We start from the raw sequence: 144,179 nt of genomic DNA, 5'->3' as shown, positions 1-144,179 counted from the left end.
AATCAATCCTCTGTTCAGTCCTCGTGTGGATGCTGTTATGCTCCCTCTAAGAATATCTTTATGTGAAGCATATATTGCTCTGATGGTATCCATATGTAGAATGGATAGGGAATAGTTTTAGTGTTGCATACTGTATACTAATTTTCCTACCTGAAGAAGACTGATATATTAAAAATTACCTGTGAGAAAGCAACCTGTGAAATCTCAAAAGACATGAGAAGGGATTTAGTTTAAGATTTACATGTAGCTCTTGTACGTCGTTTGACCACAGTATGGTGATTTAGGTTATTTTCATGCAACTTTTGCTTGTGAAGCTAGAAATAGTGCCCTCAGGCAGGAAGGCTAATGCAGGGCACTTGCTCCTCTTGTTGAGCCCTTTTGGCTCTTTTGGTTTCTTCTGAGACAGGTTACTTTCCTCTTTTTCCTAGCAGATTTGTATAGGAATTTTTCCTGCATTTAAATTAATTTTTACACAGTGAGAATTATTAAAACTGCCTTTTGCATCTTATTCAAGAGGACTTCCTTTTTATACCTTCTGTAGTATCTTTAATATTTTGCTATTTCCTGCCTAGAATTTAATTGGCCTTTTTCACAGCCACATCATTATCATGGAATCATAGAATGGTTTAGGTTGGAAGAGACCTTCAAGATATCTAGTTCCAACCCCCTGCCATAGGCAGGGACACTTCCCACTAGATCAGGTTGCTCAAGGTCTCATCCAACCTAGCCTTGAACACTGCTGGGGAGGGAGCATCCACAACCTCCCTGGGCAACCTGTTCCAGTGTCTCACCACCCTCACTCTAAGAACTTCTTCCTAACATCTAGTTTAAATCTCCTTTCTTCCAGTTTAAACCCGTTACCCCTTATCCTGTCATTACAAGAACTTGTAAATAGTCCCTCTCCAGCCTTCCTCTAGGCCCCCTTCAGATACTGGAAGGCCACAAGTTCTCCTCAGAACCTTCTCTTTTCCAGGCTGAAGAGCCCCAGCTCTTGTAGCCTGTCAATGGCTTAGGTACTTCTCTGTGTATCAGTCTGCAATGCTTGAAATGTAGATATTTATTTGCCTTCTGTCTCCTTTTTCTAGCAGAAATTATAGTTTCCTAAGTGAAGTACTTTGCACTTTGTACTACTAAATTTGAAACAATTTCTACTAATAAAAATCTTCAGATCATCTGAATTTCTCCTTCTCCTAGCTTTGGGATGCATAGACCCAGTGATGATGAAGATTCTGATGGTTTCTTGTAGCGTGAAATCTAGGGCTAGCAGCAAAGCCCAGAACACAGAGAAAAATATTCAGACTGTGTAAATCAACAAAGCTCCTTTGATTCAGTTTTCACAAGGACGTGGCTCCAAATCTCTAGCATGTGTTAAAAAAATGTAGGCCAGTTAATGTGGAAGAAAATCCAAGTCCTATTGTTATTTTGAAGATTTAAGATTATTATTCATGAAATGCACTGGGACAAGAGAAATCTCATAAAGAAAAGACAAACCAAGGAAGAAAACAAATATGTAACATTTAAAATTAACTTGAAGATTTTTATCTTAATGTGGGAAATAATTTTTTCGGCCATAGATTTGAGATGTTAATAAGCTTTCCCTTATGCAGCTAACTTGAAAAGAATACAAATATCATAATCTGGATTAAAATCATTCCTACTCTATTTGAGATATACATCTCATAATCAAGAACATCCAGGTCCCCCTTTCACAGGCCCTGCTGTATTCCCCAGGGTTTTTCCTTGCTGAAGTTAACTTAGGCAACTAGAAAACTTTGAGTGAATCTTGGAGCACCAACATGCAAAGCAGGAATACCTGAAAAAAAAGAAGGATGAACTCATTTTAAAAGTATTTTGCGAGATACATGCTGTCTCTTAAGGGCAGCCTCTTGCCTCTCCTGAATTCTTAGAGCTCTGTGCATTAAGAGTTGCAGCTCCTCTCTGGATAATCACCAAGGCAGCTTGTGATAAGTATCACGCACAGTGATGGAAGCAGTTCAGAGTTTGTGAAAGTAAGGTAAATAGGCTTCCGTTAATTGGAAAGAGCAGTCCTTAATTACTTTTCTAGCCTGAACTAGCCTATTCTAATATATATCATAATTCAGAATACAGTATACTAATGTCTACACAGTTTTCATTACAAAGGGTGAAGAACTAACTCTTTTGGAGCCAAAGGTAGTCATACCATTGATTTTAACAAGGTCAAGGATTCATCACAAGCAGATAAAGTTATTCCTGACTAGCACTCAATGCTTGTGTGAGCAAGAGCAAGTCACTTCTTCAGGCTCCTGTGGTCTTTTCCACAGCTTGTTTTTATACTCAGACCTGGCCTGTCTCCCAGATTTTTCTAACTGGACCCAAAGGCGGGCGGGGGGGGGGGGGGGGGGGGGGGGGGGGCACAGGGTATTACATAAAAGGTCTCAAAGTGGTAAAAAAGTGCTAACAAAAGCGGTAACATAAATCTAATATAAGACAATATTTCTAAGCACTGGACACGCAACAATATAAAACCTGTCCTGGATCAGATGGCAATGGGCCCAGCCTGTGCCCAGTGATGGATGTTCAGGAAAACAGCAAAGACAGCACCAGGCTGAGTCTTGTTTCCAGTTTCCCTGCCAAGCCTCTCTCAATCAGCTTTAAAGACCCTGTGAAGCAGAGTTTACTTATAGAACATATGGTTTGACAACCACTGCTGGACTTCAAGGAATATGTCTAATACTTTTCTTAACTCATTTTAATTTTTCACTTCCACTATATCCTATTCTTTGTTTTGAATAAACAACAAGGTTTTTGTTTGTTTAAAGGCTAACAGCTGAAAAGCAGAGCCCAATCCTTCCCTCATCTCATTATCTGCAATATTGGTTATAGACTTCTGTCATATCCACTCAGAATTTTCTTCCAAGATAAAAGTCCAACTTTTTCCAGTACTCAGTGTATGGAAGGCATTCCTGCATCTGGTCAAAAAATACCACATTTCTCTTTACCATTTTCAGGCTACTTTTTTGTCTTTTGTGGTAGAATAATCATAGCTGCGTTCAATATTTAAGATACAATTGTGTCATGAACATGTATAATAAGGTAATGATACTTTCCATTTTCCCCTCTGTTCTTTACCTAGTCATTCTATGGTTTTCTTGAGCTGATCCTTCTGAACAACTCTCCAAAATTGTTTTAACATCTCTGGCTACCTATGCCATCCTGTCCAGGGATACACAGATGTGAACAGACAAGGATTTCAGGGAGGATTCCTCCCTCTATATAACTATTCTGTAGTTACCACTATTGCATCCCATTTGCCACCTTAAAACAAACTCTCCCTCTGAATGGTGCGATGCTGAACAAATGCTAGTCAAAAATTAATTTTGGCAGACAATATTTATTTAATAATTTTCATTTTTAATACTTGATTGTATTGTAACCAACTAAAGTCCAAGTTATTCTGAAGCCTAACAGACCCATGGAATCTCACTGGAGTTCCCACTGAAAATGAGAAGGAATATTGATGGCACAACAGATCATCCTGATGTAAACGTATAAGAGCAGACAGTATGCATGAAGCCATAGTTGATGCTCCATGTGGCAATTACAGAATTTAGCTGTAGTACTTTGGTTGAATACTTGTACCATCTCCTAATTAAATGATTACACTTCACAGGACAGCCATATCGTCCTCTGATTGAACAAACAAAGGACTGTACAAACTTCCATCATCTTAGCAAAGTCTTTTGCTTTTCTTCTTTTCCTTTTGGTTTTAGATGGTCCCTCTGTTAGATGTTCTCTCTGTTAGATGGTCCCTTCTACAAGGCAAGAAATATAAGATTGGAAAGCAGTTCTGAAGTATAAATAACATATGATGCTATAGAACTCAGCATTCCTATGGCATATATTTTCAAGCAAACCACCCCAAGATATTCTTAATTAATATAGTTCATATAATATCTAGTATAGCTGACCCAAGGAGGGAATCATTTGGTAACCAATGGCAGGAACATGATACCATCCCTTGACTGCACAGATTATTACCAAAAGAGCACCACACAGCTGTAGTTTTACAGAAGGATTTTTTTTTTTTTTAGTTCTATGACTCATTGGAATGGGCTGCCCAGGGAGGTGGTGGAGTCGCTGTCCCTGGAGGTGTTCAAGAAAAGACTGGATGAGGCACTTAGTGCCATGGTCTAGTTGACTGGATAGGGCTGGGTGCTAGGTTGGACTGGATGATCTTGGAGGTCTCTTTCAACCTGGTTCATTCTATGATTCTATGACTATACAAAAAAACCAGCTCTTTTTCTGCTTGTACTCTTAAGACCAGGAGGACTTTTCTGACATTTTATTGTATTTATAAGAACTATTCTCAAGTAATATACAAACACATTGTTCTTTACAAATACATATATAAGAATGTGCACAAAGAAATTGTTATCTTTTTATTGATAGGAATAAGTACATAGGTATCCCATAGGGCATATATAAAAGTGTAGGGGAAATATCTACTGTGATGTCCCTGTCACAGTCCCTGTCCTGTCAGGGACTAAAGAAACTCATTATGTCCTCTTATTTAATAATTTGATATAGAACATGTCAGATACAGAACATGTCAGATATACAACTGGTAGAAAAGCTTGAAGAGATTATAGTTTTTAACTTATTTGGAAGCTATTAACACAAATGATAACCCATCATTCTTAGGCTGTTACTGTAGCATGAGAAAAGAGTGAACCAAATTTGCTTCTTCTGGAACATCACTGAAATGGATGATGGGCGAGTTGCTGTGGCGTTTCTTATGCTTACACATCACACAATGTTCATAGCTTACTGGTAGTTTTATTCTAAAACAAGACTCATGCTCTGTTTAGGCTGCATCAGTAATTGCAGTTTTCACTTTGTAGCCTGAGACTGGCTTTTGCAAATTTGCAAATTTACCTTGTAATTCTGGAGAGCCCCAAAATTAGGTTCTCCTGCTCTGTTTACAGAAGGGAAACAACACATGTGGTTTATGAAATGTTTCCCCAGAAGGAGAGCACTAAACATCTGATTAATGCATGAGATTTACAAAGTAAGGCCTATGAAAGTGGTTTTCCAAGAGTAGCAATGATTAATACAACCTGTCAGAACTTTATTTATTAGTTTGCTTCTCTGTGCCAACTGCAACCACAGAGTTGGAAATACGAGCATGCGTGCACTCATACACACACGTGCACGCACAGACACAACACACTTGTTGCAACATGCAATTAAGGTATTTCCTTCTTTTCATATAGTAAGCATTATAGAAGAGCAACCAGCTTTGCAGCATGCTGTGGTTCTTCAAACTCTGAATTTGTGTAATTCTGAAATTCAAACTGGAGATTTTCCTCATTCTGTGCAGATCAAAGGCAAGCAAGGGAAATAAAAAATAAAAGGGGAAAAAAAAAGACAGCAAAACCCCTACAAAATTAAGCCTCATATACAATGCAAGGGCTCTTCATTTCTAAGTTATGCAGATGACCCCTCCACAAAAATAACAATCTCTAGGAACTTGGAATAAGAAACTGTAGTCCCAGTTGCTTTGACCTAAATAAAGTGTCTGTGTAATTATCTTCAGCAGGGCTTGCCAAAACATCATTTTATACTGTTCAAATGCATATTCTAAGAGGAGATGGAAATTTGAGGGACAGGATGGCAAGCAAAGTACATTTTATTTCTCTGAACAATTAAAAAGATTATAATAATACAGCAAAAATACTGTGCATCCTGCCACTATGTGCCATCTTCCATCCCAAAGGATCTCAAAGGGACTTTTCACTAATTCCATTTTTCTCGTTCCAAAAAAAACCATGTCGACCTCTAACTATTTTGTTCCATACAGTACAATACACACTTAAATTTTTACTTCCCATTTTCATTCTCATGAAACTGACAATATGCATTTGTTTGGAGGTTTGTTTTTTTTTCCTAGTGACTTGGGAATCTGTTCAGTCTTCATAAACAGGCATCTTTGCTCAAATACAAGCCAACGTTTGCTCATAAGTTGCACTTTCCTTCTCCACTGCAGGCGTTTTGCAAACCCCGTACTTGAGTATTGAAAATTATTGCACTGTTTTACTTATACAAACTGATAAAATCTTACTTGGAAAGGATTTGCATTGAAAAAAAATCTCAGTTCAGTGAAAAATGAAGAAAACAAGAAGTGGAAAATCTCCCTTTTTTGATTAATGTTTTTTTAAAGAATTGAACTTTGAATCAAAATGTCTATTAAATAAAGCTCTTTTATACTGATAATTCATTACATTACAACACATGATTTACAGGATGATCTAAGGCTTCAGCTACCTGAAGGGAGGCTGTAGCCAGCTGGGGGTTGGTCTCTTCTCCCAGACAAGCAATGATAGAACAAGGGGACACAGTCTCAAGTTGTGCTGGGGGAAGTATAGGCTGGATGTTAGGAGGAAGTTCTTCACAGAGAGTGATTTGCCATTGGAATGGGCTGCCCAGGGAGGTGGTGGAGTCACCATCCCTGGAGGTGTTTAAGAAAAGGCTGGATGAGGCACTTGGTGCCATGGTCTAGTTGACTGGCTAGAGCTGGGTGCTAGGTTGGACTGGATGATCTTGGAGGTCTCTTTCAACCTGGTTCATTCTATGATTCTAAGTACAATACCATACTATAATTTTTCATGGTAGAAGCAGAGATTGATTTGTGAGATACACACCCCAACAGCTGCCTGAGACAGAGGATATGACACAAAACTGGACAAACATACTCAACATTCCAAAATGTTTTGCAAATTTTTAAGAAGAACTTAGGTTTCATTTCCTCAAAATTTACAAAAGTAGGGGGGGAAATGAGTTAGTATGGAGGGCTTTCTTTTCATTATCTTAAGATGACAGTTCCTTAACCTGACAAATTAAATTCAAGAGTCTTTAGGACTTGACTGTTTGCAATTTCGAGAGGGATTTTTATAGACAGAAAATTATTTCCTGACTTGGAGTCTGGCCAGGGCACTGCAGAGAGCAGCATCTTGAGAAAAAGTGATCTGGTCAAAATGAGGGAGAAGCTCATTCTAAACTGTTTAATATAAAACCCTCCTCCTGGGAAACAAGATGAACTATGAGACACTACCACAGTGACCATCCCAAACAAAGCAGTAAAGCATCTCATCACAAATGTTATCCCACACTATGTCATTTCAGACAATAGACACTAGTTTGTTCCCAATGAGTTTGAACAATTTGCCAGGAAATGTAAAAGCTGGTCGAGTAGAGAAAGGAAAAAATTTCCAGCCTATTACAGATAACCTCAATAAGAAGGGAGAAAAAACCCCAAACAAACAGAGGCAAAGGATGTCTCCCACACAAGACCTCACTAGGTTGATATCTAGATGCATGCCAATAGTCTCTGTGCTGTTACAGCTTTATAAGAGCCAGCAGTGAAAGAATAAGACAAAAATTGAGACTTCCAAAGTTCAAAGAATACAGTAGCTGATGAACCATTGACATCTCAAAACTATCATCAGGAGACCCTGTTGGGATCAAATGTAATCTCAGGAGAAATAATATATTTGTGAGGAAGATACGTGAGTTGATCAGATAAAGCTTCAATCATGTAACACAGCAGCGGCTGGGCACATTATTCACAAATATCACAGATACACGTTTATTACAAACTCAGAACATTAACATGAAGGTTGCACTGAGACTCAGTCAGCAGGATGTGGTGAAGAACATAGCAGACAAACAACCAGCAAACATCAGAACAGACACCCTGCTAACAGAGGAACCAAGCACAAGCCAGTCTCTTATCATCACAAGAATAAATTGCATTGGCACCAACATCAAGATGCCTGCAAGGTAAACACAAGACTTTGTACAGTACTGGCATGAAAAAAAGTAACTCTCTTAAAACCAGACTTAGTTCTCCAAGCAAGTTGGAAGCTCATAAAAACTATAAAAGAGAACTTGGAGCAAAATGGTATAGAGTAATATAATTGATGAGAATTTTAAATGTGTAAGAAAATTCTGATATCTACACTTAATACTGCTGTTTTAAGTGCAGTCAAAAGGACATTACAAAGGATGGTTTCCCAAGAAGGAATATTGTGCCTTGATAAGCTGCTTATTTGAGTCATTTATGTCTGCTGTCTTCAAAATCTCTGCTCTCAACAAGTGCTTCATGCAGAGGATACTCTATGTGTAGGAAGGAGTAAAACCTGAACTATGCACTGCTTTGACACTGTCTCTTTTTGTACCTCAACATCAAACACCAAGGACATCACTTAACTTTTAGTTCAACTTTTTAGCTTACCTGATAACCCTTAACACTTCTTTTCAGGGAAGTATAACTTTTGGGCCTCTTCTGCTTTCTTCCCATGAGTGCAGTAAGGATGAAGCTACTATTGTCCTTCAAATGAAATGACAACAGCTGTAAAAGGGAAGGCATTGTCTGGGGTTCTGAAGAGATATGTTACTTGTCATCTTCTATGTTATCTGTTAGTGCTGTGCTGACTTACTCCTTTTTTTCACTTTAAGGTGGATTCCACGTTTTTCTCTAGTAGCAACTCTGGCTTCTGTGGGCTTTTGTTTTGTTTGTTTCACTTTTTTCTGCAAGAACAATGCATGTTGTTTTTCCCATTGTGTTTTGTACACTGGGGTGCAAAATCTAGCACTTCCATTTCTTGTTATCTAAAATAGAAAATTCCAATCTTTTGACTTAACTTTTATATTGAGATCACCCTCTGGCCAGCATAAGAACAGTCACAGAGCATGTCCATATGCTGTATTGTGGTAGACACAAACATTCTGCCAGCGTGATAAACCAACCATACTCCACTCAACCACAGTTAGCATTAAACATGACATAAGACCAGCTGATAATGTACCCTAATATGATTATTGTAAGAAGGAAGACAACTGACCCAGTTCTTGTGTTGTCTGATTTTTTTTGCATCTCAGCAGGCTTATGTCCTCCTACACATCAAATGAGTGTGCAGCTCACACACCACAGCAAGGTGCCCACATCAGAGGGGAAGCCAAGCCAATGGATTCATTCCATGTATCTATAGTCACTAAATATTTACAGCGAACTAAATCACACATTCAGATTACACCTTTCCCCTACTAAAATTCACGTTTAAATAATTGTCAACTTCCTTTTTAGTTATGTGCCTTAAAGCCTGTTTTCCAGCTTGAATCTTTACCCTAGGCAGACTGGATCTATACTAGAACATCACATCTCATTTCAGTAGCTATCTGGTTGAAGATGTTGCCCAGAAACCCAACTGCCTTCCCCAGAGTTGATGAAACACAAGGGAACAAAACTGAGAGGCTGAGGACCCCAGTACAAGCAAACATGGCAAGCAAATTTGGATACTCCTGGTGTACTTGCCCAGCAGTACATTGATTTGGGTGAGCAAAGCCTCTGTTTCTCTGTCTTGGGCAGCAAGGAGAGCTTGCAACAAGAGGGCAACTGGAGCTGCACTCAGCCTTCTGAGGCCACAATTTGCCCTCTCTCGACTCAAATTCAGAAAGACCAGCAAGAAAGTTGCTGTAAATGTCTTGAAATGATGACCTCGCCTTTTAGAACAATGTAACTCATGCAAGAAGGATCAGCTTAGGAAGTGAAGGAGACAGGCAGCTCCTGTGCTAACCAGTAACACTGGCAGGCCTTCTCATTACACATCTCTCCAAATCACACTAATTGGGGCAACACTTGGACAAAGGAATTCATTAATTGTTTTCCCTGAACATGTCACAAATATGTCTTACCCAGTGAACCACTCTCCTATACACCCTGAAAAACTACAAAGCCAGATAATCACAACCTGCAAAAAGCATCATGTTCAGCAACCTCTACCCTACTTCAATGGCTGAAGGTTTGATCTGTTATGTCTGATGGTCATAGGCAGCAAATTTCAAAATCTGTTTATCCTTTAGCTGTCTTTATCTGATTTACATAAGTCTGTATTAAATGGTGGCTGTTCATTGTAATTTCCAGTTGGTTGCCATTTCCAAAGTTTGATTTTCAGAAGGATTCTCTTCAAATCTCCACTTTTGAAAAGCATCTAAGACATTTGTTTTCCCCACTGCAAACACCTCCTGAATTTGGGAAGTATTAGAATTGTTTTATATTAATCCTTCTGTATGAAAATTGTTTTCTACAAGTAAGCAGTCACAGCAGGAACCAACAACATACAACTGCAGACTTCCAGTTACTCTAGATGGGAGCAGAACTGAAGAACTTTTTCCCTCAGCCACAATTTCCCCCTCTCTGCCTATCTATAGCTTTGTCTGTAAGGAAAGTAATATTTGCTGTCATAGCTTCAGCCTCACTATGTAAGTTAAAAATATGCCCTGTCTCCATTACATGATTACAGGCAGACTTTCAACTCTGATAGTCTATGAGCTGAAGTCAAGGAACGTGCGCCAGCTGTTACAAAACAGTTTTCCTGGAAAACAGCCACCGGACCAGCAGTCAAACTAGGACATTCTACATAGAAGGAAGAAGAAAAAAAGAAAAGAAGAAAAAAAGAGAGAGGGGGAAAAAAAGGCACAGCAGAGTACAACATATGATTTTAATAAAGTCAGGAATGCCATGCAATGTCCAGAACAAAACATGTCTATGCTAACCACTAAATTTGGTGATCCATGAACATTCACTGCAAGAAAAGTGCTGTGGCACTAAAACACTCACCCTGGCATCTAAACTTTCCATTGAAATATTGAAATCTGCTGCAGAAATTCAGGTGTCTCTCTGTCTTGGCAAAACGTGGAAACTTGTTCATCTGAGTATCTGAGGACATCACATTATGTGATGTGTCTCACATCCATCACATGTTCTTTGTTCTCTCATCATCTCCCCATGGAGGAGGAGTATGTGGCGCCAGGCCTCTTGTTTTCCTAGGGATTTTTTTTTTCTGCTTTTGTCTGCACATGTTGCTGCCTATTGGATAAAGGAAGGTCACAAAGCATGTCTCACACTTGGAGTGGAAGATTGTGAGGCTTGTGATGATCCTTAGCTTCTTAAGCTTTTGTCTTAAGTGACAGAGAGCTATCCTAAGGCTGGGTTTCCTTCACAGACAAACGTTACTCAAAGGGAAAAGAGTTCTCTTGAGACAGAAGAAAAGAACTATCAGTGTCCACCACTAGAATGCTATTTATGTAGCTCTCTATGAACTTCAGTGGAAACATTTGAGCTGTCACCTAAAGAATTCAGGTAAGGCCCATTTCTCATCAGAAATGACTAAGCCTAATGATCCTCATACTATGTACTATGACAACAGGAGAAAATATAGGTGTTACAGCTTTAACTCCCAAAGCAACCTCTGCAGCAAATTTTCTCATCATTCGATTTCAGAGAGAGCTTTGATGACTAATTTAAGAATAAACCCCCATGTGTTCAGAGCTAGAAGCCTACTTGTCCTACCAGATGCCAGGGTTCTTATGCCAGTTTCCTCACACCAGCATGAATACAAATTGCACCAAGACTAACCACAAAACTGCTCACCAATAAGAATGAACTCAAGGACACATCTCCCTCCAGATCACAATGCTATGTAAAATCCAGGAGCTGCTGCAAGACATGACAACACCATGTGGCCATGATTGTTGGCATATATCATGAGGGAAGGAGGATCTTTAGTCAGCTTGCCCAGGATGTATTGAGAGCTGTTTGCAGTCAGGAAGGACAGTTTTGGGCAGTTGTCAAGGAAATTGCAGATGGATGCATTGGAGGTTCTGGGTATCTCAGTTGAGGGAAAATGAACATCTGGAAGGAGAAGGGGACTTTGAGCACTCTCATGATGGCTGGGAGGTGCTTCTCTGGGATTGTCTCCAGTTGACCCTGTGCATTTTGATGGCAAAGCAAAGCCATTCTGCCATGCAGAACTGTGCAGAAGCCAGGGTGCACAGGAGGACGTTGCTACTTGTTTGGGTTTAGAATGTTAGCTATTCTTCTGCAAATACCCAGTGGAACTGCTGTTCCCAGTAGCTGAGGTTCATAGTGTGAGACTGAAGATATAACTCAAAGAAAAGGAAGAATATGTGTGTGTGTGTATGTGTGTGTGTGTGTGTGTGTTTGTGTGTGTGTTTGTAAATACATGTTAGCTGTCTTGAAGATTCAAAACGGAATTAATTGGTTTAGAAGCAGGAAAGCTTACATTTAAGACAATGAAAACAATGTCAGGCCACCAAGAAAAAACAAAGAATCTTATTTAGCATATGCATATCAAGGGTTTTAATGTTATCAGAAGGGAAGTTCTTTCAAGAAATGCAAAGTGTCCTGATTTGGCTTGAACACAAGTATTCCTTTAGAAATGCTAATCAGTTAGGTAAAAATCTACAGAAGAATATTTCATACAGATCTTTTGTCCTAGATATGGGTGAGACAGGAATAATTTCATTATGAGATGCCTACTGTCTTCCCCAAAGAGGGCTCAGTATACCATCAATTCTAGCTCTGCCTTAATCCATGAAAGCATCCCTCCCACATGAGTACAGGCATGAGCATTTTACTGTACATTGCAAGCATCATTTCATATCATGCTTCTAAACATGTACAGATGTGTTTGGACAGGGCAATGCAGGTTAATTGTAACTTTACCAGTTATATATTGCAAACAAAACACTGACGATACAGCACGAGACAGGAAATCAATATGGTGCCAAATTAATTATCAATGGTATATGGAGTTAAAAATAATGGAATGAGATCATCCACTTAGTTATTTTCAGAGGTCTGCCTCCCTGTGATCCTCTTCTGAGTTGAGAAAATTCTCCACAGATCTGCAAAAGCAGAATAATTACCTGTTCAATCAAACTCCTTTCTTCACCTGCTTCTGCACTGAAAATTCACACTTCACCAGCCCCATTCATAGCCCTTTACCTCAAATCATATCACTCAACGCCTGTGTGGGACCTCCTGGTGCTCTTACGCTCTATTACCCAACTGGGAAACAAGTACTTCCAATTTCCAAATCTTTCCCCCTTGTCTCTTCCTGCTCAGCTGCCCAGTGCTATAACCCCTTTAACCACTCTTCTGACCCTCGCCATCCACAAAGCCATGGTCTTTTAAAATCACTGCCTTCCATTTCCTTGACCTGGATTTTGTTCCCATGCATTCCTTATTCTCTCCTTGCATCTTGTGGTCTATCCCATATTTTGCATCTCCCACATCACCCAGGCTTTCTGAACCTTTTCTTCAAACCTGTTTGAAGGGCTTCCATAGGTCTATCCCACCTGCAGCTGCTATCATCTCCTGTGCTTCATGCCTTTAGGCCAAGTTTCCAACTTCAATGATACAGTTGCAGACTGTCCTTTTCCCAAGGCAAAAGCAAACATCTTTGGGCTAAACCCTGAGCTGATATGCATCAGCTCAACTCCCCGATTTCAAGGGAAGGCTGCAGGCTCAAGGCAGCTGAGCAGCTCATATGCAGCTTTGCCCAAGATTATGACTGCAGCACATTACTACACTGAGAGCTGAGAAGTTCTCATTACTCCATTAATGGCTGTAGCTAGTCCTGCCTAAAAGCCAAAGACAGGAGCTGGTATATTCTGCTTTTTATAGTTGTGGGTCATTCACAGTTCTGTCAGATACATAATAATCACAATAGACTTTGTTTGGCTGTTTTCTAAAACTTGGAATTACTTGGAGGGAAAGGGGTGAAGTGCAACAAAAGGACTTAATTAAAGTGTATTCACTGAGGTCACCAAATTATGACACATACATTTGGTTAAACAATCACATTTTTGCTCATTGTCACAAAAACTAGCAGTTCAGATTTACAAGGCCATTTTCTGTCTGCTAACTCTGCTGGTCTGTCTGGAGTCTCCCCTGCTGTCAGCATGTGAAAGCAATGTCCTCCAATACCCAGCATTTACATAGGACAGAACATGATTTTTCAGATTCTGCTTCCTCCTGGATTGCCAGTCTTTAATTAACGGCACTCAGAGGTCAATAACTCAGACTTTCTGCATTATGAGATCCTTTCATCAACAAATTATAGCTCAGATCATGCCTTCAGGCACAGCCCCAGGACAACAGTAGGGGATGATGGCAAGTCAGCCCAGGAGCAGCCCTGGTAGGCCAAGAAGCTCACAGGCAGTTCTGGTAGCACACAGTCCTCCTGTTGTCCCTTCCTCGGGGCAGAAAGAGCAGTCTACCACTAGCTGCTTCTTCCAGCAGCAGCCTATAGTCTTTCCCATGACAGCTCGGCCGTCCCTCCAAACACTGTGTATACACCTGCCCGTGGGAGAGTGAGGCAGCTGAGGAGCTCCACCCATAGCACCACACACCTGGGCAAAGGCAAGTTCACAATATCCTTACTCTTCTGCATGGACACACAAATCTGCCCCAACAGGTTTATCTCCCCAGCTGCAAAATGACTGAAATATTCTGCAGATGATAGGCCTCTGAGCAAGATAGATGAATTAACAACCAGGGCCAAATCGTCAGATGGAAGGTGTCAGAGCTGCACTGATTTGATGCAATATAGAGATTTGTTCTTTCTTTCCCCAACCCCTTCCACATTTCCTTCTAACCAAAGCTGCTGTTCAGAAAATTCTTCATGCAGTAAACTTTGGCCAGAGATTACTCTATTTATTTCTATTCTATTCTATTCTCTTGCTTTGGCCATGCTTTTTTTCTCATCCCTTTAATTTTTTATGCATTTGAACCTGACAGCTTTTAAATAAAAAGTTTCAGTGCTTACATAACTTCCAGTGTGCCAACATGACTGATGAAAGCCAGTGAAACTCAGAGTAAAACCTGCCTGAATAATGGTGCTGCAAATGAAGAAATAGAAGACACTTAGCAGAAAGCTGCCAAGAGTGGCTATGAGATTCTAGATAAAAGCTAAGGATGTTATCTCGAGGGAAGAAGACAACTGCAAGAGATAGGAAGGTGGATATGGAGATTTAAGATCGGGAAATAAAGCAGATTTTTATAAATCAGGAGAATTATATAAAGACAAAGATGAGAGAGGAAACCAGGAAGAACAACAATGAATTTGTCGAGACAACACTGAATAAAAAACAACAAAACTTGAAAGTACAGCAATAGGAAGACAGCGTAAGAGAGGGAAATACCATTTTATCACTGTGCTGGGAAAAAGAACTCTGTAAGTGACACGGCACAAATCATTAGAAGGAGTGGAGTATTCTACAGAGACTTAAGAGTCCTGTGTTTAAAGCAACTAGCTGAGAAAACAGTTTTTGTCTTCAAAAAGCACCTTTGAAATCGTAAATGAATGAAATATGTGGCCAGACCAAAGCATACAGTAGGTCAAGGCACTGGCAGGCAGTTGCCTTTGATAATCCATGGAACAGTTTGTCAGACAGCAGTGTGCCCTTTCTCATGTCTGTTTGGTGTCTTGTATAAAAAGAGCTCTTGGTTCCACTTGCAGGAGATGTTTGTCTCTGACAAAAAACCACCAGGGCAGCTGGCACAGCTGATTCTCTGAGCAGAGATGCTGAGAGCTGATTGGACACAGGGAATTAGGTTTTTTATGTAATATGGGCCACGGAAGCAAAGATTTTCTGAATTAACAAGTACAGCATCACAGTGACAAACATACAGGGTGGCTCAAACTATTAGCACCTTTGAAGATTGCTTCAGAAGATTTTAGAAACTTACCTTGAAGGGCAACCAGCAACACCAGCCATACCTATTTAGCTGTCAGCCCCTGAATATGACTATAGTGCAAGACCAGAACAAAGGTCTGCATCTTATAGCTCCAACAGAGCCCAAAGCAGGTGCCTGTGAAACATCTAAGATCAAGGCAACACGCACAATGTCTCTGAACAGGATTCCACTTTCTAGCCCTTTGTGGCTCTGCAACTTCCTAGGCCAGAGATGTATTAAGGAATCCTTAGAAAGTTTCTCTTCTGTGAGCTTGCAAAACCTCTGCTTTAACACATGTAAACCTTTAGAAACATACAGCAAGAATTTCTGCAGGTCGCCCATACATGAGTTGAAAGACCACTTCTGATCTTCCACAGCCAGCATCATCTGATCCATCCCAATCCACCCACACAATTTTACAGACCTTAGGTATCTCTTTGACAGTTTAAAGAAATCTCTTTTTAATGGTCCTTTTCCCATGTCTTGCATCTTCACTGCAGGCCTTCCTAATCCAGTTGGGGACATCCTTGCTTACTACTAGTTGGACTGGATGACCTTTGAAGGTCCCTTCCTACCCAGTGCATTCTATGATCCTATGGTTCTCTTAACAAGAACCATGCTGGAAAAGCAAGCACCACCAATGCCCTTTGTGGCTGATCTGTGAGCCAATGGAATTTTCCTATCAGGATTAATGGAGGGTGTTTTAAGGACAGAAGGGAGCAGAGTGGGATCATTAAAAATACATAAGGCAGAGGAGTGTTGAAAACCAATTGACATTAATTTATTTTGGGCCCAACACATGCATAGAAACATAATGCAGGTGTCATACAACATTTCTGTGATAGAAGTGCCCTGTGTCACCAGAAGGACCACCTCTACCTTATTGAGGCTGCATGGCTCTGGAGTAGCCCAACAGAATAGGCAGAAGATGCCAAAACTCAGACCAGCCTTTTTTCCCTACCGTCTTACAACTACTACTGCACTGAAGCCAGTGTCCCTTAAAGATGGCAGCAAAATCTGCCTTCCTCCTCAGCAGAAACACATTTCTGAGCTACCTGGGCAGATTTATTGCATCCCTTACTCTAACCTTAAATTATTCTCGGATGCTCTCTCTGCCTTCATCTCCATAAATGAATCTTTAACCCTAGAGTGGCCTTTAATTTTAATGAAATCAACCCCAGAGGAAAATGCTATTCAGTGCAGGAATGACTCTACCCTCTATTTTTACCTCTGAGAGTCAAATATTTCACAGCTGATACCTGTTCCCCCACCCCTTAGACAGAGCACTTAAAAGAACAAGGGAAAACCAAGACAAAATGCTTGCAAATCATTAAATCTTCTTTGACAACACCTACAGCCCTCTCCTGAAAATGCCATGGTAATTGCTAGCACTGGGGATGTGGGCTCCAATTAGGCAATATGCAGAGGGTAAACACTTGGGCCACAACTTGGGGCTTCTGCTGATTTTTAGCAGCTACAGATCTGGCCTGGGATCTGCCGTTTACTCAAGACAAAGACGAGAAAAAGTGCATCTTATACATCATGTTAGCATTCGAGCAAACATCGTGTTTAATATTAGAAGCCAGTATGCATGTGGTTGCTTAGGAATGAGAAACATCCCTTCTATATGCCCTCCAATACATACCAGGTTGCTGTGGGATGTTTTTGTGCATTCTATTTGAGCAGTTACCGGAGTCTGGAGTCCACGGGAACATGACATTGTAATCTTGGTCATGTATTATTTATAGGGCATAGTGTAGCAGATAGGGTGTGTTAACAAACAAAGATGATTGCTTCAGGGGCACTCTCTCGTCCTGAGGTAATTAAGACAAAGTAGTTTCACTGGTTGGGGGATTCATACTGCAGACAGCCTTTGCCTTGCTAAAATGATCTGCAGCAGCCAGGCCAAAAAGGCTAAATCAGAAGCAACATGGGTAGTGTCTTACCTTTGGCTAAAGGTTCATCATTAAATGACACTGGCATAAATTATACTTCTTAAAAATCTGTATAACATTGCAAACAACTCAGGAGAAAATGTCAGGCTCAGAGAGGTGCAGATTTCCAGCTGGAAAAATATGCAAAGAATTAGTGCTGTGGCCCAGCATCTCTTTTGAGGCCTGAACTGAAAACAGTGACTGTCACCAAGGCCATCCTAGCCATAAACCCTGAGAGATGTTGGCCTGACAAAACATGTAAAGTTTGAGTCAGGCTTAGCTGTCAAAGAATCTCATCATCACGAGGGAAATCTATTCCACCATCAAAGGTCACAACTCAGAGACTTAAGGCTGCTCACATTTGTTGGTTATTTGTGAACTATACAGCTGTGATCACAGCCTTGAAGTACCTGCTCCAGAGGAATTTGCAGAAATACAAGGCACAGCACAGGTTTGGCTAGGAAATATACCCTACTCTCTCTTCTTTTGTCTCTAGTCCCATTGCTTCCATAGCAGCAAGTCCAGTAGGAAAACTCCCCCTAGCTCCTTCTTGCTCTTCATGGCAGTTAGGCTATCCTGGTGATAGGTAGGTGCATTGCTTGTCCGAGTTCAGGCTGGATCCCTTACTGTGTTCCTTCTGAAAGCAGAGGATGCCCTTGCCCTTTGCAGTTTTTACTCAACACTGGTCAGGCCACACCTTGAGTGCTGTGTCCAGTTCTGGGCTCCTCGATTCAAGAGAGATGTTGAGATACTGGAACATGTCCAGAGAAGGGCGACAGAGCTGATGAGGGGCCTGGAACACAGCCCTGTGAGGAGCGGCTGAGGGAGCAGGAGTTGGTTAGCCTGGAGAAGAGGAGGCTCAGGGATGACCTCATTGCTGTCTACAACTACCTGAGGGGAGACTGTAGTCAGGTGGGGGTTGGTCTCTGCTCCCAGGCAACCAGCAACAGAACAAGGGGACACAGTCTCAAGTTGTGCCAGGGTAGGCATAGGCTGGATGTTAGGAGGAAGCTTTTGCCAGAGAGAGTGATTGGCATTGGAATGGGCTGCCCAGGGAGGTGGTGGAATCGCCATCCCTGGAGGTGTTCTTAGAGGTCTCTTTCAACCTGATTCTATGAAAATGGAAACTAATGGGAGACTTTTCACTGATTTGGACAAGCTCTGGGTGAAGCTTGTGTGGAGAAACATCTTCAGATGTTGCCTGTCATAGCAATATATCTGCCAAAGGATGATTGTTTCTTTAGGACTGAGGAACAAGAGCAAAACTGACCAGAGTGGGATTGGTACAAAACTTCTGGTTAATTCACAGAGGGTTTTTTGTATAACCTTGAAAAACATAACCTTTCTCTGCTTCATATCCCTATTCATAAAGCTACTATAAGAACACTTTTTTTTTCTCTTACTGTTTATATGTGCTACTGAAAAATAGTAAGCCTCTCACAAAGCCAGAGGTATCAAGCTCCAGGAATGCTTTTCAGAGACAGTTGTAAGCACATGGGGCAGTTCAGAGACATATAAAATACAGTAAAGTATTTCGTTTTCAGGATTCCCCATCTTTCACTAATAGGCTACGTCTGCTGTGTGGGATGATTACAGCAGTGCTGTTGTCTTCTGTCACCATTAACCCAGAAGAGTGGTCTGCTCAAATAAGGGACAACTTGAAAGGAAAGAATAAATACATTTAATGAAACCTGACAGGTACCTTTCACACCTTTCCAGGGAAAGACATTAATTGCCCCCTTTGCTTTTAACTGTCCTAAATTTGTATTTTTAAGTAGATCAATATAGTGTAAAACCAGTGTCTTGATTGCTTGAACTGTATGTTAAATTAGGCTAATTTGCATTTTTCTCTGAGTTAAATTACAGATTAAATTCAAGCCTGGTAGAAGAAGAAGGAACTCTTTCAAACGTTATGTTGCATTAGCTTCCACCAGATTTGATTCTGGTGCACAGGTCTTATGTTTGATAAATCCTCATTGAAGTGTTGCCATTAAATTCTCTTCTTTAGAAAACATTTCTCAAAATATTAGCTCTTTTAAGAAGCCACTCAAAGGAACCATGACCACTGATTTGTGAAGAAAAAGTTTGACAAGGAAAGGATTCAAGTGTTACATAAGGTGAAATTCTTTGTGAAGGTGCAATGTATGTTTCTTCTTCCAGGTACCAAAGAGACATATGACACCATGGAGAGGAAAAACATCTTTACTATATATTTTTGCTCTAATCGATAAGAGTTGCCTCCCCTCTGATGTTTCTTCTGATGTACAGCCCAAATTATTTCAATATTTCCTCATCAAACCTGCACTGTAGACTTCTAATCATCTCCTTTGCTCCCTTCAAGACAACCCTCCAGTTGGCCTACCTTTTTCATGAATCAGAAATGCAGAACCCACATAGAATGTCCAAAGTCCTCACTAACACTGGCCAGAGTGGGCAAAGTATATCATGTCATTTGCAGGCTACAATTCTCAGTGGTATCTACCATTTTTGCAGCAGTATGTTGTCTTGCTGTCACTTGGGATTCGTCTTACTGGGTTTTTTTTTTCTGACCAATACAGGCTGGGGTCGAAGTGGCTGGAGAGCAGCCAGACAGAGAGGGATCTGGGGGTGCTGATTGATACCCACCTGAACATGAGCCAGCAGTGTGCCCAGGTGGCCAAGAGAGCCAGTGGCATCCTGGCCTGCATCAGGAATGGTGTGGTCAGCAGGAGCAGGGAGGTCATTCTGCCCCTGTACTCTGCACTGGTTAGACCACACCTTGAGTACTGTGTTCAGTTCTGGGCCCCCCAGTTTAGGAAGGACATTGAGATGCTTGAGCGTGTCCAGAGAAGGGCGACGAGGCTGGGGAGAGGCCTTGAGCACAGCCCTACGAGGAGAGGCTGAGGGAGCTGGGATTGGTTAGCCTGGAGAAGAGGAGGCTCAGGGGTGACCTTATTGCTGTCTACAACTACCTGAGGGGTGGTTGTGGCCAGGAGGAGGTTGCTCTCTTCTCTCAGGTGGCCAGCACCAGAACGAGAGGACACAGCCTCAGGCTGCGCCAGGGGAGATTTAGGCTGGAGGTGAGGAGAAAGTTCTTCACTGAGAGAGTGATTGGCTACTGGAATGGGCTGCCTGGGGAGGTGGTGGAGTCGCCGTCCCTGGGGCAGTTCAAGGCAAGGTTGGATGTGGCACTTGGTGCCATGGTCTAGCCTTGAGCTCTGTGGTAAAGGGTTGGACTTGATGATCTGTGAGGTCTCTTCCAACCTTGGTGATACTGTGATACTGTGATACTGTGATATTAAAATCACCTTGAACACCAGCAGCAACCTTCAATACATTTTTTTATCTCTCCCAATTCAGTTTGGTGTGCAAATATAAGTTTTGTCTACAGATTTTAATTAAATATCACACAGATCTGTTCCCAGTACTGGCCCCTTAAAACCTGCTCTGTTTTGAGAGAGTCAACCAAAATGGCTTTGTTTGCTCCTCCTTTTTTTTTTTCCTTTTTGTCTCCTCCTCTCCCTGAAGAGAGTAAGTACACTAAAGAGAAAACCAGGAGCATGTAGGAATTTGAACGAATTATCATAGAATCATAGAATCAGCCACATTGGAAGAGACCTCCAAGATCATCCAGTCCAACCTAGCACCCAGCCCTATCCAATCAAATAGACCATGGCACCAAGTGCCTCATCCAGTCTTTTCTTCAACACCTCCAGGGATGGTGATTCCACCACCTCCCTGGGCAGCCCATTCCAATGCCAATCACTCTCTCTGGCAAGAACTTCCTCCTGACATCCAGCCTATACTTCCCCCAGCACAACTTGAGACTGTGTCCCCTTGTTCTGTTGCTGGTTGTCTGGGAGAAGAAACCAACCCCCACCTGGCTACAACCTCCCTTCAATGATCCAGCTTAAGAGCTAAATTTGAACCTCATGCAGGTAGAGAAGTTTGCACCAGGATGTGATTCCAAGAATTTCTCCATGGAATTAAACAGTTACAAGCCATACTGATCTGGGAATGACTCTGCAGTCTTTCACATTTAGTGAAATGGTTAAACCCACTGTCCTAGCCGTGAGCTGTTTACCCTGCATTTGTTCTATCTGTTGGGTACAGTTGTAGGTTTCTAGACCTGAAACATGGGGAGTTAGGAGCCATGAGCTGTGTCTCCCCTTACTAAAGTTGCAGCTAAGCCACAAACTGAGACAAGGATGAGTCTGGTATTTCAAAAATGTTCAGACATTAGAAGTAATAATTTAAGCCATTGGAATATGAGAATAATGTCTATGATGGGAGACTTTTTTTCTAAATTAACTTTGGACCACTACCTTATTTTCGAAAGTCATTTGGAAATGCAAGACTTGTTAAAAATCAGTGGGTCTTAGAGCTCAAGTTACCTCTAAAATGGAATTTATCTCCCATTTCATTTAGGTATTTTGAAATGTCTAACAGGCTTGATTCATCAATGATCCTCCAACACATTCTTTTCATCTGAACACTATTACCATGCGAAACATGATTTTCTCCCTTGTTTATATCTCTTAACATCTCCTTCCCTCTTCTCTTTAATTCTGTAATTGTAGCATTTCATTCTGTCAGTCATTTGGGGCTATTTTGCAGGAATGATGCTTTTTTCAGTGAAGCTGCATTATGTTACATCGTTGCTAAGAATTCAAAGTATTCTGTGATAAGTGCCTGGTTTCTGATTAGATTGCTGCAGCCACATTCTGAATAGAAACTACTATTGCTATCAATATCAATTTCCCTTGTTTTTGCTGATGGTTCACAGTGGGAATATATCATGTGAAGACTTTATGCCTTTGGCCACCTTCTTCACTCCAAAAAAATCTTCTCACTGTCACATCACAGAGAGTTAAATGATAAGAGTTTGTTCTGGAAGGTTTCCATGTCTGTTCAGCTTTTGTAATCTATCTTAGTTTTGCTCATCTCTCCACATCTCGCACCAGTGGGAAGACCCATACACCATGAAGAGTGAAGCCTCACATTCCCCAAACACACAGGTAGTCATATCCATCTTTCCATACAAGTAAATACCTATAAGTGAGAAAAAGAACTATAAACATACCTTCTAGTGGTACTTTGGCACTGTTGAAATTTCACATGCCCCAGATTAATCTGGCTAGTCACTGAACTTTGCTTTATGATCTATTGGTTTCTAGCAAAAAACAGCATCTTGGGGATCTTAATAGTGTCTACTAGAGTGTTATATAGACATTGCCCACATGCAGTGGCCGCTCCGATTGTGATTTTTAGGGGGGGTGGAACTAGAGGTCTTCATTTATCATTGTAATATCCATTCTAAATCAGCTTTACTGAAGGAACTGGCAATCTTAAGGATATAGTGCTGTGGACTAAGAGGAGGTCAGCTTCACTTGTCTGTTAGCAGAAATTCAAACAAAATCAATATTATACTCTAGCTTTCTGCAAGTACACTTGAAATGTGGATCTGAGTTACGTACACAGAAAGGCATATATAGGTTTTGTACACACACACACGCACATGTAACTTGTTAGAGGGCATCTATTTTTTATGCTGAAAGTATTTTTGAAGAGCAGTGCTTATTTTTTTGTATTGTTATAATTACTAGCCTCATTAAAATATGGTTGGTCTCCTTAATATTTTCCTTAGCTTTTGCTGTTCTATGATGATACCTATGACTTCTACTATAATCAGCATTGGCACTTGGGAACTCTACATGAAAATATATACATGGTGCCCACTTGCACAGGAGGTATGCTGTTAGAATAAGAAAGGATTAAATTATCTACAGAAATGGAAACATATGCCTAACTTTTGTGCAGAAAAAGTATCACAGAATATCATATCATATCATATCATATCATAGAATCAACCATGTTGGAAGAGACCTCTAAGATCATCCAGTCCAACCTAGCATCCAGCCCTAGCCAGTCAACTAGACCATGGCACTAAGTGCCTCAGCCAGTCTTCTCTTGAACACCTCCAGGGATAGCGACTTCACCATCTCCCCGGACAGCCCATTCCAATGCCAATCACTCTCTCTGGCAAGAACTTCCTCCTAACATCCAGCCTATACTTCCCCCAGCCCAACTTGAGACTGTGTCCCCTTGTTCTATTGCTGGTTGCCTGGGAGAAGAGACCAACCCCCACCTGGCTACAACCTCCCTTCAGGTAGTTGTAGACAGCAATGAGGTCTATAAATAAGTATAGTGTTTGTATAATGAAATGGGTTTCTCCTTAGTATAGGAAAAAGAACTTTGGAATTAGTGTCACCCTCAAACTACATCCAACCAAGCCATGAAACGTGCCCACACTCAATAAATATTGCACCGTATTGTTATATCCTGTGCCTAAACCATGGAGAAATGGACAGTGACAAAACTGGATTAAGAACCTTTTCTTACCAGTCTTTTGTTTTTATTTTTCAGTGGGTAAGTATACAATTATGTTTCATTCTCCTCTGCATAACATCTTCTTTAGGAAATGTACTGAAAGAAATAATCTTGCATTGGTAGTGGATGGGCATAAGGACTGAATAGGCCTTTTCTGACTCTAAAAGGAGTGATCCCAGAGAATGGCCTGTCATCTGTCAGACAGTGAAATGTGTGTTGTCATTGAGTAGCTAAAGGTCAGCATTTTGCTGAGCCAGGAGAATCATTCAGAACAAATCAACTATTAGGCAAATGTTGCCTCTTTTTTTGCTTACAAGTTGTGTGCAAATAGATCACAATTTTATCAAATATATTCATTATTCAGAATTATTTCCTGAATGATTTGGTGTATAATTTTTGGTCTGTTCAAAAGCTTTTAATTTTGACTGTTCAGTTTTCCAGCAATTGGATGTGCAGATCACATGGCATCTGCCTGTACTTTGATAGGGTAAATTGTAACTCTTAGAGTCTGTTTTCTCATGGAAACATTTCACTTATGAAGTTAATTGTTCAACAGCCACTGTTGTTCTATGTTGTTATCATTTACGTAATTTTATTAATATATAAAACCACTCACCCAGATTCCATCTCATGGAATCCTTAACATAAATCAGGACTATTACAGTAGTATCACAGTATCACCAAGGTTGGAAGAGACCTCATAGATCATCAGATCCAACCCTTTACCACAGAGCTCAAGGCTAGACCATGGCACCAAGTGCCACGTCCAATCTTGCCTTGAACTGCCCCAGGGACGGTGACTCCACCACCTCCCCGGGCAGCCCATTCCAGTGCCCAATGGCTCTCTCAGTGAAGAACTTTCTCCTCACCTCCAGCCTAAATCTCCCCTGGCGCAGCCTGAGGCTGTGTCCTCTCGTTCTGGTGCTGGCCACCTGAGAGAAGAGAGCAACCTCCTCCTGGCCACAACCACCCCTCAGGTAGTTGTAGACAGCAATAAGGTCACCCCTGAGCCTCCTCTTCTCCAGGCTAAACAATCCCAGCTCCCTCAGCCTCTCCTCGTAGGGCTGTGCTCAAGGCCTCTCACCAGCCTCATCGCCCTTCTCTGGACATGCTCAAGCATCTCAATGTCCTTCCTAAACTGGGGGGCCCAGAACTGAACACAGTACTCAAGGTGTGGTCTAACCAGTGCAGAGTACAGGGGCAGAATGACCTCCTTGCTCCTGCTGACCACACCATTCCTGATTCAGGCCAGGATGCCACTGGCTCTCTTGGCTACCTGGGCACACTACTGGCTCATGTTCAGGCAGGTATCGATCAGCACCCCCAGATCCCTCTCTGTCTGGCTGCTCTCCAGCCACTCCAACCCCAGCCTGTATCTCTGCATGGGGTTGCTGTGGCCGAAGTGCAGCACCCTGCACTTGGAGCTTTTGAACGCCATCCTGAGGAGTAAATCTACTGGATGAAAAAAAGCAACATGGTGTAGGAACGGTATGAGGAATAAGGCACTCGAGAAATTAAATCACCATCATAACACTTTTTCTTCATGGCATTATTTACAATGCTGACTTAAAGTACCTCTTTTCATAGAAAGTTTAAACTCCACTGGTTTCCTTTGGATTTCACAAAGATTTTTCTAAACCTTTTTCTTTTCCAAATTATAATAACAGTTCTTCTTGGGTTACATAAGAATGTGTGAAACCAAAGTATTCAACCCAAGGATGCTGCAGAGAGACTCATTTGAATTTACTTGTTTGCAGCCTTCTTTGTGTGATTTCTCACTTTTCCACTGTCAAAAGGGTCTAATCCTGCTCTTCCCTGCATGCCAGTGTATGTGAGTAATCAGGGCTCTGACAGACAAGATTTAGCACATCCAACACTGATGAGTTAAGGCACTAATACTTCCAAGAGGTTCATGCTTCTCCTTGAAGGACAGATATCGACTCCCTAGCAGAGACAGTGGATGGGAAGTCCCTCCAAACACTCTCAGCCACAGGCCAAGACACACAGCAGCAGCTACTGCTGCTATATCTTCAAACACCACATCAACGTCTGCAAGGCCTGCAATGCCATTAAAGCTGACAAAATGACACAGTGGTGTAAAGCTCCACTAGACTGAAGTCATGTTTATGGGGTGTCAAAAACACCCCATTCAAATGCTAACTGTACAAAATTTAGAAGTAAAATGTAACAGCCTTTGCAGCTCACTGCAGAAGTCATTCAAAATGAACGTGGCATTTGGGGAATTACACTGTGAACTATTACCCAATATAATTGTCAGCATCGGGTTCTGATTTTATTTGCTCTGGGTTTTCATGAGTGCAACTTTTCAAAGCCTGTAACTTTTATATCACTGTGAAGCCTTGATCCAGCAAAGCACACGCATACCTAAATTTAGATTGTAGATTCAGGGAGCCTGAGATCAGGAAGGGACCATCTGTAAGAGCTCTTCTGTAGCACAAACCACTTAGCTTCCCCTCCTGACTTCTGAGTTGAGCCAAATACTTTAAAGTCCAGAAACAGCTCCTTTGAAATGCATTTCAATTACCCACCTGCTTTGAATCACAAGCGTATTACATGGTTTGTTGGACCATGGCCTCCAGGAAATCCGAATCTGGTTTCCAACACTCCAAATCTTTCCTGAGCTTTCCAATAATAGTTTGAATAACAATTCTCTTATTTAAAATTTCCATGCACTTGCTAACAGGTTGACTTGATAAAGACTATCAGGAGAGTGAACTGCTCTTATCCTCAAACTGCAAATTGTGCAGTATTCTGCCTTTAACTGTGCGTGCCTTTGTCCCTAAATGAGGAGGAGGAGGAGAAGCAGATGTTTAGCTGCCATTACATTTTGGTGCTTCTCACATAATAATGCACAGTCTGTGGCCCAAATTCAGCTCCTAATTTAAGTGCTTAAGTGTTGTCCTTATTAGTGTTGACACCCAAGAAGCAAAACACATAGTAGCTTAGGTGCATGCACTTAATGGTTAAATGTATGGAGATGGAAAGAAACACAAGGGCAAACCTTTTCTCAGTGCCCAGAAAACTGCACTCATTTCATGAGAAATTTGGCTGTTTCAAGCGTGAGTCTATCATTTTCTTTTGCAACTCCTACTCAGGGAATAAGTTACATTGGAATGGGCTGCCCAGGGAGGTGGTGGAGGCACCGTCCCTGGAGGTCTTCAAGAAAAGACTGGATGAGGCACTTAGTGCCATGGTCTAGTTGATTGGATAGGGCTGGGTGATAGGTTGGACTGGATGATCTTGGAGGTCTCTTCCAACCTGGTTGATTCTATGATTCTATGATTATATTTAAGTCACTTAGCATCATACAAGGTGTTTAAGTGTCCTCCCCAAACAACACTGACTCCCACGAAAACTAATAGAAAATACAACACATACTGAAGCTTCGACTGGCCACTTCCTTCTTTTTTTTCCCCCCTCCCTCCCTTCTCAATTTCAAAAAAACAGGAAAGACAAGATTTGGAGATCAAGTCAAATGTCCAATTTATTTTTATAACTTGAAACTGGAACAAACGTTGTTTTGAACGAGCGTACAAATGAAATGGTAGACACATGCTGAACTCAACATTGTGACAATAAGGGAAAAACAAAACCCAAAAAACAAACCAAAAAAAAAAAAAGAAGAAAAAAAAAAAAAAAGAGGCCAAAAATCTTGTACAGAGAATAAAAGGAACAATAAATATTTCACTAAGCCATATTGAAATGACCTCCAGCCATCTCAACATTTTATCCATAATAAAAAAAAAAAGTGCTCTCGTTTTTTAAACAGAGCACAAATACCAAGCAATAATAAATAGTTCCAAACTTGTAGTAAAAGACAAAACCTCCAAGTAAACAACAAAAGCTCATACAATAAGTAATAGAAAAAGGTAATAAAAATATTTTGCCTTGCCGGTACAAATGCAAACAACTTAAATCAACGTTACTTTGCTTTGCAGTTCTAAAATACAAAGAGCACCATAAAAATGAGTTTGCCTGTGAAAAACAAAACCTTGGACTGTCTTTTGCAAAGGACTGGGATGAAATGCTGGGGTTTTGACCCTCTCCTTAATAAGCTGTACTTTTCCTTTCTAAAACCAGGTTCTCGGTCCTGTCCAAGGACCTGTTGCCAAGGAAGTTGACTGGAGTTTTGCTCTGGACTTCAAAGGTGGTAGGACCAGACACAATCAAAAGAATAAATTCAACCTTAAATAATAATAAAAACCTATTTAAATTGTGAAAAGAACTATGGCAGCATCATAGCTATTTTATTTTTGTTATATTGTGCTTATGGCCTAGTAAACTAGAATTCTTCTAAGCAAGAAGAAAAGGAGAGCCATTTCATTATCACTACAGTCTGCAGAAACAAAACCCTTGTGCTTTTGGGTGACTTGCTGTTAGTTTTGGTGATCTAACTCACAAAATTAGACAACTGCTGGTGTTACCTATCCTTGATAAATAAAAACAACAGAGAGCCTGGAGATCCTAGGCAATTTGTACCAAAATGAAAGGCGAAGTTCTTTCTTAAACCAGTGAATTCTGGACTGTAAATATGCAGTTAACTCTGAGCTTTGTTACACTGATGCATGTCCAAGAAATTCAGCTGAGTTCTGTGGCATGACTCTGGATTTACACAAATGCCAGAGATCTGAATTTTCACCAAAAAGTGAAAATGTGCCTTTAAGAGACCACATTTCAGCCTCAGCTATGCTGGAGTAATGCAGGACTATGAGTGGTGGACAATTCCTATCAGTATAATCCAGATCCAGAATTTGTCCAGAAGTCTTAAGGGTCTGTTGTTCAAGCCAGGAAGATGCACCTATCTGATAGGTGGCTGAAGCAAATTTTCCCCACTGTCACATGCATGCCTCTCCACTTGCTGCAGCAGTTCTGCATTGATGGAAGCAGCAGAATTTGGCATGGCAGTGTGTTTTTTGGTTATGTTTGTTTTAACTTTTACTGTCACTTTCTGCAAGAGCAGTGAGCATTTTCTCCTCCTCCCCTTCACTAGAGCATCAGTTCCTTTTCTGCCACCTTGACCCACTAGAGCATCAGTTCCTCCCCTTGACCCAAAAGTGTGAGAGAGAGAAGGAACAGCAAAGAAGAGAAAAATCAAAAGGCACAGGATTTCATCCCAGTCCCTCAAACATTCAAAAATTTATGGAATGTACAATTAGGAGTGAACAGCAGCAAAGCAGCTAATAACATGGACTGGCAAGACCTGTACACGGACTAGGTCCTGTTCTGACAGGGAAAAGGAGGGCTGTGCCTGGACCAATTTTACTTCAACCTGGTGACAGCTGTACCACCAGCAGACCATTTTACTTTTTTATGTCAAAATGGGTGCAACAACTCTCACTTTTTGCTATAAAATCACTTTCTTCCAGAGGGCGGTGGCAGGGTGCGGGGAGCAGTGAATGGAGAGAGGGTGGCCAGGAGAAGGAAGATGTGTTGTACATCTTGTTCGGAAAAGGGGGAAATAAATCTTTCTCTCTCTCTCTCTCTCTGATATCTGCAGGGAAGCTGTGGGATGTCACCCTAGATACCTTTCCATGAACGGAATTTCATTTCACACAAATAAGCAATAACTATCCAGCCTGGTTCAACCATACCTGGTAAAACCTTGATGCAAGGGGTCCAGGCAACTTTGACATTATTTAGAGCCCTGTGGGAACAGCACTTTTTTGTAGGCCATTTCTGACAAAAAAAAAAAAACAAAAAAAACCCCAATATATATATATATATATACAACTAAAATTATTTGTGAAAAACAACAACAACAACAAAAAAAAACCCTAAAAATAAAAAGCGCTTAATTGTTTTGTTTTGTTTCTTTTACTCAAAGGTCGTCTAACAACCCCCTTTTTATTTTTCCTGTACAATAAGGACTTCACTTACAAATTTTTTTTTTTTTAGTATTTTTGCAATATTTTATCCTGCCAAATTAAAAAAATATATTATGGCAGCTTGTTTGTTTTGTTTTTTTTTTTATTTTTATTTCCAAATTCACTAACAAAAAGGTACATTAAATCCCTTTAAAAGGACAAGCGTACAGTTAAAAAATTACAAGCTTCAGTAAAAATACAGCAAGTGCCTACATCATATGAATCAACCAATATCAATATCCATTCCAGAAGGGGAAGGGAAAGGGGGAAGGAAAGAAAAAGAAAATAAAAAAGAGAAAAATAGGTACAGGTCCGAAACGTGATTTTTTTCTTTTTCTCCTGCAAAGCAATAACAATATTAAGCACTTTTTTCTACTTACTTTTTTCTACATGGTGTAGCAATCACCTTTTAATCCCCGAATACAAGATTCTATACAATTATTAATTTTTCTTGGAAAACAAAACAAAAAAAAAAAAGAAAAAAAAAAGAAAGAAAAAAAATTCAACACCCAAGGCAGAAAAAAAATTTACTAAAACTCAAGACTTTACAGTTTACAGTGACAAGAACAAATTTATAGACCCACCATTGAAATTTTACTGCAACATTTTCAAGGATTTAAAAAAAAAAAACAACAACCAAAAACAAAAAAAAAGAAAGGGGATTTTTTTTTCTTTTTATTTTTTTTTGTTTGTTTTTTTTTGTGTGTTTTTTTTTTTTCTTTCTGGTTTTGTAAAATGCCCAGGCATTCTCCATTATTACAAATACTGGTCCACTTTTACAGTAATCAAGAAATTTTAATATATATAATATATACTAAAACCCCGTCACCAAAAGAAAACAATATACACATGGCCATTATGGCAAGGTTGTGGTTTGTTTTTTTTTTTTCTGTTGTTTGTATTTTTTTTCCTTTTTTTTATTTTTTAATAACCTATTAAGCAACCTTTGAAATTAAAAACAACAACAAAAAAAAAAAAGATTGCTCAAACACACGTACACACAATTTCTTTTTTTTTTTTTACCCTTGTATGTATTCAATACTGTAAACGTATTTTAAGACAGAGTGCACTAAATTTAACTCTCCAACAAACAAACGAAAAAAAAAAATTAGCCGTTGTTCCTGAATTGTTTTTTTTTTGTTTTGTTTTGTTTTGCTTTTCTCATTCAATGATAACAACTTGCAATTTGTGTCATTTGAGTTTTAATTCAGCAGTAACTCATTTCCATTCCATATCCTAAGCAGCGTTGTCCTGAAAAAAAAAAAAAAGCTGAGAATAATTCAGCTAATGGATGTCCGAAGTTGTGCTGGGTATACATCTTCATGGGATTGGGTCTTATGGCATTTCGTGTCCACTATCTTCAACCAGGAATTATTTCTTTCCTTTTTTTTTTTTTTTTTTTTTGTTAAGTAAATGTGGCTCTTTTATTTTTTTTTCCTAAAGAACGTACTTTTCTTGCTTTACTTTTTTTTTTTCTTGTCTTTTAAAGTCTTTCGTTTCACAAAAACCGTTTTGCATTTGTCTCAAGAGACTCGAATAGGAAGATCAGTTTTCAAGGCACTCACGTCAAATTGAATGGCAGTAGAAAAACTGTCCAATAAATTATTTTTATTTCTTTCTTTTTTTTTTTCTTTATAGTGCCAGTATTGTGAATGCCATGCTTAGCAACACTGACACTTAATCTCAGCTGTTCCCTTACAGTTTAACCCACCTTTGGGCCAAGTAGAAGAATATCATGTAATTTCTTGTTGAGAAGCCATTTTTTCTCTTTACCACAAACAAAAAGCTTTAAAGTGCGGGTCAACATAATTAAAATCTCTAACCGTAATTGTCAATTGACAATAGTTGACAATATTAGTCATAAAAGGCTTTTAAAATTTTGGAATTTGAAAGCAGAGCAAGTGCATTTTTCTTTGCTTGATTTTTTTTTCTTCTGTCGTAATGCTTTTCTCTGGATACATCCCATACTGTTCATAATTAAGTCATGGGGAAAACTCTTGCCGATTGCGGCAGGAGCAGAATCTTGCCAAGACAAGTAGATCAGCTAGAATTTATTCTTCCCTTCCTTATAATAACACTGTTGCACATCATCTAAGATAGCTCTAATATTTCTGTTCGTAAACCACATATCTCTGAGTTGAGGCTTTTCATTGAGAAATTCCCACGTTCCCATCCTCTAGTAAATGTTTTAATTACAGCAATTCTGGATTAAAGTAGAAGTCCTGAACTTAAATTTATGATTTTGTGGTTTAAAATGAAAGAAAAAAAAATAAACCCAAACCATGGCATTTGGCTCCTCCAACGTTTGAAAACATTATTACAATACTCAATATGTACTTTTACTGTCTCCAGGAGGAGGGAGGCAGGGAGGGACAGGTACCCCAAAAAGTGACAAACTGACACCATTATATTGCCCTAACTAGTAACATGAAGAAAATATCTCACAGTAATACGCAATTAAGAATGCACAATTAAGGTTTGTGGGTTTTTTTAACGTAGCTGCCTTCTGCACCTATGTCTGTTTTGTTGCCATAACTTCAGTGATGAAATCCATCTAGAAAAGGCCTCTGTCGTCAGCGACATTGTCAGTGCTACATATTCGATCCAATTCCAAAGAAAGTGCTAATTTTCAAGATTGTTATCCGCTGTACAATTTTGTTTTCCCTAATCTTCAAGGTTATTTAAGAAAAGGAAAGGCAAAAAAGAAAAAGGTACTTCTGTTCAGATGCTGGCTTCTTCACAAGAAATTACACATGCTTAGCTTAAATTTCAACAAAGCAGCGGCCCAAAAATTATAATTTTAAAGATATGTTTCTCTCCTACAATGCAAGTAATCTCAGGCTACGACTGGGTAAAATTAAAAAGGGATACCCAACAAAATTTTTAAAGAAATTTAAACAGAAAGAATAAAAAAAAGTACCTGCACATGCCAAAAAATTACAAAAAACCCAATAAATACAGAAATTATTGCACAGTTAAAAGGCTCCACAATTTTTACTGCCTTAATCAACCCTCGGGTTTTAATAGAACTTTGTAGACACAGGTTATATTTAAGTGCCAAAGTCTGGCACCTACCATAGTTATGCTAAGTTATGTTTACGGAGGCAAGTTAGGTCATCTTTTCTCAGTTGGCAATAGTTAAACTGTACAAATAAAATGTTACCTAGACCCCTGAAATTTAACCTAGCGGGGAGTGGGGGGGAGAGGGGGGTTTAGCTTCTTTCTGCCTGCTCAATTTTGACGTCATTTGTCAGCAAATGTTCTCCATGCCACTTTTTCATGTGTTTCTCCAGGGTGCTGTAAACACTGAAGGGCATCTGGCAAATGTCGCAGCGGTAGACCTCCTTCCCTATCTGGCCATGCGTTTTCATATGGCGTGTCAGCTTACTGCTCTGGGCACATGCATAGTTGCAGAGCTCGCATTTGTAAGGCCGCTCTCCAGTGTGGCTCCGACGGTGCACCGTCAAATTGCTGCAGTTCTTAAAGACCTTGCCACAGTACTCACATGTATCGCTCCTGCGCCCTTCCTTCGAACTGGGTCGCCCAGGTCCGGGGCCACTGATATGGGGAGTGCTGCCTCCACTTGCCGTGCCGCTGCGCCCTGAGAGACCCCCGTCCAGCATGTCCCCCGGCGGGGTGGAGAAACGCAGGCTCCCGTTCTCCGACGAGTGCTCGGAAGAGGTTGCGAAGGGGGATTGTCGGGAGTCTGTGAATCCAAGGAACGGATCCTTCATGAAGTGCCGCGACGCTGCATACCCTACCAACCACTGGGAGTAAACGTTTTCGGAAGGTATTATCGTTGCTGGTGGCAAGTCCAAATCTTTCTCTACCTTTATTCTTTTAGAGGAATTGTTTAAACTGGGGCTCGTGATAGGCGTTGGCTTGCGGGGGAACAAGTTTGGGAAGGGTTCACCTGGGCCAAAGTTTCTTCCATTGACTGTCCCTTCCTCAGTGCGGTCCAGCTCTCCTACCACTGAGTCTTCATCACCTGGATCTCTCTGACAGAGGTCTCGAGGACACAAGTCTCGCTGGTCAGAAGACCTTTTCATGAAGCTACTCCTCTTCTGTTTTTCAGCTAGCATGTCATTATATTGCTGGATGGCACCTAGACTTACATTCTCAATGACTTTTCCCAAGACGAGGGATTTCTCGTCCGGCAGAGACTTGGAGCCATTTTCTCGGTTACGGCTCAGCTCTGAGTCCATACTGAAGCTTGACTCTGGCCTGCTCTCATTTTCGAGCTCCTCCTCCTCCTCCTCCTCCTCTTCCTCTTCCTCATTGTCATGGCCCAGGGAAGGATCACTCTCATTCCTGAAATCTGCCTCACTGGATTTCAGTCCCTCTCCAGTGAGCTCGCTTGTGCCTGGCTCAGGAGAACTAGTAGTGGACAGTCCATCATCTGACCTGCCTGTCATGGAGCCAGCTTTATGCATATGTGTTTTCATGTGGCGTTTTAGCTTGCTAGCTTGGGAGCAAGCATGGTCACAGAGCTGACATTTGTAGGGCTTTTCTCCCGTGTGACTGCGCCGGTGCACAATAAGGTTACTCTGGAACTTGAATGTTTTCCCACAGAATTCACAGGACTTGCTCTTGGCCTGAGGCTGAGGAGGCGTAGTGCTGCTGGGGGGCATGGGGGGCAGTGGTGGGGTGCTCAAAAAAGGTGATTTAGGACTCGGCTGGAAAGGATTCAACAGGCGATGCATAGGGTTGGTGCGACTGGGTGAGACTGGAGGAGGGGTGGAACTGTTTCCTGCCAGTTCTCGAAGCCTTCTAGAGAAATCCATCGCTGGAGACTCAATTGCCATGGGGTTTAAACGCATAACTCTGTCAAAGGCACTGGGATGCTGGGCAACTAACCCCATTTCTTCGGCACTAAGGCGGTGTGGATCCAGATGATGACGAGGCGGTGGGCTAAAGAGCGGAGGCGTGTTTGGGAGCCGACCCTCACCAAAGCCAGGATGTTCACGCAAGATGGGTCCTGTCATCCGCAAAAGATTGAAAGGGTTGTTGTCTCCAAGGAAATTCATCAACGGGGACTGTGCAACAGTCTCCGGTCCCAGAGGAGGAGGGATGGTGATGCGTGGAGTGAGGGAACTGTTTGAAGGGCTTGTTTCCAGGTAGATGCGGAATCCATGTGTGTTCTGGGCATGCTGAAGCAAGAACCAAGCACTATTAAAAGGCTGCTTGCATGTTGTGCAAATATAGCTTGAAGGCTCATCTTTACCTATAAAAGAAAAACAGAAAGAACACTCAAAAAATAATATAGCAGAGAACATTTAAATACAGTTGGCATACGCTTTATTTTGCTAACACATTTCCTCCTTGGCATTTCTGAAAGAAGGACTTAATTGCAATGTATTGACTGATATAAATTGTTGAACAGCACGTTTACTCACTACACTTATTCACTTAACATGTATGACAACTATCACACATATGCGTTGGTGCCATATACATTTATATCCTCTAACTTGCAAATAGAACCTTCCTTTATGACACATAAAGATTTAAATCCCTTCAAGTGTTTATTCCACAAAAAAGGAATTCATTTCAAGGAATTTGACTACAGGGGAAAAAAAAACAACAAGGAAACTGTGGTGTGGTAGGTTTTACAAGGCACCTGCAAGGAGCTTCAGTGTCACTTTCACTCTTTCATTCTTTATTTTTATACACTTTATGCAGCATTCCCCTCAGATCTTGCTAAATTTAATTTGTACATGCTTCAGTCATACCAGCACTTCCTTTTTTGAAATACTATGAAGGTATTTAGCTGTGCAAGTCCTATTCAAGTCAACAGGAGCCTGGAAAATACACCCCTGCATAAACCATTCTGACATTCTTTTTGCCAGAACACCAAGAAGCTACTCAAATGAAACATCTGGTAATCAAAGCCGACAGCACAGTTGCAATTAAGAGTAACAAATGTCGGGCCGTGCTTGAACTGAGTCCCAAGAATTTCTTAGCCTGAGCCTGCCCTCCAATGTAGAAATGTTCACCAGAGCCAAAAATACTGTTCTGTTTGCCCTTCTAGCTTATTTGAACAAGAGCATAAAGGTGGAAAGCATTCCTTTAACCTTGATTCAGCTTTACATAAAGGACAGGTGTGGACAAGTCTGGGCCACAGTCATAATTTTGCTAGCTAGAAAATTCCAGTTCTGGGCACAATATAAACTATGTGCTATCTTCAAAAAACACTTTCCTCCTCCCAGCCCCCTCTTTTTTCAAGGCCTCTGCAAGACTCTGATAAATTCGTAAATACGTGTCAACTTGAAAATCATGACCTGGGATTTCTTTGGTTGTTGTTGTTGTTGTTTTTAAATGAGGGAGAGATTTCCTGAAAAAAATAACTTACCCATTTTGGAAAAGCTGCAATTAATTTCTCACTTGTTTGTTTGTTTGTTTGTTTATGAAAGCACATATTTTGTCTAGTGATGGTACCTCTGCACCTAAAGGAACTAAACTTCCTGAAAGTTCAAAGCTTGAACCAAATTTCCTCCTTGACCTGTCTCTGCAGAAGAACCCAAATAAAGGTTGATCTCAGCCCCTCTGCAAGTGCTTAGATCTGATGCTGAACATAACAACCTCTTTTCTAGACAGGGGGACTGAAATTCACAAAAGCCTGTTACTTGAGCTTGGAAATGAAAGGGTTTATAAGGTGAACAGGACCACATCAGCAAAAAAAACCTAAATACTTTTGTAAGAATGACAAAGGAAGGAAGGAAGGAAGGAAGGAAGGAAGGAAGGAAGGAAGGAAGGAAGGAAGGAAGGAAGGAAGGAAGGAAGGAAGGAAGGAAGGAAGGAAGGAAGGAAGGAAGGAAGGAAGGAAGGAAGGAAGGAAGGAAGGAAGGGGAAGGAAGAAAAGAAAGAAAGAAAGACCCCAACAATAATAAATATACACCTTGAGCACATAAGGAAAAGCAGGATTGCTGCTGACTGAATTCCCCTCTTCTGGCTGTTGCAGGAATGGCTGCTGCTAACAAAAAACTACAAAACCATAGACAAGGAGGCTAGAAGATTATCAGCCTACCTATCAGCCTGTCAGCCTCTCTAATCTGATCACTCAATGAACATCCATAAAATCGTAAAGGAAAAAACATCTATCAGATTGAGACTTATTTACAAAGGTAGGTGGTAAATGTGGTGGAGCTCCTCTCGCTCCTATTGATTTAGTAGGGCTATTGCTGCGAATTGCAGCTTCACACCCTGATTTTGGAGAAGCTGTCTCTCCACAGCCTAGAGAACACATACACGACACGGCAGGCATTTCTGCCTGGCTGACACGGCCCCTGTGGCCCAGCCCTGCATCCAACGTTGTATGGGACAGATTCAGTTCCTTTGATTAATCTCTAACAACCGCTACTGGAAAAAACATGTTTGGGAGCTGCGCTCAGCTTGGGAAAAGTGCCTGTAACTGCTATTGACATTAATGAAAGCCACATACAAACATGGAAAGGAACTGATACATTATCCCTTAAAAATCTACTCAGCGCCATGGCAGTTAGGGAGTTTTATGTCAGTTCTGTGGCCAAAGCAACAGTAAATGCTCCCATTATTACTTCAAATATTTAAATTTCTTTTTCATACAGAAATATGATGAAATATGATCAAAATGTCTAGACCTTTAACTTTTCTTGCGCAGCAACATGTGTAGTATAAAAAGTGACAGAAATCACTGAAGCAGACTAAAGTATATAACATACTCTGTCAAAAGCTTTTTTTAACAATATGTTTTACCTCAGCTCACCCTAGAATAGATTTTAATAAAGCCCCTTCTGAAGTGTGATCTAATAGCAAATGAAGTGCAGCATCTTACAAGGTCATACATCTTCAAATTAAGGAGTGCTCTGCACCCTTCACCTTCATTTTATCCACTCTAATTAATCGATTTATTACCCACAGCTGTTCGATTCTTTCATTTTTAAAGTCATAGCATGCATTCCTTTTTTTGTTGTGGGGTGGGGTTTTTGTCTTTAGAAAATAAAAGCATGTGAGTGTGTTCATACGTTCACCTTGCTTAGCTCAAGAGCTTAGCTCAAGGAGAAAGAAAGGAACTGTCTGTATAGACAATGATGACAACAACAGCAGCACATTTACTTCAGCAAAGGCACATACTTAAGGAAGAAAATTCCTGAGCAGGCTGGGCACAAAGGCCAATCCAAAACTGAAATGGCTGATTAAAAAAAATTACCCTCAAAATGGCAGCTGGCTGGATGCTTGCTACTACATGTTACATGGAACTGAGATGTTTTGGTTTGGCTTGTTCTCCAAAACTTTACCTCTGTGAAATTCAAGTGAGGAAAGTAAATCCCCTACCTTTTTAGCTTTCTTTCAAATAGAGCAAATTAGTGTTATTAGTGATCTAAGATTTACAAGCTAGCAGTCTTCTCTTCCTTTTTGTTTTGTTCCACTTTTATGCTCCTTAACACTTCCCTTCCGAAGACCCTGGCATGATGGCAAAACTGACTGCAGGCTACCTGGCTACCAGCCTCTGCTGCTTCCTGAGTGCTTGTGTGTGCACACCTGTGTATATATGTATATACATGGGTACATATATACACATACATGTCTATATAAACTTTTACAACCCTCAAAAGAGTCTCTCCAGACTCCTTGTTTTTTAATATTTTTTTTTTAATGTTCATTTCCACATTATCACTTCATGGTGCTCTTGCCTAGAAGTTGCCCTGAGCAGTGTAGATCCTCACTTTTAAGAACAGAACAATGTCAAAAAGTCTTTGAAGATCCACTTCATGCATTTTTTTATTAAAAACTCACTAAATATTTTAAATATGCCCAGAAACAGCCACGTACTGCTCAAGAATTATCCTTATATTTAATAATGCAGTACACTTACACTATAAAACTCTTTGTTATAAGGCTACTTTTGATATATGGCTATCTTAATCCCTTGCCACCTGTACTGAAGTCTGCCTAAATACCCACTTTACGACAACTAGCTATGTAGGCTTTGCCATATGCAGTCTTTATCACTTTAGCATGTGCTTGACTTTGAGTATATGAGTAATCAACATCAGGGAAACTTAAGCACAGGCTGAAGTGCTCTGTTGGATAGTGAAGAAATTTTTAATGTGCTTAGAGTTAAGCACAAGCCAAGACTCCATTAAGGATATTCAGTGAACTGCACGTGGATTCAAACCTGTAAGTCAGTAACTAGGCATGGGTGTTTTTGGACTGATGGATCAAGTTTAGGTTTTTTGATCTTTACATTAGTTGTCAGTTATGGTATATGTACTGAGATGAGACATCCAGGACACAAGCCCTGAGTAGTCAATAGTAGCTTCAAATTTGTTTGACTAAAGTCAGGTAGATACTGCCACTAGGAAAGGTTTGTAAGGCTGGATCCTACCAAGACATAGATGTATAGGTTCAGAAGTATTGGCATTTTGGCTAGGGTAGACTGTGAAATCAAAAACTGAAAAGACTGGTATAAACCTTAAGGATTACCTTTACCCAATTCCTGACTGAAGGGATGTCCACATCTATGTCAGATATCCCACTTCAAAGGCCATCTGCACTTCAAGATCATAATATTTTGTTCTACCTACACATACATGAAACACATAGGAAACAATTTTGTCTGTACCTGACGTACAGCTCAGCGACTCGTAGATGCATCCCTTTCTACCAACTTGATTTGGAACCAGTGAGTGAGAGAGAATTCACTCTGTGTTGAAGCACTCTGCGGCACTGGTTGACTATTTTCAGTTTTGTTTTTTTTAAAGTCTTCTTTCCAATTCAAGTTGCTGAGTTCAACTGTCAGCCATTAGGTATTGCTATGGTCTTATCTGGCAGATTTAAATTTTCTGTACTACCCTCATCTCAAGTAGGTAAGTATAAGCTATGAACTTACTGAATACGCTTGCCTTTTCTGCATATTATGACAAAAGGTGGTCCTTTCCAGAAATATTAAAATCTGTTCCCTCTATTACTGCATGACAGATTATGTTCTATCCAAAATGTCAAAGCAATAATGAGCTTTTTTCTCTTTCATGAACAATACAAAACAAAGTTAAATTCAGATCCTACTCTGCAAATCTGCCTCTATAGTAGGCAGTGAGAAAAGACAGGTTCACCTGCCCAGCCCAGAACAAGAGCGTCCTGAGTGTGTGGACAGTCACCCACTGCACCAGTCAGCCTGAATCCTGATTTATCTGTCCTCTGCAGTCTGAGTTGTATCATTTAGTAATATGCAGATTGTCCTTGTCCAGTTAGTACATAAGTTTCTATATACCCTGAGTTGTGGGTGCCTTTGCCTTGGAGAGAAATTTCTTTCAAAACATTCTCAATCATTTTGGATACCATCAAACAATTATCAGTAAGAAATAAGAACTGTTGAGAATTCATTATTTTCTGCTGGACTACAGTGACATCCGGTGCCTTACAAATCCTCCCCTCAGCATGCCTGAATAATTCCATTAGCTGTAACAGAGAACAAACTCCCCTTGCTTTTAATCACCCGCCCATAACCCCTGCCAGGACTGCAGTTGAGGACCTGCAGTCAGGTCCACAAAACGACTACTACCATCCTTTACCTCTAGCAGTATTTTCCAGATCATGTTTCTGGTTCCATTTACAAAGTTACAACAGAAGCTATAAAACCGTTAAGAAATTTTAATGCCATTTTACCGCACCTTTAGAAGTTCAGGAAAAGCAGAAACTTGCAACCTTAAATAAAAGGACACTTTTTATTGTAGCACTCAGGAGCAGACATGTATCAGCTTCCCTACAATCTTCCCACCAATGCTACTCTCTTCACCGCTTGATTTTTAATGAGCGTTTAAATAATTACTCCTTGTTATTACGATGGTTACTCTAATAACACCAATAAATGTAGACTGGATGCTCCATTAAAAAAACACACTTTTAATTGAATTATTATTGAATTAAAATGCCATAATTGAGAACACCAGTTTAACAAGTTTCACTATAGGACCAGCTTTCATTAAAGAGAAGGGCATTAAATACTTGAAAGGTGTAGTGTTTCATAGTGAAGAAAATATATGTCTATAGGTGGTTTGACAGGTCACCTAGACAAAGGCCAAATACTTTCCAGGTGTCTGCAGTGTAGATATGCAATGTGAACTGTACCAATTCATACCTGATGCTTGAACCAGTATTAGAAAATATCTCTACTAAAGGTATTTCTGCTGAAGAGGCTTTATAAGCCATACCACCACTCTGAATTATCCAAGTCAGTGAGAACATAGAAGTTTGAAATAGGGTCCAAGCCTGGATGAGGATCACCACTGCCAATCCAATGCCAATCACTTTGTTTCAAAATGAAGTACAAAGGAACCATTTCACTTTTTGTGACTCTTCATTTTAATTTTGTTTTGACAGCAATGTGAGATGAAGATGTAGAACAAGCACAACTCTTTTATCCACCTCCAAAGCTAACAGTGCATCCATCCCGACATTACGTTGCCTAAAGAAAGGGCTCAAGAATGTCATGCAACACATCCTGCTAAGGGTGATGAGGACTAACAGCAACAATTCATGAAGTAAGCATCAACTGGCAACTAAAGTAGTTTTATTACTTAGCAAAATGCTTGCAGTCTCACAACCTAAGTACTTCAAATTCTTCACTCAAAGAAACAGATGTTCTCCTTTGTAAAGCTCAACCAACCTGAAGCGCATCTCAGGTCAGTGAAAGGGAAGAATATGACAGGAAAACACAAATGGAATAGTTTTAATGAATTAATGGAAAAATATGTGTGTCTGAAGAAAGTAGAAGTAGCAACCATAATGCATTACTTCTCACGAAGAGAATCCTGTTCCCTCCCATACTTGGCCCTGTTCTCTTTTTTCTTACCATATCACTTGAATAGCCTATTTCCTGCAGTACCATCTTCAAGCAGAAGAAAAATCATTACTTCATGCAATATTCTTCTCTCACACACTGCCTGTATGTTTTATAGCTTTCTATCATGACTAGCAAGACTGCAAGTTCTCAGCAGAGATTACAGAAGAAGCTTTATGCTAAGAGAACCTACAAACCCCATAAGACCCACTCACTCCCAGTGCTGATTTCAATTAGCAATGTGAATATTCTCAAGAGCATTTTCTACCTGTTGAAAAAGATCTACAATAGCACTGGTTGACACCAATATTAAATCATATTACACTATTGTTAGTGATGTAATATTAATACTGTGATAAAGCCAACCACCAAACTGTCATAAACGGATTAAATGCTGCCCCATTTTTGGGAGCTTATTTTATTTTCTGAAGCCATTTGAGTTTTTTAGCTGTGTTCCTTTTCTCCTAAGCAGGACTGGTAAATTGGCCATTTATCATTCTTGTAGTAATAAATTTTTGGTGGTGGTGGTGGTGGTTTTTTTGTCAGAGGAAGTGTCTTATCACATGAGCAATAAAAAACAAACAGATAATTACTAATCATATAGACAAGAGGTCAGGCTGCCATGCTGCCTACCGTCAATTCTTTGATAATTCCAAGAACAGAGAGTATGAATCTTTGAAAGACTTAAGAGATACCAACCTGATACCTTAAAATCATAGCCAAACTCAGATTTGGATTACCCTACTATGAATTCAAAGCAGCTCCAATGATCAGCATTAGACACTTAATTCTCTTCCAGATCAAGTATACCAGCTTAACACAAACAACGATCTTAACAAGGCCTATGTGAATATACCAAATTGTGATTTTTTTTTTTTTTAATTAAACTTCCTCCAGAAGCATTTTATATGTCCTCTCTGGCATTTCTACTTACAAGTATACTTACAAGGAGACTACAGACAGACTACAGCCATGCATAACACAAACAGATGCTTCCTGCTTCTTAATGGACACAGGCGACCTTTGGCTGAAGATGCAGCTTGCGTTCAATAGTCCCATTTTCTGTGAGACTTAATCATACCTCAGATCTGTACTGCCAGATTCACATAAACGAGCCAAATGTGCAGCTCAGTTTAATTTCTAGTGCATTACAAAATGGCAATATTATATTTTTAGGTATAAAATGTCAATAGTCATTTTGGGCAACTTCCTTCTGGATGTCCAATTTCTCATTCCTTAAGAGAGTTTGTGGCTTACTGGAAGTGAATGTTCAGCCTACAGAATGTACTTTTACTTAGTGCAGCAAAAGAAAGAAAAAAGCATAGCAAAAATTTGGCCTCTCAGCACAGGAGATTTGCCCCAGAAGCAGTATTACAATGGAAGATAAAAAACAAAACAAAACAAAACAAAACAAAACATGTTCATCATCTCTGAACAGCTTTGTCTAATTGGTGTTAAATTCTAAAATACAAAGGCAATTTATAAAGCAGAGAAAGAGAGAAGTGTGAAAAGTAAGAGCAAACAGAAAAATCAATATTAAAAGATCAATAGTGAATGAGTTAACTTTTAAATTAGCCCTTTGTGATACAACAGTTTCAATTGACTCTACCTTTAGCACCTAAACAGCTTTGCGCCTTTTGGGTTATTTCTTGGAACTGAAGATATCAGCTAGGAGACTGAAAGGATGCTGTACAAACTTGCTCTATAAAATAGTGAAAACTAGCAGTGAAAATTGGGAGTGCAATATGGAGGGCAAATGTACCTACTTGTGAGATGAAAAGACCATAGAACTACCCCTGGCTAGTGGTTTAGTATATAGAATCCCATTTACAACATACATGAAAACCCCTCGTACTGCTGAAGGACACTTCCAGGCCTTTTCTTTGCATAACATATTCAAATGCGTTTGAAACAATGTCAATCTTTTTCTACAACATATGAAATATGCCAGCACTTCCCCTTTAAACCAGTTTCCTGTAAATAGTTTTGTTTGAAAACTGCCTTTCCCCCCTCCCCCACCCCCTCAACTTTTCTAAGGTGCCATTTTCTCATTTTACAAGCAAGAATTCGCAGTAATCTGAATAGGAACCGAAGAGAGGACACATAAAGGAAATTGTCCATGTCATATAATGGAAAAATAAAGAGTAAATTAGGAAACAATAAAAAGAGCCGAAGGGTGAAAACAAATTTTCCTCTTTTTTTCCCCAGGAGTACTTCAGCCTGTTTTACTACAACTTATTTCTTAAGAGTATTAGGTGCCTATTCATAGTTAGTAAATGAAATAGCATTTTTGTTTTAATTCATTGCTTCTTTAACAAATGCTAACTCCCATCTCTGCTTCTTTAAATCCACAAAATCTCCACATTCAATCCTAAGAAGTATTATAAAGGCTGTAAATCTTGTTTTAATGGAATGTACATTTAGCTATGAGGAGATAATTGACGTTATGGAGGGCCTAGATGCTGAATTATATAGGTTATCTAATACAAAGGGGACTCATTACCGAAGCACTACAAACAAGTAGTAATATATGTATATTGTTCTGAGTGGCGTTATAGCAAAAGTGTTCGGGTCTGCAGGGATTTATAAAACACAAGAAAACAGCAGACATGCACTTGTAAATTTGTCTCATTTGTCTCTGAAGTTAAAGGTTATTCCCTTGATCTGAATTTGTAATAAAAACATGCTAGACTAAGGTTTGTAGAGAATGTTTGAATATGTAAATTGTGTATAATGATAGGCAATTATAGGGTAAAAACTGGACCTTATGAATGTTACAGAATTGCATGGAGCATCAAAGTATTTTCCTTCAGATGAAATATTTATCTTTTATGCATGTTATAAGCACTTTTCCAAAGGTATTCAGCAACCTTTTTGAGTGTAGAGTTGACAAAAATCAAACCATTACAACCAACTAAGACTGTGGGCTTATGCACAGGAGATGCCACAGCTTTTTGCAGAATATACATAATAAATCTCTTGAACTAATGGTTCCGGAGATGGATCCTCAAGGACAAGTTCTACTGATTTTCATTCCCTCAGAAGAAAGCTGGTCAGACGTTTCTGGATTATTTTTTTAAAGAAGATGTGGGGGTGGAAGCGTGGGGAGGGAGACTGGGGAGAATAACTAGGTAAGTGTGAATTTTCTTGGACTGATTCAATGAAGCCCCATTTCCCCCTCAGTTTGTTGGCTGCTGTTTTCAGGGAATTATTGTAAGAGGAAAGAGAGTTTTTAAAAAAAAAAAAAACGGAAAAAAAAAGAAAAAAGAAAGGGGGGAGAGGGGGAGGAGATGATGCATCGAGATGGAAAGATGGAAAGGGGTAAAGCCAGGAGATGATACTGCAGTTTATGCTACTGAAGATAAGGTTTTCTCCTTCTCTGAGCACGACAGTCTGTTCAGGTTAACCAACTGCAGTGTTAGAATAACTCCAGCCGACTTGTCACAGAGTACAAAAGTCATCAGCAACTGAATGTTCTTTTCTGCACCGCAATTAAGACGAATCAATACGACGTGCCACAAATGGTATTTTACTCTCAATAAGAACTCGGGCTGAGTTTATTCAGAATATTTTAGCGCTTCCCCAGGGGATTTTGGTCCGACGCAGATGGCAAATAAAGTACTCAGCCTAGGGCTAGAGCACATTATGCTAATTCTAATGTCAGATGTACTTTAATATACAGCTCTATTTAATCACCCCATTATTTCACATTTCCATATGAAAAACCTGCGGCACTTCTGCAGAGCTTTCACTCTGCGACAATGCCAGCTTCCTTCAACTAGCTCACTGCAAAAGAGAAAAGAAGACTGGTCATTCTCACCAGTCGAAATGTTACAGTTTCAAAGTTTCAGTATTCCTGAATTTAAAGTGGTTCTTCCAGTGCAATTAGCAAATCGCTCAGCTAGAATGCTGATATGTACAAAATGCTAAGGAGGTGTGATTGGGGGAAAAAATAATAATAGGAGCCCTCCCTTTCTACCTCATCTGCTCATGCACACAGATATAGGCAGGCACAGATCTCAAACGTGCTTGCAGAACAGTAATAATAAAAATAATGAAAACATTTTCATGGTGCAGTTCAACCAGGATGTTCAACACTTGTCACCAAAACACTGCTATTCCTGGATGCATGGCTTCCGTTACTCAGAACAGACATGGCTGGCACAGCTGCCAACCTACAGATGTCTCTGAATAAAACCTTCCTTGTGTATCCATAATTTTTGCCTGCGGTAAACTACACCTCTAAATTAGGTTTAAAAGCCACACACCTTCAGCACGGGCCACCATCAAAATTGTTGGTTATTCTACTTCGATTTCTCATTTCTGGTGACCACAAAATCTGAAGCTATAGACTCGAAGGTAATTTTTTTTCAAAAGTCAATTTGTATTGAAAGGAAAAAGGGAAAAAAACTTTTCTGTGCAGATATTTTTCAAGCTGTTTCCCAAGCTTTTGATGCACGGACAGGAAAAGCAGAAGCAGTCCTTGCAGCACCTCTTCAGCATCCAAGCTCTCCCTTCAGAACAATTCTGTGAAGGACCCTTAAGTCAGCATTCGGGTACGGTCACCAGTGAAATAAGTTTCATGGTCTCAACAAAATCTTCCCCCAGTTTGGCATAATTAGGGCTCCATGACAACTAGAAACTGCACATCATGGGGAGCCAGGTCAGGACTGGATTATACCGAGCTGCTAATGGAGAAATGTACAAAGCTTAAGTCAATCTTTTTTTTCTTTTTTTTTTTAATCATTACATTAAACCTACAACATATTTCACCCAAAAAAAAAAGAATTCTGTTTCAAACAAGACCTACTTTTTCCTCCTTCAACCACCCAATCTGCATCCTTTAAAAATTGTTCAGCAATGCATGCAGCAGCCAGCACCTGGGGCCAGATCTCACCTGGTTTCCCTGTTACGCATCAACATTTAAAGATACACAACTGAGCTGCTGTGCCCTGACATGGCATATGCCACAACTTCCATGTCCTAATTCGAACACAGTGGATGATATGCCTCATATTCAAGGCAGAAATGCTTGCATTTTCAAGCTTTTGTTTAGTTTGGTTTGGTCTGGGATTTTTTGTTTGGTTGGGGTTTGTTTTGATTCACTTTTTAGGTTTCTGTTGGTTTTTGTTTCGATTGTTTTTTATATGTGTGTTCGTGTGTGTATGCTTGTACCTATGAATACATACCTGATTTGATTTCTCTAATGCTATACTATGCACAAAGGAGAAGGGGAGCTGAATCTGTGTGTGTGTGTGCGCTTGTACCTGTGAATACACACACCTGATTTGGTTTCTCTAACACTGTACTATGCACAAAGGAGAAAGGGGGATGAATCTGTGTGTGTGTGTGTGTGTGTGTGTGTGCACTTGTACCTGTGAATACACACACCTGATTTGGTTTCTCTAACACTGTACTATGCACAAAGGAGAAAGGGGGATGAATCTGTGTGTGTGTGTGTGTGTGTGCACTTGTACCTGTGAATACACACACCTGATTTGGTTTCTCTAACACTGTACTATGCACAAAGGAGAAAGGGGGATGAATCTGTGTGTGTGTGTGTGTGTGTGCACTTGTACCTGTGAATACACACACCTGATTTGGTTTCTCTAACACTGTACTATGCACAAAGGAGAAAGGGGGATGAATCTCTGTGTGTGTGTGTGTGTGTGTGTGTGTGCACTTGTACCTGTGAATACACACACCTGATTTGGTTTCTCTAACACTGTACTATGCACAAAGGAGAAAGGGGGCTGAATCTGTGTGTGTGTGCACTTGTACCTGTGAATACATACCTGATTTGGTTTCTCTAACACTGTACTATGCACAAAGGAGAAAGGAGGTTGAATCAAAGGACAGGGGTCTGTCCTTCCCCGGTTATTGAAGTGGACTTTCAAAAATTCAATCATATCTTTTGAGAAGCACATACAAGAGTTTCACCCTATGGGAAGTTTTGCCTGAATGGTAAATAAAGTACAAGTTAATTTAGTAAATTGAGGCAACTTTAAGATTTCTTTTGAAGGGAAGAGTACCTCACCCAGAAAATTATTAGTTAAGTTAAAAAGAAGAGGAAACAAATGTTTAATATTCCAATACAAAGCCCACCAAAAGTCAATATGAATCTTTCCACTGGCTTCAGTGGGCTCTGGATGTAGGTCTTCTTCCACAGTGGGATTTGTTAGCCTCAAAACACTGCCTCCAATGTAGGGGTAAATGTGGTTTGTGATGGTGCAGTTAAAAGAAGAGAACAGAGTTCACAGCAGCTATAAAAATCAGTTGTTAATATTTTAGAGGAACAAATGGAGACATATCTAGTAAAGTATTTTTTGTATATTTAGTTAAAACAGTTGATATAGGAGAAATACATAAACTGAAATTCATCCTTGATAATTCTGATTCTTTTTCTTATGCTGATATCATACCAGGTTTTGGAAGTAAAAAAGGATAATAATACTAATTTTCTATATTTCTATCCTATTTCTTTAGCCTATTTTAGAAAAATGGACTGCATCCTTAAACTCCATTATTAAGAATTTTTTTTTAAATTGTAGCTGAGACTATCAAAATAATATTTTAAATAAAATATTTATTCTTGGCAATACATAATTTTGTGAAACCCCATTAAATTTCCATCATTATGGAAAAATTTTGAATGCCAGAATGTCTGCAGACACAACTTACACTGAAGAGCTCTTACAGGATTCAAAAGTCCTGTAAAGAAGCCCAGATTGAGGGAACAAAGAAGGAAAATGAGCAGAAGCTTTAATAGATTAAATGTAGGTGAGTGTGTGGGTGAAGGGGGGAACAAGAGAAGGAGGAAGGTATAAAATGCTTCAGATTAAAATTAAAACCCATCAGTTACAGGAGCAGAAATCTTGGGGGTTGCTTTAGATGAATCAGTTAAATTGCAATCTATGAAGTTGCAAAAGATGAACTTTCAGTTATACTTCCTGAAGTGCAAAGATAAAAATACCATTTTTGCTCCCTAAATAGGTAGTGGTTTATGTCACCATAACACTGAAAAAAAAAAAAAAAAAAAAAGTCAATGCTGTCTTAAAATAAGATCCTAAAAACTTCCTAGTTTATTTCTATACAATCCAGACTGATCACCTAAGAGAAGCACAATTAAACAATGCTAAGCATCCCAATCCCTTTGAGAATGTGCTGCTGAAAAATATTTTTAGAACAATCACTGTAGTAATTCTTCTTAGTTGTAGAAACACTCCAAATCAGAAAGTCAATTTTTCCTCTATTTGCAGAAGTGTGCTGGTTTTCACTGGAAAGGCGCCTGTGTTTTGTTTGGCTGCTGTTCATATACTGCCTTGGCAGGATTTCCTTGGATTGCTTACAGTGAACATTGCTCTCGCATACAGTAGCACTCCCATTTTAACCGTCCCAGCCACACGTTTTCTAATAACACACAGAGAGCCACAAAATCCCTATAAGCACAGCTCTTTAAAGCAGCAACAGAAGGGGGTAGGGGCGGAGGAGCGGAGAGGGGGAGAGGCTCTGCCTGTTCAAAATCCAGCGCTGCAAACAGAGGGGGATAGTCCTTTTAAAAACAACCAATGTGAATTGTGTTTAAGGAGCAGCTTTCCAGGAAAAGAGAAAATCTCCGAGAAGAGGGTCTGATTCAGTTGATTCACTGAATCTGATCTGTACTGGCTGGGCTCTGAGCATCACTCAGTTGGGTTCTAACTATTGTTTATTTTCTTTTTTTTAATCCTTTCATTTTCCCTGCTCTTCTGAGGAGCATGCACATAACTTAATAATTACTGGCATTGCCTTGCGTGTTTAAGACCTTGCACCTGAGGCTATGCTCCTCGTGCATCCAAATTTTCCACCTCATCAGAGGGAGACTGGGGTACATGGGGAGCACAAGAGCTCCACTGTGGGAATCAAACAGGCAGGCAAGATGAAAGACGAAGACATCTATCTCACAGAAATAGTCACGGGAAACAAATGCAGCATTTCTACCTACGGCTGAGAGAGAGAAAGCCAATAACAAAACCGTTATTCAGCTCCGTGCCCTTTACAAATAGGACTGACTTGTTAGTGGACAGCTGCGACTCAGCCCCCCTCCATGCCATTCCAACTTGCTGCCTTTGCCACCCTGCTCTTGGAAATCGACAGCAATTTGCATCTCCATGCATCTCATTTCTCGTTAAGTAAGTTGATTAATTTGGGAGAGGGAAGTTGTCATTCAAAAAGCCAGAAATCTCCACTGGCATTATTTCTGCCTTTCAAAATTCACCGACCTGCCCCCATACCGGTCCAGCCCCCGCTTCACACCTCTCTTTCTCCCTGTCCCTTTCTCCCTGCTTCCCATTCCCTCCCTCCTTCTCCCTCTTTCTCCTTGTTGTTTACAAAGGTTTCATTATGTTTTCAACTAATCAGAAAGGCCCACTAATACACAATTAACATGTGACTATAAAAAAATAGCTTCCAGAAGAAGGAAAAGTAATTAAGTAGAGAATGCTTTTCAGTAAGTGCTCGCTTTAACCCATCGTCAGAGAACAGAGTCTAGGTTAGTCCACAATGGATGGAACAGATGCCAAGGGCGATATGTTAAAAGCAAATAAAAAAGGACATTGTTTTCTTTGGGAATAATAATTATCAACGCCACAAAAACGAACATCAGACTACAGTTGTTTTTATCTGACCTTCTCCTCTTTCCTCTGCTTTTCTAAAGTGCCTTTTCCGTGTGCTTTTTTAAAATAAACACAAAAATAAAAGCATCATTTTTTTTCATCTTTGCTTCCAAGGTGACTTGAAAACCAAGTGTCCTGATTTTGGCTGAGATAGAGTTAATTTTCTTCCTAGTTGCTGGCTTCTAGTGCTGGGCTTTGGTTTTAGGATAATAATAACGCTAATAACACAGGGATGTTTTAGTTGTTGCTGAACAGTGTTTACACTAAGTCAAGGACTTATGCTTAGCTTCTCTTTCTGCCCCGCCAGTGAGGAGGATGGGGGATGCACAAGAAGCTGTGAGGGGACACAGCCAGAACAGCTGACCCAAACTATTCAGAGAGATGTTCCATAATATATGATGTCAGGCTCAGCACATAAACTAGGGAGAAAGCTGGTCAGGGGCTGCTGCTTGGGAAGAGGACATTGATCGGGTGGTGGTGAGGATTAGTTTTTCATTTGCATCACTTGTTTTTCTCGAGCTTTATTTGCCCCTGGTTTTGGTATTTTAATCAGAATTGTATTTATTATCATTTTGGTTTGGTTTGTTTCAATTATTAAACTGTTCTTATCTCAACCCACAAGTTTTCCTACTTCTACCCTTCAAGTTCTCTCCCCGGTCCCAGCAGAGGTGAGTGCGCAAGCAGCTCTGTGGTGCTTAGCTGCCAGCTGGGGTTAAAACACAAATCAAGTAACCAGAATCACCATCAAAATGGCACAACACTTTATATTGTTTGAAATACTTTACTTTAAAATATTTTAGGTCTGAACTTACACATAAACTATGTCTCCAGAAAAGTCAATAGGGAATTCTGCCCAAACAATGACAAGGGAAGTTGAACCCTCTGCAATTGTGCTGTGTGCATATATAGTAAACACAGGAGACAATTTTAAAGGTTGTAGCATTTGCAGCACTTCAATTATTAATTTTGGCTCTACCTACTAACACTGTCTTCATCCTGAGAGTTGCCACATGGGTTGGCAGCCTGAAGACTCCAGTGTATGTATGGCACAGACCCTATATATATATATATATATATATATATGAGGGTTCATGAATTCAAATATTATCTAAAGAAAATGATTTTTTTTTTTAATTCCAAGGATTGTCAAAGTATGTCCAAAAGTGATTCCCTTTGGAAAAATATATATTCCTCTAGATGTCTATCCTTGAAGTGGAGCATTTGGGATATTTTTTTTATTTCTATTGAACTCCCTCAAATGATTTTTTAAAACAAGCAGACACTTAGTTGTGTATTTTGCAAACAGGATTTTGCAAGGAGCTCAGTGTTTTCAGCAAGACACTAAGCACCATTTTGGTCCCATTGAAATCAAGGGGAAGCTGATGGCTGTTGGGAGGAACAGGTCCTCCAGAGTCACAAAGGGCCACATGCAGTAACAGCTTCTTTTCCTTACACCCTCTCCCCCTGCTACCACCATCACCTTCCAATGAATTTATATTCCAAACTGTGTATCACATAGGGAGTATTTTTTACTATCCAAAATCCCATTAGTTTCATTGGCACTTTAGGTAATAAGATTTGCATGGTAAAAATTCCATTTCTATTAGATTGGGTCCATAGGACTCACCAGCGTGATATGATTGTCAGAGGAAAGGGAGGATGTGTGGGTTTGTTACAATATGGGGATTTGTCCACACAGAATTTGGCACCAGTTTAATCAAAAGGACTCACTTTAACCAGTGCAAACCCCAGTGTAGCCTCTATTGCTGTCAGTTTAAAACTGGCTACATCAGGAAATTACTCACTGTAAATTTACATAGGTATGCAAAAGCAGGTCAACTGAACTGAGGTGGCAATCAGTTAAAACAATCTCTACCCTGAAGTATTATGGGTTATTTGTCTGAAAGCCCCCTTTTGTTAAACTAGTGGAAGTAGGGGATTCAGGAAAGATCCAAGTGCTGCATTGGCATTCACACATGAAGGCTGTAATAGCATCCTGAGTTGGAAACTCAAGGTCTCTTTTAAGATAGAAATTGATGAGATCCCATCAGCTGTACACCACTGCTCATGCCCACAGGCAGGACCTCATTTTCAACCACGGCCACCATGGGAAAGAACATGTGAATCAAGGTAGAAAAAAAATCACAACTAGACCTTACCCAGACCTCCCAGCTGGTAGCAATCAATGATTTAGAGTCCTTAGGTACCAGGGCTTGATCCAGACCAAATTAGCATTTTTATTAACTACACAACAAATCTTCATGATTTTGCCTAGCCCTTTTCTGAACACATTTGTTATTTTTAACCCTTGTAACATCCTGTGGCAACAAGTTCCATACCTCTGTTCTGTATAAGTGAAAAGCATCATCAGCCTCAGATCTGCTGCCTGGCTTACAGATTATTTAACAGGGATACTTGCACTGCCATAGCAGCAGACCATCACAAAATATTCCCCAGCAATACAGACAGCAAAATCACACTCTCCTTTTATACAGTTCTTACTTCAGTCAAGTCCTTACCAGTTCTGCAGCAGACTGGCTTCTAACTAAAAGCAGATGGAAAACTTCAGGATTCAGCACAAGTCAGATATAGCAGCTCCTTCCAAAACCATCCTTCCTTTAGTTTGCTTGCTCTTGCCTTCTATTCAACTGAATAGTTTCTTGTTCTGGTCCTAGTCTGGGTTTAACATCTAATCTAGGTTTAAATGCCTCCAACAAAGAGACTTATTCACCAAATGTTAGGAAATGGGTATATAAGTAGTTTGCTGAAACTTGGCATTTTTCCACCTCTTAAGAACACTCTACAGCCTGGAAATCAGTCACGGTCTGATTTTTTTCCCTAGTGCTGTTTCACTTGTCATTCAGTTTACCTATTATTCATGGCTGTAGCTCTCATTCTGAAAATGTACCTGCTGGTAGCATCATCAGATACTGAAGGTTCATTGGCTTCCTGGACTTTATAACCTCACTTCAGACCTTCTGGAAATGGAGCCTGGAGGGGGTGTCACACTACTGAATCATCCCAGTGTTCCTTGTTACTTGAATCATATTCCCTTTCTCCGCTCCTTATTTAACTTGCTTACATATTTTTAGTTATTTTCCCTATGAAATGACCCTGACAAAACTGTAACATTTTTTGTTGTTCCTCTCTGAATTACCTATGATTTTACAACATTTTTAGCAATGTGCAGAGTCTTGGGTCATAGTTCTGTGGAAAAACAGTCTATCCTTGCTGCTTTCAAGGACACCTAGGGATGGTGAAAGAGAGGACTGAATTTGGTCCATGAGTATAACACAGCTGACTGAAGTATACAAATTGAGAAATGAGAGTACTTTCCATAGCTCAGCATCATTGTCCCTAGACCAAGAGCCTTCCCTCCTCTACAAGCCCTGAGCTGGGTGACGGAGCGATTAAGTGACAACCTTCAGACCGGACTATTTTGCCTTTATCAATCTCAGGCAGGTTCCTAACTCTACAAAGAATTGATTTTTCTAACCAAAACATGATGGAACACATTTCCCAAAAAATGCAATAGAGGGATACAGGATGCAAGGCAGCAAGAAAGACCCTGGACATGCAGACAGCAATCAGATTGACTTATAGTCAGAGTTTGGAGGAAGACTCTGGATAAGCATCCGGAAGTATCTGACACAGACAGATAGTGAGGTTGTCAAGGAATTGTTTGGGGGATTCTACTGGAGTATAAGAAGTAATGGGATTTAATTGGGCCAGCAACACTGTAGGCTGATTATCAGGAAAATGCTTCCTAACTTTGAGGATGGCAAATCCTTTGGAGAAGCCCCAAGACAGCGGTGGCTCAGATAAGGAGGAGCACTTGAGAGTACATAACAAAAATAATGTCACATCACCAGAGTCAGGGTAGCATTATGTAACAGGCATTTTCTGCTTCTCAAATTCACAAAAATTAATCATGTTGCTCAAAGTACTCCAACTAGAAACACCAGACAGTGTGAGCTGCATACACACCCTCTCCAACTTCAACAGCAGCTGAGCTGCATGGGAGCCTCAGTGCACTCTAGAAATGAGTATTACCAGTATCAGTCACTGAGCCATCAGGTCAAAACTGTTAAGATCTCATCAGTCACATCAACTGCATTTCCTTCACAATACACAACTATGGGTTTATTGCTAGGATTCTTCAATTGTTTTATCTTTTTAAATTAAAGTGATTTGTATATTTTAATGTTTATTATACAATTAAAATATTATGGTAAAAGGTTTTTTTCCCTAACTTATTAGGAATATATATATATATATATATAGTTATATATATGAAGTACATAATACCATCTTTATAGACCTGTATCAGACTAGATGACCTGTTACTCAGACTAATTGATTCAATTTCATATTTACAAGAACAAGGTATTTTTATCTATGCTTGGTCATTTGGCTCTATCCATAAAACATGTTCTGAGAGGAGGGATGGAAGGGAAACAAGATTGAATACTTGAGTCAATATTTATCCCCTTGTCAAGATGGATGAGGAATGGATAAATCTGGTGTATACGCTTTGTCTACTGAACTTGGCAACGTGGACTCTGCTCAGCAGACCCATCAAAGTCAACAAATACTCTTCCAATTAACTAACACTGAATGCTAGGTACCAGATAAACAGACAAGTACTGACTGCTTCAGTGAATTACATGGACTTTCACAATGAGAAAACGAGTTGCCCTATCCATACCTGGGATAAACACTCAAGATCATTGAGGTGTTAGGAGAAATGGTAAAATAATCTTTGAGCTATCATCAATTAAAAAATGCCACTTTCTTCATCTGGGAAGATCCCCTCCATTTAGTGGCTGTCAGTTCTTCCAAGGGCCAGTGCACACACCATTGTTCTCAACCTCGCTCTTGTGTTTGAAAAAAATGGATGTGTAAACCTTGCCTTCCTCAAGAGTAAAGTGGGACACAGGCACGAAAGCTCCCCTAGCCCTCAAAGCATGAAAAGGAACCTGCATCTTTTTATTCTTCAAATCAAAGAGGACTTAAATCAAAGTGGTCACTCCTGCTTCAACCTACAGACCTGACCTTCCTCACAAATTCAGAATATTTGTCACATCTACACAGTGTGAGGTGCTCTGAAAATGTAAAATACTGACTTGCAAAGGCTGGAGCTGTATTTCACACAGCTCTACACTGCCAGTTCTCTCTCCCCTGGGTATACCAACATGTTTGTGCCAGATTTTGGAGCTGGAGGTCGACCGAACACAGGCCAAGCTCCTCTGCGACTCGTTTGTGTGCTGTCCCCCTCACAGTCATCACCAGCTCTGAAAGAAGGAAAGGTTATGGCCACAGTACGCACAATTTCAGCAGCACTGGGACACAGCGCAGGGGGACCATGAAAGGTAACCAGAGGTGCTGCCTGTGACAAAGTCAGTGAGTTCTGACTAGGGAATTCAAATGGAGCAAAGGTGACATCAGAAAGCTGCCCACAGAAAAGGAGCATGAAGTTTCATTGAAGCTATTAGGAGATCCCAGTTTCTCCCTTCAAATCTCACCTTGTGATACACACATTCCACTACTATTTCTTCCTCAATTATACCTCCACCCTTTGCCAGCTTCCCATTTGTTTTACCTTCTATCATCAAGCTCTCTTCTAATGGCTCCAGTTTAATTTTTCCACTGCAGAATTACCCGTCAGAAACTAAGCAAACCAAATTTTACCCTAATGTAAATGTACAGGAGCCTTTAAAAAGAGATAAATGTAGCCCTGCAGACACAATAGAGTGAGATGGAGTGGCAGGCAGAGAGATCTGATTTTTGTTGCTATAAAGATACAGACACTGCAGTTACAGGGTAACTATCATATAACCCACACCTCTACAATGGACCAACAAGAGTCAAACTTGTGCACTTACGTAATAAAAGGTTTACAAATGAGCCTTTTCTATTAATGTAAATAATCTCTATTTTATTAAGATCCATCTATTGCATGGTGCACTGAGCTAACAAGCGATCTTCAACTGCCACCTCTCATGTCTGCGTTGCATAGTAGAATTCCTGCTGGATAGGTATCTCGAGAGAAGCAGGAAAACAATTAAAACTAGAAGGTAATAAATGATGAACAAGCCTATGAACAGCATGCTGGCCCTCTTCCCAGTCTTCATTCATGCATCAAAAAATCCCATAGCTCTGAGGCTAGGAGGGCAGCTGGGCAGTAGAGATGTCCACAGTAATATAAATGGGAATTAGATATGATCGAATGTGCTCATTGCGTTTTCAACAGCACATGTAATCTTCTCCCCTCTTCCCTCCAGTTCCTCCACCTCTCACCCTGCTACCAGAATAGATGACAAATGATCCTGTAACCAAGCAACTGGGAAATTGAAGAGTTTCAAAGTTCCAGTACATGATAGTTTAGCTATGATCATTTTGGTAAGCAGGCTCTAACTGGAGATGCCATCCCTGGGTTAAATACCTTTGCTCTCTCCAAATAGTTTTACCCTGGCAAAAGTTTGCAGTGCAGGGGTTGGCAGAGGTAGAATTTTGTCATCAGAGCTTAGCATCTCTGTTTATTACTTCTTATGCTCCCTGACATACACAGGAGGACAATGACCACGGAGGAAACAAAGATGCATCTATATGACAGTCACCTGTACGGCAGAAATGGAGGCAGCCTACTTAATACAGCCTTGGTGATACTTCATCAGTGATATCTCAATGAGATTTCATCCCCAGCTAGTGAGTGCTTGTACAGAGTCCATCAGTAGGTACACTTAGCACAGTTTAATCCACCACCATTTTTCTTTGCATACTGCATGAATTATGTCAGCAAAAACATTTTAAAATATCTAAATCTTTTTCATGGGTGTATTCTAACTGCAGCAGCCATTTCCACTGGGGGATGGATTGTGAGATAATTGATTTTGATACCACCACGTGTGCCCTTGCTTTAAACTCAGGACACATAACTCAAATGGAGGTCAATTAACTCATAGTGCAGTCCCCAGTGGCAGAGTCTATGGCTTTAAAAGATCCTATGCTAGAAAAAAACATACCATTATCAGAGGCTAGCATTTGTTTCCAAACAAAAATTTAGTGGTAAAATTATTGCCTACCCACAAATATGCCTGGATACATGTGAGTGTACAAAATACATATTGAATATGTAAGGAATATTTGATTGTAGACCTATTTGTACAGGTAGATCTGTAATTCTCAGTACTACAGTATCTTCTACACAGATGTAGAAAAGTGCACAGAAAGGATTTTTAACTCTCACATTGCAAAGAGAATGCCTACAGGAAGGACATTCATTTCTCCCTATTCGAATAAACAAGGCAAATAAATGTCTTTAAAAGAAAGACAGCTTAGTACCTGCTAATTGTTTTTAAACTCTGAGCTTGTATTAAGTCTTCTCAAATCGTTGAGTATCCTGGCAATACTGAGTCAGCATTCACACATCACCCATAACTGTTAACTAGCCGCTGCAGATGGAAACTATTTGCACTAAAACTCGACCCTATTAAGCTGACCCAAGATTAAATTTTCTGACTAATCACTGAATGGGGATATTCAGACATGCATTTGTACATCTTTATTTAGCAACAGGGACCCAGAAGAATGTAGCAGTGTTCTAAAGAGAACTAGTCATAGGTAACTAAATCCCCCACAAAAGACTTGGCAAGCCACTCTGAGATCACACTGCCAAATCCTGAAGGGACGTGAGTGCTTTCCAATCTCCAGCAAGCACTCAGGTTAGACTCTTCAGTGAGGTAGAGGTTAAATCAGCAACAGGCAGGGGAAAAAAATGGTGCGAACAGTGGCATCTTTACCAGACTGGGATTCTAAACTTGCAGAAAGAGGTAGCTTGCAGGTAAGGGGATATGGTAGAAAAATCAGTAAATTGGAGAATATTACACTCCCTTTTCCAGCCTAGCTCCTTGGTACCCCTCCATAAGCATGCTCTTCCAGCCTCAACTTTTAAGTTAGGTCCAATTTCTGACCCCAGGTGAATATTGAAAGTATGCACACCTTACCACTTATAACTGCATTTGCTTTTAATCAGCTCAAAACCCACAGAATATGGCCTCAGCCATTTGAATATCAAGCCTCAAGTCTGTGCCAGTCCCAGTAAGAGATTTGCCAGAGGGACTGAGATGTGCCTCAAAATAAAATCGGTGAGGAAAAATAAAGAAAACTATCTTGGGAGCGTGCATCACTGGGACACTTTAAAGCTAAATGAGACCTATGTTCCTTTTCAAAGTCAAAATTAAAATCAAAGAGCTTCAAGCAAGAAAACAAACACTCTGGGAAATTAAGAGGTTAGTGCAGCTGGAGTTTTTCATCACTAACTCTATAGTTTATTGGCCACTTTTAAGTAGAGAAAATAATGCCTAGCAAAGATCATCTCCAGCACGCAGAGCTTCCAACCTGGAACTATCAGCATCTTATTCAGGGTGAATAACAATAAACTGACCCTCTTCATCCACGTTAGATTACTGTGGCAATGAATAGTATAGATATGCTATGTCTATACTACTGGGGAGTAACTCTTCTCGCTGCCTGCTCTCACTGAACCTACATCTCACTCTACTGGGCAGTAATTAATAAAAGCAAAAAGATTTGAGAAAGGAAAAAAAAAAGAAAGAAAGAAAAGAAATCCCTCCAGATCTTGTGAACTATGAAAGTGCAGGAGGCCAGGTCCCTGTAGAGTCTGCCTGGTTTAATAACACTAGTAAGAAAACAAGAGTGGTAAAAAGAACGATCAGAGTGTTCAAGAGCAGCGATCAGAGTATCAATCACAGTGCAACTGCCAAAACACTGCCTGTTCTCCTCCTTGCCGAGACACTAACTCTGAACAATTTGCTGCAGCAAAGGAGCAGATTTAATGAAACAACATGGCTGGAAGGGTTGCAGTGGCAGGATGCCTGGCAGACTGTTGATACATGGCATGCAGGCACTGATGCAGAGCAACATTTGGGCTCCCACCTCCTCTCAGGCTGCTGATCCCCTGCCCTGCTTTCCAGCAAGACTAGGGTCCCAGAGCAGCTACAAATCTACCAACTCCTGCTCTCCCTCCTCCTTTTCTCTGGAGTAAACCCCAGGAAAGCAGCTCATGCACTGCAGAGCAAGGCTGTCACTGGAAATGCCAGTGGGAGCTGAAGCAGTAGAGGAACAGATGATTTGATATTGTTCCCACAGTGGTTCTGGGAGATGCTTTATTCTTGCCTTAAAAAAAAAAAAAAAATCAGAAGCCTCCACAGATGATGACTTATTTTCCCCAAATAGTTCACTGATAGTCAGGAAGACTTGTTCTGAAACAACCTGCCCCTTGGCAGGAGCCAGGGTGAAAGGACCTGAGTCCAAAGTACCCAGCACAAGTCACCAGATAATTCTAATACCTCAGGTTTTTGTCTTAAAATGTGTCCTCCTAAGTTTTGAGACAGGTAGCCAGGATGCCTTGTGTTTACCATTATGACTCTTGCTTTATTTACAAACTGCTCAGGTTCCCTGAGCCTGCCTCGAAGCTCTGCACACTGCATGTGGATCACTGTGGGCCCATCAATTCAGCGTGACACGAATGCTCATAACGGAGTGATGTTTTGCACCAGGCTATTGTCCAGAAACCATTATTTGTTGAAAAACAAACAAGAAGAGAATGCTGGAGATACTTTTACATGATACTTTCCCGGTTCCTGAAAATGTGAGATAATGAATAAAAATGTTCATTACAGAATTATTCACTTTTCTCCATGATTCACGTCCCAGTAATTACCATGACCAGCCTAATAAAAACTGCTACAAAACGAAGGTCAACTAGCAGTTAGAAGTGTTCATTTTCATTTCAATGTATTCATCTCTGGCTCCTAATGGCCTCATTTTCTCCTATGCTCTTTAATAAATACCACTGAATTACAGGTTAAATAGCTAAATTAAATTATTGCAATTACAGCATGTGGAGCACTGAAACTGGTTTACCTTTCCCAGTTCAATTAGAGGGGAAGTTTCCACAGCCTGAGACTCCTGATTGCTGTCAATATTCTGAATCACTAGGAATAGGCACTAAAGGCCAGGTTATTTGGTTACAGATTGAGTAATTTCTACACCCCTCTTCCCTCCAGTATAAAGAAGAATGAATCGAATGCTCTCAGCTAAAACAAAACTAGGCAAAGTATTTTAGAGGAAAGCAACCGCAACACATAATTGATTCTGACTGAAGAGAAGGAAGCCTTGAAGTGGCTCAGGCTGAGGAAGAGTATAGGAAACGACAATCTTCCTCTAAAGCAGAGGCAAATACACTTTAATAAATACGAATGCTTAACCTGCCATCGGCCCACAATTATTTTACATGTACAAATTAAAGATGTTCTTCATTATTTAAATATATTCCTGCAGTTGTTGGTGTTGTCCCTTCCACAGGCTTAATTATTTAACATCTCTTTTATAAGAATGAATATCTTAGTAATAAGGGCTGTGGGAAGACAGGTTTTAAAAAAAAAAAAAAATCTTTCCAAAAGATGCCAGAGTTTGCAGCGATATTTGTTGTGGAAGAGCTCCCCCTTACTTCTTCACTCTCATCTTTGCAAAAAACACCAAAAAAAGCTATCAAGGATGAGAGATTCTTTCCTGTAATGATAGCAGGACATGAAACACAGGCACACTCACATATAGTTAGAAGAAGAGAGTGAAATATTTTGGCTGCTCAGTGCTATTGCTATTTCTAGAGTCAAGGGGAAAGGGAATCTGTGTTCCACCAAAATCTACATGTTCAAAGCCACATACTCTGTACTGCACTTAAACAGAGAAATGACACTGTCACTGTGAGAAAAGTGAGGTGGACCATGCAGCTAAACCACTCACAGGCTTGGATTCTTTCTTCTTAGGACACCTACGGGAAGTAGTAAGAAAGGGAGTTACTTTGTGCCAAGCTGAGGAGCCACATCTAAATGTCTCTACAGCCAAAGTAAAAATATATATACTCATTAAGGTAATTGGCAGCATACAAAAAATCCTATTTTTTTATTATCTCACCTTTAATATGTTTTGCCACTACAAGTACTTAATTCCCAGTAATCAACTGGGTATAGGCAAAAAACATAGTATATCCAACATACCAAAATGGAGCTATGATTAATATTAATGTTCAAGAAAAGGACATAGATAGAGACACAACTGTGAATTTAAAATTCCACCAAGTCCTTGCACAGGCCACATCAAAGCTGTGGAAGATAACTTTTTTTTTTTTTTCCTCCTGGATTTTATGTTGGGTTTTGGTTTTTTTTTTTGCACATGGATCCTGCTGTCAATAGCCTTACTGAGCCATGATATTGCATTGGTGTTTGTTCTCAATAGCTTAGGCAGAACTGTATCCCTATTGTACTTTCTGCAAATTCTAACCCACACTTCTCATGAATTGGGGTGGAGAGACAGTTTCCACATGTGAACTATCAAGAGAAGATCAAATCTGCAGTGAGGTATTCTACAGCGTGGGGCAGATCCTCAATGCACTTCATAACAATACAAGAGCTAATTAGTGGCAGCACCTAGAGTTCCAAAGGAGAGGAAAGGACTATATAGCATTTTAGATGACTCAGCAGAGAAAATCAGAAACACAATTAGAGAGGAACTATTACTAGGACCACTATGAAGTGCCTGGAGTACTAAAAGGCTCAGTGCCTGTATGAGCAAAGGAAGAGGATGAGGAGTTCTGAAGGTATGAATTTCTCAGACTCATCCCTCTAAGCAAACTTGAAAGGTTTGATTCTCCACCCACCCTTCCTCAACCTGAGAGCAGGGTTCAGTTCACATACAACCTTGTGAACTGAACCCTGCAGGGCTTGAACAGTTCTAGCCAAATCCATAGCAATGGAAATGAAATGAGTGTTTTGTGATAGCTGACAAATTAGGTTACATCTTTCCAACTGTGAGGTTCATCCAATCTACAAGGTATGTTTCCCCTGCACTAAGAGGGCATCCATAACACCCCAGGGCTGAGTGACCCATGTCTGGACTTTCAGATCCTATTTGAAATTTACCTCGGATATGCAGGACATGGAAGAGACAACTGAAAGGCTTTTCTTATGTCTATCACATTAAAAAACTCTTTCAGGATAACTGTACCAGCCAAGCAATGTAGCCAATGCATACACTCCATTCCTTCTCACAGGAACACCAGAGATCCTGCTTTAGAGATTCGACTCATACATTTAAAGTTAAAACAAGTTTAAAGACCATGAACTAAAGCTGCTCAGAACACTTTCACCAAAGGTTCCTGACAAGTAAGAAGACCTGTGTTAAGAGCTAAGTTTCAGTTAAGTTTCATCAGAAAGACTGTGAGAGAGAGTTGCCTAATGGTCAGGGACCTGCCCTAGTGGTCATGAGACCCATATTCAACTCTTCCTGCCAGACTGCAAATGATCTGATGAAAGACACAGAAACAACATAGATACTGACCCGGAAGCCATCAGGTTTGATCTGAAGTATCATGCTCTTGCCTCAAAAACTGAAACCAAAAGTTTATTTCTCAGAAATCTTTAACTTTGAAATTTGTTACAGTACGAAGAAAAACACTGTTTGAAACTTTAATACTCACTGCAAAGTGAAAATGTATTATTATCAATTCTTGGGATGCAAATCCTTGCAAGAAACCTGCAAGAAGTCACCATCAAGTTTTACTGGATTGCACAGACCACAATTTCTCACCTAGATCATGCAGGGTTTTTTTCAGAACATCAGTGCTAGCACTTGAAAAAAAAGTGAAGGAAGTTGATTTTTTCTGATCAATTTCAAGCTTTTATATCACTATGAAATTTAGCTTTCCTCAGATAGAAGCCAAGAAGGAAGGAATATTAGTACATTAGTAACAGACAATAAAAGGAAATATGAAACGTACTTCTATAATTGCTTGACTTACAGAAACCAGTCAACACTCAGACAGCTTGGAAACATGAGCCAACATCAACTTTTTTACTCTTTTTGTTTTACTCTGTGAAGCGTAGTCTGTACCTTCTAGGGTGAAACCTTTATTATGGTCCCTAGGGAAGAAACACCATCTTGCTAAAGTCACTCATTCTCTTGTGGATGAATTGCCACTCCCTTCTTCAAGGTGAAGAGAAAGGGCAATATCACCATAATGCACTATCAAGATCTCAACAAATTCAAGAGACTCCAAACCAGCCTCTCAGGGTCGGTGGCAAGCTCTATTGCCTGAAGGAGAGTAGAGATAAAGTCTAGAAACCTCTCCAGGGCTGACAACTGCATCACTGCAGTCAGATGCAATTATGGGCTGGAGGAGCCTGCAGGGAAGGGGATTGACAGTGACCAAGAGAGTGGAAAGGCCTGGGAGAAAGCAGACCAAACATTAGTAATGCTAAGTCAATGCCTAGATTGCTAAATCTATGTGTTACACAAAGGACCTCCTTTGGCAACCACTACTCAAGATGACTAACATTTGCTCATGCTGACTTCAACAAAAATTAAGTGCCTGAGAAACTACCACCTAGGGTGAGGAAGGGAATGTCTACATGGTATCTGGCAACCTGACAGAGGCTCACCCTGCCTGCACTCCAACATGGCCAGATGCAAGCCAGCAGCAATATAGAGGACACGTAACTGTGGTTAGTACAACCCCAAACCCAAACTAACAAACGAGACGGGTCTGGGGCTCAACATCCTCACTCATGCAGCTGTATGGCTTCCGGTGCAGGGTTGGCTTGTGTCCAGTTGGCTTGAAGCATGGGCAGAACAAGATCATGTGTACTTGCAAAACACTGTGCACACCTACCTTCTCACAGCTCTCAATTTTGCCCAAGAGGTTGAAGAAATGAAGAAATCCCACATAAAACAGCAGTTCTGGATTGTTGGCTTCTTTAAAAGCCAGGGATTCACACTGTAGAGCCAATCCTAGTTTGCTTTCCTAGCAGGCTCCAGGTATCAAGTATTTAATCTCAACAAAATAAGTGATAGTTAAACCTTCCCTTTTTTGTTTTTTTAAAGTTTGTTTATTTTTGTGTGATCTCAATTACAGTAACGTTTGAAAGACAAACAGATCCTATTATTTGATCAGAAGTGCTCCAGTACTTCAGTGCATAAGCTTCAGCCTTTCCAAGCAGGAATTTTAGACATGCTTTTGTCAAGCATTTCAGTTCTGCAAGATAATTTGATAACTGCTGACCTGGATTATGAGCCTAATCCAAACTCAAAGAAAATCACTTTCAACTGTACATTCATTTTATGCCTGTTGTTCATGTTGCAACCTGACCAGCCCAGACTTCTAGAGGCCGAGAACTTACTAACCAAGTCTGTACCCAAGCCCTTTTTATTTCCTGCCTGTAAAATGGTCATACTCACCTGTGAGGGCTGATTAAGAGAAACCACAAAGATGAATTGTGCTACACAAACTCAGGCAAGTTGAAGCATTTTTAAGGATTGTTGCTCCTCTTCTGAACTACCAGAAAGTACTACTTCAGAAAGCAGCAGAGTCAAGAAACACTACACTCTCTGACCTCTACACAGCTTAAATTCTTATGAATCTAATGTCAACACGATGGCCACTACTCAGAGTAACAAAACTGAACACTGTACCCTAGAACTTTCCAATCAAACCAGATTGCTACAGCCACTGCCAAAAATGATGACTAATGAAATGACTAAGAGGGATGGGTAACTGAAAAGCAGAGGTTGCAGAGCACCACTGTGCTCTTAAGTATTAATCCTGTCAGGGAGTTTGGCACCATTTGAGTGTTTTATAGCCTTTTCTCTTTGTGAACACACCACCAATCCAGTCTGGTCATTTCATTACATAAGAAAGGGGAATTCCTCCTTGCAGCAGGAACCTCATCACTTCAAAGGAAAAAGTAGAGTCACCCAGAGGAACAAAAATATGTTAAAACAAGTGTATGTATTGGAGCTTAAAGTGAGCCTCAGAAAGGCAGCAAATGACAAATGAACTGGAATCTTCTCTTGCTATTTACAGTACACAGACATGAAAGGACAGAAGTGAGAGAAAAGCATGACAACGGCAAAAATGAGCAGAGTGTGCCAAACTAGCTCTTACTGCTCTTGTCAAAAATGCTCTGTTGACTTTTGAAACTCGATTTAACAGCAGTCAGGGAGAAGGAAGTCTGATCTAATACTCACTGAATCAAGAGCAATTGATTTTTCTGATAACTCCCATGGACTTCATCTATGTCCTGCCCTGAAAGAGTTCATTTATTCCCTTGCTATTTGGTCATATTTCTTCCGAGTGTGGATCTCCAAAACAGTTGCATTTCCTTGAACCTAGAAGCCTATTCAAAATAATGCTGTTAAGGTTCTTCTACTGCTTGCTTTATCCACACACCTGATTGCATGAGATTACATCCCCACTACAAGAGACACATTAAGGAGAAAGGGAATTGTCCGGGTTCACAGAGGAACAGTGTGATGGTAGCAGCAGCCAGAAACACCAATTTCCACTGTCTTTCCTATCTGGCATTTGATCTGCAGCATTATCCTTGCTGGAGTGACTCTTATTTTATCATTTATTGTTTACTCACTAATCAATGAGAAGTGCTCTGGGCTTCCTGAGATGAAAAGTTCTAGCTAAGTACATATTGTTGTTGTTGTTGTTGTTATCATTAAGATTATTCACAAACAGAAGCATCAACATAGATACCGAACAAGTTCTGCTGAAGCTCATATATCTTCCAGGCACCTGTCCATGTTGTTATATAGTATTAAGGTGTGAACAGGGAAAACCATGTACCCAGTCAGTGCTGTGTTTAAGTGGCCTGCCAGCTCCAGCTAATCACTAAGTTATTTACTTCCAGTTTATTAGGCCGAAACTGCCACTAGCTGTTGGCAGCCTTTAATATTTACACCTTACTTTCCTGGGGTCTCTTCAAGCACTGCTGTAATAAAAAAAGCCATTTCTTCCAAGTATAGATGCAAGAATTAACACACAGAGCACCACACAAGGCCAAGCCAAATTCCAATCTCAGTTACAAATGTGCAACCCCATTGATTTCCAATGGCTTAATTTGCAACACTCTTGAGCTGCTGTACCTGAAAGCACAATTTGATCCACCATTTTCACAGAGAGGAGTAACAGCAGTACCTCTTACACACTTATAAGTATTTTAAGCAGTGTGCAGTTGTACAATTATCAATCACAATCAATGGTCCTCAGTCTGATTTCCATCACATCCAATAAAACCCAGAATCAATTCCACAAACAGTTGCCTAAACAATACTCTTTATATTTCAGTGGTTTTTTTCAACCATTTTAGTATTTGAGAACGTCAGAACTTCCATGTCTTTAGTCACCTAACATTCCAATCAGAGAGTGAGAGAGTGAAGAATTGGAATTCCTTATTAAATCAGTGGGAGACTTTCCACAGAGAAATTAAGGGACTTTTCTAAGATCACAAGGAATATTCAGCAAAGGCTTGGATTTAGATTTCCCAAACTATGACAAACAGGACATGCAACACAAGAATTTCCTTCTCTTACCCATACTTTTCACTGGATAGCAATAAAATCATGTGTCATATTCTCAAACCCACTCACAATATTTTTCAACCAGGATTTTCCTTTTTGAGCCAGATATAGGTTCCTTTCTATGGTATTCTTGGGAATCCCTGGACTGGAATGCTTTCTTTTTTTCCCATCTGGAAAGAGATCCTGTTGTAGGAATCCTAAAGCTGCCTTTTCTAAGGAACACTCTCAGTATGGTGCTCTCCTTTCATTTTAGACATGATTAAATTTTAGAGCCATGCCCTCGGTTGTGTAAGGCCAACAGAGTATCTGTTCGTACAGAGCAAACATGAGATTCCTGATGCAGAGCCTCTGATGTGCATTGAGCTCTGTGCTCCACGTGAAGTTCCCAACCCCTTTACACCTTCCAGCTGCCAACACAAGGGAGTTCCACAATTTGCTCAGGGCCAGGCACGCCTTTATTCATAGGAAAACCTGCTAAGAAGCAGCCAGAGCAAACCAATACTGACTCATAGCACATGTGCACTTGCTCAAGTGACCACTTCCAGAAACAATAAAATACTTCAGACAAGCCCTGTCCTGCAAAAATTACACATTCACAGCTCATTTGTCAGGCTGAGTTCACTGCAATAAGGAAAGCCACCATTTTATGAAGGATAGCTTTCTTCACACATTTTCTTAAGGATGTTTTCCCCTATCCCATGTAGGAACAAATTGTCAGGAAACTGCACTGCACTGTAAGACTGCTGGCAGCACTGTAAGCTCTGCCTGGTCTCTTGACTTCAGTTCTGGCTCCCCTCTCCTCCTTGCTCATGCATTATAGACTGATCAGTAATGAGTATCTCACCAGCTTAATCTAGGGTCTGAACCAGTTATGCTTCTTCATTGTAAAAAAGAAAGTCAAAAAGAGAGAGAAGAAAGAAACAGAAGGAAGAAAAAAAAAAACCACCAGATTTTGGGGTATAATAACTTGAAAGTATGACCTGATTAGGGAGAGAGCTACCATTTATTTTATTTTGGTCCACTTTCAGATTTCCAGTCGCTTTGTGAAGTGTATCAGTTGGGAACTGTTGACATTATAGCACGGTCAGGTAGATAGAGGTCATGAAAAAAATCATCAGAAGCAAACCAAAAGGCCAAGTTTCAACCCAGTAAAGTGCGGTTACTTTAACTGGAAAAGTCATGCTGCTCGGTTCAGTACCATCTATGAAACAAAGCCCAAGGATTTTAAGAAATAATTAAATTTGAAATAATGTTGTTATAGCTACATCCCAGATGGAAAAGCCAGCTACATGTAAAAACAGTCTCTCTTCTGTTCTCACCTGCCTGCCGTACATAGAGTATATCTATCCATGTACCAGAGGAATGGAAGGTTCCACTGGAAGTACTCTTCTTTGCTGTAATTTTGACATGACTACAGAGCAGAAGCTGATGTAACCAGAGCTCTAAGATCCCAGTATGCATCCTTCTCCATGACTCCAAGTCCTTTCTCTGTCCCTTACATCCTCCATCTCCCCTCCTCCTTCCTTCTCTTCCCCGCCTTAGACGCATCTCAAGTCAGCCTGATTTACAGACAGCAAGGAAGTGTCCTGTTAGTCTTTACACCTCCGTCTGTCCATCTGTGAAAGTTTCTTAGCCATAGACATTACCTGAATAGAGATTTAGCAACAAATAAAAACATAAAAGCTACTCTAAAAAAAATCCAAGTGACTAGATCTGTTAAGCTAACTAATTTTTCCCTGTGTTCACAGTAACACTGGCAACCATTTTAAAAGTAGAAGGAAATCTTTTGAAAGAGGCTTTAAAAAGCAAGAGTTCTCTGTTGTCTGGAAACACTGACAACCCTACTGCCATTATCAGAAATTACAGTATCACAGTATCAACAAGGATGGAAGAGACCTCATAGATCATCAAGTCCAACCCTTTACCACAATTCTCAAGGCTAGACCGTGGCACCAAGTGCCACATCCAATCTTGCCTTGAACAGCTCCAGGGACGGCGACTCCACCATCTTCCTGGGCAGCCCATTCCAGTAGCCAATTCCTGCCCTTGGCCAAAATTCCTCCTTTATATTGGCATGCTCTGGGCTGCTTACCTCCAGTTACACACTGGCTGCAATGGCATGCTCTAATGGCTGAGAGAACACTGCTTGTGAAAGAACTCAGTTGGAGAGCCTATGTGAAAAAGCTCTGCTTGGGCCTGCTTTTAGCTAAAAAACTGTTGTGCTTATTGTGTGCAGGTGTATGTCAAACTTGGCTGGGTGCTACAAAATCTGATCTTGTGCCCAGGCAGTTCAGTCTTCTGCTGCTTTCACTGTTTGCTCTCCACAGATCTGCATGAATTCAAGGTAGTGAACTCTGAGAAGCTTTTGGCCTTGCCAGAAATGCTTGAGTACCTAGCCAGTACACAAATAGAAAAGGGAACAGGATCAGTTTTTTGGTGTTTTATTTTGTTTGTTTTTTTTTAATAGGTTGAATTAACTTCAAATTCAGCACTGTGCTTGCATGAGCACTGGAAACTGAACTTCCTTGCCCTCAGATAACATGCCAACACTACTCCCAGAGCTAAAAACTGAGAGACAAAGTCTTGACTGTAATCAATTCACCATGTGTTCTCCTGAAGTGGAGTTTGTCAAGCGCTTCAGACAATTTGAGGATTACACTGCCTTGCGTATAGATATTTCACAAGTAGAGAAAAAAACTACCTGGGATACATTATCTGGTAACTGTTCACTCAGCTCTTGATAGGTGTGTGACTCTGAACTGGTTTTGGCATCTAACAATCTCTCTTTTGATAGATAGCAGTATCTCAGCAGCCTGCTCTGTGAGCCAGTGCAGACAAGGAATGGGCAGCACACGTTCATCAAAATAACATCTGCTTTCTATTCTCCTTTATAGATGTGGAATCCTTTCAACTGGACATTAATCGTTCTCTACAGCAGCAATTAGGTACTTAAGACAGATCAGAACAAATCAAATTAATCACATTTATTAAACAAAAGAATCCTAAGGAGTAAATAAGAAAAACACCAGACCATATAAACATAAAATTAAGATATTGACACATAGGAGTCTAAAAGCTTTCAGGTGCTATTTTCAAAGCCTCAACTGTAACCAAATAGCAGAGGGCTCTACTGCAGAACGCCTCGTGGATTATTTTAGCAATAAGGTATAATTGAAAAGATTATCATGAATGTAATGTTTCCCTTCCAAAAATTTCAGGAATGCAAAAATGAATCTCATATGCACTGCATGTCTCATGTTCTTAATGCTGGAACTTCATTTTTGCTCCCGAGGAATTCAAGTTCAGGGAAATGTTACCACAGAAATTCTCATTCACTTGACAAAAGGAAAATCTCTCTCTCTCTTTCGCTGCAGTTAAACAAGCCTACAAATCATATCTTTGGAGAGTCTGTCTCGGTTCAGCTTCAGGCAATGGATGTCCTGCACACTGAGAGACAATCATTTCCCCAAAGGATCAAGCAGATCACCCAGAGAAGCTCAGATTCTCCAGAATAGTTCCTCTAAAGAAGGAAGCAGGGGAATTTCCTCTTGCTGGATTTTCCTATCTTACCTTGGCAGGCAGCTTTCAGCAAGCAAGGTAGGGGATACTGCCACAATTGCGTGAAAATCAGTGGCAACAAAATATCTATAGATGAGAAGACAAATCCAGACTGGTCCACAGAAAGGTACACAGCTCTCCACCAAAAATACTCTCTCTTTTTTTTTTCCCTCTAAATTCTTCAATTGCTTTTTTTTTTTTCTCCAAAAATGCCTTTCATTTTTTAATTAGGAAACGGTGTAACGTGTTTGTTACAGAAAGCTGGCAATGCAAGTGAAGAAGAGCTCTCACCATCTAAATTACACCTATCAGCAGTATTTCAAGATTTTTGTTTTTTTAATGAAGGTGGCTAAATGTTAAACAGATGAGAAGTTTCATGAAATAACATGTCTGAGAACAGCATGCAGGGTTTGGCTGTTCACACGCAAAAATGATCTTCCTATGCCTGTGCCACAGACATGAGGTCGGTCATCTGCTCCCATCCAGAAGGTTCCAGCCCATGCTGGGCTGCTTTTGCTGCTGTAAAGCACCAGGGTGGGACAAGCAAGTTCAGAGGAAATGTGACGCTGCTGCATGCTCTGAAAAACTGTGATGCTTTATTGCCTCTCCCTCTCAGCACCTACTCATAGTGTCCATTGCTGGGATAAAGGGTTGTATGGAAAGAGGGAAGACACTTTCTTCAGTGAATCTATCAGACCTTTCCTCCTCCTTTGGTATCTGCAGCCCCCCATGCTCATCCTTTCCTCACTCTTTCCCAGTTCTATATACACCTGACTGTAATAACAGAAGAGATACCATCTCGGGTTAGCCCATTACATGTTTATTACTCCTCTGTTTATTTCTCTGCAATTGTTACCTGTGCAAGCCTGTGCATCTAGCCCAGTTCTGGCGAGCCTGAAAAGCCCCAAACTCAAAATAGCCTAAAGATGTGAAGAATCTTAGCCAGCATCGCAGCCCAAAAGGCAGTCAGCCAGCTGAGGTATGGAGGGAGAATAATTGCAACACACAGCACATGGGGATGGTTTTTTATCTGAGATTTCCTGGCTTGAAGGTACTGTGTTAGCTAGTTAGATGTGGTTACAAATAGAAGCGCCTGACATTAATCACAATAATTTGGCAGTGTGGCTACCACTACATCGAAATTACAAAAAAGGACAGGTACCTTGCAAACCTAAGCTCAGCTTATTGTTGGCCAGATCACCTATCAGCCAAGGAAAATAACCTTTCCTCTATGTTCTGTGATCTCATGCAAACAGGAAACTGAGCAAGAGAGGGAGGATTGCTGCTTTTTTTTTTTTTTTTTCTTCGTTTGATTTGATTTTTCATTTGGTTCAATGTAACTTTAAGAAATATTAATCTGCTCCTTCGTTTAATTTCATCCCTACCACTGGCCAAGAGAAAAAGCACTAATTTATAAGTTGAAGCAAGCCTTGAGATAATGTCACCCACCATTCATCCAAATTTGTCACTAGCATCCCATTAAAGCTGTAATTATTTTTTAATTAAAACTAAGGAAGCTGGCATGCGTGTGCCTACTTTATACATCTGTTATGGGTTAAAATAGCTTTTAAAAAATGTTTTTTTAGACTGCAGCCTTTTGTGGCCATGGCCTATGCCAAAGAAAACGCAAACTTGCTTATTTTCTCCGTGGGGCGCAACACTGCCTATGTGTGCCTGAACAGATTCGACTGGCCGTGAAAAGAATTCTAAATAAAACACAAACATGGAATTTGGCAACGCCACAGAAGCAAGCTTAAGACTAATTCCAGCATGCGGACGGCTCTCACACAGCAAGTCTGGCTCCACTATAAATGAAACCAGGCTCTGTAAAATCACCAGTAAAGTTTGAGTTAGGATTTAAAGAGACAGCACTCTTATTCCAAGTTTTAAGGGGCGAGGGGGGGGGGGGGGGGGGGAGAAAAACACATGCACATGTGTGGACATGGACACATGCATATGCCAGGTTAGCAAGGAAATTCATGCTGGCCCAGGAAGCCTGTAGTTTACAAGCTGTGCTTACTCTCAGCAATCGTGTCCATTTTTTAAAATGAAGTTAAAAAAAGCCACAAACACCCACAAATTCACTTTGGACTTGCTTTCTAGAAAAAGAAAAATATCTGTGTGTATTACTGTAGGGACAGCAGTACAAAGGACCTACCTGACAGCAAAGCTGAAGTGATGTGTTAAATAAGAAAGTAGGAATGTTGGGGCAGAGCAGGGGAAAGGCGCAAATGGAAAGAAGCTCCATGGCCAGGGAGGCCAGAGACAAAGCAGCCTGTTCCAGCCTGACAGCCCAGAAAGCAGGATGGTGACTCATTGGGCCTTGTTGGGAGAGAACTATATGCCATACAGCCCCACGCTGCCATGCAGAGGGACAAATTCAGCCCAGGAGCAATGAAATCCCCTGGGTAACACCTCCCCAGCAGTCCTAGCTGACCCAGAGAGCAAAGACACCTGCGAAGCAAGAGTAAGAAGGAAGTGAGAAACAGCACTCACCTGTCTTTACCTATTAAGGAGAAAACAAATTTAAGAAGTCTCAGGTTATAATCACCAAACATGGTCTGGCAAACTTATCAGGAAATGAGCAAATTATTTAAGGCAGTGATAGTACTGTCTCCCACGTATTCCTACACCCTCTTACAGCTCTGGATAACATCAGGCCACAGAATTAATATTATACCTCAAATGCCCACCTCAGACCCTGACCACAAGGTCTTTCCTCAAAAAGCAGAGAGCTGAAGGGAAGATTTACTGGTTAGAGGGCTTTAAATATGAGAAAAGCTTAGACATTTATGAGTGTGCTCAACTGCACTAATGAATGTTGACAATGGTAGTGGAGGCAGAGGCTAGCACCACTGCAGATTTCGCACCACTCCTCATGGAAAAGTGCAGAGAAAGTACAACAGAAACTGGAAGGGAGTTTACAGCAGTTTCACAGAATTACTTTAGAACTATTCTACACGTCTGTTGACAATGATAGTGAAGTGTTTAGCTTCAGTAGGTTGCAGAATTTTAGTTGAGCTTAAGGAAAAAAGAAAAAAAAAAGAAAAAAACAAACCCAAATCTTTACTTTTATTATTATTGTATTTTATAAGGTTTTGCAGAAAGGTAAGCTTATGAACTAATCTTGTCCTTACTGTAGGCAAAACCACAATGATCCCATACCACAATGATCCTATACCACAATGATCCCATACCACAATGATCCCATTCCCAGTTTAACCAATAGTTCAGACATCTTGTAAAGGATTTAGATGAATCAATCAGTCCACACTAGACCTATTTTTTTTTGACAGACTAAATTCTAAGCTTCTCTGTACCATGATAAATGAACTTGCTCTCTCCCTGTTCAATCAGAGAAGCAGGGAAAATAACCTAAATCTGTTAGAAGATGCAAACTAAATATATGTATATATGTAGTTTACCTACAGGTAAAAGTCACTGGTGCTACACTGAGGTCTTACAAGGTTCCATGAATGTTTCATTTTCAGCCTGGTAACCATAGGCAGTTTTAAATGACACTTATTTCCTAGCAGTAGCCTGATTCTCACTTAAATCTCTCTACATCTCTGAATTCCATAGACCATGTTCAGAGTCAGCATACACCACTGAAGTCAGGAAACACCTCATAAAAAGATGCTCAGCTAAGCATCCCTAGGCAGCCCCTAACCCACCTCTCAGTGGACTGCTGGCATGGCACAGCACGCCCTGGAAGCATCACGCTTGTCATGCAGCCATGGAAGACACTTAAGGATCAGGTTTAGATCTGGGTCTCACGTGAAGTAATCTAGGTCAACACAGGACATGTCAGGAAACAGTGTGACACACAGAAAGGATAGGATGCTCCCTGTGCATTGCCAGGGGATGTAATGAAACTAATGCATTCAGAGTTGGCTTCAAATAGCCAAGCGATGTTGAAGCAAGCATTAAAGCTGAAGGTATGTTGTGTAAACTAGCCTCTCTCTAACCAAAGATTTCTTATGTTAATAGTAAAGACCATAATTTACAAAGCACCATTTCGTGGCATGAATCCAGTTCCTGTGTCTCCCATCTCCTTGCTTAGAGCCTGCATTAACCTCATTTCAGAAGTCCCAGGACCTCTGACTCCTACAGCTGAATTCATAAAAAATGTAAGTCCTCACTACGTGGAATTTTTGCCTGCTTCCTTCCAAGTGCATGTTTTAGTGACTCACTGAACCTTGTTTCCCCAGCTTGTGCTACAGCAGGTTGTGTTAGTTGAAACAGGGAGCTGCATAAATGGTTTAAGACAAAACCAAGAGGGAAATAAAGGCACATACCATACTCTAGCCTACCAAATTTCTGTATGTACTGCAAAAATACTTGGAGAAAGAGGGTCCAAACTAAAGCTAATTGCACAAAAACGTATGTTGCTAACAGTTGCTCAGCTGTTTACTGCTCAGCAAAAAGAAGGAGTAACATGCAGCACACAGAAGCCCAGTGGGGCACATGTGAGGTGCACCAGCACTGCTTCTTTGACTTAAATCCCTTTCTGAACATAAAGCGTCCTGTCTGAGCACAGAACACTTCCTTTCATCTATTTTTATGAAGCATTCAGGAAAGAAAAAAGAACCCAGGTCCTCTGAATTATGAAGCTCTAGAGGGACACAGGATAATTTTTTTGCAGTTCCCTGGCCTAAACTGAAGCTGCTCCAGTTCCCCTTAAAATAAAACATATATAATAAAGCTATTTCACTACAAAACGAACACCTCACTGTTGTCTCCACATTTCCCACTCTGGCTTGTGAACTAAAAAGTGGTTCTCATCACAAGTACCTACACCATAGAGCACGGCTTGCCCTACTTCCTTTGACCCTGAGCACTGCATTTGTGCACAAGAGATTTATCTCTGTTCTCACAAACTGAACAGCCCAATTCACTTCCTGGCTCAGACACACAAACACATCCTCACGTATCTGACAGAAAGTGAGAAGAAAAGTGATGACAAAAAGCTCTTGCTGAAGGGGCAGAAGAAAACTCCATCCTGAATATGCCAGGTGAGGCTGTACAAGTGAACTGTTTAGCATATGCTCCATACAAATGAATAGCAATTTACTGAAAGAAAGAATAATTGCAAACATTTATGCCTCCTGCATGTGTATATAAAAAAAAATCCCTCAGCTCTTAGAAAGATAGTGCATTGCCCAACCGAAAGGCAAGCCACCTGACAAACACTACCCCTAATTTTGTCGCTTTATAGGTGATTGCTTCCTTCCTTCCTTCTCTTCCTGCAGTTGATTTCTTTTCTTTTTAGGAAGTGTTCACCAAGAAGCATTCAACTCCCTGAAAAGGATAGGAAGGAGGTAGCAGCACGGAGAGGGTGGTCCTATCACGCAAACCATTCCTGGTGGTTACTCAGTTGCAGAAACATGAAAGTCATTCCTGTCCTTTTGCAGAATATGACCACACACTGTACTATGAATTTAAATATAGGTCTGGTCCTCCTTTGAACAATTAAGGTATTTCTTAATGTAATGGCTGTCAAAGCCATTACCTTGCCCATTGCACCCCGTTAATGTTGTCTGTATTTATGCTTATGTCTTCTGAAAAGTACTGCCCAAATGCCAAGAAAAAAGAGGACTCTGATTTGTTTGGGTCTTCTGTCAGAGCAGCAGGCACCTTGCCATCAGTGGTGCCTCTTTGTAACCAAGCAACTCTCTCCTATCTCAACTACCAATACTCCCAAATATTTAATGAACTGGGGAGGGGAAAGGGAGAAAATGGGGGTTATTACTAATGGAAGCAACAAGACACAAGAAAAGAGCTTTGTAAAACCAACAAAACAACAACCAAAAAAACTTCCCTAGTGAAGTAGGATTCTCCTTCCCTTGCTTTCCCATAACCTCCTCTTTTGCCTTTTCTCCTACCTGATACCACCAAAGCCTTTAAAATCCTTTAACAAAGATGGACCAGTCGTGGTGCAGTTCTCTGGTGCTTACCTATACTCTGAAGTCTCCTACTTCTAACCCAGCCATAGCTCAGCAAACTCTAAAAAGAAATAAATTCATTCATTCCAATAAGCAAATTATAAAATCAACTTCATCCATCATGTTCCTATATTTTTAAATTTGATTCTGGCCAGAGAATTGCTGGCTGGGAACTACCCTTCCCCCACTCACACATACATGCTTTAAAAATTCAAAATCCAGTCCTCTATTTCAATATTTCTGATGTCAGTGACCGGTGGCGGCTCTCCCCATACAGTAACTGCTTTAAAGCGCTGCATACAGCACTGCATTAAAAATTAATTACACATGCTATTTTATTGATAGTGCATAATGTAATGAGCACCAGCTGTGCTAAACATCCAAACTCCTTTTTAAGACAGCTATAAAAAAAGAAAGAAACTGCAGTTCCAAATGCTTCTCCTGTCAGAGGAGAAAAACAGCAACATCTTGGATGGATTTGAAACAGGATTCTTTGATTTAGCTCTCCATTTGGAGTGTTTGAAGAGTTCAGACTCTCCGGCTCGGTGTAGTGGTATGCGATCGAGTTAACTCTCTCAATGTTGGAGCTATTGTCTTTACTGCAGGCATCGTTGCCTTGAACCCTTTTGTCCCGAGACTACCAGATTCAGTTCCACCCGTTAATATTGCAATTAAGGGCTTTTCTTTTTTCCTGGGATGTCTGGAAATGGCAGACATCCACTTTAAAGCACCTTTAAATATCTCTGTTGCTCCTGCTGGTTCTTAACTTGACGTAATTAGGACTTGCGAAGTTATACTGATTTGGCATCTGTCTAGAACAAAGCCCCGGCCGCGCTCAAATTGCCAGTGCCATTGTCCCATGCAGCACCCTCATTTTAGTCACCGCTTTGCAGGCTTAAGGTCTCTTTGCTGCCTCTTGAGAAACATTCAGTCAAAAAAAATCAGTTACTGATTAGATACATCTATTTGGAGTTTGGGTCTGATTTTAATGCCTGGTGACACAGAAAGCTGCATGGACAGACAGGTCACATATGATTTTAATACTTTGATAGATAGATGAAAAGATGGATATATACACTCACAGTGATGCATTACCATTTTTAGTATATACATCACCCACAAATACCTGCACTCCGTAAGTACTGTCCACAAAGTCAATTCTACTATAGCATGTATTAAATATTTCAGTAAAATAAATACATATATGTAACCATGACTAACAGGGGCATCTCTCTTGAATGTTAGCCAATAAGTTATGCAAACCTCTTCTTTATGCAGCAAAACAGAAAGATACATTTAGAAAGCATCTCAAGGTAGCCGTAGGTCTTTATCTGCCTCAGACATATAAGCCAAATTCTTCTTCCACTTCTCAAAAAAGCATTCAGTGCTGATAGAAATCAAATTTTAGTGGATTTTTTTTTCCACTCAACAAAAATAGGAGTATCAGCCATCATCCTGGGACCTAATGAGTTAGGAGGTTTTTGCTGCATGAGTTTGCATTCTCCACTCTGGTTACTGTTTTGTTTTACATTGATCCTCTTGTGTTAATAAAACCCAGTCTGAAAAGAACAAACGTTTGCTGCTTCTTCTAGTAAGAAATGTGTTGAATGTATGCCACATCACTAACATAAAAGTTTTTTTAAGTAATACTGCTTTCTAGACAGACTGCATTAACTGCATCAAGCTTTTCAGAGCAGGGTGGTCTAATCTAGCTCTTCTTGTTGGCTGACTGAAGTTATAAAACCAACACAAAATGAATACAGTGATATACTAAAGTAAGGAGAAATACTCTTTTAAAACCTTTCCTTACAGGTATTTGTTTTATCTTTACTGTCACCTTAACCTTTCCCAAGAAAACACCAGACTAGTTAAATGATGCCATAAGTAGAATTTCAGTAGCCAAGTAATTTGATATTAGCTTTAAAAGATGACTGTGGGCTTTGCAGAATGTCCTAATGACTGATACAGTTCATTCTTTGAACTATTAGAAGGTTATTTCTCACTTCTGAGCTATGGCTCCATGCCTTCCTCTATTTTAGACCCTAAACTTCACAGCCCTGTCAATTATTCATTCCTGTCCATGACCATTTGCTGTTTTTATATATGCAACTAAATATCATAATTGTTTTCACCTTCTCCCACCAGTCTACACAAGGAAAGGAAGTAGTTTCCCTGGTTATCTGAGTGTATGTGTGTTGGATAGATTTCATTCATTTGCACAGGTACATAGAACCATCACTTGCAGGCCCAGGTCTAAAGACTTTGGATCAGGTCTATATCTGAATGCAGGAATAGGGGATAAATTATTATGTATGCTATTACAATCTCTTTTGGTTTATGCCAATTATAATTCTATTCCTGGGGCTTTTGCACTGTAGGATCTTCAGGGCAGGGACTTTTTTTCTTTGGAGTGCACACTGTAAAGTGCCATGCACTTCTGTGCTGAGGTTTTCAAAGCTCATCTCTCGTTAACTTTAATGGGAAATGGGCATCCAAATCTCTTAGGCAGCTTTGACAATTTAAGCCTTAATGTACAATATTAATAAATCAGCATCATAAAAAGAGCCTTATGAAGATGTATTGTGAAAAAATAGCCCCACGAAAAGCATTGCAGTGTGTGTGCATGAATATGGGCCTATACTTTTCTTTACATAATTACATCTCTCAATAATCATTTACATGTCTCTGTTATGAAAAAAAAAAAACAACAAAGCAACTGTGTATGTTTTACAGTTACTCTGAGCAGTTGCAATTCATTGAAATGAAATAAAAAGCAGGCTTAAAAAATCACCCTAATCTGGCAAGAGGTAAAGCAAAATGAATGCTTTGCCCATTTATATTTTAGATCCAAACTACACAACCCTGTGAATTTCATGACTCTATTCCAACTTCTAATTAAATAGGCACTAAAAAACGTTTAAATGGGAGAACCCAATTCAACAGACAGAAGCCTCTGAGGCTAAAGATAAATAAATAACGAGACTCAGAGAGAGATTGTTTCCATGGTAGATATTGTTTATAATCCGCATGGAAAAACGTAGACCTTTACTCATTATTTCCTCATCCTTTGGCACCCTGAATGCAAAGAATTGGACAAGGATAGAGGGGATCACAGGAACCAATAGGTAAGTGACATGGTGTACACCAAGCAGAATACCCAGCATAATTTACTGTGATTGAAACTACTATTAGCAGCACAATTTCTAAAGATTGCAAACAGCTCTAGATGAAGCAGCACCACTTCCCCTCTGCATGACTGAAAGCTACTCAGCATTCCAGACAATGACTCTTATCTGGGTCAGAGATTTCCAAATGCAGCTTCCGCATGGTTGTACCCCAAATCCCACCACAAATTCTCTAGCACAAAACTCCTGGGATTTTTAAGGGCCCTATTTGTAAGTACCCAGCAGAGATCTGGGAGGACCTGAAACCTCAAGCTTTCTGAGTCACAGCTTGCTTGAGAACTGCACAGAAAAAAACTCCAGGTCCTGAGTTAAATGAATGCAGAAAAACAAGAAAGGTAAGAAATTATGAAGGAGGAGGAGGAGAGGCAGGAACTATTGATGGCTTTTGTTCAAAGAAGGAAACAATTCCTCAGAAGCCAGAAGAGGACTGACAGAATAAAAGGCTAATTAAGTCAGAGAGACAAGAAGATCTCTAAACCTGGAGCAAGTGACTGTTGTAAAGGTCTAAATTAAACAAAAAGAGGGTACAGTGCAGGGATCACTAGGTTATTAGTCATCACAAATAACTCATTTTTCTTTCATTTCCACAAAACATTTAGGGGACTAAAAAGATTCATAACCCTTGCCACAGGGTTTAAACCATGCCCCAGGGTCATATACAGTGAATTGTATGGCTAAGAAAGGGTTAACCAGATATAATCTCCTTTTTTTAAGGGAAGAAAGTGTTTCTTTCCAGCAGAATTTGACCAACTACTGTCATAAACATGTAGCATGCACTTTGATATAACCTATTCTCTAAGTGTGGCAGACTGCAGCAGTAATTACAGGAAGCCATGATAACAGGTCTCTCTCCACAGAGCTGGCATCGCTCTCCCAGCAAACACACAATTCTGAAAACTCACGGAGCACAACTCCAAAGTGAGAACTCAAAATACATAAAGCACAAAAGCCTCACCTTCCCATGTTCTCTGGGCTTTTTTTTTTTCCTTCCTTCCTTTTCTGTATTTATCTGTACTTGATTTTCTCCCCACTCGCTGCTGGCATCAGAAGCAACAGGGAATCAGGGCGTTTAGTTCGCTGTTACAAAATCCTGCCTACCAAACTCACCTGTGTGGATACTGCAGCAGTGAAGACAGAGAGCATCAAGACGTGAGAATAGTGCCAGTTTGGTCTACTGGTTACAGGTAGAAGGGAAGGGGGGAGGTAAGTGAGCTATCTGACTTTCTGCCCCAGTGCTCACGGTTTCACAAGAGCCCCCTCTGCATCCACCTCAGGCCAGTTGATCAGTCTGCTGAGGCTGATGAAGCAATGCCTGATTACAATAGCACACACACACACTGTATGCAGCGCCTTGGATATAAAATCTGTCCAAATGCCCAGAAAGCACTGATTGACACAGCACATTGCTGCAAGCCTGGCACAACCAGCGGGGTGCAGGGTGAGTCTCTCCCAGACAGCACAGAAGCCTCCCTCACATGCCTCTGAGGTTTACTCGAAGTCAAAACAGGACCTGAGAATATTTTCTTTCAAGACTGAGGGTTTCTAAGATGCAAATTTAAATTTCTTGCAAAGCCTCTTGTCTTGCTTTATTACAAGGAGAGTTGTACAGGAGCATTCTTAAGAGATAGTGTACTGCAGCCAGGTGCTACCACATCTTGTGGAAGGAAAAAGCTGAGCTCAAAGTTTTGCCAGCTTCAGGGAAGAGTCATTTCCCAACAGCTTTACTCCTGACAGTCATTGCTGTGTCTCTAAATCCTCTGGTCCTCATGCATTACTTATCCAGCATCATTTTGGTAAGTCCCTATTAAAACTCCACACATGTTAGCATGAAAGAGAGATGCAGGGTTTGGCCCACCACAGTGAGACTCTATAAATGTTTGCAGATTTTATCACAGCTATGTTTTCTTTCAAGCTCTCCCCTTTTTCACCTCTCTAGCTTGCAGGTCGCCATAGACCCGATCTTGCAACTGAGTCACACTTAGAAACACCCACTGATTTCAAAGAGATCACTGAGTCTGAAATGATGGGATCTGGTGACAACATGTCCTTGTCCTCTTTGGCTAGCTCAGTGAGCCTTCGTTTCCACAACACTTTCTCCTCCTCATGGTGACAAAAATCAGACACCAAGAAGGAATGAAAGAAAAGAAGTCTGACAGGGGAGATGTGAGGGATGCCTGGCATATTACCAATGAGCATTTTCTCAAAGCAAGGGAGAAAATGGCATGAAGCACATACATCCTGAGTGCACATGGAGGTGGAAGGGAGCCTTTAATATGAGCTATTTGGAAGAAAGGGGGAAAGAAAGAGGAAAACCCAAAAGCCTCAGTTGTTAAATGTTATCCAACTAAGCTTAAAATAAACATCCCTGCGAGGTACTTGGGCATCACATTCTTTGAGGAGTCTCAGACACTGATTCACAACGCGGCACAAATGGCCTGGCAGTGGCAACCGGTGACAGCTGAAGGTGCACAGGCAGGAGGGAAGAATTGGGGAAATGGAGGGAGTGGCACACCTTTTCCCACTCCCCAACCTCTATCCCGGTGGAGGGAGAAGCAGGAAGGAGAGGGGGGGTGGTTTGGAGCATTTTCAATGCCTTCCCCATGCGACCCAGTGAAGGCAGCTCTCCCACAGCAAAGATGACATCACTTGGCAGCACTACTGACCTTCAGATAGCAACAAAAAAAAAAATGTTTCTATTACCTGACAACTGACAATGACATCCAAATGTGCCTGACGTCTCAGTCTGAATCTCAGTCTGAGTCCCGCCAACTGAGACTGCACGTGCACCACAGCAGGGCAGGCTAAGGCAGGGCGGGAGGGAGGCCAGTGCGCGGAGAGGTGACGTGATCACGGATGTGTGAGGGTGGGAGGAGGCAGCTATGGGAGCCCCCGGCAGGTTTGCAGGCCTGGACGGCCCTGGAGAAAAAACAATAGAAAAAACTGTCAGTCGGATCTAAGTTTGAAGGGACAGAGGAGGCATCAACAGGGGAAACAGGCAAGGCGGGGGGCTGGCTGCCTAATGCATGACACGCTTGGTCTGAACACCTCTCTGGGTTTGTCTGAGGCTGATGGGTTTGTGTTGGGCAGGGGAAGATAAAGAATATGTCTGGGGGACCTGTGAACCTCGGCTGGAGGCCTGGGGGGGGCACAGAGAAGAGCAAAGTGGGAGAAACAGCTGGCCCTGGCATGGAGGAGAGCTAGAGGTGGCAGACATCGCCATCAGCACATGCTCAAGGACCGAATCAAAAGCAGGATTGTTGTTTTGCGTCTGTGTTAATGCACTGAGCCGACACAAAACTGGGCAGGCTTTCTGCTAGCTGCTGCTGAAGCGGGATCCACACGCTAGCCCAGACAGAGTACAGTGACTTACAGCTTAAATGGCTTCAGCAAGGTGCCAGGAGCCAAGCTCCCAGAAGAAAGCACTGGCGGCACCTGTACTGCCTTCCCGCTGGAGCTGTGGCCAGTTGTGCATTTTGCCGCCCCGATTATGCAGCCTGCTTCCCTATTGAGCCTGGTGAAGAAGGGAGCAACCTTTTTGCCGGTAGCTAAAAGATAATATTGTAATGTCCAACCGTGGGTTGTTGTTTTTTTTAACCCCTCTAAGAATCACCTGCCTTTAAAAGCTGTATTTAAGAGCTCTCTGCTGCTCAGCTGGAAACGTTTGCTTCTCCTGGCACTAGTCCAAACTGAGCTCCGCAACTTTGAAAAACTAAGACACAACTCTTAAATATTGATATACAAACAAACACAGACATGCACAAACGCACACATACACACAGAAGCAGGTAGGAGTTACCTTTTTGGTAGGCACAAATTAGCAGAATTTAAAGAACAGCTGAGCAAAGGGCACCATTTAACATCTACTGAGAATCCCACCCCTTCATTTAGAACTATGCTAGCCACTTTATTATTAAATAAAGGGTAGCTACTAATCAAGGGCAGTTTCTAGATGAAGATAGTGGTAAGGTGGTAGCCTTTAGAAAGTTGGCATTTGCCAAGTTACCGTCCAGTGGTAGATCAGAAACCACAGTTTCCCCCTGTATTTAGATCAGGAAATATATGTGTGTTAATTGTGGGGTGTCTTCTCACAAATGGTCTCTCTGGCTATGTGTGCATGTGGGCCTTTCAGATACATGTAAAGTCCATAGCCACAATAAGAAGTATTTCTCTTTGTTCCCTCCAACCCTAGAAAAAACATTTTCTAAAGGAGCCTACACTGTGGCAGCAAGGAGAAATATTTATCCATGCTCCCTCCAACCCTAAAAAAAGCAACGTTTTCCAAGAGAGCCTCTCCACCTCAAGAGTCCTGATTCGGAAACTAGGCCTGCATGCTGATCTGACAGCTACACATGTGAGGCAAACAGGGATACTTCATCCTTGGCACAGCATCCAGTGCTCCAGCCTGCAAGGACTGCATTTGATTTTGTCGTTTATCTTAAATGGCTAAGAGACCACCAGTGCAAAACATTTGTGTGAAGCTTTTGCCAAAACCACAAGTGAAGAGTCTAAATTCCCTGTGTAAATACTTGAGCTTCAAGCATCAAGGATAAAATTTGCTCTGCTGTGAGGAGTGGTTTTAAATAGAAGCCATCTCTGTGGCTCACAGAAGGATTTTTTAATTTTAGGGGCTCAGTTGCTTGGCTTTTGCAACTGTTTGATCTCACTGGAAGTACTACACAAGCAGGTAATGACAACTACTACCCAGATCTTACCTAAGTAGCATTTTGGACAGGACCGTGCACTATGCATGTGGAAATTCATCTCAGACAAGAAATTCTGTGTGTGTATGAACCATTCTACTGCCACTGGAACATCTATACTAATAACAAGTTGGGTTTTTTCATTGGAACAAGAAAAAAAGTAATACAAATTTCCCCCAGCAACTTAACAAGATTAGCATAGGTTATCAGGAGCTGCCTAGCCATAAGCCCCTGCTGGGAAAATTGTGAGCTTGAATTTGGGATCTAGAGTAGAACCACAGGGAAGCTATGTCTCAGGTCACACTTAGACATGTCTGTGGCCTCACCATGATTAAGGTCCTGCAGACACTCAACCCTCTGTACATAATGGTGGCATACTACAGGTTTTAGAGGAGCTCATCACACAGAGGAACTTTTTGAAGCCTATCAAGTGCACCATCAAACACAATTGCACGAGACTTTAATGTGAAATTGTACGGGTCCTAGAACACTCTGCCCTGAAGGTAACAGCCTCTCCTATAGTCCTGGTGGATCTTACCTGTCCATCGGTGATGTACTTCATACAATCTGCTTATTCCTGGGACATTCAAGAAGATGCTAAGAGCTCATCAACTAGGTACAGGGAGGCACTCCCTTCTCTTATCCAGTACATTTCCTCTGGTGTAGAAAGGGAAATACTATTTCAAATAGAAAGGCCAAGGGATCCTGTAAGAGCCTTCCAACTGAGGGACCAAAGGCAAGTCAGCAGTTGGCTTTAGCAAGGTACCTATAGGATTTATAGGAAGGACTATAGGAACCAACTGCCAATGAACGGATAGAACTGAACTTGTCACTCAGAAGGCCTTTTTCTATCCTCTGGAGTATATGAGGAAATCTTAAAAGTGATAACCTGGTGTTAGAAAGGAGAGGGTGAGTAAGGGAGAAGAAGAATGAACAAAGAGAGAGTCTGACAAATGCTCAGGGATTTCCACTCTTGAGTCCAGCACTAAGGGACAAAGATCATGGTGCTGCCAGACCAGGAGGCTGAGTCTGGCCCTACAAGCAAAGTCAAATCAGGTTACTTCTCCTCCTCTCTGCTACCACTTTAGGGTTTGCTTTTTTGTCACAAATAGAATAGATAAAATTCTATAGAATCATGAAAAGAGAAATCATGAAGACGGAAGTTGTATCCACTGGCCTGTAGTAAAGATATGGAGAAAAGGTAAGCTCCACTGTTCATAGCTATAGAAAAAAAAGAGGAAACTGGAGTTCAGAAATGCTCATCTTGTGTTTGCTAGGAATATGTCCATGTTTTACCTTTCCAGTCCCTCTTCTGTGGGATTTTTCACCATAAAGGCTCTGTTTAAACTGCAAAATTAAGACAGAGGCTCTACTGTTACTGATCTTAACTACTACAGGTGATGGGCAAACACAAAATGAACAAACAGATGAAAAGATATAGGTGGACAGACAGTATCTTAAGGTGGTGCTAAGAGTTTTCTGCTCAGCTCACACACTGCAAGGGGAGGGATGGGAGCAAGTCTCTGGAATTCTACAGAAAATCGACCACATAATATTGCACACAAGTTTCAAAAAGAAAGCACTCCTGGCAAGCCCCTGCCTGCCACAAAGGGCACAGCCACACCAGCACTAAGGGAAAGCAGATCACAAGAACTGTGCTGCAATCCCAAAGGCAAAAATCTGATCTGCCTAGAGTGAGCAGACACATACAGGCAGCTCTGTGTCACTCGGACACTGCTAATACAATATGTAAGGCTTGATTTTTCTCTTGGGTCAGCACTGGGAAATCACTCACCTGCACTGCAGATCTCGATTATATATTCTGCATTCATTCTGCACATATGCAAGAGGAGTTTTGCTCATAGCACGAGTGTGAAACATGCACAGGGACTGTCACTGTGTAAATAAAAGATCTGCATTGCTGATGGTAAAGGAGGATTTTTGTCCTCGCGCTTCAAATAGCCTTGGCACATACTCAATACCTGTACATGGCAGTAGCTCACAGGTTATGTTGACTCCCAGGCACTGCTAAGAGTAATTTTTCTGCTCTCTGCTATTTTTAAACTTGCAAAGAAGAAAATACGGTAAATTGGACGTGACCCCAGAAGATGGAAATGAGCATAAAAGCCTAGATGAACATGACAAAAGCCACAATCAAGGCGTAAATTGCATCCTTTTGTTGTCCCTCTGCCTGAGCTTCGGCATGACTGGCCATCTGATATGGTATATGTAAAACACCAGAGTCTTCCCGCACATCTGCAGGGAAGTCCCTGAGCAAAGCACAAAGATGGAGCCGCAAGCAGCGTTCGCTATGTCCCACCTCAGCGTGGTTCAGATCAGGGAACTCGATCTTAATTTGAGAGACATTGTTTTACATCTCATGTCACGTGTTAAATGCAGCCACACGTAACAGTGTATCTAGCGCATCCCTGGAGGTGCTGTGTGCTTGCCTGAGTGAGTGCACAGCCAGACAGGCAGGTGCACAGGCAAACATGTAAGCCACTCAACAGGGCATGAACTAAGTTTTCTGTGTGTTTCTCTGTGACTGTCTAGTGATGGAAAATCAATCAATAGCTGGTTAAAGACTAAAGCTCAGTTCCGTGATTAAAAATTTCTCTTTCAATAAAAAGAAAAAAACATCTGTTCAGACAGTGCGTGGCTCCAAATTCAGAGTGCAGGCTGAAGCCTCATCCTTGCCCTGTGCCCATCCTGTTCAAGGAGAGTACTGCAGATGTTTTGAGATGAGTTTTATATGCACCATCACAGCAGCCTTGAACAAACACTTCCACAAATGAAAAACTATTCACTAATCACTTGCACTATCAAAAAGTGAAAGACTAAGCACCGAGCATTATTCACTAATCTTTCAAACAGATTTTGTTTAATGAGTTTTTCCTAAGACAGGTCGTCTCATCTGTATTGCACCCTCTCATATGGGTTTTTCCCATCAGATATTCTTATCTTTCTACCATGCCTTTTTACACAGACACCAGTAGCACTGATGAAGTACATGTGCACAACCACACATGTACGCGCACACACAGGATGCACAGAGACACAGACTCACAGACATATCCAATAGCAACTACTAGAGCAGTGCATGCACACCCTGCAAGTGGCAGGGACACACAGCATCCCTCAGGAGAGGCAGAAAGACTGAGTGGCACAGGCAGACACAGTATTACAAACGCTCATGCATGGAGCCCAGTGCTCAGCCACACACATACATGCACACCAGCCTTTGCCTCTTGCCCTAGCACACACACAGCAGATCTGGAGCAGTACCCTGGTACTGACTTATGATACTAAAACTAAAACTTTGCTTGAGCTGGAAGTGGAAAGGCCGCACTGGGAAGAGAAGAAGGAGTACAGGGAAGGGATTTCATGTTATATTTTGCTCAGGGATTTTTTGTTTTTTTCTGGCAGATGAGGATTCCCTTTGAATTGATACATTTATTTCTCCTAAGAATTTCAAATGATAATGTATAAATGAGTCATAGAACAAGAACAGCTACATGGTGAGCAAGAAGGAGAAAGAGTGCGAGTGAGGGGCACTGGCACAGACATTTGACAGTACCCCAGCTCCCCCCCCCCTTTCTCCCCCCATGCCAAGACATTAATTCTCACAAGTCGGAGAAAATTACTATGCATGAATGCAAAAAGCATGATCAGGAGTAATTAACATGGCTTCATATGCAAATTTTATTAATGCAGAAGTACAAAGTCATTATGCAAATGAAACTTACGTCAACTCTCTTGACAAATATTCATCTCCAAAGCTCAAGTTTCTCCCTTCTAATTTTTTTTTTTTCAGATTTTTTGGTGTAAAAAAAAAAACAACAAACAAAAAAAAAAAAAAGAAGAAGTGGTGAGGACTGTTCGACAAGTTTGAAAAGTTGTTTTTCAACCAGAGAATTTTATTCTTGCATTGTTGATATATTTTTTGTTGTTGTTGTTGGCAGGTACACGACAGCTCATGGAGGAGAGCGGGAGGATGGGGGACGCGGGCTACCAGCAGCAGGCAGCCAATCAAAACGCCAGCGGCTGTAATGAGCGCGATTGATGACTGTTTGGCTTTACTGCAGGGTAATGAACTAGAATCCAGTCTGAGGAGGAAAAAAATATGAATATTCATGAAGCTGTGCTCCTGCCTTTGATGATTAAAGAAATTTTTAATATTCAAATAAGCGCTTGCCAAGTGATTAACAAAGAACAAGCACGCAGGAATATGGAAATGGAGCTGTGGAAGATTTGGGAGTCACAGTCTGTGCAGAAAAGACAGCACAAAAATTCATAAACAAGATAGGCAGATAACCTAATTCAAATCTGAGCAAATAAAGGGGGAAAAAAATCCCATTCTTTTTCATTAGTTTGGATATTTTATCAGACACTTTGGTTTAGAGTGCAAAGAAGAATAAAAACAACTGGTGCAGTAAGATGGGGTAAACGTCCAAACCCTCAGAAACCAAACCCAGCAGTTACAAAGTAAGAATCTTGGATGAGAAAGCAATACGAATATGATGGTTAAGTCCATCATCTGCCGTGGGCTATTGCTTTTGAAAAGCAGTAGCCTACCTGATGCTGACAGCTTACTGGCTACTGAGAAATGTCAATTTGTTATATGAGTAGGTACAGGTAGGAGATGGAAGTAGCCCAAAATACCAAAGACCAATCCCTTTCCTCAGCTGGAGGTGCACCCCAGGGTTTGACCACTGTTTAGGAGGGGAGGGAATGCAACAGAATGAAGAAATATTATTGTCAGGGAGAAAAACCTGAGGGGGAAAGGGCAAGAGGAGAGTGCAAGCAGGTCACAGTTGCCCACCCTAGTAATCAGTTGGTAAGAAATGTGTTTTCCGTGTCTGAGCCAGAAAGGTCCTCCACTCCCCACAGCTTTCTGAACAAGGATACAAAAATCCAGCCATGTTACAAAATGTCTGATAAGTTCAGGCTCTCACAGCTTAAGAGCTTCACTAAGGATTCATGCTGAAGCACATAATAACAATATTATTGCTAAAATTACTTTTCAGTTACAATACATCTAATTAGCAGCAACTGACACCCTTTTATTTTGTTTTGTTTCTTAAACAGTTAACTTTAGACACAAGAACAAAACCTATTTGAGCTCTTTCTGTTACAAAAAGCCAGAGTATGGATGTCCTCGAACTCAGGGTACTGGTAAAATGACTCACCTTTGCTATTAGATCCTGGAGTTCCACAGGCCTGTTTGACTTTTCTGTGGATCTTTAAAACCTCCAGTTAATCATTTCCTATCTAAAAATCTAAAGAAAGCATAGACTAGATACCATTTAATAATTAGCTTGTGTCGTTAGAATGTAACATTTCATCTCCACTCAAAATGTAATAATAACAGCAGGAGGACAATGATATAAAATGCACAAAATGGCCATGACCAGAACCTTCAGAGCTGCCGTGAAAACATATCATGGAGCTAATGGGATTTTTCTCCTGTATCTGCTCCAGTTTTGGAGACATAGAAACATCCACTGCTGATGTGCCACAGGAAAGAGAGGGGGGGAGAAAAAAAGGAATCAGAAAAAAAAATAAACGCCTAAACAAAAGTAAAGATAAGGTAAAAAACCATGCAGGGGTATTGCTGGGAGTCTTTCCTCTGAATAATGCCAAGACCTTTTGAAGATGCCTGTTGTCTCTAGGTGTGTGTGGGCGGGTAAAGTGTGACATTACATAACACATGCGGCAGCGGCTGTGCACAACCGTACTGATTAAAATGCTCGACTGTGAAACTCAGCTTTCCATTTCCTGGGCTGTCCATAGCTCGTGTCAGAACCTTAAACACCATAAATGTTATCTTTTGTCAACAAGATTCCTTGGCTTTGTTTTAATTAATGCATATTCTTTTTTTAATGGCAGAGAAGCAACTACCAGCTCGTACATTTGGTTGTTTTGAAGCCCTTCTTAAATGGCAGTTGAGTTCTACCACATAAATGTGAATACCTAATACTTATGTCAAATTTTCTTCCTTTCTTTAAAAGCATCTCATTTACATATTTCTGGAGAAGAATGATACTTCAGCAGGGCAGGTGAAGACACATTTCAGCTTAGAGAGTCAATGGGAAAAAAAGTGTTAAGAGTCAATATTGTAAAAATCAGCCCCTATATATAAGTGGCTTGAAATGAGCACGCAGCTGTGGTTGCCTGTCACTACTTAGATGCTGCAATAACAACAACAGTAATAATAACAATAATAATAATAATATGCCTTTCATTTTTCTAGTGCCTTCCACACAAAGATCTGGAAGCACTTTACAAAGCTAAATAAATTGAGCTTGGAACACCCTGCATGGTGAATAAATATCCTAATATAACTAAATATCTTGTTTTGCTCATGCAACTCTTCTCACTGCATAAAAATCTACATTTTAGGTTGTCCATGTATTGGCAGATAGCATTTTGGAGACTTTGAGGGAAGGCTGTGGAGGTTTTTACTTACCTAAGAGACCATGTGGATTCCCACAAGGTTGCTTATGTGGTGCCAATATCTCTCTTTTAGGAAACGGGGGTGAGGGTTGTCACTGGACCCACTCAGGAGTCAGGGTTGGAGACCCACAGGAGCATTCACATACCACACAGCAGGAGCAGCAATATATCTATAATCTGGGTCCTCATGGGGGCTCCTGCAGGACCATCAGACTCCACTCCCACCTGATGCTCATCCAAACCTGTTCCTGGCCCCTTGTTTATGCTTTGAACATGAAGCTAAGGGAGAATCTGAAACACCTTGGCTCATCCCAATTAAACACACAGGAAAAAGGACTTTTGCCTGCTTCAAAGATGTGTTCATCACTTCCTCCCACAGTACCCTCTGTCCATACCACTGGCACAAGGCTTTGCCCCAGGAGGACTGTGTCTCTGCTATCAGAGCAACTAGGAGCAATAGCAGGTGAAACAAGGGCAGAGTTAGACCTAAAACATCACAAGGCATATCAATAGCTATGACATAAATACAACATAGGAAACCAGGGTCTTTTCTCATCTTGGAAGGATGGTCTTGCAGATAGCACTCTGGGAGGAAAGAGGGCCAAGGCTCACGCTCCAGGGCACAAACAACATGAGATGCTGCTCATTCCCTCCAGGAGCTTGTCTTTCTCCTCCAGTCCTTTGGCTGTCTGGTTTGTTCAATTCCAAAAGACTTACAAGTAAAGCCTGATTCCTACTCCTTGGATGCAGAATGCCTAACACAATGGTGTCCTATCTAAGCTGCAATGTCCAGCAGCTACCACAATAAACTAACAAATAACAGTAGTCACTCTGATTTGTGGAGTTTGTTTTCCGAAAGGTATAAAGGGTTGACAATAAACAGTTCAAGTTTGCTCCCCAACTCTTTTAACTAAGTCCTGGGGAGTTTCAATGGTTGTAAAAACCCTTGAAAGGATTCAAATTGTTAGTCCTGAATATATCATGAACATAGTCAGAAAAGATTCCTGATGTAATTTAAACATAAAACCACCCCAACAGATGATCATCTCCATGGAAATAATAAAGGAAAACTCAGTAGATTGGAAAAGCTGTTTCCAAAAGGCAAAATAATATATAGAGGCAGCTAGAGAGAGAGAGATCACTAAAATAATCAGAGGGCTTAATCACAAGACCGTCATCAGAAGGCTAAAGTGAAGAAGTGAAGTGGCAAGGGAAAAGCCTCAGATAGGCAGTATTCAGTAACACTGGTGGACCTTTCCTCTGCCTTGGCCATTGGGACCAAGCTTTGCTCACATCAGAAGATACTGCACTGCACACTCGTATCCTCAGGCAGAATGCAATCTCTGCAAAATAAACAGCATGATCTGCTGGTCAGGTAAGTATCTCTCCTTGTCTAGAGTTCACTTTCTACTAGCATTTTTTTAATTTTGTCCCTAGTTCACACTGCAAAAGGCTTTAGCAGCTCTTTAGCTGTTTGGTAGCAAAAACAATTCCTGGAAGGGGAGAGACTTGGGGAAAGAGCAACAAATTATGTCACTCTGCCTCTCGGTGCCTCAGTCTCCCCATCTGTGAAAACTGGCTAATGACATCCACCCGATTGGGTTAGCTGTCCTGGAAACTAAAAAGACTCTAACTGCCATATATTAAGCAGCAGCACTGTTAACTGCTTCACCGCTGGAAACGTGAAGGAGGACCATCAGGTGTGCCGATGCGCCTGCAAAGCACAGATGGACAAACTTAATATACAGGCACAATTAGCTTTGGGAGAGAATCACAGCTCCTGGTTTGGGGCTCACTCTTTGCCAAAAGCAATGTAAGTGTAGGCACTTTATAAATTGTGAATTCCAGTGTGAAAAATAGTCTACCTGCCTAGTGTGAATGCATATATTACACTTAAGTACTGTAACAGTGTTTGGGGAGAGTCTCATTAACGTGCATGTTTATAATTTGCAAATTTTCCCATGTGCATGGAGCACATTCACACTCAGCAAAGCATTTCACTAACATCAAACTTTAACAAGCAAAGCAGGGCAAGCAGGGGGAAAAGCAAGAGAGATTTTTAAAATTAAGATTCCCTTTGAGTTTTGAATCTCTCAGGGAAAAAGCAGTCCAGCCTCATGTGTACAAGTAGGCCCAAGTCTGATAACTGAATCTGTCAAATTAAATGAGCAGAGCGATCAACCAGAGATGGTAAAACAATCCACCAAACAAGGGGAACCCTGAAGATCTAAAGCTTCAGTCTTCAATTTACTGGACATCAGCACAACTGAGTAAATAGTGCCCTCTAAATGGAAAAGAAGCTAGAAAATTAACTAGCTTTTAAATAATGAAAGAAAGCAGACAAATAAGCCACCAGCCAGGATTCTAGTTCACACTGTAATATAGGTTCAAAAAGGGAAATAATAAACCAATGTTTCATTCGCACAAGGAAGCGTGTTGCAAATCTGTGCCCAATCCCACCGCTAAATGGCACAACGAAAACTTTCACCCAAAGACTTGTACCCGAGCAGGATTTGACTAATTAGACAGGATAACTGAAGTCTATACCAGGAGAGGTAAAACATAAGAATGATACAAAAACAACTCCTTACTCCTTTTGGTAGGACTAAGACAAAGTCAACTACAAGAAACCAAGAACCATTCTGCAAACAGGATGGGTTTTTTCTGAGGTATGGATTTTTTTCTGAACCAAATCCTCTCATAACTCCCAATTCACCAATTTATTTGTAGAAAATAGCATCTTTCTCCACAAGACAAAAGTATAACACAGAAAAAAAAAAAAAAAAAGAGGGAGAGAAAACAAAATAGAGATACTGTACAAAGTGGTGAAGAATTCCCCTAAATATTCATAGTCAGGATGAGGAAGTAATATTAAATTTATACTTTTCACCCCAGTAAAACAAAAGGTAATGCTTTGATTGTTTGTTTCTGATGAAAATTTCAATACATTCAAACAGCATCTTATTGCTCTATATCACAGTCTAACCAAATCTTTCTGTAACCTCTTGCATTACAAGCAAAATCTCTAAAATGTCACCAACCAAAAAATTGAACTAGCCTGTAATTAGTTTCAACAAAGTACTCCTTTTAGCCCTAATCTCCTAGATGTAGATGGCATTTCTGAAGTAAGCATTATGAACCTTCCTTGAGGACAAGCAGAATCAAATTGTAAAATCATAAGCAGCGATCTAGTAGTTCTTCCTCTAAGCAAGCCTTTTATTTCCCTGTAATAAATTCAAATCCAGTCTTCAGTCTCTTAATAGGTGATCAGAGAAAATATGCATGCACACCCAAACCTCTACAACAAACCTTATTTTTTAAATAACACTTCAATCACTAATATAATAAAGACTGTTGTAGCACGTTAGCTCTGGTATCATTATTCCTTATGATTCAATATTCTAATGACTGGCTGTAACAGAGGTTTATGTTCTGCCGAGGTTTATACCACTATTTAATGTAATTAAGGAAACTGGCAGCCAATGCCTCTATGGAAATATCAATTCTATTGCAGAGTATTCCCACCAGAAATTCAGAGAAATCATAACATACAAACTTTGATTCTGTATATTTTTTTCCTCTGTTCTGAAACTGATCTGGCATTTCTCGGACTTTGTAGAAGTCATTAATTTGGCTTCTGTAGAGATGTTATTTTTGACAATAATAATAATCTATGACAAATGAGCCATCCTTACTCATCTCTTTCAGAAGGCATTGCAGTCTGCAACACGGCTTTGCAAAACCCTAGAGCTGGACTCCCCTCTTGTTGGGAGCCCTGTGAGTGTACCACCAATGGGGTTTTAAGTAAGCCATTAAAATGCTAATTTTCAGTACGGGCCAGATCCCTGTTACAACTGAAAGCAGAACTAAAGCTTCTCTGGAGACAGGATAAGGCCCTTCCAATGTGATCAAAGAGTAAATACATGCAAAGCTCTGATGGGAAAAAGGATCTTTTTTGTAATTTTAAAACCAAATAGGGAGAGTCCACCAGGAACATAATCCATGTTACAGTCACATCTGGGATCACTGATATCTGGGATAACAGCAGCAAGAAGGATGGGTCCAGGCTTTTCACCTGAGGTCAGGGAAGAGCACTTAATACCTAGGACTGCATCAAAATAGAGTTTGTTACCTTTTGGGCTATACTCCCTTCCACTTGGCACAGCTCTGCTGACAATAGGGGATATGCCACAAATAGCTCTACATGGTTTTGTCATGTTTGCATTCACCCCATCCTGCAAAGGTAGCTCAGTCCCTTCAGCAGCCCTCACTCAATCAAGAGGTTTATGAAGCCACCCAGGTCAGGAAAAGAATTCATCACCAAAACTAGAGTTCATCCTCTGCCTACAACAGTTCAGTTCACCACCTGATTTGGTTAAAATAAAGACTTAGTCACTTTTCCCTTCCTGCTGTAAAGCTGTCTGTAGAGGGGAAAAAAAACAACAACCCAACAAAAAAAAAACCCAATGCTGAAACAAAACCCATACAGCTTTTTAAGGAGGAACATGACAAGGAATGATAACGAGAATGAGAACATGTCTGGTTCCTATTATTGCTACCTCCTGTGCTTTCACCTCCACAAACAGCTTAAAGGAGTGCTTCTGGAACAGAAGTCCAACTTCCCTTAATCTACGCTCTTAAACTGCCAGGATCTGGTTACATTTTCACCTTCTCCAGATTTTAATACTCTTATTTTATAACCCATTGCAGGGCGAAGGGGGATAATTTCGGTGTCACTGTAAGAAAGAAGTCACCAGGTTTTGCAATCCAGCAGCTTCCTTGGCAGAGGGAACTGCTGGTTGGCATATCCACTCGTTTGACAAAACTACTATTTCTGGGCACAAGCTCAAAAACAGGTAGGAAGCAAATGCTGAGAAATAAGGAAGTAAAAACAGCCAACAGATTTTTCACTACCAAGAACGCCAAGAGTAAACATGATTTATTTAGCTGTGTTTAACATGTCTCTTCTGCACTAGACTGCAGAAATCTGCTTGCATTTAGAGCAGGAGGAGGAGGAGGTGGGGGGGAGGGGATGAAAAGGGAATCCATTACGACGCTCTGCTGGTACTTTCTGAATTGTTCAGTCACACAGTTTTATTGAGTACAAGTATTTTCTATCCCAAAATATATTCATGTGTCAGAAGAAAGCAGCACTAATCTGCTGTTAATTAACAAGTTGCTGCTAACAAAAGATGAAGGACCCAATTCATAGAAACAATATTTACGTGGGTGTCGCATGATTTTGTCACAGATCTTTTCTTACTCCCCTCTGGCCCCCGGCCCCTTCTCCCCTGCCTCCTCCTCTTCCTCAGCACTCACTTGTAGTTCTGCAGTGCAGAGGAGTTGTGACTGATCTTGATAGCAGCGCCCACAGCAAGAGTGAAGGTACCCGGCCTCAGCCCAACAAAGCCAAACTCAGACAGGATCTTGCCCAAGGCACTTGACTCTGGGGCTCCTATCTTCCTATGCAGAGAAGGTCCCTACTGCACACGAGTGAAATTTCCTTACATTTGTATTCATTTACAAAGGAGAAGCCATCTTCTGGCACAGTGCCTGCAGTGGTGGCAATAATGCTGAGGCTCCAAGAAGTGGCACGGAGCATCCTACCTTCCATCCATCTTCACTGGCAGCACCCAGGCTGCAAGAGCAAACAGGCAAGATGCTGCCCTCCCTGGCGCCCTGCCTGTGATTCTGCATCTGTTTAATATAACTTTTTTTTGCTGAGGAGTTTAGGGAAGAGGGGAACATGCAAACAGCACAGACATGTGAAGTGTTTTGAGCTTGTTCAAAAATATCAGTGCATGCACACAAAGGTAAAGTTGTGAGCAGTGGCCCCAGTGCCAGATGCAGCCAGGCACTGGGTAAAATCAAGCCTGCCACATCTTTTCTGCCACATCTGAGAAATGCAAGTGCCTATCTGCATGTCTTCTGTGGGTGGTTTAAAGCTGGTGCTGGCGAAGAGATAGAAGGGTTAAAACTGAGAGCAACAAGCACTAAAAATTTCTGGATCTGTTGCACTCCCAGGAAGAAAGGTGGGATTTCAGGACTGGAGAAAGGACTGATGGTCTCCTGTGTTTTAACCATGAAGACAAAACTGTACAGACATGCCCTAGAGAAGGGTGGGATGAAGTCTAGGCTCTTCTCAGCATTTCCATCACGTAGCCAGAGCTAGGAGAAGTGTAGGAACAGGAAGGTTGTAAACAGGAATATTCAAGTGTGATTTTAGAAGTGCCAAGGTTCTCCCATGATGACATGCTGGGATGATATTTCTGCTGGTGCTGTGCTCTGCATACCTCAGTTAGAGTCTCTCCTGGAAGGCCACAATTTTCTCAGTAAGAAACAAACTTCTGGAGTACATGTACATCTGCCATTCCTGGTTTTTCTCTCTGTACCCTTACCCTGTTCCCCAAAGTATGTTTTTTTTTAACTGCAGAAGTCACAGTCATCTGCTCAGCACCCTTGCCAGCACCCAACCCCACTTGTGAGCCACAGGTGTCCCCTCACTACTGGCTCCCCACGCTGCAGGACCTGCTCTGCCCTGGAAGGAGCCAACAATAGGGACCAACCCTGAATGTAAACCAGCACTGATTCTTCTTCACATCTTCCCTCTTTGCACATGTCCAGAGGCACCTTTGCCATTTCTAGATCAGCATTTTAATGAAGTCCTGCCTGGCCTGTGCTTTTTCAAATACCTATTTGGTCAAATTTATTTTTGTTAGTGATATTTGAAACACTGACATTTACCATTTGAAAAGCAAAGCAGATACTTTTAAACAAGTGTCTTAAAAGAGCTAACAAAAGAGAAACAGAGCCATCTGCATTGCATTCTCTGCTCAGTCCAGCTCAAAAAAATAAACCTTTCCAGACAGCTAAGGATGTCTCCTAACAGGGAAGACAATAGGAGTTCCCAAACTTTCCATGTAAGGAGCAAGGGCAGCCAGCACATCACCCCACCTAGATAATGCTTGTTGCATGCTGCCAATTGCCCATCACAAATCCTAGTCTAAGCAGCCCCAAGGCTCCAGTGCCAACTGAAACCTCATCAGTAGGGCTCACCAGTCCCCAAAACAAGCAGGTGCCTTTGCAAGGAGTCTCTGCATGCCTGCATCCATAACCTCCCTTCTGAGTGTTAGTTGTCCTCCAAAAGCTGAGGATTGAGGGCGTTTTTCCTCATCCACAGAGCAGATACACTAAGGATGAGGCCAGTCCAAGACAATGCACTGTCAAAAAGCCTCTGAACTGAGGGATGGATTCTTCTGCTGATGAGCAAAGGCGTTCTTTGTTTCTGTGTACTAGCACTGCTAACAGCAAACTACCTTGTGTATCCCTTTCAAAATAATCAAGTCTCCTTGACCAGCTTTAAAATAAAAAATAAAATACATCATCTTAAATGATGAACTTTGAATAATGAGGCACGTTCAGTGTAGTACAAGGGGGCTGGAGTGGGGCATCAAGATACTTTTTTTAGGGATTTGGGGGTTATTCTTTTAACTACTTTCTGCAAAAAGGCCCTGTACCATAAACATTAATCAAACACTATATTCTGCCTTTTAGTCTTGAACAATTATGAGCACAGTTTTGTGATCTTTAGCCATATTTACTGATACTCAAAGGCAGAGTCTATCTTGTTAGATTGTTATAAATGGGACCCCAGGGAATCGGCACACAGGCGGAGGCAGATGTGAGAGAGAGTCTTCATAGAGCTCGGGTGTGCTTCAGTTTTCTACTGCTGAAATTTATGAATGTTTCTGAGGAAAAAAAAACAAACTAACTTTACACTGCACTGCCAGATCATTACAAAGAGCTGTTCGTAGACTAAAAGAAAAGTTCAGTTTTGCTGAACTTAAGATTTTTAAAGTTTAACTGTTACATTTCAAAGTGTGGTTTGCATGTGCTGCCCCACTTGTATGCACCAAAGTTTCAAAAACAGACATGGAAAAGGTTTCTGGTTATAAACCACCAAAGAAAGAAATCCACCAGCTCCATCTCGTTTTCTCTAAGTTAAATATATTGTTTCTGCTCCAGACCTGTTTCATGATACCATAAAACAGAGACGGGTTTCCGACACTAGATTTGAGAAGCTGTCACACTAAAGGTAAACTTTTAATCTGCTACAGACAAACAGCACACGTTTTTATTTCCCAAGTAGCAGCTCTGGAGAAATATTTAAACAAGAATTTAAGAATGTTGAGGTAAAGCCAACATACAGGGGGGCTCAGACAGCTACTGGCTTCGAGCTTCTTTTCTTCTTTGTCCTTTTTTAATTCTTTAAATAGCCTACTCAAAATAGGTTTCCAGCAGCAGTGTAACAACGATGCACAGTAAAGTGAACCTCTGGGCTTGCTTTTATTTCTAGTTAATAGAAAAATAAATAAAAGAAAAGGAATGTTTAAACTGAAACACAGGCCTGAATTTCTAGATATTCATGCCCATCTTTTTATTTTCTTGGGTCTCACAGCTGAACACTTTTAAGAAGTTAATCGTGTCACAATTAGTAACACATTAGTCCTCCAAGATTTTTAATAGCAACTCAGGTTTTCCCTCAAGGCACTTTAAAAATGGCAGGCTCGGCTATACTCTCCTTTTTTTTTTTTTAAACTCCCATACACTTTCTTCTTTAAAAACCTCCCACATGCATTTCACTCTGAAAACACCAGCACAGATCTTAATCCTGCCAACGCTTACAGACATGCTTAACTTTCTGCACATCGGTAATCCTGCTGACTGCGAGGGGACCGTTGGCATACCTACAGCTTGGTGCAGGCTAAGGACGAAATCCTGCTTTTGGTAAAGCCAATAGCAAAACCCTCTCTGACGTCAATAAGGTTATGCATTCACATCCAGTTTGTTGCAGCATTGGGACCATCCTCACTTCAAGGTACTTTCCTAAGCTCTTTTTGTTGGGCTGGGGCTTTTTTCTTCCTTTTTTTCTTTATTCTGTCTCTCCTCTTCACCTCCCACACTAGTTCTTGTGGGGCCCCAAGTTCAGACCACTTGAAAACTTCTGCTGTTCAAATCCCTCTGCAAGGGAAACCCCCTCGCTGAGATGGGAAACATCCTTTTCCAGGTAAAGCTGAAAGCAACTATTTTGCCCTGCTGGTATGCGTTTACATAAACTAATTAAAACCTGGGAAGCTGGGTTCTGAATGATGCCAAGAAGAAATCGTTAATATTAACTGAGCTGAAATGGAAACCTCCAAATGTTTAAAATTAGCTGTAGGGAAAAAGAAAAAGAACAAGAACAAGAAAAAGAAAAATAGTTTAAAAATTAAGTGGAAGGAAAGATTTTTTGGTTGTTGTTAATTTTACCATAAAGCAAACACGGTGCAGATTGGACTGCATGGAGTTAAAATCAATTCAGGGGCTTGTTCTTGCTCTACAGTGACGGGGGAAGGTGCTGCTGAAAAACAGGGGAGGGGGAAGCAGTGGCAGCCGGCTCGGAAGCACTGCAGTGCTGTGAAGAGCAGGCAGAAGTGAGCAAACCAGCTGAACCGCTTGCAAAATTAATCAGTAACAAAGAGGCTGGAGTTGTTGGCGGGCTTCAGCCCTTGAACCTGGACTCTGCTCTATAAATTTAAACTTGGAATGGCTCTCTACTTGTTGAAAGACAGGTTGGCTCCAGGCCAAGCCATAGGGGGAAGGAAAAAAAAAAAAAAAAGGGAAAAAAATTCCTTCTTTCCTCCTTGCTCAGGAAACTTTCCTTCAGTTTCTAACTCTTTTTATGAGCTAGTAATAGGCCACTCCAGAAAATGGGAAACAAAAAGTTGGTATTGGAAGGAAAAAAATTAACCAGAAGTTGGTTTATTAAAGAAAATAAAACAAGGAGGTGCTAAATTCAAATCCGAATTTTCCCTCTGCACAAGTACCTTGGTTATAATAGAAGAGTTAAGAGCACTTCGGCAGTAATTCAAAGAAGACTTTTATAACTACATTATCTGGCTACAGGTTTGACTCTGCAAATTATAAATGTCTTTAAAGAAAAGGGCTGGTTAATCCCTGTCTGCAGCCGCATCTTGTTCTCTCCTCCCCCACCACTCTACCTCGTTTAAATGACCATTACAAAAGCAGCGTGATATAAACCCCATGTAGAATGATCCTTTATTCAGCAGTATATCTTTTCTTTCTTATTTTTCCCTTCTTCAAACAGGAGTGTGCAAGAGAACCGACACTCTCCCCAGCCTCTGCTCATTGCCAAGGCAGTTTCAACCACAAATATCTTCCCTCCGCGGTGCTTTCCCAGCGTGAGCAGACAAGGAGTGGGCTGGGGCAGAGTGAGGGGCTGGAGTGCAGAGCGGGGAAGCTGTCAAAGTGGAAAGAAAGAAGGCAAACATCTATTCAAAGGTCAGCTGCAGAGACACAGCCCCTTGCAGCAGCTATGCAATTATGTCCGAAGTCTGCACAGCACCAAGAGTCCCACAGCCTGCATGCAAGGGCTGGACCAGAGGATCTAAGGCAGCTGGAAGAAGGTGTATAATGATTTTAATTGCTCTTCCGAGATGCTAAAGGGTAGATGAGATGCTCTTTAACTAGAGCAGAGGGCTGATGCTCTATACTGCTTGCAAGAATATGTGCAGATAAAATACCCTAATGAGAGAGCGGAGAGAGAAATATGATAAGTGCCAGCCATGATCAAAAGGTGAAATAAAGTACTGGAATGAAATGCAGCCTAATCAGAGCATGGAGGACAGGGATCTGCAATCTCTGCACCAAAAGTGGCTGTTAAGAGAAATTAGATAATCACTCCCACCTCCCTTCCTCCCCAAACTTGCTTGTTTTTTAATGAAGGGGCTTACTCCTGCAAGGTTGTGTGGACATTTAAAGCTGTATATGCAACACACCTGCCACAGACATGCACCTTGTACGTGCACTTTCCAAGAAAACTGAGATCTGCTACTTGGTAAGTCTTTTCCATCCACAGATTTTATGACCCTGCTGAAGGACTAGTGAGCAGTGTCCCCCTTTTCTTACTCAGCAAATACACTACCGTATGCCAGAAGAAAAAATGTGTTTAAGAGCTGTTGGGCTTAACAGTGGTTTGTGCTGATTGCACTAGAATCTTTCTGCAAAGGCATACATGCAAAGAGGAAAAAACAACAACCGCTAAGTAACCACTTCACATCTACCGTTAAGATTATTAAACTCCTTACAAGTGGTATCTACCCAACCTTCCTCACTACACACAAATATACACACACCCCCAAGCTCTGCAACATGGCAACTAGGAGCCAAGACGGCTCTCCCTCTTCCCCATGCAGCAACCACATTCATTTCTGTTAAGGGGTTAACGATTCGTTTCCACTACTTCTCTCGAGAAAACCTACAATGAAAACATTGGCTCACGAAAGCGTTCTCACTGCCAGAACGCCACAGCGCGAGTGAAAAGTCCGTTTTGTTTTCATTACATCTCTGGGATTTCCGGCTTAACTCCTGAGCTTAGACACCAAATCCCCAGATACCCCACCCACCCACTTTTTCTTCCTTCTTTTTTCTTTTTTCTTTTTTTTTTTTAATAACACTTCTACTGCACAGCCCACCAATTACCATTTGGAAGGCGGGAGGGAACGGAGAGAGGGAACCGTGCTGAAAAGGATATTCTTGTCAGAGTCAGCCTGTATGCTTCCCAAGGCTGTCCACTGAGATATAGTTTTATTTCTATACCTGGCACTCTCCTCTATTTCTTACCCTCCAGGCCCCCATCTCCTGACTTGGCCACCAAAATCAGTGCTGAAAATCAGCCCCAAATCTATGTCCTTTGAAGTTACGTGACATGACATAGAAATCCAAGCCTCTTTTTGCACAAAAAGTCTGATTATTTCACAGGGTTGGGTTTTGTTGTTGTTGTTGTTGTGGGTTTGGTTGGTTTTTTTTTCCTCCAGTTAAGATAGAACAATGTTCCAATCTCAAAAATAAATAAAAAACCAACCTAGAAAGGTTCAACCTTTATGTCACAGCCTATTTGGTCACTGTATGTACAGGCAGTGCAGTTCAAACACAGGCTGAGAAAGAAAAACAATCTATGGAAAAGACATGAAGTGAGGCAGCCTCACTCTATAGCATTTTTGTGCCTTTATGTGTTTATTCACCACCAGAGAGGAACAGCAACTTTATCTATATGGGAGCTTTTCTGTTCTATAATACTTCCATGCAACCGTCTTTCCTTCAGCTGCATCTCAGTGCAAAATTCCCCTGCTAACACACACAAAATCCTTTTTGCAGTTAATACTCTGCTGAGCACAAGCCTATTGCTATTAGTCACACCTGCACAAATGCAAAAGCAGCCTATAGGAGAGTGGGTACTACTTTTACTTGGCTTCTGACAGCTGCTTGCAAAGTTGTCAAGAAAAGTGAGTCATGACTGTCTGACCAGTGCCTTTTCATCGTTTACCTGTAGCACTGTCTGAAAAACTGTACCCATCTTTCCATGCAAATAACAATCAGCGATATACACATGGTTTCTGGTCTCCCACACATAGCCCAAGTAATTTCACATGAGGGCTCAAATAAAGGCAAAACTCCACTTGTTTTTGGTGACATTTTGACTGGGCTCTGCCTCTGAATAAATCCAGAGTCCTTCAACTGAATTAAAAGAGGGTAACAGTAGTGCCAAGCTTGTGCAAACAACTAAGTTTTGCTCTTAAAGAGGGACTCTCAATACACATCCACCCTGGAGCGTAGAAGACACCGGTTGTGTGTACTGAACAACCTTCTTAAATTCCCTCTCATCAGCCTGTAAAATGGCACTTCTGTCAAAAATGTTTCACCTAGCATTGTCACACATAAAACTGAAGATGTCTATAACCAAGATTACAAAGAGAGAGCAAATAAAAGCAGTGAGGTCTGATTTTAAAGTTTAGCACTAGGTGCGTGAGGGGACAGGTATCGGTTTCCACTGCCCAGTTGATCTGGCATGGCCCTGCCAGTTTCAGGGGAGCTACCCAAGGTGAAACCAGGGCTGAGTGGGATGAACCAGATCCCCTGCCATACCTCCAGCACTGGCACGTCCCATCCTGGCCTCATGGGAGTCCAGCTAACCACACTGAAGGGCAGAAGATCACTTTGAAAAACAGGACTGTGAGAGGAACAAAACAAAAAAGCTAAAACCAGCAGGGACAATCAAGGCTGTGCTTAATTTCACACTTGGGTCTTAGGTATACCTTGGGAAAGCCCGGGTGCCTGGCAGCGCTGGACCCCTGGCAGGGCAGATCTGGGAGCAAGCTGAGATGGTGGTCAGTCACTCCCAGGCTGGGGCTGGAGCCAAGCCACATGGGTGTGGTGGAGTTCAAGCAAGGGGAAGAAAGGGTTTGGTTTCATAATCGGCTTAATTTCTCACCTTTAACTCTTACCAGGATCAGCATGATGCTTACCCTTGCCTTGATGGGAGACACTGTGCTGCTCAGAGCAGACGTGATTTTGCCATCCCTCACTGCCAACTAGGGCTGCACACTGAGGATGGGTGACTGTCAAGCCACTACAGAGTGTCCTCCACACCAGTCCCCATAAGGATACCCTAAAGAGAGGATCACCTAACCTGGAGAGCCTCCATCTTCCCCCCACCCCCAGCAGCCTTAAAACATTAAGCCGTTAACATTTTGACAAACCGTTGTAGTGCTTGAAGCTGTCACTAACTGGGGAAGTGCAGCCCGGGGGTGCCCTGCCCCTGGGTGCAAACAGGGCTCAGGGTGAGATCACCCAGCTTGTTTTTCTCTCTATGATCTAAGTCAGGACCTCAGCTGAGACACTCTGGACGGGAGGCTTGCTTGTTAACCCTGTTCTCTGGGGAGTGTTGGTTGACACCTCCTGTGTGTCCTGCGTCCCCCCTGCCCATACTGCTCAGCAACGCCAATTAGCAAAACATGTTGCTAAATACCTGGTAAAGACATGGAGGAGGAGGAGGCCAGGTAACTCCTCTGCATTCAGTCAAAGCCAAACAGACACAAGGGAAAAAACAAGCCTGGAAAAGTCTCACAAAAAAGATTGCAGCTACAACCCTAGTTTCTCAGGCACTACTACCACACACATCTGGAATCACAGAATCAGAATGGTTTAGGTTGAAAAGGACCTCAAGAATAATCCAATTCCAACCTCCCACCATAGGCAGGGATACCTCCCACTCCCACTCCAACCTAGCCTTGAACACCTCCAGGGAGGGAGCATCCACAACCTCCCTGGGCAACCTGTTCCAGTGTTTCAACACTCTCACTGTAAAGAACTTCTTCCTAACATCTAGTTTAAATCTCCCCTCTTCAAGTTTAAACCCATTACTCCTTGTCCTGTCATTACAAAACCCTGTAAATAGTCCCTGCCCAGTCTTACTGCAGGTTCCCTTCAGATACTGGAAGGCCACTATAAGGTCTCCTTGAAACCTTCTCTTGTCCAGGCTGAAGAGCCCCAGCTCTTGTAGCCTGTCCTCATAGCAGAGATGCTCCAGCCCTCTGATCATCTTCGTGGCCCCCGTGAAAGCTGCTACTTCTTCTCATAGTGTTTTCCTAGCCCAGCTTTGAAAAGTCAGTTCTGTAAGCCCCATCACCCAGGGGAAGTGCTGGCAGCAGGATCCATTGCCATGGTGGCCTAAAGAAGAGGATGGCCCCCATTCCCCAAGTCATCCTGGTGCTGCCCCAGACACCTCTTCCCAACCTGCCTGACAGTGCCACCACTGGCCTTGGACTGTTTCAGCTCCCATTTTCCTCTCTTCACGTGTGAAGGCATCACGATGGCTGAGTCCTACAGTTAATATGGGTGCGCGGGTCCATAATGGTACATTGTAAGTGAATGTCTCAGGGTAGACAGCAATAATAATTAGCTGTCATGATTTGAAAAAAGGATAATCCATGCCATTGAGTTAACAATCACTCACACAACACACATGGATTTAACTAATCTTAATTTGGAGAAAAATAACAATTCTAAATATATCAAATAGCCTATTTCATGGCAACCTGCAGCGGTGTTTATCTCTGGCTTCCAGCACATGCAAGTTATTTAGTTTCTCTCACTGGCAGTTTTACCATTCAAAAGCCTGAAATGAACATTCATGGAACAGGGGTTGCAGTTAAATCCTGCATCTGACAGGGAGCCTTTTTTCATGATGCACATCTAGTTCAAGTACACAACGCAGGGAGCCCTGCAGTGGCAGCCCAGATGGGATGAATGAGAAATTCCAATCAACCTCCTCTCCTTTCCTAGAATCTTCTTTGCAGAAATCAACTACACTGTTTTAATGAACCTCTGCTGCTGGTTACAGTTCTCTGTCCACGAGGGTACACTGTCCAGAGCATGCAGATCAGCCAGCATGGCTGAAGAAAGTCTAGCCCAAGTGGTGCCTCACCCTCTGAGGCTCCCTTCTCTGAAACCATCCAACATTAAAAACAAACCAATCAGTATGTTTTCATTAATCTGAATCATTTCAGAGTGCCTTGATGAAGAGCAGCTTAGTAGCCCACAAGGCCAGCAGGGCTCTGAGAAAGACAGGAGATACCATCAGTCAAGGACAGCGGGAGCCACTCCCCATGGCCTTCTTCAGCCAGAACGGGTCACCCAAGATCTGATAAATATGAAAGATAAAAAGAAACATAAAATACGACAGTGGTCTAATTTTTTCCAAAATACCTGCCAACAGTGAAGTGAAAGAAGCAGTGACTGATAACTCCTAGCCAACTGATTGGCCTGGCTGTGTTTTGCTGTGCGACAATCTGGTACATCTGTTCGATACTATCACACTCTCTGTACAAGCGGCAGAACTGATTTTCAAACAGGTCAGCCAACTTGAAAAAAAAAAAGAAAACACCAACTTTATAGGACAAACTGCTCCTAAGCAAGTCACGTCCTCCCAGTGCCAGCTAACATGCTACCACACACCTTATGGACAGTGGTAACTAAGTGAAAGCACCTTGAAAAGCTTGGATTTGCAAGTTACCAGTCCGGGAAAGATGATAGACTTCGTTACCAGAAGGTCTTCAAAAGCTGATTGGGGAGATACATTTGCCTTTGTCTCTACTGATAGCTAGAAATGTTAGTTGGAGATCTGACCGTGTGCATGAAAATTCTTGCAGACTCCTGAGCTGTCCCTGCCTCTCTCAAAGCAGAGTGAGGTCTGTTACATGGTCAAGAAGCATTCACTGACCAGAGCAAGCAGGGTTACCAAGACAGAAAGAAAAAAAGAAAGGCAAAAAAAGAGAAGACCTCAGGACTCTGGAGCACCCTGCACTAGGGTGAACACTCAGAGCATTCGAGCAGCCTAACATCCTCATGGCCAGGAGAAAGAGAGGTACAACGGCAGAGTCAAGCTCAGCGTTTGACATACCCTCACTACATTCAGTCATGGGAAGCCATGAGATTCGTCAGTCGTCACACCGCAGAAGGCTACGCAAATCATTTCAACCAAGTAAGAAGGTCTACAGAAATAATGCAAGATCAAGGAGAGGAGCCAAAACCTATTTGAGGGCAGCAGAGGTGGCAGCATATTTCAGGGAGATGGAGTGGCTAGTGGGTGATTTCTGGTTTCCCTCTTCAAATATAAAGACTCAATTATCTTTGAACAGCTTGCTTTACACATGAATTGACACATTTATTTTACAATAAATAACTGAAACTTATCTATGTTTCCTTTACTGTTAATCTACACAAAGAAATAATAAACAGAGCTTGTCTACAAAAATGCAACTACTGCAGTCCTCAGAATTCAATTAAGCTAAAATAATTAATGCTTCCACCATATTAAATTACTTTATACATTTGAGCTACTGAAGTTTTTTTTTTTTTATTCTTTAATCTTTTTCGCCTTTTTATTTTAATAAAAAAAAAAGTTAGTTTCAAAGTGTGGAGGGGGGTGACTAGAAGAAGGAAAAAGAGCATGATTTGCTGTTAAAATGTAATGGTCTCCTTTAGCTGACACAGCATGTAGAGTGTTTTGTGCCTTTGATTAAAATAACATTTTAAATGCTTTGAACAAACATATCTCCCCATACTTCTAAGGGATTATTTTACATATTTCTTGGTTGAATAAAGAAATTCATTCTTCCTGTCGCAGTACAGAAAGGCTAAGAATATCTTTCGTCACATATAAAGTAAAAATACTGTAGGCTGTTGCATTATTACCAAAAAAAAAAAAAAATAAAGGGAGGGGGTGGCAGGGTGGGAGAAAGCTGCCTTAGAGATTAAGTTTCCCTTTTATGAAATCGTATTTAGTCTCTTTTTTTAACAAATCTAACAACAATGCTCTACAGCCGCTCACTGGGAAATACCTTTAATGTTAAATGCAGATTCTGATTTTCTTGGCTAATGCAGAAAGCCTTTCTATTGAAATATAAATAAGGGGTTTGGTATATCCCACTAAAGCCTTTCCAGTGAATGACTTCTGTGGGTTTTTCATGGCTACCCTCCATGGCTGTAATGTGAGGCTTTTATCCTACTATTGAAAACTATCCGCTGCTATTAAAAAAAATATGGAAGGACACTGCACCTTTTTATCTCAGAGCTGGGCTCCTAATTGAGAAAGCATTATTACTGCACTATTTAGTGGATGTCCCTATCTCTGTGCACTGCTGAGAAAACGCCAATCAAATGATAAACCCTTTTATTTTTCTCAATTCAAAATCTTTCCTACATATTTTCATTTGATACTCAGTTTAGTCTGGAAGAGATTAGGTGCTCCGGATTGGCTTTTAATTTTTTTTTTATGCCTTCTCCACATGTGAACATCTTCTTCACCCCTTCTCCCAGCAGATTTTTTGTGTGGCAAAAGCATCAGCTCTATTGAAGCTGATTTCTAGAAGCTGGGATAGGATAGCACCCTCTGTGCTGGGCACAGCCATTGGGGTATTTCACTATGGGCTGAACTTGGACACATCATATTAAGATCTGGACAGTAACTAGAGGATAGGTCTCCTGGACCAACCTTACTAAGCACTGAGTGCCCTCTGCAAGGGACTGAGCGCCATCGGCTCATGCAGACATCAACAGCTATTGTGAGTGTTCAGCACCATTCAGGAGACCTTCAGCTGACTGGAGAAGAAAGTCCTAGATACTTCTTTTCTGCTCCTACTAAATGGGAAGGAAATCTAGTGCTCAAAGCTGCAACACCATGAGGCAGTTATCTCTGCCAAGAAGTGCATTCACAAGTGCAAAAGAATGGGGGAAACTTGAAAAACTGAGGAATGGACAAGATCAGGTTGCTTACAACACTGCAGCACAGGCTGCTGCTGCTAATGTCTCTAAGGCTACTAGCTGCCCCATGCTGAGGTGGTGACTGCACCCAAAAAAAAGATAGCTAGAAGACAACACAATAGTCAATAGGTAGCATCTGCCCTCTTCTAAGATACAGATCATCTGGAGGTCTGATAACTACAGCAGCTCAAAGCCCACATCCTCATTTATGTGATGACCAAGCCTGCAAGAGACACTGGGGACTGATTCTGAGACCTCAGGTGTTAAAAGTGGACATCTCTTAATCTTCAACTGTAAAGACACAACCCTCTCACAAGTCTTCTAAGGATGTTCCCTCATAGGAACATCTCTACTACAGGCAGGATTCTATACTATCAGATCACAGGACAGCTCCTGGAGAAACTGGAGTAGCTGCAGCAAACGCAAATTGCCACTGGTCTTCTGTATGGGATACAGTTGATTTGAACAAGAAAGACCCATTTGAGAGGAGATGCTGCTGTGTACCATAAAACCTCCACTCAGTAGCAGGGAGCACAGCCTTCCTTTTACCACTGCAAAAGAACACACCACTGCAGAGGGGAAGAAAGGCCCTGCATGAGGGAAATAACCCCATGTTGCGAGCTGCTGCACAGCAGCTCACCTAAGTGGATACCGTTGCCCACCTGCTCACCTCTGAGTCAGGGAGTCAATATCTGCAACATGTAAGATAGTTTTAAAAAAAGAAACACAATTTATTCACCCAGGCCAACCCGTGCTCTTGTCTTCTCATTCAAAAGCCCCATCTGGGGTGTGCATATGAATGGAAGTGTCACCCACCCAACTCCAGCCATCTGCAGAGATCCAAGAGAGGTGGCACAGGCAGCAACGCAGATCAGAATCCTGACATACACCCCAGCAGAAGGATCAAGTGAGGACTTAATGAATTCCTGCTTTAAGCCTCACAGCCAAATCTTCCCCCTGCAATCAGCGGGAATGTTTTCCCCCCAGCTTTAACACGGTCAGGATTTGGTCCTTCCCAGTGGGTCTGCATGTGACAATGGGTATCTGAACTGAACTGAGCATCTCACCAAAGTTCCCCATCCCTCCACCACTGCTACTAGCTTAGGATTGCTCCTGAGATGGTTACTGACCCAAACTTTCTGCTTTTTCCTGTGTGCACAGGCTGTCCTTTGCCTCTCCTAGATGATTGAGAGGCCTCTCTCTCCAGGACTTGGTCCTGCACAGACAGCTACACCGAATTAAATGTGAGATGGACAGCCCTGCAGAGCTCTGCAGAGCCTTGAGGATCCTCCAGACTAATGGCTCCTACAGAGACCTGTTACTGGAGCTTCTGTTTCATTGCACTTTCTAGAGGGCTCTCGTTAAAAGATTACCTAGGCAGCTGATTGAGTGTAAAACATGCTGTACCTGCAATGTTCTCCTGCTTGGGGCAAATTCCTTTTGTAGGCGTGAGAAGACGGTCTTCTTCATCGGGTGTGACTTGGATCCCGATTTCCACTGGCTCTGACACTTTCCTGAGCTCGGCACGTGAGGAGGGGGGAGGGCTGCTCTTGTCCATGCTCTTTTCATAGCAGGCACCACCAGTGCCATTGCACTGTTTTCTCTTGTGCTCTATAAAAACCAAGATGTCTCCCAGCGGGAAGTTCATCTGACATTGTCCACAGGTTAACAAATCGGGGTCTGTCCCACCTGTGGTGATGCTGATGCCACCTGGCTCTGCTATTGCCAGACTCTCATCCTCGTCGGCGAGTGCCGGTTCCACATGGTCAGCCTCTGCTTTACATGGACAAGGAGAAAGAGGGAGGAAAGGGACAAGGGGAAAAGAGAGAGAGATTGCTTTGAATGTTCACAGACTCTGAAGGATGCATCATGAGAGGCCCAGCCTCTCCCCACCCCCTCAAAGAAGCCAAGCCTGATTAGATCTTTCTTTCATTTTTCAGCTTTTCCTCTCTCCTAGAATGATTTCAATACATTTTGCAACCAAGCCTGCCTGAAACAAAATGGAAAGGCTGACCTGGCATAGCCTTCCTGACAGCTCCTTCCCACTGCTGCCAGAGCTGCAAGGCTATCAGCAAAGAACCGTTTTGCAAATGTTCAAGCCTTGAGTCACTTTCTTAAATAGTTCCTCTCATTTTATCCCACCTTCTCATTCCCACTGTGTCTCCCAGCCATCTGGCCAAGGCCCCATCCAGTAAAGCTTACACACCTAAATCTCTTCTCCAATTTCAGAGACAAGGGGAAAGCTTGTACACGCCAAACAAGCAGGATCAGGCTCCTTGGAGCATACAAAATTAGTACCCACCTTGTCCACTATAAAGATACCTGCAAGGTTCAATGACCACCTATTAGTACAAACTACAGAGAACAATTTGCATGAGTAAAGTAAGCAGGATAAGTCTCATGAGACGTTAAGGGGTTTCAAAAGTGTATACAGTGGGAAAGAGAATGAGGGACTTATTTAACATACTGGAATATTGGCTGAGATTGAAATCTTCCACTCTGTTTGGCTTTCTATGTCACATAACCCTGCAGTTGCTATATAGGTTAACAGAAGTTTTTTTGTTTAAATCATGCCTGTGGATCTGATGGATTTCATAGCGTTACCCCCGAAGACTGGGAAAGCATTTCTAAGTGACGTGCAACAGTTTTGAAGAAATAAGCAACTTCTCATTTCACAATTAATAAAACACAGTGTATTTTTAATAGGTCTTTAAGAAGATAATTTTATACATTAGAAAATAATTACAGATCACAATCCCTTTCTGGGGCAAAATGTGGTTTTTGGTTTGTTTTGCCATGTAACTGCCAAATCATACAAACCTAGGTCTTTACTCAGGCAAAATTTCCACCGACTTTTGCCTAAGGCTGTTTTGCCTCTGCAAGGACTATAGGATTTGGGATGAACAAAACAGAGGAACTAACAGTATGTAAATCAGTGAGTGAGACTTCTAATTGAATCAGGACTAAAGGAATAGGAGGAAGAAGATTGGCCAGTAGCTCAAGTGGTTTGCTTATGGATTTCGTGGGGAAAGCAAGTGACACAGGTATCTCAAAGAAGTAAGACTGTGACAAACAGATGTTATCATCCAAGTCTGGATTCTCCTCACAGAAAAAAAAAAAAAAAAACCAAACAACAAAAAAAATTAGTTTTGTCCCTCTCTTCAGCAAATTGCAAAAAAGAAAAACCACATAGGAATGAGACAAGAGGTAGAAGGTGAAATGAACTGCCTGGATTTTTTTTTAATTAAGCCTTGAAAAAGACGATTTAGAAGAAGAATCAGCCCCATTTCCACATTCCAGAATAAATAATTAATCGGTATATTACAAGCTGCATCAGAGCTCCCTAATAGCAAGGTGGAGGGCAGTAGCACTAGCAGCAGCAGGAAAAAGATGAGAATCCCAGGGAAGTATCTGGGGATGGACCATACTGCTGGAGCGGAGGACAGGCACGGGAAAGCTTCAGTTTCCTAACTCGCACCAAGCTTACCAAACACAGAGTACAATACTGTGTCTAAAAACCATTAATTACCTTTTCCCCCTTAAGTTTAAAAGAAGTTCGAGGGCAATATTACATAATTAATTCACCAAATAATATCATTAAAAGATGCCTCATCGCCTAAGAGAAAATGTAACCATAACCTTACACTGAACAGGGACTGCTGGGAAGGGAGCGGACGCCTGCAAACAGTGTGTCACGACACAATTATTTAGAGCTGTGGTTCTCTTTAATGATCTAACATTGAGCAATATTGTTTATATTGAAGAGAGCTTGCACCTTTAATTACCAATTACATATACATCATTTTAGAGCCAAAAGAAAAAAGGACTGTGAAAAGGGTCCTTTAGAAACGTGTGCACTATTTCTAGGAAGAATTCCTATTAAGGGGGTGCAGTGTGTCAAAATATTAAAAGGAGGGGAAAAAAAAAAGAAAACATACAGAGAGGCACACACAGACACACACAGAAGAGATGGGACAAAGAGCTGGAAAAGACAACATGAAAACAGGAAATGAATCAAGGGTCCTAAAGAGAAAGAGTGGCGGAGGGAGAAAACTTCTCATTTTGTCTAACATTCCTGTAAAGCCTTCAGGTTAAAGTCTCTTAAATTACAAAGGCTGAATATTGGCAATTAGATGTATCTATAATAAAAAAAGAGAGAGAGAGAGAGAGAGAGAGAGAGAGAGAGAGAGAGAGAGAAAAGCACAAATCTCAATTTTATTATCTTTGTTATGTGGGGATTTTTTTTTTTTTTTTTGCCAGCAATTTAAATCATGCTCTTCAGAAAACACAGCAAAACTGCTGCCTTTGATAAGGGTCCTGACCATGTGCCTGTGGAAACATGAAGGAGATTTGAACGGCTAAACAGTTACATATTCTTTCTTTTCAGTTCTGCAGTTCATTTGAATATTAGCTAAATCCACATATGTCTATTCACTTACACTCACTCTCTCTTTCCAAGGACTCTGCAATGCCACTTTTTTAAAATAACATCTGGTATTCCTTCATATTTTGGCAGTCATCACATTGCCGAAAATCAGCTTTTCGTTTCCTTGGTACGCCGAGCCCTTGTGATCAGTAGTAATTGGGTTTCAAACTATCAAAAGATTTTTAACTCAACTCTATTTCTGATTTGAGCTTAACAAATCATCAAGCATGAGACCAATCGTACACCCAACAATGCAGAAGCTGTATTACATCTCCTTACTCTGGACACGGAAAACAGACGTGAAGCAATGAAAAGCACAATACTGAATACATCTTCAAATGCATTTTATCTATGTCAATTTGCCTGTTTTTTTCCCTGAATTTTGGAATTAATTTTTTTTTTTATTAAAAAGCTTCCTATTGACAACTCAAGCCGTTAAAAACCTACATTCAAGTAACATTACAGGAGAGATTTAAAAGCCACAAAGGAAAAGAGAAAAGCCTGCAAGTCCAGCCCATAACACATCAGGTCATGCTTGGTTAATATAACAGCCAAGATCTTAGGCAGTTTAAGGAGTCCTTTTAATACCAATGGGGCAATTTAGGCCAGTCTCAGTCTAAAGTTCTGACTCCACTTATGTCTGTGGGTTTCAAATGAGTCGCCTCACATTCATTTGAATTTAACTCTGTGGTTTTATTGCTGTTTGTTGGTAGCTGGGTTGGGGGGGGAGGAGGGTGCTTCCTCATGAGTATTTTTTTTTTCTTTTTTTTTTCTTTTAAGAGGAGAAAATCCACACCAAAAGGAGAATCAAAAGCATTGCATCTGCCTTACATGGGAGAAGGGGGCGAAAATGCAAATGAGTTATTTCCATCCAGGACTCATGCCCTGGTTCTTCCAGGTGTATTAAGGTGTGCCTGGCATTTTCCCTGCACCAAGAGATTCTTCCCAAAAGAACTGCCTTGGCATTGCCTGCCTAGAAAGCACAGCAGTAGGGAACGGGCGATCTATGCTGTTATCTGATGGCTTCATGAAATTAATGCAACTGGACAATCTAAATCATTTGCTTTATTTTTAAAAGCATTATACGTGCTGGCTGGACTCTAAGCAGCATCTCCAACTCTCTGTCTGCCCACCACACCAAATTACAGTGGACAAACTCCTTAATTCCATAAAGGCACTGTCACAAAACCATCAGAGCTCCTGCTCCAGCGTGGTGACATCATCAGAGCATATGTGCCCCATGCAAACAATACTCTTGTGCCCAGTATTAAAGCAAATGCACATGCTAACTATTTTCTGCCTGTCAGATGCCTCAAAATCATACCCATTAATAGTGAAAAAGCCCATGTTACTAAAAATCATTTCCATGGCCTCAAAGGACAGAACTGTAGGTGCTTGTTCATGAAGTTTAGGTGAGGATAGGTCTAGGCAGTAGTAATTAATTTTCTTGTCTTTTTGTTGCATGCAAGAACCAAGGCAAGAATGAATTTAAAAGTTGCCAGTCTCTTCTCTTGCATTTTTTCCCACCCCCAGGTATTCAAAGAAGGCAGAGAAAGGGGGAAGAGAGATCAGTTTGGTGCCAGGCCAAAGCATTGCCTGTGAAATCTTCCCTCTGTGGTCAATTTCCTCACAAATCAATAACAGAGTGGTTAATTCAAGCACTGTCAGTGCCTTCACCAAAGAGGTGCTGGTGGGTGCCTTGCCTTCCCCAGAACCCCACCACAGCCACCACCCACCCTTGTGCCCACCTGGGAGGGCATATCACAGGCTAGCACAGGGGCCACCCATCTCTGGGATGAGCTGGAGATGCCCAGTCTGACACAGGGACATGGTTTCTGGTGCCCAGGCACGGGAAGACGTCTGCAAGTGTGCCACAGTGCACCAAGTGTGCTGTCCTCTGCACGCAGCCACTGCTGTCTTGAAGGTGCATCCAGAAAGAGCGAGCACAAAGAAATTACTTGCTCTTCAGGGTGTTGGCCCAAAGCAGACCCAAAAATTATGTCCCTTCAATCAACACCCACATGTCACATTTACTGTAACATCAACATGCTAAACGGAAATAGCTCGGATCGCACGCTCTCTAGCTGGGTTATCGCAGAGATCGGTGTCAGGATCCTTGCTGCACAAAGGCCAGTGCTGCTCAAAAAAGATAATGCAGCTCCTTGCCATCAAAGTTTATCAATAACCTGTTTTCAGAGCCTCCTCATAGCTGCCTGCATCTGCAAGGTGCAGAGTTGAGTTTATGTCTACATATTGCATCACACTCAAAGTACTAGGCACCACTTGTCTGCCATCAATTTTTCATTTTTATGAGGGCTGCAAAACAATTGCTCAGAGTCTTTTATAAATAAAAGTCTGAGGCCAAGTTGGCCTTGATGGGGAAGCCCAAGAAACACTCATGAGGCCTCATGTTCCCAGAAACTCTCAGGTGTGTGCCAAGCACACAAAGAACGCCAGAGCAGCAGCAAACCTTCATTACACTGGCACCTAGCTTTGTCACAGATGCCCATCCTGCACTGTCCAGTCATCTGTCCACATCCACACAACAGCACATTGGCCCCTACATGCCAAACAGTAGCAGAGTGGTGCAGTGGGTGACAGCAGTGGTCAGAGTGGGCTGTATCGGGACTCAGCAATGCAGGAAGAATTGGGGGGAAATCATCAGTTTCACTGCAACACCTTAGCAAGCCTCGCACACAGCCGCAAGTCAGAGGAGTCTCCTGCAGAAGTGTCAGACCCCTTCTGCAGAAGTAGCTTGAATCTCTCAGACAGCAGTTTAACCCTCCATACACACCTGAGACAGAGCAAGCCCGAGCACCCCCACAAAGAGCCAGGCTTAAGGAAAGGCAAAAGGAAAACAACACAGTAACCAAACCCGCCCCAAATGAAACAAAAGCCAAGAATATCCAAGGATCCACACGAATGTCCAACGTTTGTCAGATGTTATTTCATCAGAAACTACGCACAGTGTTAAAGCAGGGAGTAGTGTGCCTCCTCTTAAGTAAACTATACGCTCATAAAAAATATTTACTGCTTTGGAGAGTGGAAAATGCATAGGCTCTTCTATAGGCTGGAGAAGCTGTAAATCTACACAGATAAAACGGGATGTGATGATATGATACAAAAGCATTCTTTGTTCCCCAGTGAATAGATTTGTTTTATTTAAAACTAAAAAACAACAGGAGGAAAAAGAGCACTTAGTGCCACAAAAGGAGAAGGAGCAGTATTTGGGTACAGGTTTTTAACTATTATAGAAAAGGACGCTGGAAGCACAGATTCTTACCCAAGGATTGAAACACATCATCAAAATGAATTAGCTTTGAACAAGTATTAAACACAAAACAGCTCTGTTCTTTTCCTAAATATCAGGCTCAAAAGTGACTGAATTTCTCAACTGTGTATGGCACACTGTTGCTCATATACAATTTTCCTAAGCCTTTTTTTTTTTTTTTTTACTTTCATTGAAGCATATTCATTATAACATTCAGTGAATTTATGGCTTCTTCCAGTGGCTTAGTAAAAGGGGTCATAAAAAAGTTAAGTAAACCAGTGTGTTTTTTTCCTCTCCCTTAACTTTGGATTCTTTTTTCATACTGTGCTGTCTAGTGCTTAGTCTTTGGAAAGTACCTTGGGCATATCCAGCATATACACAAATTATCAGCTGCTCCAGGAAAAAAAAAAATTAAAAGGGAATTTCTTGCACTCAGGCAACTACACAAAAGACTTGCATATGTCAAAAATACAGAACTAAGTCCCGGTGAATGCTGCACCATTAATCAAATCCCCGATCTGGTGTCACTTTTGCCAGTAAAATGATGATATTCTTCTAACCCCCTTCTACTGGTGCATGCCTGCAACGCATGAAGTGTATCGCTCTGCTTTAATTCTTTAATTTGTTTTCAAATAGCCTACTTTAGGCATTTTTTTTTTTATATTTGGGAAAAAAAAAAAAGAAAAAAAAAAAAAAAAAAAAAAAAAAAAAAAAGAGCTGCTACTTAAAGCTCCAGCAAGGGTTCACATTACTGAGCAAGCAACAGCTTTTTGGGAGAGAGGGCAGACAGTGAGCAAATTTAACTAATATTCAGGAGCTCAATGCACAACAATCTCTTAGGCTGAAACTGCTGAGGAATAGTGTGTAGCCTGCCCAGATACATTTTAAGAAAGCAAACAAATTCGAAAGAGGAAGGTGCTGTAGTAAGAGCAGATGAATGAATCATGCATTTATATCAATGCGCACAGTTATTGATGCCTTTTTCCTCCCTCGTTAAAAGATACATCTACATAATATCATCTGCAGCCAATGCTGATGCTTCACCAAGTGCTTTTACATTACTGCTACCTTTAAAGCAGGCAGTCAGCCCCCCGTTTATTTTTCCACAGGGAAGGGACACCACGTTCAACAGACAACTGAAACACAACCCTGGAGAAACTAAACTGCAATCAAAGAGAAGGAAATGCTCTGGCAAGGAGGCGGAGAGCCACTTTGAGTAGCAGGTCTCCACAGGGAGACTTTTCCACCAGGCTTTGACCTAGCAGAGTGGGACAGGTGGGAGAACAGGATGAAGGAGAGAATGGGTGTGCTGGGTGGGCAGAGGCAACAGAAATGAGGAGAGGGGGATTGTTGTTTCTCTTGGTAAAAGTTAACAGTCGTGGAATGGAAGGAAACCCACAGCTGAAGTCTGAGGTTTGGGGAGGGAAGAAGGGAAGGTTTTCCCAGTTGCTGGGCACACTAACATCATCAGTGGCCTAGGCACTTCAGCTTACTGGTCTGTCAAACTAGCTGGCTGCTGTCTATATGCTTCCAACTAGCTCAATTCAAACATTAAATGAAGTAGAGAAATCATCAGATAAATTGCTGGCCGTCTCTACCCAAGAGTGAAGGGGTTTTGTACAGCTGATGACAGCCCTGATCTTTTGTCTGACCTAATTTACTTCTTTTTCAGGTTAGGATAAAGCACACTTTCCTGTCACAAGATAACCTCCATCCACATATTGCACCCTGAAAATAAGAAGATGCTTCTGCTGTGTTAACAATACCATAATTTAATTAATTTCTCAGGCTGGGGGAAATAAACATCCACTGATCAAAGCTTCCCGTGTGTATGCCACAAAATTACATGGTTGGGCAAGAAAGCATCCCAGTAAAATCCATCCATAACACGCAAGCCAAATGCAGCAGAGAACAGCACAAGCCCGATGAAGAAGCCTGTGAGTTCCTCAGCATCAACTTCTACATGACAGATGTGATTTTGTGGTTATTTCTCGAGGGGGGGGGGGGGGGGGGGGGGGGGAAGGAAGAAGAGGAAAAAAAAAGAAAAGAAAACATAAAAAGAAAAAATAATGCTTACTCTCATTTGCAGAAACTGCAGGGTTTTTTTGCAATGAAGACCTCTGGACCCAAGAATGGTAAACTATCTAATATCAAATCCTCTTGACAGGGGTTCATGTTGCTTTCTGACATGTAATCAACATGAAATTATGTAGGTGTATTTTTGCTTTACTGCTATACACACCTTTAAACATTCCAGCTTTCTTGCCGTGCTCTTATGTCCAGGGGAACAATCGGATCTCTGTGGGATTTTACACCCCCCAACACACGCACAGGAACTTCAACTTCCTCATGTACAGATATCATTACCCCGGTCGCTATCTGACAACAATATATTGAGAATTTAAACACTGTGCGCTGACAATAAAAGGCATTGTTAAAAACTAATTGTAATTAAAAACTCTTGTCCACCTGAGTCAATTAATCAGCCACAATTTAGCTAAAAATAGACCGGTCTCGCACGCAGCCCCTCTCAGCTAGAGCTATATAGATCTTCGCATGAAAATCAATACTACAACTTTACAGGGAAAACATTTTGCAGCAACGTGAACTGAGCGGCGGCGGCGGCTGCTTCCGAGGGCAGCGCATCCCGGGGCCAGCCGGGCCATCAGACGGGCGATGAGCTCCCCCTAGTCGCCAGCGCCCGCCACTGGCAGCCCGAACGCAAGGCAATCCGAAAAGCCAGTAAAGTTTATTTGGGAAAGTCCTCTCTGTCAACATGTAACACAGAGCACGAAGCAGTCCAGGTAGGTAACACGGAAGAGAAGCAAACAGCTCCTGAAAGGCATCTTTTAATGGAAGAAATTTGCTAACAGCAAGCTCAGCAACGGAGGGAGCCGATGAAGAGGTGGCAACTGAAGTCAGTAACTGTTATCAATAATATGTACTACTCCTGCAAGCGCACACTCCTCTAAATCATAATTATTGTCAAATATGCCACAAGATAACCCTTTGTTCTGCTGAGAAACATGCACTGTACACAAAGCAAGGGCTCCAACCATTCCCATTAAAAGCAGCCAGGTTATAAAATCTCGAAGATTTCTATTTCTCAATATTTAAACAAGTCTGACAAAATATGCAAAAAAAAAAAATCTGCCGACCAGAAAAAACATGCAAAATTATTTCTCATCCATTGGGCATCTATTTAAGCCACTGAGCACATCAGCCAAAAAGGACAGAACAACACAGATCTGCAATCAAGTTGTTCTGCATCAGCTTTTTTAAAATACTTTACACCAGAAACTATAAAAACGTACCAGTTTTTTTTCTCCCTTATTTTGCAAGTCCAATACAAATATATTCAGATGAAATGCAACCTGGAAGTCGACAGCACACAACCTTTTGTTTTTTCCCCTGTCCTATTTAAAGCCAGCACATGTAATGTCTTTTAAAAGCATGTTAGGCTTTTCTGTACCCAACTATGCAGGTATTGTGAAAAAAAAAATCAGTCCTCTCCAAAATAATAATAAGTTCCTCTCTAGTTTTTCAGTCACAGCTTATATCCTCTTTATGTTAGAGTTTATTGCAATGGGGGAGGGGGAAGAGGGGGTGTTCTGTAGGAAAAGTACATTAATTGCACTAAATCTAAATGCATTTTAAGAGAAGATCCCTGAAGCAATTCACAAAAATTTGACATGCAAAAAAATCATAGGGCTTTTTAATCGTTATTTTTAATGACTACATACAAATACAAAATGATAAAGGAAATTATTACTCTTCCTAGGGAACCTGTTGACCAGGTACTGAAGAGTCTCCTTGGGAAACCTGGTTCTCTACCTGAAATTGTATGATTTTACTGTGCTTTTCCCTCCCAATCTTCTCTACTGGTCTATAGAAATGTTCTTGGTTTGTCACCTTCTGCAAAACTGCTACCAGCGAGCCTTCCACATGCCTTTCACATTTCCTTCTAATGTAAAATGCAGAGATAGTTTGAAAACAGATTTCTCAAGTTAAAAAAAAAATAATCTTAAGGTGGGAAATCAGCAGTTTGAATCAAACCAAAATAACATGTCTTTGCAGTGAGCAGCTCAAAAAGCTCAGCCCCTTCTAATCACCTCTCCTGCTTTGTTCATCCATTTAAAGCGAGTTCAGCTACCAAGTTTGTGCTATACACCACCACTGAAGAAAGGTCCAGAGCTGCTCTTTTCTCTCCAAGTGTTTCCCCTCTTTTTGTCTTGCACATGCATCCATTACAAGGCTGCCTGGGTGAGCCTGGCAAGGACAAACAGGCCACTGCATTTTGCAGTGCTAAGACTGCTGTGCTAATGAGACATTGCAACTCTGGAGCACAACTACACCACAACCTCTCTGCTTTTTCTGTTTGTTTGCCTTATGCTCAAGATCTAAACCTTTTTCTGAACACCAAGAGAATGAAATCAAATAAACTCCAGCTGAGCAGTGTCATAAAAACCTCTCTCTCTTCCCATCTCCCCTAGTCTCCTTCCTTGCCTGGCACAGACCTCCAGCTCATCGTCAAATGCAACTCTTCTGACAGATGCCAAAAAGGGGGGGGGGGGGGGGGGGGGGGGGGGGGAGGGGGCTAACCAAGCTAAACATGACATAAATGCAACATTTCTGAAAACAGTATCAATTCATCCTGCATCTGGGGGCTTGGCTTCGAGTTGGCTTTATCCGGTACTAAGTGTTTTGGTTTCCCATTCTGTTGCCCGCTACTTTCCAAACTCTCCCTTACAGAGGCCAGTATCCCTGACTGTTTTTTTCCCCACGAGTGACACCTTCACGAAGAGTGTGGGGATTTCGAAACCCCCTCTTACAAGTCTGCAGCTGAGGCTCAGCGCCTGTGCGCTCAAATGCCTGCGCTTCCTGCTCCCTCGGCCCCAGCCCCAACCCCAGCCTCCCTCCCGGCCCGGCTCCCACCGCCTCCTCCCCTCGATACCTTCATTTTTTTCCTGCCACAGTTCAGTATGCAGCCTGATTTCTCCGGCAGCTTCCTCAGGATGGAGAGACAGATACAAGAGGGAAGAGGGGAAAGCTGCGTATCGCTTTGCTCCCCATTTCTTCCCTCTAAACCCATTGTAAACGCAGCTCCTCGGCACCTTTTAATGCTCCTCTGCCTCATTATTTACTTTCAAATAAAGCGATCAGAAAAGGCGATCAAATTGGAAGAACAAATCTACCGGGCTCTTTTCTCCAGCCCACCCCTCCAACCCACCCCCCCACACACACACCCTCCCCCCCCCCTCAGCAGTAACAGTAACGAGTTAAGAAATGTTTCACCCCTTTTAAACAAATTTAGACGTGCGCAACAAGACAGATTTTCTGCACCATCCCCTTTCAACACCACACATCTTCTCGCAAGTGAGACAGAAAAGAAGTGGGACAAATTGCACAAGGCGATTTAGTAGGATATTGATGGATTTTCTTTAAGATAAAATTAAATTTAAAAAAAAAGGGGGGGGGGCGGGGAGGGGGCGCGGGGGGACTCTGAGGAACCAACAAAAACGGAAACTCATTTTCCACACCGGATGGTTAAAAACAAAAATGCAATTAACGAAGAGGAGGGAGTTGAAACGGGGGAATCCACCTTTTATGGTGATGCAAATCTGGCTCCAAAATAACAATGAATTAAAAACAACCCCCCAAGAAAGACCTGAATACCAGATGCATCTTCATTTGTGTTTCACCAGCTGATGGGTTGGAGGGGGGGGGGGGGGGGGAGGTAGAGGAGGAACGAGTTAAAAAAATAAAGGCACGCACTAATGCAATTTTTTTTTTTTTTTTAAATTACAGAAAAAGCGGAAGAAATTGGATTTTCAAGACTCAAAGCGTCCCCCAAGACCCTCCGGTAGGAAAAGAAAAAAAATATCACCGGAGGTGGAAAAAATATATACACATCTATATCTCGATTCCCAAGGAAATCTTACAAACAGAAATTTATCACCGGTAACAAAGAAAGAGAGGAGCTCGCAAGCACCAAATGCTCTTGGCAGATGGCTCCTATTCTTGGCTTTCATGGGAGGGGAGAGAAGCCGGGGGAATATTTTATTTATTTATTTAAATTCTTTAAAATCTCAACATAAATATTCGGATCCGCCGCGGCTCAGGCTCAACCCCGGGCTTGGCTCCACGCGCGTCGCCGCCCCCCACGGCACAGCAACTTGCGGACCCGTCCCGGGGAGGCGGGGGCGGCGTTCGGGTCGGCCTTCTTAGAGGGGTGCGGAGCCTCATCCCAGCCTCCGCACCCCTGAACTTCTCTACGGCACCCCTCCGATGCTATAGCAGGGAATTGAGGACCTCCTGACATCACCTCCCTTCCCCCCACAATCAGTGCCCCGATCGCGGCAGAGCAGCGGGGAGTGTTGGGGGCCCCGCGCCCTGCTAGGCGTACCCCTCACACTCCCACTGAGGCAGAAGCCCGGCGGGGACGGGAGCAGCGGAGTGGGGCGCCCGGCGCAGAGACTTGCCCCCACTCTGCCTGCAGGCGCTCACTCCTCTCCGAGGGCTTTAGGGGTGGGAATGGGGAGGAGGGGGAATGCTGGAGGGGGATCCCTCCTTCCCCCCACTTTATCCTTCCTTTTTTTTTCTTTCTTGGGGAGAGGGGGGTTGGGGAAGGAGAGGGGGTACGTGGGGTACGTGTGTGGTTTCATTTAACAACGGGAGCTTCGGCAAAGTGCAGCCTCCGTTCCTGTGCCAGTACCGCTGCCCTGCTCGCCTTTAGTGCTTTCCAGCCCCGTCCGCCGCCACGGCTCTCCCCGCCACTGACAGACAGCCCCGCCCGCCCCCGGACCCTTTAGAGCCCCTGCCTTCCCTTTAGCCTAGCCAAGCCGATCCTTCTTTCTCTTCCCACCCCTGCTTCGGAGGAGAGTTCTCTACCCCCGCTGGCGATGCACCTGGGGCAGGCTCGGTGCCGCCTGCATCTACCTGCCCTGGGGGCTCAGCGCCCGTCGCTGTCGGCCCGCGCCGCCTCGGCCGGCCCACCGCTTCCATGTGCTTCCCGTTAAGTTCCTCCTGGCCGCTTCGTTTCTCCCCCCTTCGCTGCCCACCTTGATCCGCCCCCGACACGTACAGCCCGCGTCCCGGCCCGGCTGTCACGCCGAGGCAAGGCGCTTGGCCAACTTTTTCCACCTCTCCGCACTGCCCCCGGAGCAGAGAACCACGAGCGGGGCCCGGGGCGAACGGCGGAGCCCTGGCAGGGTGGCCCGGCCCGTCATGTAGCGGCACGGCCCGACGAGCCCCTCTCCGCCGCTGTGTGCGCCCCCCCCACCTCCGCAAACGCACCCGGTTCCCGGGGGGGAACCCCGCGCCACGCTCTCCCTGCCGGCAGCGCCTTTCCCGCTCCACGTCGCCTGCCTGCCCGCCTCACCTCCGCACCGCTGCAAAAACACACGGCAAACTTCGGGCTTCTCCCCCCCTCCACCCCCAGCCCATCCCCCCTAGCCACACACACCCCCCTCCCCTCTTTAATTCCCTTCTCCTCTCTCTCTCTCTGAAGTCATTTACCAGCTTTGGTTGCTCTTGGAGTCTCGTCTCGTCTAGTCCCCGTCCCACCCCCCCACACCCCCCCCCCCCCCAACCGCTTCCTCCCCTTCCCTAATTTTGCTCCTCGATTTCGGCTCGATATGGTTCCAAGTTCAAACTTACGTGTGATAATCTCTCTTTGTGACAAGTGCTGCGGGTTTCCCTGCTTGCGACGGGACATTGCCCTGGCATTTACACTGGCATCGCCTGGAGAGCTGCACTGGTTTGGGGGGATGTCGTGGGGGCGCGATCCTCTTCCTCTTTTTTTTTTTTCTTTTTCCCTCTTTCTTCTTTATCGAGTTCTTCTTTCAGAAAAAGATTTTTTTTTTAATAAAAAAGCGCCTCCTTTTTTTGTTGCTGCTGTGGTGCACTGGATGGAATCCTCTCTCAATTAAAAATCATCATCAGGAAAAGCTCTTTTTCGGTCTTTTTTTTTTTTTCTTTCACACACTCTGTCTTTTCTCCACTGCTTCTGCCACTTGGACTTCCAGGTCTCTTCTTGAACTTAGGAGGATGTGCACCGCCAGTGATACTTTTCTCTTTCCCTCTTTCCAGAGTGGTTGGCAAATTGGCAAGTGAGCTTTTCCACCAGGAGGATAAAAATAAAAAAAAAAAAAAAAAAAAAAAAAAAAAAGGGGAAAAAAAAAAAAAGGCGAGATATAGATTTTTAAAAAGTACTAGAATTGGGATTGCCCAAACACACACACGAAAAAAAAAAAAAAAAAAAAGCCAAAAACAAAAATGTTTTTCAGAGATTGACCCTTGCTGGGTAGATATATAGAGAGAATTTTTTAAAAAGGGGTAGCCAAAATTGTGTCTCCTCTTTCCCAGTTCAAGTGGCACTGCTTTGCCCTGGTGCTTTTGGATTGCCAGTGCTCCTGCACCACTTTGCACTCTTCCCCCCTCGCCTGGCACTGGGACTGGAAGGAAGGAAGCCCCCAGTGCAGCTGGGCTGGTGCTGGCTATTACTATTATATATTGCAATGTGAAGATGGCGGAGTCCTGGTTCTCTGGGAGCGCTCTGTCTCTCTATGGCTGGGGCTGCCTCTGTACAATGGGATAAAATTCAAGTTCAAGTGCGGACGTGACGTTTAATCTGCACTAGAGACAAAAAGACCCAGAGAGTAGGAGCACTGGGGGCGACTAGCGGTGGCTTTTTAACATTGTACCCTGCAAGAGAACAAGAAACGCCACTCGCACACACACACACACACACACGCTGACACTCGCACACACACAAACTACAGCACATGCCGGGCTCGGGAGCTGCTCCGGGCTTTGTGCAGTGCTGTCTTCCCGACTGCGCGGAGCGCCGGCAGCCACGGAAAGCCAGGAGGAAGGAGTAAATCCACATCCTCGCGCACGGCCAAACTTCCCCGAACCCGGCGCCGGCCGCAGCGGGGGCGGCGTGGGGCTGTGGCGGAGGCGGTGGAGCGGCCCGGCCGCACTCGGGGCGGAGGCGGCTGCCGGGGCCCGCGCCAGGCTCCGCGGCCGAGGCGGGCGCGGGCGCGAGGTTGCGGCGCGCTGCCCACCGATGCCGCCGCCGCCTCGCCTTTAGTCATTTCGGTCTCTACTGTCCGGGCTCGGCGCTGGGTCATGCTCCCTTTGGTCCGTGCCCACGAGCGGCAGCTTCCGAGGGGTCTGGGGGTTGCTCTTCCCTCCGAGCGTCGCGCGTCAGCGGCCAGTGCGTTCCCCCTGCATCTCTTTCGAATACTTTTACAACAACACAAATATCCGTGGGTTGGAAGAGGATTTTTTCCCTCCTCTCTCCGTACCCGAAGTGTGATGGTAGCGGGACACGCGCGCACACTCGATCCGCACACGCACACACGCTCCGACCGTCTTCTCCCACTCCCCCTATCCTCCCTTCCCTTAAAATCCTGGCAGAGGATTTTTCCTGGGAGGAATTAAGTCTCAGGCACGAATTGAGGAACTCCGAGTTTCTAGGGACCGCATCTCAGTCCACTTGTCCTAATTCACACGCAGGTAAATGCCCACAACTGCGTGCGCTTCGAACTTGTGAGATTCTTAGAAAGGAACTTTTTTCCTTCTACCTCCCCTCAGCGAGCCCATCTCCTGCGTTTATTTTTCTCTCCAACCCTTCCCCCCGACAAGGAAAGCAAACTGCTTTTCAGCACCAGGTCTGGACAGGGCGAAAGGAATGGGAATAGGGGGAGGGCTAAGGGCTTGAAGGCAGATGGAACTGAAACCCAAGAAACCCAGCCTCTATCCGGATCACGGTCGGAGAGCCGGTTTGCACTCGGGTCATTTATTTTCCACGTTAAATGATTTTTTTAAATTATTATTATTATTAAATAGCATTAAAACCTTGAGGGATACCAGAAATCATCTCTGTGCCCTTAATGGGCTTCAAGTAGAATTTGGCTAAATAGCATCGTTCTCGCCGTCACCAGCAAATCTGCCTTATTTCTTCCAACACCCGCCCGCCCGCTCACAGCTCACGTTACGGCGCAGCTAGCCCTCGGCCCGACGGTATGTCGAGAGGGCAGCCGGCCCTCTCCCACACACCTCACCCCCACCCCCACCCCCCTCAGACTCCCAGGCCATGAGGTGGGCACTGGGCCAGCCTTATAGTACTCTTCTCTGCCCCATTCAGCCCTTTGCCTCTATTAACGGACGGCGAACGTGTAAAATACATTTAACGGCGCTGAAGCTCTTTAGATTCTTAGCCGTGTGTTTTGATTTGGTTTGCAGGATCCTGCAAAGAAAAATGAGCGTGGTGATGGCAGGGGCTCTGCACCGCCAGGCAGGGGAAGGACGGGAGAAGGCGGCCCTCGGGGGTGCCCCCGGATTGGCCCCGCGGGGCAGCCTTGTCCGTGCCGGCACGAAGCGGGGGTCGCAGCGGGGCAGAGGAAAGGGATTTCCCAACATTGGCCTCTGCGCCCGCGGTGAAGGGGTCCCGGGCAGGTCAGCGGGGATAGGAGTTGTGTTCACTCCTTTTTCCGCTTTGATCCTTCCTCTCCTCCCGGCTGGCGAGGCCGCGGGGCTTTGTGTGGCTCTATCTGCCGCACAAAGCATAGCCCGGCCCCGGGGCCGCTCCGAGGGGCTGCGGCGGCGGTCACCGGGGTATGTGTGGGGGAGTCGCTTTCCACCCTCGGGGGAGCAAAGTCCGGCTCATAGCTGCTGCGGCCGTTTCTCCGCACGCTGCAGGAAGCTGCACCTCTTGGGAGTGCAGTTTATCGGGAAGTTACTGGGCATCATCTGTTGATTAACCAGTGTCTTCCAGTGGGCACTGAATGCTGGAGATAAGGGCCGGCAATGATTGACCAGGCGGCCGCCCTGGCTGCCTGGAGCGGCGGGGCAGCCAGAGCCCCCTCCTGTCCGCCCCGCCTCGCCGGCTGCGGCGGGTGAGCCCCCAGCCTGCCTTCATCTCCTCCTCCGAAAATACATCCCAATAGGGGGAAAAAAAATTCCGAAGTGATTTCTCAGTCTCCTCTTTCCTCCCCTGTCTGGCACTTGTGATCATTAGCACTGAAAGCTGTTAATGTCTTGTCTCACAGCTCCCCCTTTAGTCTCTGTGCTCTCCCTGTCTCGCGTTCAAAGCCAGATCAATAGAAGGCTCTTTCTAACCTTGACCTATCCCTCGACCCGCCTCCATCTGCAGCTGGCCCCGCTCTTGTCTCACCACCCCCCTTCGCCACAGCCGGTGGCAGCAGCCCCGCGGGAGGGGCCAGGGTCCCCAGGGGCTGCCTGGGCGGCGGCCTTCGACATCGCCCCCCTTTGTCCCGGTTTCGCGGCCGTACTGAGCGTCAGCAGCCGGGAAAGGCCGCCAGTGCCTCCCTCCCCCGGCCCCACCTCCGCCGTCCCGGGGGCAGCGGCCTCTCGCCTCCGGCCTGCGAACCTGGGGTTGCTGCACCTCTTAACAACAATAACAACAAAAAGCAACCAGGGGAAAAAAATCATCAGGAAAACCCCAGAAGGAAAAAGGAAACAATCAGGCAAAACAGGAGCGCAACCCTCACGAAGACAACAAGCTTTCTGCTAGCTTTAAAGGTGCTCTAGTCCCTTGTTTTAAATTAGGGGGAGGAAAACACTCTCTTGCACAAAATAACTTGTATTAAGGTAATCATCTTTTCTGTCTTCATAATATATCAGGGATCTGAGGACTTCTCATCTAGAAACATCGTGTTTATCATAGGGGAAAACAACCTAATATGATGGCAAATATTACATTTTATCCCATATACAACAAGGCATGCTGAGTCAAGAACTCTCTGTACACACATGTTCAGTTTCTGGGTTTCTTTTCTTTCTTTCTTTTTTTTTCCTTCTTCTTTTCAATTGTGCAATGTCTTTATCTAAAATTTGGCACAGATGTAGATACATAAATAACAGTGGCTTCAGTGTAAAGAGGAAGTCCCAGTATCCTCACAGAGGATAAACTTGATGTGTCACTTGAACACATTTTGAATACATTTCCACTTTCTCTCCATTTGTTCAAATAACTTTTCAGTGGAAGAAAAATTGGAGCTGCAGATTCTGCATGATGTGATTTTAGCTCCTTTCCAGTCTTTACTGAGAAAGCTTATGCTAAGTTAGAAATAAATTGGTTTTGATACAGGTCTGGGAGTTGGGGGGTACACAACAGAAGAGAGGGAAGGAAGGAGGTTTGAGACAATCTTGACATAAATGAGGCTGCTGTCCTGATTCCCTTTGAATTTTTAAATGTTGCTGCTGCTTAGGAAGAACATAAATAAATAAATAAGTAAACGCAGGGCGTTGATCCGATCGGCTTAGCCACTCCACCTTGTGAAAAGACACAGAAGCACAGGATCTAACCAGATCATATTTACATACATATTAATAAAGCTCCCGAGGTGGCCGTTCAGCCTTCACATACAGTGTGAAGATCTCTGCAAGTTCTCATTTTGGCCCTATAAAAAAAGATAAAAAGAGGTCTTTGGGGCTTCCTTGAATATTTTTCTGCAGTGGTTTTATGTCATCTCTGAAAATTACATAGTTAAGTGGCATCAAATTTCTGGGTGATATAATAACTCAAAATGTGTATTTTTTTTAAATCAAATCACTTTGCAGCCATAAACAGAGCTTCAGAACCTCAATCAGAGGAATGATTTGGTGAGGTTTTTCATTTATGGCAAACAGTAAAATTGTTCTTGTTATCTATTCAAATATATAAAAATTGTAACATTTCTTCACTTGATTTTCTTTTCCATGGCACTGGTATATTTGAGGTTGCAGTGAAATGAAGGCATAAGAGGATAATATATTATTCCCTGCCCCATTCCCAAGACTTTTTTGGAGAGAGGCAAAAGTAATGCAGATTTTGCTGTACTTTCAAGACTTTTGATCTCCCCTTATTTTTGGTGATTGTCACTTGCTTGTGTTTCCAGGAGTGAACTCAGACAACAAGCTTTTCTCAACATTTATATTCTAAACTTTCCTGGGAGTTCTCTGCTCAGTCAATTGACTGTGGCTTTGTTTTGGTTTAGTCTGGGTGGGGGTAAGGGTTGTGGGGTTTGGCTGTTTGTTTTGTTTGGGTGGTTTTTGTTTGTTTGTTTGTTTTTGCTGTTGTTTTGGTTTGGGGGTGGTGGGGTTTTTTTTTTGTTTTGTTTTGTTTTTTGTGGGTTGATTAGATGGGTTTGGGTTTTGTTGTTTGGGGTTTTGGTATGTTGGATGTTTTGTTTGTTTGAATTTGGGTTTGGGTTTCATGGGATTTTTACCTTTGTTTGTTTGTTTTTCTGCAAAGTCCCTCATTTTTCCAACTCATCCAAATTGTTAAACATACTAAATAACAATCCAAATGCTGAGGACTAGTTTTCTTCTGCATGTATTTTAAATTAAAATTGACAAAATCAAAACAATCTCTCTCCCCCCTTCCAAATAAAATAACTAGGTGTCTAGCAGGGCAGAATAGAAGAAAGACACTGATTTTTTTTTTCTTTTCTAATTCATATCAAATGCAGATTTGGGCCCTTCTTCAGCTTAAAAGATGCATTCCTAAAGGCAGAAATTGGTCTGTTTAAGCTTCAGACTTTCCAACAGTAGAGATTCAGTTGTGTCCCTACTTAAATCACTTGCAAGACCTGCCCCTACATTTGTAACTTGGAGTCTCTCTAAAAGTCAGATAACAGTTCTCTCCAGCAGCTTCATTCATCCTGCAAAGGATTACCTGTATCCAGATTACCTGCATCCACATGCACACGCTGACAGGCAAAGGTAGATGGGAAGGTGCTTTACACGCAAAGTAAATAGTCCATCTTGTTATGAATGCTGTTTGAGCAGCCACAGAACACCCAGGTTAGGACCGTTACTTACCAAAAAAAAAAAGAGGAAGGAAGGAAAATAGGCTGAGTCCACTCTTGCTGGCATTTTTGAAAAATACTGGCACATCTTCCCTCACAACTTCAATCCAACTGTGTCTTTGGAAAATAGGTTCCATCATGGCTTGGTGCGGTAAACTCAGTTTGTGACCAAGGGCCAGTTTTGCTGTTACAAAAACAAACCACAAGATCCCTGAAAAACAAGAAATTGAAGCATATTTTTGTCTGAAGAGGTAGTTTTAAAATTGGCATAATATAGGTGAGAAAAAGATATTGATGCACAACTTGGTTTGCATGTGGAGGGGACAAAGAACCTCTCCTCCCATCATAGCTAACATTTTGAATCCATACACTCTCCTCTGCTTTCAAATGCAAGTCTTAACAAATCTATCCTCTCTGTCTTCTCAGATGATTTTAAGAGGATTTTAAATCCAAAGATTTGCTTAAAATCTTTTTTGTTTAACATAGCAAAGGCTTCTATGTTCTAAGTGTGACAACGAAATCTCCATCTTGAACTCATGACATAAACGTGCCATCCTGTCTCACGTGAATCATGGAAATCTTAATCTTAGCATCAGAAGAGAACAGCATCCATTCTTGCTCTTTATCCCTCTCTGTTCCTATCTTATCTTATTTAAATAGCATATATCCATAGTAACATATTAGCATAATTATTATTTTAATTTTTTTAACTTGGGCAACAGAACTCAAACAGGGAAATTCATCGGTTTCTAGGTTGAGAACCAGCCTCTGCAGTTTCATTATTCCTGATGACAATTACGGATTGCAGAAGTGTGGATGCCTGGCCTGGGAATGCTTGTGTATTGCACCCAAAATACACATTCCCGTTCGTAAAGAGTGGAGCAAAGTATGAATGTGAACATCATTGCTCGTGTCTCAGGCAACTACTCACATCTTAATTGAAAATTATCAAGTAACAGCATTCCCTCCAACAAACAAATGACAGTGTATCACCACACTCAGTGAAGAAGGCTGAGCTGAAAAACAGGGGCAACAGCTGGGTTTGGCCGTAACACACTCAGAACAATGTGTGCGTGCACAAATACACATGCCCTGGACCTGGACTGTGTTCCTTTCCATCTCCTGCTGCTCCTGTCTCCACTTCCACTTTCCCTGTTTTCATCTTCTCTCTGGGCACCTCTCTTTTGTTTCTGGGCACGAGCTGCAGGTCAGTGTCACAGTGATGGATCGGTTGTTCCTCTCACCTTTGCTGCAACTTTGAAGTGTTATTCAGGATGATCAGGCTACGCTGGTACTGGGTGGACCAGGGGTTTGTTAGCACCCTAGTTGAAGGCCACAGAGATGCAAAGCATTTACAGAGCAGCAAATGAAGTCTTTTCTGAGCCAACTGTTCCACCTGGACCCCACTACAAATTATTGTTTTCAATTACCACCTGTGTACTCCTTCCCATGCAACTTATTGATGTAAAATTACAACAACATTGGTATAAATAAGTTATGCTGTGGTTGTAAAATGGAAGAAATTTTGTTGTAGCAATTATGTTCAGCAAGATGACAAAATAAATTTCCAGTGCTGTGCTTGCAGTAACCTGGGGAATTTAAACCTCATAATTTCCATTCATTTCAGATAATTTGGAGTAATTTCTATATGTAATAACTTTGTAATGAAAAACACAGCAGTACTGAAGTGATTTCAACTCTTTTTTTTTTTTTCCTATGGTATACATGGCACAAAATAAATAATAAAAATAATATTTCCTTTTTGTATGTGTTCAGTAATTCTTTCAGCAAAATCATAAACTAATACCAAGACTAAATCTCTGTCCATGAAATGAAAAATAAATTGAGTTAAAGAAAGTGAAAAAGTATGAAAGGCCTTGGATCTTTTATTGTGACTTTATTAAATTGTATAATCTCTATGCTCTATGGTATCCCCAGGGGTTACTGTTCTGGGAAAGGGCAGAGAGCTAGATAGGTACATGTCTCTAGATCAAAAGCAGAGGTGGTTGGAGGAAATTCACTCAAAAGTGTTTAATGCAACCCTTTAATTTTTAAAATGGAAACTGGAAGTAATAATAAAAAAATAAATAAATAAAAATGAGAAGGGTATGGGATAGTGCAGGACAAAAGGCACAAGTGGCTCTGGGGCATTGATTTTCCTTAGTGTATTTGATGGTAAGTTACTTGGAGACTGTAAACATGTGTAATCACAGAACAGGTTCCTATACAAGGGAATAGTATTTAATTAAAGATAAGAAAGAGTACTGTACATCACTGAAAAGCTGTACGTGTCCTACTTATCATCACAACACAAGGCTATTACTACACAATAAACAAGAAATCATGTGCTCTGCTTTGTGGAAAACAATGATTTCCTTAGGAAAAATAATAACACTATACCAGTAATACTACTTTTGCATTTATGTCTCACTTGCATCTTCAGGTGATTCATAAAAGTGGGTAACAGTTAAGATACTTCTCCTGGTAATGAGCAAAAGGAGGTGTAAAGGTATTCCTATAACCTTGATGAGTTACCCAATCAAGCCATAGAACAGAAGCAAAAATGCAAAATTGCAAAGCCAAAAGCTAGTTCTCATAACTGCTGAAAGATCATCTTCCCAAAAGATCTCTACCTCTCTTCTTCAACAGCAGCAGAACTAAAATGTCATTACAGATGTTAGCATTAGACTGCTGAAGCGGTACAAGAAAAGGGTCAGTTTGAGTAAGCTCCCCCAGTGTCATATATGGATGGTACTCAAGACTTGTGCCTGTCCCAGAACACCCTTGAATTTGCAGATGCCCAGTGATTGCAGGGTCTCGCTCCCTTGCTGGCTTCCCTATGGCCCCTGTTGTAACCTAGCCTGCCTGAAGATGACATGAAATGCAAGAGGACTGAAGATTTTTGACAGCCCACTAGAAGTGTTGTCCAGAGATCATGCACAGGGATAACTGAAATCGTTGTCTGCTTAGAGGAGAGGAAATTAAAAAAAAAAGCAGACTTTGATTTTGAAGGGGACACATCAAGCCACAGAGAAAAATAATGCATAGGTCCTCAAATTGGGGCTTACCTGCTACTGTCATTAGCTGCCTGAATAATTCTTGAGGCTCTGTTACCAGCTCGACCAAGTCAGTGTTTGCCATACAACAGTTTATGTCCTGGGACATGTGGGTCCAGAAGCCATACTCCAGCAGATACTTCTGACAATTCAGATCTAGAAACAGAAGAGGAAAAGTAACAGAGGTAAAAGTCAGCTACAGTACAGCAGCACACAGCAGTTGGCACCACGACTTTAAAAATACAGATTCCAATCCCCAACCTTCACACTAAAGAAATGGAAATGGAAACAAAGTTCTAACAGCTAAAAGCAGGTAGAGGTCAACAGCAACATGTAATGGCAGGGAGCTGAAAAACTCTGATCCCTTCATCAAAAGCAGCCTCAAAAGCAAGGACCAAAATAGAACCCATTCCTGGTCATGAAGTTGAGGGGCTGCATTTGAGTAGTGGCTCTTGTGTCTCTGTCTTTCTGTAATGATGTTGCAGCTCCTGAGCTGCTGCTACTGCTGTTCAGAGTCTCTCACCAAAGGCTGAGGAAGTTTTTTTTTTAATATGTTTTTAAAATATCTACATATTTATATATATGTATGTATGTATACACACACAAATGCTTATTTTACCTTTTGTGAATTTTCTGATCCCCCTTTGGAATTACAGGTAAGTGCACTGCCTTACCAATAAACTGCTAAAAAACTCACTAGATGCTTTCCCAAATTAAAACAAACCAAACCAAAACAAAAATAAGAGCATGTTGATGCCTATAAACAAAGAAAACAATCATCTCACAAAGTATATAACTAAATTCTTCTGAGTCATATTCAGACAAATCTTTCCAAATGGTGTGCCTTTGTGTGTTGCTTGTGATGTAAAGCCCAACCCTTCCTGAGCCTTTTCTTCTGGAGAAGGGGTCTTGCATTGAATCTTGGCTAGGACAGGGCATAAATAGATTAATAGATTTTGTTTTGAGGTCAGCTTCTAAATTGATTTTTTTTTTTAATCATCTCTTTTCTGCACTCAAATTTTAATTGAGATACTGAGTTCAAATTAGCTACCTAGAAGCAAAGGAATGTTTAGAGGGGGAAGGTAAGAGAGAGGAAGACAAAAGCAAGTGTCATTTGAAGTATTTTACTAAGTCCTCATTTTTATTAGGTTATTTATGTGTTTGCAGTAGACTAAAGTACACCCAAGGCCACGTTTGCCTAGATGCACAGCAATGAGCACACTACCAGCATTTGCCATGCAAAGGAGCACTTCAAATAAGAATAAAACAATGCCAAAAAAATCCCCCTCACCCCATGCACAAATTAAATTCATGATGAGCAGGCCTGAGGGAGGGAAGCAGCAGTGGAGGCCTGGCATGCCATGTTAAACTGAATCTCCCTTCTGCCTACTCCTCCACCTCTTTCTTTTCCTCCTCCTCGCCATGTGGCATCCTACTCTCCTGCTGCTTGCCTGCTACGCCTCTGCATCCCCTCCATGAAGCACCGTACGGTAGCAGTAGCAGCAGCAGGAACAAATTGCCAGTCCTTGCCTAATCAGCCCCCACTGTGCCATCCAGGAAGACCTGCTCACCCCCTCAGCCTCCTGTCCCACCAACCACCTCATGGCTAATTGGGGGAAGTCAGGTGCCAGCAGCCAGGATACTTGGGCAACTTCTGGACTTACAGGGGTTGAGGCTGCAAGCATTAGGCAGCTGGCGCATATTCTCCTCCTACTAAAGACCCCACTAAGGCTGTTGTTGCTGCCGCACCTGTGATTTACCAGGCAGTCTGGAGGGGAACCTCAAACAGCCTCAATGAGGCATTTGGACCTACTATCCCCTGTCCTTTGCAGCAGATGTGGGGTAGTGAACTGTTCTGTTTCATTTGTGAGGATGAAACTTCATTGGCACACTCCTGAGGGTGGATTTCATTGTGGTTAACCCTGTACCGGTCATTCATGGTGACAGCTGTTGTTTTATCACTTTCTATCCGGTCACACCGCTTGGGCAGGTGCTGGGTGAATTTGGCTGAGCTTCACACTTCTCCTTATCCAGGAAAGTTGGAGGAGGAGCTGTGGGACTAGCAGAAGGGGTGGTGAGGGACTTCAGACCGAAGCTACAGGCCAGCAGTGCTGATGATAATGTTTTTCACAGGTAGTTGTAGAGAGCAATGAGGTAACCCCTGAGCCTCTTTTACCACTGACAAATCAAGAGATGCCTTATCTCTGAACCTAAGTACAGCATATCTGTTTGCTTCAGGCTGGACATTGTTCTGAGATGACCAACCCATGCAAATAATTTACCATTTCAGCATGATGCATTCTGCTGATGTTTTGAGGGATATAAAATATGAACACAGTAAAGACATAGTGCCTGAAAGCCTCTGTGTACATCAACTTTCCACAGGTAAAACCTGCAAAACTCTCATCCCTGTATACACACTTCCCTCATGTTTGCAGAAAGGCATTCAAACATGCTGAGGAGTGACCGTGGGCTCTGCACAGGTAGCCTCTGCCTGTAGAGCAAGAGCAAGAACTGCTCTTCTCAACACAGGGACAGAGACACCCACTGGAAATGCAGGGCTTGTCAACTCAGCCACAGATCTTTTCAGACCCAAACTGTCAAGTCATGAGACCTTACAAACTCAGCTTTGCAGTGGTTTGGAGATCTCTTCACTGTATGATGGAAACTCACTGTAGAAGCTGTAGCCATAGCCTTGCTACTGTTTCATTACTGCCACCTTCAGATTTTATTAAGATTTGGATGCTTTTTGTTGAAAAAAGTTCACAGTTAAAAAAAGACCTTTTCCTAGCTGCAGAGATAGGAAAAAAAAAAAAGTAAATGTGCCAAAATCTCAAACTGTGCCAACCAAAAGGCTCAATATTCCAGAGGGGGGAAAAAAAGAACACTTTACTAAACAATAAAAGGAACTAAACCAGCACATACTTCTTCAGTCACAAGAACAGCACTCAGGCTTACCCCATGGATCCTGAGTGTCCGTGGTTACCATCTTGCTGCTCTGTATGAGCTGGATCTTCATGTGCTTTTGAGAGTGTGAACCTTGAAACCATTCTCCAGTTGGTCAGTATCCAACAAGAGAGAAACCTGCAGAGTTGGGAGACTGGTTGACTGGTTGACCATAAACCATTTTGGAGGGCATAACAATTGCAAGCACAGTAACAGCTGCAGTAAAAGCCTGACAGGTCATGTGAGAAGTCAAACTTCAGTCATTCTTCTATCAGTGGGTGATCTTTAGTGCAGGAAAGCATATAACTGGAAAGCCCAATACTGACCTGGCTTTGGTTTCTCCAGCCACTTGCACTGCACAGTTCTTTGCAGATGTGTCTGCTGCTCCCTTACCCAGCACACATTTGCTTGAGTTTAACCATTCATCACCACAGACACATTTCTGTATGCTTGGAGTCTTAATTTTTCTGATTAATACGGTGAAATATTTTAATTCCTTAAGGAACCTCATTTAGCACATTTGGAATTCAAATTACATGTCTATAGGGTGTATGCAATTGACATTTTTCAACTTTCAGAGATCTGACCACTGCACTTGAGTACTTGGATTAGTTGTTTTGAAGGTTATAAGCTACTTGAATATTGCAGGCAGCAGAATCTCACCCAGGCTTTCAAGCAACTAAACGCACAGCTCCTATTAGAACTGTAGAAATCCACACTGTCTTGACTTAAGGACAAGTCTACAACAATCCTAGATCAATTGTATCAGGAACATCTTGCTTCCCTTGTTTAAAGAGCCAATGCAGCTTATTGCCAACCTAAATTTGTCCATCTTTAGTTTCCAACCAACTGATTGCACGGACTGTGCTAGAACAGAAAACGGCATCGTTTTCCCAATACCAGTCATTCCCAAATTCTATTTGCAAAATTTCTGGACTTTCTCAACAATAAATCAGTTGTAGTCCCTCAATAAAAGGTGCAGAATCTAGAATCCAAATCTCCTTGCCTACTTGCTAAGCTTTTTTCAGCCCTCACAAAATTACACAAGATTTCCTTTACAGTGCTAAAAAGAAACAAAGCTAGTGTTCTCATCTCATTTGAAGAGCCAAAGAAATCAGTCATCAGGATCCAAAATAGATTTATTGTGCATAACAGACCTAGAGAGTTTGTTGTATTTATTTAAATGGATCGGTAAAGAAGGAACATTCAAAATCCATTTTAGAACCAGATCTGTGCTATAACCAGCCTGCATCAAAGGCAGATTTTCTGAGGAGGATAAAAAGGCTCCAACCCTTGTCCTCCCTAATTAGCTCTGATCAGTGAGAGATAGTCCTGCCACAGGCTAAGGGAATTGCCACATCACTGCAGAGCCCTGTTATCCTTATCACTGCTGCCCCTCATCCTGGTAGTTCCCCTGTTCCCCCTCTACTTTGGTTATCTCCGCTTTGCTTCAGACCAGAGGATGTTCAGTATTTTTCTGTTGAAACAGATGTCAACCAGGAACTTCTGCCCTTTGAAGACTCCACTGAGTCTTAATTACGTTATTAAGGGACACATGTACCTCTCAATATTCTGCTGGCTAGAGCATTAGGATGGAACTCAGCATCCAGCTTAACAAAATTTTCTTTTTTTCTCTTGAGATTCTAGTTTAAATATTACTCAGACAAGAATGAAGTGATTGTCCTCAGTGGACAAGAATCCCTTTCTGAAAGGGATTTTCTTCTTGGGTCTTATTTGTACCTTGCCAGGACAAGAAGTCCACAGTTCTGCATTGAAGAATATTGTGAAGCAAAACTTTTCTATGGTTGCACAGATGTCTTGCCTCAAGTTGTGCTTTAAAATTTGTATTTGCAAGAAGAATACACATTTAAATATGTGGCTTACATTTTACCTAGTCTGCACTGGAATAAAACCCCAGATGTGCAACAAGACTGTATTTTAAATCTGGGTTATCTGTGCTGTCTCATATCTATTGGAAAGAATGTCCATCTTAAAATCCCTGCCAATTCCTCTCCTGTTACTTCTCAACAATTCTTAGAGGATCTTAACACAGATCACCTGAGTTGTTTTGATAGTGAGACAAACTTCATATAAGTAAGGTCTTGTTACTTCTTTTCATTAAAAGAATGGCAGAGATGATTCCTCTGAAATGTCAGCTGTCAGGAAGGGATGATTGTTGTGTAAGCTATCTTTTGTTGATAATCCCGTCACATCAGTTACTTTGAAATATGTAGATACCTGCACAGGAAGTGTGATATTTGCGCATCCTGTTGCCAAACAAAGAGGCAGTTGGTCTCATTGCAATTGCACTTGAGTCAAGGATACCACAGGTAAATTTGACTATTTTGGAAGTCAGAAGTTGGAAAAGGCTAAGCTACTAAATATAGCATTCCCCACTATTAATCAGGCTGAGCCAAAAATGTACTCAGAGGTGAGTCAGGCTGGCTGAAAGGGCAGTCCAGATGCTTGTCCTCTTACTCTCTTTCAAAAGACCTCCGAGGCTCTTTAAGGCATATTGAGCCTGCATAAAGGGGGTACTTATGGTGGGAAGCTGTCCAAAGCAGAGACCATCCTGTCCCTTAGGAGTTTATCCTTCAGAGTGCCATGGGACTCTTTCTGCAGGAACGATCCAGGAGGGGGAGAACTCTAAGGAGGGAACCCCAAGGCAGGAAGTCCCCCAATATTTATACCCTTCCTAGCCAAAGAGCAGAGTTACCACTTCCTAGGCATGAAGACCACAACCACTCACCAGCCCAATTCCAGCGTGGGCACTGCACAGGGCACCCCTTGTGCCAGAAGGGCCCTTTGCTCCCCCGCTTCATGCCTTCAGGGCAGGGTGGGGGGATGACAGTTTTTTTGTGCCTTTCCTCTCCCATTCAAACCACAGAGGGAGAGGAATTTAGGGGTATACAGGACTCCAGGACAGCAAGCTCTTAGCACAGAGCCAACTATAATGAATTAGCAGTGTAAAGTATATAATGTGTTTTCTGAAACAGGATGTAAGCTCTGCACCTGACCCATCTCTGTCTGGTACCTTGACCAGACATTCAGATACGTCCAAAAATGGGTGCCTGAAGCTGTCAGCTCAGGTTAGAATATTTCATCCTCTCTTTACACTTTATATGCAGTGCACAGGGACATACAGCCAGGAGATCTCTGATCACAGTGCAGTGTCCGGGCCAAATTTTCTGGGCAATGTTATCTTTTGTGATGTGGCACAGGGAACAGAGCTATGCCCTTTAGTCCTGTTTGAGACCTGGACATGGCCCACAGAGACTGTACAAGCTGGGGGTACTGAGGATTTGTATTGTGACCAGAGGAAGGCTGTGCACTGCCCCAGTGCTGTGCCCTGGGTGGTGATCTTGAATGTCAACTGTTATAAACTCTGAGCTATAACTTCTCTTGTTTCATGGATTTATTATCAACAGTCTGCATTGCCCATTGACCTCAAGGTGGTTTTATTGTACACCATCATGATGTGGTCACATTTCTCCAGGTTAGAACTGCTGCTTATCACTTCTTTCAACAACATCACAGCTTCATGACCCAGCTGGCTCTGAAATGGCTGTTGATGTAAGAGCAGATACGGGTCCTGAAAGCTGGTGGTCACGTTCTGTGGGGTATGCAGTCCCCTGAAGTCCCTCCTGCTGCTGGAGACATACTTCAGGTATATGAAAGCCATTCCACTTTTTGACTCCTTAGGGAGCTGCAGGATTGAGACAAACGGGTTGGGGTTTTTTGTTTGGTTGTTTTTTTTGTCCACCTCTCCTGCATTTTTGCCCTTGTCAGGATTTTTCTTTCAGGCTTTCTTGGCTTTTCACTACAGAGCTCCTACACTGGCCTCTGTTGCCTGTGTCGGCAGAAAACTCTCTCACCGCCTTCCTCTTTGGTGTTGGTTTGACTTTTTCGTAGCGTAGCTGGCTGTTCCCTTGCTATCTGGAGGTGTTTCTCTAGGGCAAGATCTCTTCTTATACTTTTCTATAAGAGAGATTCATGTGTCCTACAGATGATCTTGGCCCCATTTAAGGGAGTGTTAACATCTCCAGAGCTATAGATTTTGCAGCTCTGCAAGGCGGGTGTCTATCGCAGCTCCTGCTTCTTGAGGTGGGATAAAAGAGACAATATTTCTCCAGAGTCTCATTCTGTCTGCAGGGTCGTGATTCTAATCAAACACCTTTATCAGCTATTCCAGTGTTTCAGGCATTATTTCTGGCAGCAGCATCTCACTTGCTTCTTGTCCTTTAATTCCCAGTGAGACCATAAAAATCTTTACCTTCATTTTCTCATCTTTATCTCTCATGGTCAGCTCTGCATACAGACTCAGTTATAGCTTCTTGGCTACTATATGGGAGTTTTTTGTCTCACTTCACACTACTTGTTTGGTCTCTTTCTAGCTGTTTCTCTATAAACTTGCTCTTTCTTGCTTGCTATCGGTTCAACACCTGAATTCATGTACCACATGCTGTGTGATCCCATGAGAGGACTGTAATACTTTTAGGTGTGGCTCTCCATTGAGACAGTTCCTTTGTTTATGCTGATATGCCATAGACACTGGCTTCCTGGTGCCAATAAACTCTTGTGTCCTGCAGTTCTTGTCTCTTTGTCATGTTCCCAGGAGGCAACTGAAAGTGTCCAGCAAGGCATCGTCCATCACAGCACCCTGAGCTGCTGCCAGAGTGGTGGTGTAGGAACACACAGGGACAGCTATTCCTTTGCATTTCATTGTCTGCTTGAGCACAATAATGAGTCCAAATCTTTAACAGACAGCAGGATAGAACTGGGAAGACACGATGGGACTGCCCAGATGCAATGGGCAGGATTTATACATTCTCATGCACACATTCGTGGGATTTGAACTCTGTCATATCCAGAAAGAAACAGGCAGTTTTCAGTGCAATTCATCCTAGCCTAAAACAGATTCAAAGAATTGCTCTCTCCAAAAATGCTCGTTTCCACCCTTCCTTCACCAAAGGAGCAGAATGTCTCCAGAATTGGAAATAGCATGAAGAAAGAATATTTGGGGAAGAAGGAAGCTTACAGAGATGACCCAGGGAAGAATATTGATTTTGCTCTCTTTTGCTGGGAGGAAAAGGATAATAACTCCTTGCTCTTTTGTGTTTAAAAAAGGAGAGAATTCTTTCTGCTGTTTGCTGCAAATATTCAGGGTCCAACTCTCTGCTACTGTCACCTTTGATGTAGTTGCTACTTCTTTGCTCGGTGCAGCCACAGAATAGAGAACCAGGCCGTGTTTGTTTGTTTTTTAATTAATAAATTAAACAAACAAATTAAAAAAAACCACCAAACAAAACAAAACCAAATCAACAACAGCAAAAAATAGATGAAGGAAAAGCCCTGGTCTCCTGGTGTTAATAGAAGGCTTCTTTGTATTTAATACTGTGGAGAAAATTTGTCCAGGGCAATTCAACCAAATGTAAATATTGCCCCCTGCTAGTACTGCCAAGATCAATGAGACACTGGATTATCTGCCACATAAATGTTACCATTTATGTGAGATCAATGGTGGGGCTGGATGCCTGTGTGCACCTGATTTTATGATTTTGCTGGGTTTTTTGGTGGTGGTGGTGGTTTTCTTTTAATTCCCTCCCAGTCAATGAAATGCTGATGAGAGTTCTCAGTTTCAGATCTCTGAAAACTGAAGTTATCTGATTATCAGTAGAGCAGCCTCAGGTGTGGCACCATCATGTCCCTAGGGTGTTTCCAGGAGATACCCACCAAGTAGTTCCAGTCTGATGTCCTCTGGGCAATTACTCAGTCTGACAAAGACACTTCCATGAGTCCAAACTGCAGGACATGTCCATAGCCCAAGGTTTCCTCACTCAATTGATAGGCTGCCGAGGTCATTCTTCGTTGTTCATGTAAGCTTAGGTCTTTATTGCTATGTTGAGTTGTTTGGTGAGTACATAAAAGAGGTACCATTCCATTTTTATTCATTTTCCACAAACATTTATAGGGGAGATGTTTTTGTTTTCCCCTTCCAAAAGGGTTATCAGAAAGTGAAAGTCCTGCAGTATCACTGAGAAAGTTGCATCCAAGTCCAGCAAAGCAATTAAGCATATGCTTAGAATTATAAACTACTCCACTGACTAAAGTGCTCTGCCAGAACCAGGTCATCTTTCACTGGTCTTCGTTTTTTCATTTTGTGATTAGCAATGTAACAAAAGATGAGGCAGCGACACAGAACAGGCTTAAGCCACAAGTGCACAAGCATCATCCCAGAAGAAGGTAGTCGCAGCTTGGAAAGCACATTTGTGCTTTATATTTCTTCCAGATCCAAACTCTTGTGTCCATGTAGTGCTCTCTTCTCCAGCCTCCAACTGGGCACAGTGAGCTTTGTCCAAGCACCCCTGGATGGCACAGGCCCAACACATGTACCTATAAGCTCCCTATAACACCAGAACTTTCCCTTGGGAGATTTACTACACATAGACCAGAGACAAAAATCCCATGAGATAGCTTTGACATGGCCACAGCAACATTTTCAAGCAACTCAGGATGGAGGCGGTGGTGCCAAAACTTTACAGGAAATCTGCACTACATGGAAGAAAATGGTTCAGGACACCCTGAGGAGCCTTCAAGCAATATGACATTTTGTCAAATTTAATCCAATTCCACATATTCTGCCAGAGCTTTCCAAACTTCGTTGTCCTACGAATTTGGCAACTCTTCCTTGTCTACCCTTACAAAATAGGATCAGCTTTCAAAAAGAAATGTGCCCAAGCAAAATCTGTATCTTTCTTGCCAGCAATTATGGGAACATTTTCCATCTCCTTTGCCTTTCTGTAAGAGCCTTTTCTCTCCCAGTCAAAATAGCCTTCATAGGACAATTCAGTCCTTAACCCTGATGTCCTACACAAGAACTTAGTAGTTAAGTATGCCCTGAGTTTTTCCTTTTGAAAGCTGAATCTCCTTCAAGAAAATGAATACAGTTTGGAAAAGGAGTTTTTACTCATTGCTGAGATGAAATATCTGCCTTCTATGACAATGATGAAGAGGTGGTGGCTCTAATGAGGGTAAAATAATCAAACAACCCTCAATACAGTCCAATAGTAACTGAAAGAGCAGTGGTCTATATGTCTGCACTGTCACAGGTGCATTTGTACCTTGCCATCAGCTGAACAGAACCTAAACTGGCAAGTTTGGTTTCCTAAGAGTGCTAAGAATAGAAAGAAAAAATTCCTTTGGCTCATGTTTTCTGAGTGTTTGTCCTGAGAATCAGAGAACTAGGACCACTGTTGTCACAGTATAGCAGCAGCTCTGAAGATTCAATGAGCCAATACTCTTGCAATAGTTTGTATTTTTAGTACTTTTCCTTGCAGAGGTTTTTTTTGTTTGTTTGGTTGGTTGGTTGGTTGGTTGGGTTTTTTTATTCCTATTGGTGAAGGGATTAGGTGGGGTGAGGGGAGAAATAACTATCCAAGAAAGTAAGAATATACATCTGTGAGTCATCGCTTGTCTTAACAGACCAGTCCTGAGAGCAGAGTGCTAGAGAAATGTCTATTTTAGTCCAACAGGAAAAAAAAAAGTTTGGAGAAGTGAACATTTCTGCACAGATTGTCACTACTTTGTGAATACTCACTGAAAAAGCCATGAATCTGGTACAGCTCCACAGCAGACAACTTTGGAGGAAAGCTTATTCTCTGGACGTGAATTATGCACAGATAATTATACTGTTCTTTTTTGGCAGCCCACTCTGTGGTTCCCATCTTGGCACATCATCTTCTGTTCCAAGTCATACACCCATTAGCTCAAGCCTGATCGCCCTTCCCCAGGTCACACGCACAGCACCCTCCGAAGGAGTAGAACCATGATGACAATTTGTCAGATATGATAACTAACAAATTAGTGCCTCACACCACCGTCAACGTTTGGGGTTTCTGATACAGAGCATATACAGCTATTCATTAGGCATGTTTGACAGAGGGTGGGAGTGGGGAGGTT

General features: G+C 41.9%; 1 protein-coding gene and 1 long non-coding RNA gene across 5 annotated transcripts; one reads left to right on the top strand and one right to left on the bottom strand.

The window, feature by feature from the left end:
• Window positions 1-27,368: 27,368 nt before the first annotated feature.
• On the bottom strand, window positions 27,369-125,135 carry BCL11B (BCL11 transcription factor B). 4 transcript variants are annotated; one of them, XM_064141032.1, is made up of 4 exons: window positions 124,058-125,135; window positions 110,109-110,477; window positions 82,084-82,299; window positions 27,369-34,998 (listed from the first exon to the last, which is right to left on the bottom strand). In XM_064141032.1, the coding sequence occupies exons 1-4, from the start codon at window positions 124,113-124,115 to the stop codon at window positions 32,987-32,989; spliced, it is 2,655 nt and encodes an 884-aa protein (XP_063997102.1). In that variant the 5' UTR covers window positions 124,116-125,135; the 3' UTR covers window positions 27,369-32,986. The 4 variants fall into 4 exon arrangements, with proteins under 4 accessions (XP_063997102.1, XP_063997151.1, XP_063997185.1 ...); XM_064141081.1 differs by having other exon boundaries at window positions 110,109-110,474; window positions 124,058-125,134; XM_064141115.1 differs by lacking the exon at window positions 82,084-82,299 and having other exon boundaries at window positions 124,058-125,133.
• On the top strand, window positions 121,720-122,322 carry LOC135173997 (uncharacterized). The gene is made up of 2 exons (XR_010301652.1): window positions 121,720-121,817; window positions 122,207-122,322. It is a non-coding gene; the product is annotated as an uncharacterized LOC135173997 (long non-coding RNA).
• Window positions 125,136-144,179: the final 19,044 nt, after the last annotated feature.

This window comes from Pogoniulus pusillus, chromosome 1 (genome assembly GCF_015220805.1).
Source record: "Pogoniulus pusillus isolate bPogPus1 chromosome 1, bPogPus1.pri, whole genome shotgun sequence".
NCBI lineage: Eukaryota > Metazoa > Chordata > Aves > Piciformes > Lybiidae > Pogoniulus > Pogoniulus pusillus.
Note: the sequence above shows the minus strand (reverse complement) of the source record. Positions and strands in the feature narration are given on the sequence as shown.

What these genes read in the sequence shown, in the direction of transcription:
- BCL11B (XM_064141032.1), bottom strand. Translation starts at nt 124,115, where the DNA reads ATGTCCCGTCGCAAGCAGGGAAACCCGCAGCACTTGTCACAAAGAGAG. An exon ending in CAAGCAGGAGAACATTGCAG is followed by an intron (nt 82,300 to 110,108) that starts GTACAGCATGTT and finishes TTTTTTCTCCAG; the next exon opens with GGCCGTCCAGGCCTGCAAAC. An exon ending in ATGTCATTGTCAGTTGTCAG is followed by an intron (nt 34,999 to 82,083) that starts GTAATAGAAACA and finishes TTTCTTTTATAG; the next exon opens with GTAAAGATGAGCCTTCAAGC.